This window comes from Patagioenas fasciata, chromosome 3, assembly GCF_037038585.1.
Source record: "Patagioenas fasciata isolate bPatFas1 chromosome 3, bPatFas1.hap1, whole genome shotgun sequence".
Taxonomy (NCBI): Eukaryota; Metazoa; Chordata; class Aves; order Columbiformes; family Columbidae; genus Patagioenas; species Patagioenas fasciata.
The window spans coordinates 74,562,656-74,684,551 of NC_092522.1; the positions used below are offsets into that span (position 1 = coordinate 74,562,656).

The 121,896-nt window shown below is 39.6% G+C and overlaps 10 protein-coding genes across 21 annotated transcripts in view; 5 read left to right on the forward strand and 5 right to left on the reverse strand.

Moving 5' to 3' along the window:
• The window catches only part of GPRC6A (G protein-coupled receptor class C group 6 member A), a 12,496-nt gene extending 10,655 nt beyond the window's left edge, over positions 1-1,841 (forward strand). The window contains exon 6 of the mRNA XM_065835613.2: positions 59-1,841. Within this exon, the coding sequence (XP_065691685.1) occupies positions 59-1,179 (1,121 nt within the window). The 3' untranslated portion in view covers positions 1,180-1,841. The remainder of the gene's footprint in view (positions 1-58) is intronic.
• A 3,266-nt stretch (positions 1,842-5,107) lies between these two features.
• FAM162B (family with sequence similarity 162 member B) lies at positions 5,108-13,017 on the forward strand. Its single transcript, XM_065833367.2, has 4 exons — positions 5,108-5,390; positions 5,833-5,944; positions 8,779-8,887; positions 9,110-13,017. Exons 1-4 carry the CDS (start codon positions 5,273-5,275, stop codon positions 9,206-9,208), a joined length of 438 nt encoding a protein of 145 aa, XP_065689439.1. The 5' UTR covers positions 5,108-5,272; the 3' UTR covers positions 9,209-13,017.
• Positions 10,025-32,102, reverse strand: KPNA5 (karyopherin subunit alpha 5). The gene is made up of 14 exons (XM_065833366.2): positions 31,958-32,102; positions 28,915-29,048; positions 26,502-26,603; positions 26,320-26,419; positions 25,422-25,516; positions 24,449-24,580; positions 23,669-23,757; positions 22,379-22,478; positions 20,675-20,838; positions 19,540-19,618; positions 18,555-18,680; positions 17,260-17,387; positions 15,412-15,590; positions 10,025-13,691 (listed from the first exon to the last, which is right to left on the reverse strand). The coding sequence occupies exons 1-14, from the start codon at positions 31,959-31,961 to the stop codon at positions 13,504-13,506; spliced, it is 1,620 nt and encodes a 539-aa protein (XP_065689438.2). The 5' UTR covers positions 31,962-32,102; the 3' UTR covers positions 10,025-13,503.
• Positions 32,103-32,154: 52 nt separating this feature from the next.
• ZUP1 (zinc finger containing ubiquitin peptidase 1) lies at positions 32,155-42,157 on the forward strand. 7 transcript variants are annotated; one of them, XM_071806612.1, is made up of 10 exons: positions 32,155-32,550; positions 34,904-35,020; positions 35,915-36,057; positions 36,744-36,978; positions 38,249-38,437; positions 38,522-38,593; positions 38,753-38,921; positions 39,434-39,585; positions 39,931-40,151; positions 41,377-42,157. In XM_071806612.1, the coding sequence occupies exons 1-10, from the start codon at positions 32,253-32,255 to the stop codon at positions 41,422-41,424; spliced, it is 1,644 nt and encodes a 547-aa protein (XP_071662713.1). In that variant the 5' UTR covers positions 32,155-32,252; the 3' UTR covers positions 41,425-42,157. The 7 variants fall into 7 exon arrangements, with proteins under 7 accessions (XP_071662713.1, XP_071662709.1, XP_071662708.1 ...); XM_071806608.1 differs by having other exon boundaries at positions 32,232-32,550; positions 36,810-36,978; XM_071806607.1 differs by having other exon boundaries at positions 32,232-32,550; positions 35,948-36,057.
• A 9,509-nt stretch (positions 42,158-51,666) lies between these two features.
• On the forward strand, positions 51,667-63,774 carry LOC136100589 (amine sulfotransferase-like). The gene is made up of 7 exons (XM_065835828.2): positions 51,667-51,724; positions 55,092-55,261; positions 57,706-57,914; positions 59,924-60,050; positions 60,625-60,719; positions 61,625-61,805; positions 63,164-63,774. Exons 2-7 carry the CDS (start codon positions 55,123-55,125, stop codon positions 63,286-63,288), a joined length of 876 nt encoding a protein of 291 aa, XP_065691900.1. The 5' UTR covers positions 51,667-51,724; positions 55,092-55,122; the 3' UTR covers positions 63,289-63,774.
• A 3,139-nt stretch (positions 63,775-66,913) lies between these two features.
• Positions 66,914-78,123, reverse strand: RWDD1 (RWD domain containing 1). 3 transcript variants are annotated; one of them, XM_065834930.2, is made up of 8 exons: positions 77,965-78,093; positions 77,442-77,573; positions 76,381-76,446; positions 75,018-75,117; positions 73,936-74,079; positions 72,789-72,921; positions 70,839-70,901; positions 66,914-68,880 (listed from the first exon to the last, which is right to left on the reverse strand). In XM_065834930.2, exons 5-8 carry the CDS (start codon positions 74,059-74,061, stop codon positions 68,768-68,770), a joined length of 435 nt encoding a protein of 144 aa, XP_065691002.1. In that variant the 5' UTR covers positions 74,062-74,079; positions 75,018-75,117; positions 76,381-76,446; positions 77,442-77,573; positions 77,965-78,093; the 3' UTR covers positions 66,914-68,767. The 3 variants fall into 3 exon arrangements, with proteins under 3 accessions (XP_065691002.1, XP_065690996.2, XP_065691001.1); XM_065834924.2 differs by lacking the exon at positions 77,442-77,573 and having other exon boundaries at positions 75,018-75,148; positions 77,965-78,123; XM_065834929.2 differs by lacking the exons at positions 76,381-76,446; positions 77,442-77,573; positions 77,965-78,093 and adding an exon at positions 75,435-75,453.
• Positions 78,124-80,476: 2,353 nt separating this feature from the next.
• Positions 80,477-87,376, reverse strand: CALHM4 (calcium homeostasis modulator family member 4). The gene is made up of 2 exons (XM_065835499.2): positions 82,613-87,376; positions 80,477-81,872 (listed from the first exon to the last, which is right to left on the reverse strand). The coding sequence occupies exons 1-2, from the start codon at positions 83,168-83,170 to the stop codon at positions 81,474-81,476; spliced, it is 957 nt and encodes a 318-aa protein (XP_065691571.1). The 5' UTR covers positions 83,171-87,376; the 3' UTR covers positions 80,477-81,473.
• On the forward strand, positions 87,342-109,260 carry TRAPPC3L (trafficking protein particle complex subunit 3L). Of its 2 annotated transcripts, XM_065835100.2 has the most exons (5): positions 87,342-89,349; positions 91,961-92,058; positions 94,122-94,221; positions 107,101-107,286; positions 108,348-109,260. In XM_065835100.2, exons 1-5 carry the CDS (start codon positions 89,308-89,310, stop codon positions 108,465-108,467), a joined length of 546 nt encoding a protein of 181 aa, XP_065691172.1. In that variant the 5' UTR covers positions 87,342-89,307; the 3' UTR covers positions 108,468-109,260. The 2 variants fall into 2 exon arrangements, with proteins under 2 accessions (XP_065691172.1, XP_071662714.1); XM_071806613.1 differs by lacking the exon at positions 87,342-89,349 and having other exon boundaries at positions 91,116-92,058.
• CALHM5 (calcium homeostasis modulator family member 5) lies at positions 101,669-106,490 on the reverse strand. 3 transcript variants are annotated; one of them, XM_065834427.2, is made up of 3 exons: positions 106,224-106,490; positions 105,830-105,938; positions 101,669-102,801 (listed from the first exon to the last, which is right to left on the reverse strand). In XM_065834427.2, exons 1-3 carry the CDS (start codon positions 106,367-106,369, stop codon positions 102,412-102,414), a joined length of 645 nt encoding a protein of 214 aa, XP_065690499.1. In that variant the 5' UTR covers positions 106,370-106,490; the 3' UTR covers positions 101,669-102,411. The 3 variants fall into 3 exon arrangements, with proteins under 3 accessions (XP_065690499.1, XP_065690500.1, XP_065690498.1); XM_065834428.2 differs by having other exon boundaries at positions 105,830-105,870; positions 106,224-106,314; XM_065834426.2 differs by having other exon boundaries at positions 105,830-106,489.
• Positions 109,261-113,822: 4,562 nt separating the features above from the next.
• LOC136100367 (calcium homeostasis modulator protein 6) lies at positions 113,823-116,817 on the reverse strand. Its single transcript, XM_065835376.2, has 2 exons — positions 116,182-116,817; positions 113,823-114,393 (listed from the first exon to the last, which is right to left on the reverse strand). The coding sequence occupies exons 1-2, from the start codon at positions 116,707-116,709 to the stop codon at positions 113,977-113,979; spliced, it is 945 nt and encodes a 314-aa protein (XP_065691448.1). The 5' UTR covers positions 116,710-116,817; the 3' UTR covers positions 113,823-113,976.
• Between the last annotated feature and the right edge of the window lie 5,079 nt (positions 116,818-121,896).

A 121,896-nucleotide genomic window follows, 5' to 3' on the forward strand; every position in this document is an offset into this window, starting at 1 on the left:
GCTTCACAGTTTATTTGCTTCGGGTCTCTGAATTATCTTCCTTTTTTTCTGCTTTCAGATATCGATTACTGCTACCAATGTAACAACAAAACCTACTGGGCTCCTGCCAACAGCACCACATGCTACAGAAAGACAATCCATTTCCTTGCCTGGACTGACTGGTTTGCTATTTTCCTCCTCCTCCTCTCTGCTTTTGGGGTTGTGTTGGTTTTGTCAATTAGTATAATATTTGCTAAAAATGTGAGCACACCAGTTGTAAAGGCATCTGGAGGTCTAACCGTCTGCTATATTATTCTCTTCAGCCACTTCTTAATTTTTTTAAGCACTATCTTCTTCATAGATGAACCCACAGAATTCAAGTGTAAAACTAGGCAGGCACTCTTTGGCATAAGTTTTACACTCTGCGTTTCATGTATTTTAATAAAGTCACTAAAAATTTTACTAGCTTTCAGCTTTGATCCTAAGTTGCAGAATTTCCTGAAATGTGTATATAAACCTGTTCCCACTGTGGTCACCTGCACCGGAATTCAAGTCATCATTTGCACCTTTTGGCTCATATTTAGGACACCTTTTGTAAAGCAAAATTTCTCAATCCCAAGAACAATAATTCTGGAGTGCAATGAAGGTTCTATTGTGGCTTTTGGGATCATGTTGAGCTACATTGCTGCCCTAGCCTTCATTTGCTTCATATTTGCCTTTAAAGGCAGGAAGTTACCAGAGAACTACAACGAAGCTAAATTCATCACCTTTGGTATGCTAATTTACTTTATAGCATGGATTGTATTTATCCCTGTCTATGCAACTACATTTGGCAAATACCTGCCAGCAGTGGAAATCATCGTTGTTTTAATATCCAATTATGGAATCCTCTGCTGCACTTTTCTTCCAAAGTGCTATGTCATCATTTACAAGCAAGAAACAAATACAAAATCTGCCTTTCTCAAAATGATTTACACATATTCCTCCAAGAGCGCCAGCAGCGTTGCTGTTAGTCAGATTTCTCTGGATTCAAAGTCTTCCAACTCCCGAGCTACTATCTCAGACTTGTGTAAATCTGAGGGAAACTCTGTGAATGGAAACAGCCATTTGCAAGTGCCTGGGCAGAGGCTAATAAAAGGGAAAGTTCTTCCTAAAAATACTGCAAGGACTACGGCCAGGAGAAGACTCTCCAGTATATGACTGGCAGTGTTACAATACTAGAAGATGAAAAGCCATCTTTGGGAGCTGTTTCTCCTTCAGGTCTCTTTCCTTTTGGCATCCCCAGAGAGAGCAGGTCACGCGAAATGCCTTCTCCTCTGATACTGAAGCAGTTATCCATTGCCAGGTGTGCAAGGCTGTCCTTGCTCACAGAGTCCAGCCGCTGCTCCTGCAGGCACCATGAGGCACAGTCCCCTTCAGCAGCTCCCTTCCTTCCCGGCCCGCTCACATAGACCAGTGGGAACTTATTCTGCAACTGTACTTCCCCAAGTGAAGCAGAAGCATCAGGAAATTATTATTTCTCATAGGCACAAAGGTGGGAACAGATGGGTTTACCCCACTTGTGTGTGTGTGTGTATTTGATGCTCAGTTGTTTAAGGACCTCTGCTTCCCACGTGGCCCTGTTTTACAGATCAAACAGAATCCTCCCTCAACCTTTGTTTGCTAGGATAAACAGGTCCCGTCCTTTAGTCTCCACTCTTAAGATAGGCTTTCCATTCTCCTGAACATCCAAAAGTAACCCTTTTAAGCTGGTATCAGTGAATCCTTTTTTTTTCTCCTCTCCAAAATTACACACTATTCCAGACAAATACTGCAGTAACTTTTAAAGTTCCTTGTATTTATCAGGATGATAATGAACTAGAGACAGGTCTATATAAAAATTGAAGAATTTCTCTGGAGCTCTGTAGTTATAAGTATAGTTATCTACATTGTTTCCTCGTATTCAGAGGAAATACTCTGATTCACCTCATGCACCTCCTCCGATGCATGAGGAGAGAGGATCCACTATGTTTGTCCCCAGATGCCATCTTCGTTGAGGATGTAACATTCATGTGTAACATCAAAACTTAGAAACGCTAATTAATTCCTATCATTACCATATATAATGTAACAACCAGGATCAGCATGAGCTTTTTTAGTATATACTTTAAAAATCTGATTTTTGACAAGAAGATGACAATGCACCATAACGATACATAGAAATAGCACAAGAATGAGTTGATACGAGCTGCACTGCATAAGTCTCTCCTCTGTAGCTCAGCGGCTATAGCTATGCCCTGCTTTCTGTACGGGAGGCGAAAGGCACATTTATAGAAGAAGGAATTTTTCTGATGAATCAACAGTATCACAGGGCTATTCCAAAGCTTAAATAGCAGAGCTGTGTTGCCAACCTAGGACTGTGAAGATTCGTTTTCAATGTTCTTAAAGTCCATGTCCCGGACCACAGAAACTTCATTGTTTTAACTTCTGTGCGATGTTACTGTGCAATAATATTAATTCCTTGAGTTTTGTCTATGCTTGTGCTTAGATCTGGAATAACTGGATGTTGTGGCAGGACAAAATAAAATTTAGTAGATTTGGTGTTACACAGACATATTGTATTATTGTTAGAATATGCACAATACATCATTTTTTCCTATTATTTCTATTTATATGTTATAACCCATATCTCTATGATTTTTTTTCTACTCATATTTTGTTGAAACCAGCTATAAATCACATTTTAACAGTGGACTCGGGCAATGAAATTACTGTGACATGCAGACTATATATGTAATACTTATCAGTGAAGACATTTGTAAAGTCATTTGAATGTGAAGCATGCAATTTACATACATATTTGAGCAATTAGCTAAGTTCTGTAGGGGACTGCAAGAATGAAAGTTTATACACATGTATTTATATGACGAATGCTATTCATACATCAGCTGTTACAAATAATATTCTGAACATGAAATTATGTACGACAAATTTAGAATTCCTGCAGTTTGGTTGCCAATGCAACAAAAAGTCTCTCCCCAAAAGAGAGAAGTAAAACTTACATTGCACAATGACTCTCAGCACTAAGCTGGTTAGAAAAGTTAATTTGGCTCAAATGTTATACCTGTATTTATTGCTTTTGAAAGTGTTGAGTATGTCATATCTTGAAGATGAGAGGAAAGAAGATGATTAAAGCCATGCCATTGTTCAAAACTGATTTTGCTTATTCAGTTTCCTTAGTTTTCCCCATGAGCTTCAGTTTGTCCTTGAACAGCAGCAATATGTGCACCAATGCAGTGTTTCCCCACAGCAGATTTCAATCTGCTTCTTACAAATGTCCTTTAGGTTGAAAGCTAAATATGGTAGAGCAATCCTCCCTACAGGACAGCAAGGAAAGTGTCTTGAGAACGGGGAGTGGGGACAGCAATACGAAGGTCTCCACAGAGGTACCTTTAAGTGAAGACACCACATATGGCAGAGTTTCAGAGTCCTGTGTGCTATAATACGTCTGCCTCTCCAGCTACTCAGGTCTTCTGGATAAAATACAGTCAATGATGGAGCTGAGAGGATGTAACAGGTTTGCTAGCTAGACATGGCAGAAAAAAGACACTGTACCAAGCTGTGATACATATGTCTTTAAATGCCTTGTCTGCAAGAAGCAAGTGATCGTAAGTAGGTAGATCTTAAGGGGATTGTGCTATCCTCTACAAAGGATTTTAAAAAGCTGGAAATAGGGGTGCAGGACACTACGAGGAGCATCTGCATGCATGCTCCTGCCCAGAACAGTAAGCATTCCAGCAATCTAACCGTTCTTGTTACTGGCCACAGACATTAAATGATCCTGAAACAGGTTTCCAGCCCCAGAGCACAGAACAGGGATCACCTTCTTGAGCCACAGTGAAATCTTCCCAGAGCCATGGCCTGTAGGTGAGACTGTGCATCCAGTAATAAGGACATTATCACAGAATGTCCTGAGCTGGAAGGGACCCACAAGGATCACCAAGTCCAGCTCCTGTCCCTCCATATGACAACCCCACAGTTCACACAATGTGTCTGAGGGCGTTGTCCAGTCTCTTCTTGAACACTGTCAGATTTGGGGTCATGCCACCTCCCTGGGGAGCATGTTCCAGTGCTCCACCACCCTCTGGGTGAAGAATCTTTTCCTAATGTCCAACCTAAACCTCTTCTGGCACATTCTCCTGCCATTCCCTTGAGTTCTGTCATTGGTCTCCAGAGAGTTACTTTAACGATGTAGGAATGGAAACTGTACATATGTGAATAAGAAAAGATCAACATGGGACTACTAAATGAATGGAAACTGCTTTTAAAAATATCTTCCCAGAATGAGATGTTCTCCAAACATCATTTTAAAAAAAACCCTTTTAATATTGAAGATGCTAGATCTCACTTATGGTAACAAATTTCTGATTTCCTCTGTTCAACAATTTGCTTTCAGAAAATTCTGCTTACCTCCGACTCTGCTCCTCAAAATAGATGACTGAATATTTGGCTACAAATGGTTCAAGAATCCTCATTCGTGCCATCACACTGAGGATAGGGCTTCAGCTGCTGCCAAGCAGTGACCCATCCCTGGGGAGTGGGGCTTCCTCAGTTTCACCCGCATGCATTCTGGCATTGGTGGTGGATGTAAAACCCTTCCCCGTTCGGTGCATCAGACCCACTGCTGTTGAGACACTGGTGTTGTACTGGCACAGGCTGATGCTTACTAAATACGTATTCCGTGCTGACTTTCCTGAATTGTTTTTTTCAAGGATATGTTTGCACAGATTGTTTTTCTTTTTAATAAAGGTTTACTCTGTCCAGGATGTGATGGGAACAAAATGAAAGAAAACAAGATTTGCAGTTTGATTAAACAGAAAAGCATGTAATGAGAAATGGTATGTTTGAACCTTTTGAAAGTGGTAAAATGACAGAAACACGGATGCGGGCAGGTCTGTGCTACGAAACTGAGTCCACCTTGCACCGAGTCGTGAAGCTGAACCACCTTGGGTGTTTTTAGAACCGACTTTTGACTTTAACGTCGACATTTCTATGCTCGAGATGCATTAGGTGAGCAGGATGGTTTCTCGGGAGGACTGGCCACTCCTTGCCGGTGGCTGCCCCGCCTCGCCTCCGGGCGCGGCTGGACGGGGCCTGCGGGGTGGGGACGGGCGGGGCCGGACCGGGACCGGGGCTGCTCCCACCGAGGTAGAGGGTCTCGCCGAGGCAGAGGGTCTCGCCAAGGCAGAGGGTCTCGCCGAGGCAAAGGGTCCCGCCGCTCCGCGCTGCCCTCGCCGTCCTCGCCGTCCTCGCCATGCTACCGGCGCGCCTCCGCCCGGGACGGTTGCTGTCCGCCGCACCGCTCCGCCTGCCCGCCCCGCGGGGAGCCGCCGCCGGCGGGGAGCCCGCCCGCAGCCCGGGCACTGTCCGCGGTAAGAGGCGCTGCCCGCCGCGCCGGGAGCGGGGAGTGCGGGACTGACAGCGGGGTGCCGGCGGCGCCTCGGGGTGCGCGGGGAGGTTTGGCGGCGAACGGGCGGCTCGGGACCGCGGGGCTGGGATTTCCCGGCGGCCGGGTCCGCACCGTGGCCGGCACGGCAGCTCGGGTGATCCCAGCCGCTCCCCTGCTGGCGTGGGTGCCCCCACCCGCGGGCTGCGGGGAGGTCGAAACAGACCCACAAAGATTCTCTTTGCATGCGGGGGTTTTCAAAACCGCTCGTGGTGATAACTCCGCGTAACGGAAACCTGGAAGTTTAACCCTTTAATTATTCTTCCGACTACCAGGACGCGCAGGGGTTTCTCCCTCCACTGTTACTACCACCTATCATTCACTGTCAGTACGTGGTTTGACGAAGTGGTTTTTTACTAATCTTTAAGCTGAGCAGGCTCACAAGGTGGTTGCAAGTTACAAACCTTCTAAGTTTGACAAAAAAATCCTCCTCTGGACTGGACGTTTCAAGACAGAAGAAGATATTCCTCCAAGGATCACGTAAGTGCACTGCTCTTGTCCGAGGGGAACATGGAGCTGAAGGGAAAGTGGTGGCGTGATCCTGATCTAAAGCTTTTCTGCAGAGTTTGAACTAGTCAGTTTTTCAACACTGAAAACTTGGAAACAAATTAGAGAGCAAAAGAATTTCCTGTCCTGGTTAGAGGTTAAGATGAAAAATGTTCTTCGCTGGGGTCCCCAGAGCCTGGGACTAAGAACTAGATCCATCTGACTAGATAGCTGTGGTTACAATTATGCGCTGGCTTGTTTATTTTGTTTACTCCTAATGTGTGCTCAGATAAGGATGTTGGTAAACAATATTTTCTGCTTATAGCTCCCATGAACAGTTCTACAAGAGCTATCATTGAATTATTACATCAAACAAGTTATGATTTATTATAGAATTTGAGGAAAAGTAGGAAAAGAGGTTATGAGAGAAACATCCTCCACCAAGGAAAATCAAGTACTTGACATAGTCTTAGCCTCTCGTTCTTGTTGACGCACTGGACTAGGTGATCTTTGAAGGTCCCTTCCCACGCAAGCCATGCTGTTTCTGTGGTTCTCAGGCTCATTGGAAGCTATCATCCCCCAAGGGAGTCAGTCACTGAACACATGAAACCCCTGTGATGTTAATTGCTGCCTTTTTCTTAGGATGTTTGTTAGCGTGTTAGATGTCTCTCTCCAGGACGCTACTTTTTATCATTGTGGTAACTCCCTGTCAAGGGTCTAACATTGAGCATAAGCAGCGTACAGAGCTGTGTCGAGCAACAGGTTCAACCTCTGCCTGTTCCTGCTGGTTTCATTGATGTTTCTCGAGCTGGACGGTGGCTTCCCACTGTCCCACCTCTCTTGGGCTGTGTCAGTCCCACCATCTTCCCCTAGAGAAAGGTTCAGACAGGTTGCAGAAGCTTTAAAAGCTGTTCACATTATCTGGAAATGTTTATAAAGACACACACGTTTACCAGTCCATACACATACATGCACACAAATTGCTTGTTTCCATGCCATAGCTGGCCCGCCAAGTGCCTGCCACCACTTTGTGCTTTCTGGGTGAGCAAAGTCCTTTTAGAACTGTAAGATCTTAAATACTAATACACCAGAAGTGAATTGTGAAACATTGAAGCTGAACTGTCATTGCTTTAATTATTTTTTTTTAAAAAAGGCAAGATAGCCTGTAAACACAATCTAGCTGCTGAAGATAGTTTGTGCTAAGGGTCAAATCTGCAGTCAAGGTTTTTTGTTTGATTGCCTTTTAAACAAACAAACAAACAAACAAACAACAACAAAAACCAACCAAACAAAAACCAACCAACAAACAAACCAGCTGTTATTGACTTCAGCAGAGGTTTACCCAGACACTGATCAACGATTGTGTAGCAAATGCCCTAATGTGCAATTAAGGAAAAACATAATCAGGTCTGTTTTCCTTAAAGCAGAGGCAGAAAGCAAGGAGAAAGTGACAGTCTGCTTCAGAAGAGTTTCAATTAGTGCATTGTGAAATATGATTAGGCTAATAAAGCAGGCTAATAACATTCATGGTTTTACTTTTGTTGCTACAAATGGATTAGTGGATTAATGATTTTATGTGCTAGTCTGATGTGTGTGGTTTTCATTTTTGTTTTTGAAGATGAAGTATGTTTACCACTGCAGAAAACAAAAGACATTACTTAGAATTGCAGGCGTTGTCTGCCCCATCTCATCACTCATCCTCTTTAAAGTACAGCTAAAGGCTTTTTGGGGAAAGAGATCATTACAATACCTTCATTCACAACATAAAATTAATTATTTATGAAAGTATCCTTTTTGCTTATATATGTATAGGACCATAACTATATATGATGTATATTTATATTCTAGATCTAATGAATATATATCTTTACACATATAAGGCATTCCAATGTGATTTATGAAAGGAAAATAGTGCAGAGACAACATTATAATGAATATCTTAAGAACTACTGCCAAGTAGAACGTCTGACTCAGAAAAGGACCTAGCTGAAAGTTTTGGGATGATTTTAGTGATACAAAGATTTCCTGCACTCCAGGTTCTTCGGGTATGCACCCTACTGCTGCTCAGAGCAGAGGAGGGTGGAAATGGGAGCTGAACCAACGCAGCGTGCTGGGCTGTACAACACCTCTTGCAGCAACTACCTCCAAATGCACGGCAGAAGTTTCCTTTACTTTTGCCTTTAACCAGCAAAAATAATCATGTAGCTTGTTCTTGTTCAGGCATCTGCTTCTGTAATAGCGAGGAGGCTGACATCAGCTGCCAACTTTAAATAAAGCTGCCTTTTCTCTAAAGAACTGACTAAAAAAGTCTGGCTTCTAGTAGTGCAAACTCTGTTTTAATCACCTGCCCAAGCATGTGAAGTTCCTAGCTCACAGCATACAGGTTACCACCTGAACAGGTTAGACACGACAGTAATTAATTTCTAAGGTTCATTTTGAACAAAGTTAACTTGCTCGCACATCTGGTTGACACCATGTACACTTTTGCATCTGTCAAAAATAGATTTTAAGAATTTAAGATATGATTTCTAGTATATTTACCCCAAATATTTAACTGCAAATATTTATTGCATTAACTTTTTTTTTTTTCCCAGCTTAAAAAAAAAACCAGCAAATCATTTAATCCATTAAATGTTGCTTTTTCACTGGAAATGGTTTGGGGTCAGAAAATGCAAAGTTCTTAGGTGGTACATAACCAATCACAGCAAGCTGAAGGTGCTTGCTTGAGAAGCTAATTCTATTGTTTTTCAATGGTGACACTATGCCTGCGATGCTCTGGAGACGCTTCACAGTTTTGTAATGATACAATTCAATAACTTTAATTTCAGGCCAGAGATGCTAGACAAGGCAAGAAACAAAGCTCGAGTTAAAGCTTGTTACATCATGATCGCACTCTCAGTTGTTGCCTGTTTTGCAGTGATTGCCTCAGCTAAAAAGGTGAGTACAGTGCTTAGTCAACATGCAGCAAACTTAAAAATTATGGAATTCTGTGAAAAGTAGAGAAATCTCAGCAGCAGTGACTTACAGCTGCTCTTTTAGCTGACCGATGTTCCTGTCACTCTGACATGTAAGCTGGCTGTTCCTGAGGCTGGGCAGCTTTCCCCAGGAGCATCATCACTTGCACCACGCTACTCTTAAGTAGATGTTTCACTTCCACAGGCTGCGGCACGTCATGAGTCCTTAACGAGCTGGAACATGGCAAAGAAGGCCCAGTGGCGGAAAGAGGCAGCACTAGCAGCGGAGTCAAAGACAAAGTAACTTGCTTTGAAATGCCCAGTGTCCTTGAAGGAGCAAAATTAAGTGTTGCTGAGAGGTATCAGTGAATTTCACCAGGAAAAGGGAACTGTAGTATTGCACAGACGGGAGCCAACAAGAGTAGTTACAGCATCACAAAATTAAATGAGAGATACTCGATGTATTTGTTGCAAATTATTAAAATTAGAATGTAAAAGCAGTAATTAATTTCAAAAGAGATGAGGTAGCTTCCTAAGAATGTCATGTATGGGGGAGCCAAGTTTCCAATGTCTGTCTTAAAAGCTTTCTTTCAGGCTTATCTTGAGCTGTTACACAGATAAGAGTTCCTTACAGAAAAACTAGCTCTATTTTTCAATGAAAGGTTAAACGCAGCAAAGACCAAGCAGTAGCAGAGGTATGAAAACTGCAAAAATACGAAGACTTACGCAATTCACTTCTGTAAATCTAAATAAAGAATGAACTGTAATCAGCCAGAATATTACAAATCTTAAACACCGAGAAGAAAAGGTTCGGAGAAGGGAAGGGAGGGGAAAAGGCCTGATAATTCTACAAATTTTCAAGTCCCTATAAATTTCATGGGAATTCTCAAAGTGATCATTTCTGCAGGCAGAGACAGGACTCTGATTATTGTACAAGTATATGTTTGGTTAGATATTTACAAAACACATTTGAAACCCAGAAGTTTTCTGTCTGGTAAAAGTGTGTAGTTTTACAGTGCACAAATAACCCAGTTTGCAATCACTTGCCTGAAAGCTGTCTTCAAAGTGGCATTTGTGTTTTCTAGTTTAGGAAACCACACTTATTGAAACACTAAATAAATACAATAAACGTGTAAAATAGGTTTTATTGTTTTCTGCATGGTATTTGGAGATTTAACATTCCGTAATATTGCATACTACTCATATGTGTTCTGTTACAGTAATGGGCCTTTGGCCTGGATTTAAAGATGCACTATTACTATTGGAAGTTAGTATAGGTATTTTAGTTTCCACACATTATATGAATATATTGTGCCACAAGTAACTGAAATTTCTCATTCCAGATTTCAGTGAACTCTTGGAGTCAGAGTTAAACTTCACATATCAATTTGCAGACCTATTACAAAAATCCTCAGCTGTACAATTTAAAAAATTTAAACTGAGAACTAACCCTGGAGGAAAGACAATAGTGCATCTTTTCTATGTTTTTTTCAAAGACAGACCCAACAATAAATATTTTCCAGTTGCAAACTTGTTCTACAGCTAACGTAATTCTGTGCCAACATTACTATTTTCTGATTGCTGCTAGCAACAGTGTTTAAAGCAAATACTAGAAAATGAAAAAGCTGTATGAACCAGTCCTCAGACAAAAGTGCAATTATGAAAAAATTAGATATGATTCAGTGTATCAACAGCAGGGAACTAAAAAAATCTTATGCTTTGCATACTTGCATAGATTAGATAGTTAGTATTCACATTTAAACAGAACAAATGGTACCCTTTTAACCCAAACTAAAACAACCAAAACCCTGTACTTTTAAACAGACTTGGTAACTGACAGGGCACTTCAGATTCCAAATGAAATGCCAAACTTAGAGAGATTTTCTTGTCTTGGTTATTTCTTTCCTTTTCTCCACACTGGTTTTATCTGTTTAGGCAACATCATCATATCCATGCCCCTACCTGCAAATGACTATACCAGAGCTGACCTTAAGTCATCATCTCTGGTTTTATATTGTTCATTTATTGCTTTTAACAAAACGTGTTGTAAACCCAGTGATAAAATAGGAGAGGTCATCCTATATGTGTATCCTTTAAAGAAGAATTTTCATTATTATTTTTTAACAATTTAAGGGTAAACCAAATGTTCAGTTTAAATAATGGTTTTCAGTAGCCAAAGGCCATCCATTTTAGTTCCCTTTTAAACTGTTACATTTAAATGGATCAGAGGCATGAAATACAGTTTATCTAAATGCATAAAGTGCAGTCACTAACCATTCACACATAAATTGCCACAAAAACTGAAGACATTCTTTCAAAATAAATACAATACTTTAAGTGTCCCCTCTTTTCTTAATTTTCAAGTCTTTTAATCAAGATTTTTATAGTTCAGATTTGGTTTAAATTAGAGAGGCTTATAAACGCAGTTTTTACAGGGTTCTCCAAATAAAAAGCAGGCACAGCTGGTTATGTAGTATTATCAAAAGAAGGTTGCTAGAAAGAACGGAATACCCTGTTACCTGAATAATTTCCTTACATTAGAAGAACATTGAAATTCAGCATTTACTAGTAATCCTGGTAGGTTTCCGTGATTGTTACCCTGTACTCTGAACAGATGGGGGAAGGAAGGTCAGTATATGAAAATTTAAAACTACGGGAGTAAAAAGGGCACGAATACAATCATCTAACATTATATGAAAATTTGGCAGCTGTACTCAGTATTATCATGCTATTCAAAACTCTTGTATGCTGTACAAATCTAGGTTTCAAGTGTCACTCGCTAAAATATCTCATTATTCAGAATTCATAAAGTAACAGCACTCTTATATACACTTCTTACACTTCTGTCTTCCACTAAAAAGAGGTTTCTTCTCTCCCAGTTACACCTTAGTCAAAACTGACCATTAACCTTCAAAAATCCACTTCAAGTCCCACATTCAATTACAATATGGTATATATTGCTGTAACAAAGTTAAACATCTTAAAAATCTTAACTTGCATGTAAAAAAAAAATTCTAAAGATAAAATGGTACTGTAAATGATACCACCTTTAACCTGTATTTTTCAGTGCATTAAAATATTGTTTAGTGACAAGCACAATGCCATGGAGTAAGTAATCCAAAGTTTAAATTGAAGCTGTTTATGAAGCATGAAATGCTCTTGTATGTCAAAGATTTCACTTAATCCAGGAATTAATACATTAATTACAGGTTAAAAAAAATAATCATACTTTAGAGTTAACCCAAAGTACTAATTTCTCCAAATGAGATGTAATACTAATATGCCAGAAACACTAATTATATGCAAGTCTAAGCAGACTATACATTTTTCTGTATTCAAAATTATTAGTGTAAATATTAGTATTCTATTTCTTTTAGTGCTTAACAGTAAACACTGTATATTGTAGAGCCTACATATTTAGATGACAGTAACTTCTAGCTAGTTTTGCTGTCCACATACTTAATGCTATTTACAGTACAACAAACTTTTCCTTCAACTGGAGTGATTCGCTATTCATTCTTCACTGCAGTATTTCTATTGTCTTACCAAAAGAAAACCAAGTTAGTAACTTATAGAACAATTCAAGTGGCAGTAGCATATTTGGTCAAAAAAATAACACCTACTGTCTAAACTTCTAAGAAGCTACTGTACTAGAAAGGCAAACATCACAATGTTTCTCAAACTAAAGCAGTGTTACCACAGTTTGACAGGAGACAGCTGTAAAATCTCCGCTTGGTGATCTGTGCATATCACCATCTCTGTCATTCATAATCACAGCATTCTTGTGGTAACTACAGCAACTGCTTCCACAGCAAAGTACTGTCTTTGTGGCTGACTTTTAATGCCATTTAGCAGCTTTAATTACAGAGTCAACACCAAATGACCAGCGAGCTCCCTGCTGATTTCAATTTGAAAACCTCTGAAATAGTCCTCTTCCCACGTAATTCAGAAAAAGCTTTTAAATATATTCAATATTATATTAGGTAATTAGCATTATATATGTATATCTATTATGTCTTTAAATACAGTTTATAATTAAATTCCAACAGTGTGTTGTAAAGTAAGTAATGCATAAAAGTTTCACAATTTAAATAAATATTTTTCACATTCCAATTCAGCTTCTTACAAGCTAATCTTTATTTCATGCCTTAGTTCTGAAGCAACGTTTTTGCTTCAATACAAGAGGTAGATTTAATAGAGACTGGGCAAGTCAAGCCTACTGCCAAAAATGCAACTGTCAGTAACTGTATTGCTGATATGCAGTTTGAGACTACGTGGAAAATTCAGAACCACTACCTAAAATCCTACCAAGTCTTAGCTTAACAGTTCTTGTTGAATCACATTTAATGCTTTACTTTAGACATGATTACTCACAGTTGTTTTCTGTACATATCAGATAATGAAAAACACAAATACAAAACAAAGAACAGTTGTACCTAACAGAATATATAAAAGTGCATGAGCTGCTTCTTCATCTATTTCTGCAAAACATATTCAACTTTTCCTCTAGCTTTGGCCATAAAGAAAAGACCTCTGGGGGGGAAAAAACCCAAAACCCAGCAAGTGTTTACATTTTACAGCTGTCTTTAGTTCAGTAGTTTACAGCTGAAACCCTTCCATTGGAGCCTCCTGCTGTTGAAAGACAAACTGCTGCTGACTTTCATCCACCTGAGGTGCAATACTGGAGTCCTCTTCTTCGACACCAAAGTAATGCTCTATGAGTTCAAAAGCCTTTTGGTAGATCTCTTGGTTTTCATGCCTCTGAAGGAATTCGATTTTATCAAGTCCTAAATTTGAAACAAAACATTTTGAAAATCTAATTGCTGAAAAGAATGATGAATTCAAAGGAAAACATCTTATAGTATGAAAACTTGTGGTATTTCTTAGATAAAAAAATGGAACCCCAAATCATTCTCATTTCATTTGATATCACTGATTCTTAATTTCTTAATTGTTAATTTCCTAAGCCATGTATTTCTAATCTTCATTCTCTGCAGTCCAAACTAATTTAAAAACTATGTTAAATGTATATCAGTTAAACTAAGGAGAAAGAGGGGGCTGTACTATCTACAGAGAAATATGCCATGCCTACAAAGAAATTATATCTGTATAGAATTAAGATAGCATAAAGCTGTTTGCTATAGCAACTTTCAATATCTCCATTTCTTTTCTTTTACTGCTTTTGCCTTCCCCACCACTGAGTTCTAGCCCCTATTATGAAGCTGTCACTGAGCAGAGTTCAGTATCTTTTTTCAAATTCAAGATTTGAAGATATTAGTTTTCCAAAGACTTAGTGTTTGCAAGCTAGAAGACATAACCTCTGTTCTGCTGTCATAATTAAGTGCTTGGCAGTCAGCTGATTCAAAACTCCTTTTTAACTATTTAAGACAATTCAGTTTTCTCTTAAGATGGATTAGAAAGAGTTCATATGATCCCTTTTGGTGACTACAGAGGCCAAAGCAATGAGAGTGACATAATCAGCTGTTTCCCCTACTGAACTTCCACTCCGCAGCTTCAGCAGCCTACACTTAAATGGTAAAGGAAAAAATCAACCTAGACATTCAATAGTTGAAATTGTGAACGGACTCAAAATCTGGGACAGAATAAATTCCATTGAAGTATTCAGTACTTTTTCCTCTTAGATGTTAGACTGCAAAGTATGTTCTCTGAGTACGCACTTGATTTTAGAAATGCAGCTCTAACAGGGAATTTGGATTCCAAGGCTGCTTTACAGAAAAGTCAGTACCATTTAGCCAGATATAGTGCAATCAAATAGAACTGTTATTGGCAGTTCCTGAAACACAAATGTCTGCCAATTCTGTTTTGTCAGACACCATGAAAATTCAAGTCTTCGTAAATTACATCAGATTCGTTATTGAGACAGTTTTAAAGTTAATTCAAAAGTATCCCAGTCACGAAAGTCCACAAATGTCATTTTAGTTTTGATACCCTGCCTTTAAAATGTGGTTTAATTCAACAAGTCTTACAAGAATAGAACAAAATACTTTCAGAAATAAGTACAAACTTATTTAATTTCATGATCTGAAGCTGATTTTTCTATTACTGATAGTTACTATGTTAAAAAGTGATAGACTTTGGGAGTAAGCAAAAAACCCTCTGATCTCGCATCTCTGTTGGTAATGAAACTGTACCAAATGGGACTATATGGTTAAAATAATAAAACTATACTTAGGACTAGCTGATAAACTTATGCAAACCATGGCTCCAGCAGACTAGGATATCTGTTTATTAAATATTTCTGAGAAAGTTTCTATAGAGGCACATTTCATAAACTGACCACAGACAAAAATATCCACAGGTTTTCCACATTTAACCACTTTTTCCACCGTGTTACGTTACTTAATTTATGATGCTTTGCTATCCACTTATGCTTGAAATAAAAATTCTACTATTAAACCTACCGATACATAGTTCACAATGGTTTTGTTTTTACAGCTTTGAACAAAGAAGTTCAGGTATACAGTTTTAAAAGAAGTAATTTCTTACCATATGCTTCCTCTATAAGGGCACAATAAGGATTAATGCCCATTCCATTTTGCTTAGACTCCTGTTCTCCAAGACGCAGAATATTTTCAAGTCCATTTAAAGCCACTTGTACTATTTTTGAATCCATCACAGTCAGGAGGTCACAAAGAGGCTTGGTACAACCTAGTGCTACCAAATACCTTTATGAGAGCAGAAAAAAGAGGGGGGTGGGGAAAAAGAAAGGACTGTTAATCCAGCACATTTATTCTGACATGCCTGTCTATCACTATTGGTCCTTAATTTTGCTAAAAGAAGTGGCTGGATTAAAAAAATTCTAAAATAGAACAGAAAGATAATCTTAGTCTGAAATTGAATAAATAGTCTAATTCATCCTAATGAGAAAAACTAATGTGCATGTTCCTAACTGGAGTTTGGAATTTGTAGCCTTTTCAATTCCTTTCACTTATCTTCTTCAGACGGGTTTAACTGAATAGAAGAAAAGAAGTTAGTTTTAGCAGTAAGTTCTTTTCTCAGACATTTGAAATTTTGTAGTGGCAAAAATGCCAAGTAAACACATTAGAGACAGCTAAGAACACTGGACACTGATCTATACTAACACAGTCCACAGTAGCAGCCCATTGAGCTATTAGCATTACCTACTTTAAAGGAAGAACATAACTGTAAATACATAAAAGATATTTGTATTCTGAGTACCCTTTTCCTTTTCCCAATTTTGCACAAAACGGTGTAGGAACTTTGAAAGTCAGAACCTGTGTCCTTGTTTCTAGTGTGCAAGTAAAATAAAGGCAGTAATCTTTGTCAGCATCAGAAGGTTGCTTAAATATAGTTTACTTAGTGGTTTTAAATGATCCTGCAGTTAGACAGCAGTTAAAATGGCTAAAATGTCATGACATAGATAATATATCTGTATTTTGTGACAAGAAGCTACTTCTATGGTACTATATGCACATCTACTGTTTGAGAATCCTGAATCAAAATTTATTTGAAATACACTAAATTTTAAGATGTCACATTCTGCAAACAATCCTAGTAACAACAACCAAAAAAAAAAAAAATATCGAGAAACTTTCCTTACCTCTGATAAAACTTAGTGGTTATAAGAAAATGAGGATTGTTTACATTTCAAATAAATCAGAATTCACTTATTGCAACAGATCTCCCCAAGGTGCTGGAAGACTTACCACATCACTTCCAGTTCTTGTTTCCAAATAATACACTGGCAGTTTTAATCTATTTATCAACTACTGATTCACACTGATCGCTATGCTGATGGTTTTCAGAGAAACCAGAGAGTATTTTATTCCAGTCATTCCAGAAGTCCAATCTTTGCAGCATATAAATAGCTGTTGACAGTAACTTTTAATCAAATCAAATTTTGAAAAAGGAGTTCAGGTATCTGTTTTAAAATACTGATAGTGGGTTTAAAATACACGAGTAAACCACTAAAATTCCTGAAGTCTCTGCACAAAAAGATACAAACCTATCATGTAAGCTTTTGAAACAAGTCTCCCAAAAATTTCCATTTTCAAATACTGAAATAGTTCATTAACTGTTCCAATTGTGTTTGACAATCTAACATCAACTCTGGAAGATAACCTTGTGAGAGCTTTAGGTGTAATATCACTGAAACAAAGCAGTATCAGTCAATTTGTTATTAAGTCTACTGCATATATTTCATTCATTTTTTTCTGAATTTCTACATGTTTAGTCTCTGTATAGACAGAGTTTCAAGGAATCACAGTTATGGTTAGGATTTTCTTGCTATGTTTGTCAGGATTCAAATGCAGAAATAAAAATGCCTTCAACAAGACACTTTGCCAGAGAAAACGTTAACATATACAAATTTACCTAATCTGTTCAGGGGTTCCTCCTGATGTCGCATTAGTTATGGCCCATGCCGCTTCTTTTCTGGTGCGAAATTCAGCTTTCTGAAGTATTTCAATCAGTATTGGAAAAATATTTGCATCTATAACAGCCTAAGAGGTGAAATGATAATATTTTATATTAATTAATATTTAGTACACACAGAAAAAGAACATTAATACCCTTCACTACAAGAATCAGTGATGCCTGCTGATATAAAAGTAAACAATGCTTTGTTAGAAAGCACCACACTAACTAGAGCAACCTAACTGAAATTCAGAACTACTCCAACCTTGCACTGCAGCAGCCATCAGAGTATTTTCTTTGTTGATATCTCTGTCTCTAGTGGACAAAATACTGCTTTCTGGATATGCCCATTTAAAAATCATACGACAAACACTAAACCTGAGGTTTTGAACTGCAGATCAAGCCTGAGAACAAAACTTCACTGTGTCCATTTTGTTCACGTTTGTGGTCTCCACAGAAAGACTATGTCTATAATTGAAAACTGTATTATACATTTTAAATGACATCAAGAAGTAACATTTTCATTCTTGACTGAAGCATAAGGGGAAAAAAAATCATATTGAAATATGTACTCTGATTCAGAATTCTCATTTTTGTCAAACAGAACCTTTTTTCAGGTAACTCCAGACACCTGGAGCAATAGTCAGGATGTAGTAGTTTCCACAAGAACATGACTCAGTATTGATGACATCATGCAGGTTTTTTATCCAAGTAAAATGTTCAACATTTCCAAACTGGCAGAATCATCCAGTTTTCACTGGACTAATTTGTACAAGATGTTTTCAACTTTTAAAAAAGGAAAAATTGCTTATTACTTTAACATGTATATTACAATGCAGAACAAAACTAAAGAGAATATATCAGTAGATGATGTTCCCACAGGGAAAAATAACAACTGTTGATATCAGACCTGAGAGAATATTTTAAGTACCCTTTCATTTTTTCTATAAGCATCAGCCAAATCCCTCTGATAGAAATGAATTAGTTGCTCTAGTAGAAATAATGACAGCTATTTTTAAAGTATTATTTTGTGAAGTTATTTGTAACAATCTTTCAAAATTTAGAAAAAAAAACATTAAAGTTAGGTAAAACTACAGACAGGACTAACGCAAATAATCATAGAATCATTTTGGTTTGAAGAGACCCAATGCAGAGTGAACGTAGTATCTACGTATTTCTCCTTGTGCAAGAAAGCCAAGTGAGGTAGTAAAATGAAAACAAACCCAACCAAACAACAAATATACAGACTTTACCTGAATCTGAGCTCTGTTTCCTGCAGTAATATTTGAAACAGTCCAGCACGCTTCCTTTCGAATAGATTCCTTGGGACTACTAAGCAAGTGCAAGAGGCAAGGTAATGCAGAGCAGTTTAGAATCACCTAAAATAATTCAAAAGTTGAAATTTGGGTTGTGCAATATACATACATATATACTGGCTTGTGCAATATACATACATAAAAGCAGATTTTGCAACACATTTACACTACACAAAGTATGACTGATGATGTCCTGCAAAAATGAAGTGCTTAATGATGTTGGATTGTCTCGTCATTGACACTCCAATTTGAAAGAATCCGCCCTCAATTAAGTCCAGACCACAAGATTAAAGACAGCAAGACTAAAAGTTAGAATATGCTTAAGGTTAGAATATGAATAACTGAGAAGTGTAAATTCAGTTTGTATAGTTCTTTGTTCATTTGTTTTTGAAGAGACAGATGTTTTCTATTTAATTCCTTAGCAAAATTCTATCCTATAGAGCTCAAAACAAATTAAATGATCAAATTATTTCCTTATTTTCCCTTTACACTATTTCTGACAGCTGTTTAGACACAATTTTCTTTAAACCAGGACCTTAGTATTTCCTCCATGGCATCAAAATCAATTCCATTGACTAAAGACAAATCTTTAGAACAAACTGCATCAGTAAGACAATCATATACAAATTAATGGACAAACCAAATATGACCTTTGCTTACAAGCAACATTCAAGGTATCTTAGAAGAATAAAGCAATCCACTGCCTATAGTGTTGTAAGAAAATGTTTATTCTTGCAGTAATTTTATGTCTAAAATAACAGCCTAAACTGTCAAATAAATAATGCAGATTTGTAAAGAGCCTCTTTCACTGCAACATGCAGATACGTGTACTAGATACGTATTTAGTCACAATGAATTTTTACAGAATTCTGTATTCATTTTTCCACATGCCAATCATTTTTCTTAAATGAACCAGTCTTACCTGTGTTTGGATATCATCACCAGTAACAATATTTCCAACCGCTCTTAATGCAGGGGATACCACCTTGTAATCATTATGCCTGGAGACAAAAATTAAATCACTTGATATTCCCAAGTGTTCAAGTATAATTTTACATTTTCAGTAAACAATGCTTATCTTCAGGTGCTAAATTTCCAATTACAGAAAACACTGCATTACTTCCTACACTTTTCCCCCTATTTAGCCAAGTTGAACAACTACAAGCCCATACCTGAATTGCTGAGTCAAGGAAAGGGTATCTCCGTGGAACAACACAACTTAGAGCAATCTATGTGCCCAGTAGATTCATTTCACCCAGCTCAAGAATGATTGAATACAATAGCAGAATGTGCATTATTCAGTAGCCACAGGAACAGAAGGGGTTTTATTAGCTATATACTAAAACTTAGCAGTCCCCCTTTGTAAGGCATTTTCCCCCTTTTGTAAGCCAATAACCCTAGAAGTCCGTACACAAAGCCCATATTCAACTATCTGAGGTGTGATGGAAGGAAATCTACTCAGTTGTGGTAAAGCATCTATAAGATAAAAAGCAGTCTCACCCTTTCCTGAGAGCTGTACAAATGAGCTTTTCATGGGCAACTGTGCTGAGAACTACTACCCCTGACCTGTTCTGCCGCCCCCGTGTGAACACAGGGATTTAGTCTCCCTTTCTAGGAAAATAATGAACCATAAAACAGATATAGTGGAACAGTTCAAAAGCGGCACACGCCTGCCTCTGGACTTTGTGAGTCCAAGAACTGTCTGTATTGCAACTACATCCCCTAGAAAAGAAAACAAAAAGGAAGAGTAAAATAAAATTAAAAAAAAAGCTAAGAAATTAGTTTACAATTCAAGCTTGGTCTTCAGTCTTCACCTTTCTATTCCTCCATGTAAATGAAATTCTACACTAAGTTTTAAAGAATATAAAGGAATACATCGGGAAAACATTTTTCACTGTCAATCTCAGAAAGAAATCCCAGAAGCCAAGCAACCTAGCAAGCAAATGAAAAGGTTTTAGACTGAATTAATGTTCATCACTTCTCACAAAATAAAAAACTCAGTTTGAATTCATGAATATTAACAGCACTGTAAAGACATTTATTAGGTGAAGACTTACATCAGCAGCTCTACCAATCTTCGACACACTCCAGAATCAATAACAGCTTGAATTTTATCATTGGGACCATCTGAAAGGTAAGAGAGGGCCCAGCAAGCATCTGCTAATACATCCGGGTCACTGCTAAACAACAGTCTTGACAGAATATTTAAGCAAGGAGCAACCTAGGTTAAAGAAAAATTTTGCATAAAATTAGGTGTTGCATATTTTTCAGGTTTCAGAGAACATTCTGCAAAAGCATAAAGGTGAAAAACTATTTACTCCCAAAGCATAGGAGTTCATTAATGAATCAGGACCTAAGTAGAACACTTCCTGAATAAATGAGATATTCAATTCAAACTGGCAATTTGGATAAATTCTGTTTCACAGCCTATTTATTCAGAGATATTATACTAGGTATATAACCGTTCAGCTTAAACAAAAAATGTCTGCTTTTACAGGTAACCAGATGACCAGGAATTACTGATGCTTTTTTGAATCACTCGGGGAACAGAATTTAGAAGAAATTTTTTTTTTATATATTGGTGTCTTTGTAGGAGGACTGGAAGTTATTTGTAACAACCAATTTACAATTCCTTTACCACAAAGAAACTCAGAGTGACTCAGAAGGGACTTAACATTCACTGAACCAAACCAAACAAGCAACAGCTGACTTCCCTTCTCACTGCAACTCTCTGGTCTTAACCTCCTACAAGTTTCAAACAGAGACAAATGAACAAGACTATCTTAGCACCACCTGGAACACGACAGGTTTCAGCTGTATGGCTTGGGAATTTCACATTCTTTGTAGAATGTAATTCTTTATTTTGCATCAGTTACACAATTCAGCCTACTTCATGTGTCCAACCAGTGCTATTGCAAAGGGCTTAAGCAGCAAGAAATCTTGTTGGTTTTTTACTACCAGAACAACACGCTACTGAAGGATGTAACTTAGGCAGAACAATTGTGAGGTGATTGATTAACTGACATCAGAAATCCCACCTTTTAGTAGAAATCTCTGCCAGAACTATTAAAATGCAATAACAGTAACTGCTACACCATGAGGTAAGCTTCAACACACGTAAACTGTCTCCAGATTATCTTTCATGATCCTTCAACCTCAGTCTCTTCTACCAGCATATCCAAAGTTCCATCTTTTAACGTCATTAAACTCACCAGAAATCAATTTCATACTGAAAATAAGGAACTAATACTCCCACTAGCCTCTACAGTCTTACTATATTCAAAAGCACATACTGGAGAGAGGAGGAAGGGGAGAGTATACAGGCATATCACCTTTGTCATCACAGTCTGTTTTAACTGCATCTGACAGAGCAGAAAACTCAACATTTTACTCCTGCAGCAAGAACTTGTAATCATAAAATAAAAATTAAAAAAAAAAAACAACTCAATCTTAACTCACATCCTCTAAAACAGTTCTGGAGAAAACACAGCCCCTAGGGTGTTAACACTGAATGTATTATTTGTCCATCATTTCATACCAGTGAATGATTATTGCATCTGACTAATTACAATCTCAAATTTTTAAGTCATTTGATGTCAAATTAGATGATTTTGTGCAGATACAACAGATGGATAAGGCTGTGTGATTTCACTAAAAAGACAAAATTGAGTCTCCTGATTCAAAGATTCTGTGTGTTATAACATTGCAAACATAAGTCTTCTTCAGCTCTCTGATTTCTCAAAATGAACACTTTATTATACCTTACTGAAGTCTGGAGGTGGGTTCTTTCCTCTACAGAGATTTGACAGAGCCCAGACTGCATTTCTAGTTGTTGTAAGACGATTTGAATTTGTTAACAGTCTGTCAAAAAGAGATGACAACAAATAACAATAATTTCTTATTGAAAAGGCAAGCCTTTTTCTGTCTATTATTACCAACAGTAACTCAAATCAGGAAAAGAAATCCTATTATGAGGCACTAGTTTCAAGTTATTTCTCTTCATAGCTTACATGCTGTAAATATTTTCTTAGAATAAACTGAATCTGAACAGATTATTTTGCATGGACATCTCATTTCCAAATCAAGTATATGCATACAAAATAAACCATTGCTCACATGAAAAAAATTCTTCAACTAATGTTTTCTGAAGGTCTTTAGAGGCACTAGGAGATGCAACTCTCCCTTAAATTAATTTTGGTGTTTTCATTCAGATAATGCAATCAATAATAAAAACAACTCCATAAAAAGTTAGAACTTCAAAGATCTTCCAAAAAAATTAACACTTCACTGCTTTTGCTGAACAGAATGCGAAAGATTCAACATGTGAAAAATCAGGTTCGTTTTCAGGTACATACCAAAATGTCTAAAACTGTTAATCCTTTAAATCCTCAAGGAAAGTAATCACATTCTCCTCTATTATTTTAAACTATTTAATGAATGATTTAAAGCATTTTATTATTTTAAGCAAAAATTAATTTAACAAAATTTGTATCATGTAAAATTTTTCCCTGTGATGAAGCTGCCTTACATCCTACTGTGAGCATATAGTAAATGCTGCAATTATATTCCTAGTGAAGAGAAACCCTCTGGTGGAATGTAGCTCATGTAACTTACAACTCGTCTGCCAGCTCATCTCAAGAAGCAAATGGATAGTGGCGCTTGGAGCTACTGAGTAAAGGTGAGGAAACCAGCCTACTGCCCAGCCAGCTGGAATCACACGAAGTGTGATTCCAATCATCTCTTCCACTCTATATATCCAGAATTCTGAAAACACAGAGTTCTGCACAATAGAAGAAATTTCATACCTGTGAAATAACACCTTTCTCTCCTTTTAAAAACACTGGAAAGCTTTCAGTCACGGACTAATTAAAGATATGCATAAAGCTCAGGCAATCCAATACATTAGATTCATAGCAATATAATAATAATAATAAAGAAATATTCTCAATGTAGCAAAAAGCTTATATTCTTCTCAAATAAACTCTAATTTGAAGTTTACAATTATCTACACCTATATGCTACAGTTAAGAGTATTAATTTACACTACTTACTCCAAGAGGGGTGGTAATATTCCACAGTTTAAAACGAAGTCTCTGCATTCTGCATTATCACCAGCAATGTTACCAAGAGCCCACACTGCCTTAAAAAGTAAAGCATCCAAGTGAATATAAACATGCTTGCAAATCAACTTTTACAGATCCTATATGTTTTTACAACAAATACTACAGAATCAAAAAAGCAGTATCATTCCAAATACAACATTTCAGAAGACTACTGATTTCTACATCACATTTTTTGGGAACTGACACAAAGCCAACTACCTACACTAGAAGTCACCCTTTCAAGGGAAGAAAGTTTTCTGTTATGAAAATATATCGATTCATGTGCTTTTCAATAAAAAGGAAACACGCACACTTTTCATTGGTTACATTTGCTCACTATGTGTAATAGATTCAATAAAACTGCCTCCAAGTTGCAAACAATGTAATGTAATAAAAAAAATAAAGTTCAGGAAAATGTTAATGAAGACTGTAACATAGTAAGACAAAAGAGCAAAAGGATATAGGAAATAAAGCTACAGGATAACTTAGGGAAAAAAAAAATCCACATTGTTTTATACTATATTCTTTCTATTATGGTGCTTTACATCCTATCCACCTGTAAATGCCCCAATAGAAATGAGGTGCTTTCTTCAAATCACTCAGTAACATGACATAAAAAACAGGTTCAAAGAAACGTGAAAAAATCAGAGGAAAAAAAAAAATAGGGATCATAAATTAATTTTAAGGAATTATAAAACACTCCAAGATAGAAAACACTTCAACAGTTACCTGCTCCTGTACATCTTCATGTTCTGAACTAAGCAACTTAATAAAAATTGGAACAGCTCCCGTTTCAATTACAACTTTGGTGTGTAGAAAAGTTCCAGACGCTATGTTTGTCAAAGCCCAAGCTGCTTCAAACTGTTGAGGAGCACAAAGACCATGTTAAACCACACAGCAGTAAAGCTTCAATTCATGAAGAACAGTTTGACATGGGAGCTGCAGGGACTAATTTTCCAACATTTTTCCTCTCTACCAAATAGCAATTGTTACTATTGTTGTACTTCCTATTATACACAGTAATTGGCATTGACAAAATCTCTATTTAATAAGCTCCATCAGTATGTAAATTATTTTTAGGTTTTGGCTTGCAGCACTAACTGTAAGGAAGTTTTCAAATCTCTGTTAACTAGTATAAATCCCTTTTGTTTATATTAACTCTTCTGGTATGAATGTACATAAGGCCTAAGTGCCATGCCATGGCACAAGCAGACAGAATTAGTTACTCCTGCTATTAGTTATGTATCTTTAAACAATTTTCTAAAGGGGTTTCATACAAGCTTTTCAGTTTCCTGTATCATTTTCTTCTTTTTTTTCTAAGATTTCAACTGAAAAATACTACAATATACACAAAACAAACCAAACAGATTCTGCTCACACATCAATGCTGATGATCTTAATAGAACACTCTGGAAACTCTCTTGAACACATTCTGCTTTCAACACTCAAGTATTTGACCAGCTGCATACATAACCCTAAAGACTACTATGAAATTCACAAGAGTTAAGTCATAATTAAAGTGGCAACAACTGACACTTTACACAAATAAAATTTACAGCTTCGGTTGTTAAAAATAATTAAATTTGGTTATAAAAAAAAAAGAAAAATCACATGCTTTACAAAGCTGTTATGAAGGGTTTCTAATCCCATTCCAAACTTCCCATCAGTACCAGCCAAATTCACTTGCACCAGCCAAACTCACTTGCAGGGTGTAATTCTCATTCCTCTCTAGAAATTTCACAAATCTCTGTACTACTCCTGGTTTTTGTATGACTTCATCTATAGGTGGATTAGGCTCTAGGGAATAAAAAAAAAACAAACCACATTTGTGTAAGTCTAACAAAAAGACCAAATAAAGTACTTTTCCAGTATGATGCAAAAAAATAATACGATTCTCAATTCTTACAATAATTTTTAGCATTCAGTTATTTTAGTCTCAAATGAAGGAGCTAAACTTTTGACTTTAGAAGACTGCAGGATTATCTCCATAAAGTGCTGTAATTTAGTAAATATCCTATTACATATAATAGTAGTAACACATAATATTATCCATTGGCATGTCAGTAACTCATTACAAAACACTGTTCCCTCAGTCAGTAGCTCAGGTCAATGGAAGGGCAATTATGATTAGATACTATTTTAAACGCCCAACCATAACTTTACCTATCATGCTATACAAATACCAGCATTAATTTAAGACTGCATGCCTTACACTCTTAACAAAAACAAGTTACAACTCTTCTTTGGTAGCTATGTAATTTTTCTACCCTCAAATACAGAACAAGAATCAGAAACTGAATCACCGCAACAAGTGCTGTAAGTAATGTTAGTGTGCAGTTAATTACTGACCTAGACATTTCAATCAGAAATGTCCTTGCTTTTGTTACTTTGTCTGAAAGACTTAACATCAGAATAATGAAGCTTTCTGTATTTAGCCATTAGGTCGGAATAGATTTGGCACCGCTTCTCTATAAACAGAACTAGAAGTTTCAGCAAGCTGTATTTTGAAGTAAAACAAAACTAAAAGTTAACTGACTCTGATTAAAATCTGTAATAACAACACAGAAGGAATGAAAATAAAATGCACAACGTTTACATACCTTTAGAGAGTAATTTTCTGAATTTTTGAGTTGCTGTGAGTTGCTGATCAGGATCATCTGAGAAAATCATCTGCACCATATCTACCGTAATAACTTCTTCCTAAAAACAAAAGGATGATTTATTATATCTAGTAGCATGCACCTTAACAGATAACATTCTAAACACACTCTGAAGTAATTACCTCTGGAATAGGTACAGTAGAGCTGACATCGGGATCCTGAATTGGACTTTCTACCATAGATTCTTCATTTCCAGGAAGAGAAACATTTCGGCGTTTAAACAGCTAAACAAGGCAGAAATTTTCAGAAGACGTTAGAAATTACCAAAGAGTGGGTACTGATGACATACATTTGAAGAAGTGCTTTCACCAATACTAGTCAAAGTATTTCAACTACTCACCTTCCTACTCACCCATGCAAATGGAATTCTACATAAAAATTCAAACAACATACAGGAGAAAAACACTACTATACTTGTATCTCGATAAACTGCACTGTAGGACTTCAGAGAGACACAAAACCCTGAAGTTCTTTTTAATTAGCAAAGACCCATGAATTTTTCCACATCTAAGGAAAAGAAGATATAGAACTTTTTACTTTTACTCTTTTCTCTCTCAAAATCAGTATTGATTTTTAAGCAGAAAACAGTGTTCTAAAAGATACTTTTTCCTCTTTTAGTTAATACGCTAAAATCATACACATTGAAACAGTATTTGTGTTTCAGCATACTGCATTCTTCCCTTCAATAGAAGGACTACAATTTATGTACTTTCTTTGCATGACAATTTAACAGCAGCTATATTTAATATACAGTTGCAGAAAAATTAAAACAGAAACATTTTATACTAGTTACAGAAAAAAATAGTGTAGTTTCAAGGCAAAGTTTCAAATTATGTAACATCAAACATTCTCTATGTCCAAAAATCACTTTAAAATTGGCTGCATGCACTGCCTATGCTCAAAATACATACTTGCACAACAGTATTTAATAAGCTATGTTTAATGAGTGCATCCTCATTTTCTGGCATACAAGCATAACACTCATATTAGCCTGTTTTCTTTGAGAAACCAAACCTACATTTTTACCTTTAATTCCATACTACACTTACAACTATTATTCTAACAATGTTACGCTGGCATCTTCAAAAATAAATGTTAGGACTTCAGTTCACTGACTAAAAACTTCACCTGTAAGCATAATAATGAAACCTCTTACTAAATCCTTAAGATTTTGTCCTCTAGGTGTCTACAGACACCTGCTGTTGTATATGCCCAAAACTGCAGAAGCAATTCCATGTTTGCATCAACCCATATTTCAGACAGGAACCTGAAACAAGACTTTCTCTCCTTGTTCAACACACTTCTGGATTGGGCACAATCCTGGACAAAAAACAACTGCAGAATCCTGGACACAAACAAGGTTTAATTCCATTTAAACCCACAAAGGAAGAAAAAACACTACTCTCCTTTAGGAAGACAAGCCATTCTTTCTAGCACTGAAGGACACAGAAGCTCAAAATATATAAACTGTTTTTGCCTAGGATCAAAGTCTATCTACCAGTTATAATCTCTGCTGGAACAAAAGCAGCCTCATTTCCCTGCATAAACTTGTTCTCCCCAGTTCAAGCAGAGCTGAAAAACATCAGTCCAGCAAATGAAGATCAAGGAGAACATAATAGTATTCTAATTGTCACAAAAGTCAGTGTGGCAGAAGAAACACCCATTTTTTTCATAATTTATCAAGGGAGTATTTATTACAAAATACGCAAACAATACTTGCAGCGGGAACTGCAACGAAGTTACCCATTGACAGACAAATGCTCCAGTATCATACTACTCCTCTGTGACGGAACTAATTTAAATTACTCTTTCATGCTGCGGCACCACCCTCCTAGGAGAAAGGTAAGGATTCCCAGCTCAGAGAAGACTGTGGGTCAGTGCCTGCAGACTCTCCCGGTTGTTGAGACAAATTCAGCCACTTTAGACCAAGCAGAAAAACAAACTACATTTCTTACTTTCCTGGGAAGAAACTTAACAAATATTTTGGGAAAAGAAACTACCACAAACCATTAAATTATACAATGCTCCATGTACTCTGATCACTAAAACCCCAATGAGGACAACTGTGAATGTTAGATCTAACAGTTCAGGGACCAACAATTGGTATCCACTTTACTAAGTTACTGTAGAGAAGCTCTTGGGCAATTTGAAGTATGGCTTTAGAGATGAAAATAATACTCTCCCTTCTAACAGTACAACTTTGGCCCAAACTCTAGAAGAGAATGCAAGGTTTCTAATCCTTATTGGAAATAGTATCCTTTAGCCCAGTCTTACATGTTTAAACCTAGACTCAGGGCTGAACTTAAGACATGGGTCTCTCCTCTGCCCTAGGGACTTAAGAGGGTTTCTGTTCACTTTTTTGTATTATGACGCTGTCAAGAAGTAGCTAGTGCTCCCCAGGATTGCACAGAAAACAAGACACTCAACCTGGCACTTTGAATTCTGCACCACAGGGGTCATCTGCTCAAGTCCTTTCACATAACTGAATTTAGCTTCGCAAGCACTTAACAGTTAGCATCTCACCAAGATACTTACTTGTTCTTCCCTTTTCTGTTTCCGAAGTTGGATTCCTTCCTCCTCTCTTCGTCTGCGCATTTCTTGGGGATTTAGTGCATTATTCTTGTAACTTTTCATTCTAAAGTTATCTTTACCCAGGCTTGCCATGTTGTCTATTAAAAAAAAAAAATGAAAAATTACTCCAAAAGGCCAAACCCTGCAAAGCAAATTTGCCACCTCTTATACTATAAAAATATCTACAGCAACAGCTATATATTCCTCTAGCTGCTTGCAATACTCAGTTCACCAACAAAAATCTCTTAAGTAGGAATCAGAGAAAAGCCTTTGCCTAGACAGGTATTTCTAAACTGCAGATTAAACTACAGATCATCTCAGGGATCAGATACTTCACTAAAGCACATAAGCTACTGCAAAAAGAAGTTACGGGTCTTACGAACGTGTGTTGGTTTGACTGAAAATGAGTTAATTTTCTTCATACAGTTAGAAACCTTTCTTTTTCGTAGTTAGCATGGTCATTATTTGGACTTAGTTTGACAACAAGAGATAAGAGAGTTAAGGTTTTGAATGGCTCTGGTCTGAGCACCAAGAACATTCTGAGCGTTTTGGCCACAGGTGTGAGGCATCAAGGAAGGGGGGCATGGATGGGGCAGAGCTTGACTGACATCCAGACTGATCAGTAAGAATATTCCATCCCATTAGCATCATGATTCATTATTTAATGAGAGTTGGGATCTCCTGGTCTCCCTCGCTTCTTCACCACCTTCACTCTTTTTGTCAGAGCCAGGGGAGTTTGGTTTGGGACATTTAGTTCAGCCTTTTGCCATTTCACAGAGGCCTCTGGGCCCTTCTGCCTTTTTTTTCTCTTTGGGATCAGCTGTTAGGGACCAGGTGCTGCTTCCTGGGACTGGCTGCTCAGTGTGGACGGAGTTCATGAGGAATAGCCTTGAGTATCTCCTATTTTATACTCTATTTCTATTATATATATATATTTACTAGTAGTGTATTAGTATTTTATTATTTTATTAAACTGTGTTTATCTCAATCCAAATTTCTCCCTTCCTTTTTGATTCTCTGCCCTATAGGGAAGACGGGGTATGGAGAGTAGGGTGAGTGAGCAGCTATCGTGGTTGTACTGCTAGCTTGGGTTAAACCACAACAATAAACTAAGAAACAAAAAGCAAAAACATTACATTGCTAAATTTTTATTCTATCAGTAAGTAAAGGAGTTTGCTTCCTCCTCTCAAAAAGGAGACATTAGATGTATTCAAAAATAAGGCTGAATCCAAGAAAATCTTCAGTAATTACTGCTTCATTTAATATCTTATTACATTGTTTCTTTATTAAGATGCTTATCTCACAGACATAACAAAGGATCTAAAGGTTATGCTGCATTTCCTTCTAAACTTTATACACAAAACCAAGGATCAATAGCATCCAGATAGGCATCCTCTTTTCCATTTTAAACCAAATGATCGACTCAATCTAATTAACAGCTCTTTTGATGGATTAGAATCTGACTGTCATTTCAGGCATATCAATTGCGAAAAGATGAAAGTGATAAAACATGATTCTGCCACTGAAATGATCAAACTGACTGATAAAGGTTGCAACAGTATGGCACTAGTTTTTGAAGTTAAAATTGCAGCCTTCATCTGAGAACACACTGTCAAAAACATCATTTAAGACACTACATGAACTCTCACTTGTCTGAAATTCTTCTACAACAAGAAAACATACATAAGAACATATGAACTACAGCTCTTGAGCCGCGCAGAATTCTCAATCAACTTCCATGCTGGGACTATTTATTTTTTTATACCAGCAGTACCAAGGACTGCTGAGCAATAAATACAGACTCTGAGAGGAAAACAGGCCACAGACTTAGTCTGACATCAACACGACACCCTGAGGACTCAGCAGGCTATTTCACCCAAACACAATTGCTTTGAATGAGCCTTAGTAAACAACTGCCATCTCTGGACCACAATGCTAAGTGTGCCATCAACTAAAGCAATTTTCTAGTAATCGCCATGTAACTTTTGAGGCACAATTTAAGATAATTTTTTTCCAGCTACACTAGTGGCTTAACTAGTCCTAGACCCTCACCACTTCCTTAATCATCCATGTCTCTCTAATTTAGTTGCAGCAATAAAACTGTCAGGCCAAGCAATGAACCAAACAAGAGCAGTATGCTTTCAAAGTAACCCTATTTAGGTTACCAACTCAATAAAGAGTTACAGAAGCACAGCTGGGAGGATGTGTTCATCAAAACTGTTTTCAAAAACTTAAGAATTTACAGTTTTGTTCCACCCACAAGGCTTTTGGTATAGACACCATAAGGGTAAAAAGACTGGCAGTCCCCGATGAATTCAGGCTTCACAACTTCTACATCTAGATTTAACGAAGTCTGCATTTCTGCTCTGCAAAACTACACTCGTTTGAACACTAAATCCCTCTACCATCCTGCATCTCGTCCACTTGTTGTGCCTAGATTAAGACCTATCCTACTAATAGTTTTTTTTCCTCCCTGCCTACATAAGGCTCCCCAAACTGTGCCTGGCTCTGCCACCGCACCCTCCCCGATCGGCAGCGCCGGAGGAGGCCGCGCGGGTCTCCAGCCGCTGCCCGCGGGCTTCGCACCAGCCAGAACTCCGGCGCAGGGCCGAGTCGGAGCGCAAGTCCCCTCGCTCGGCCGAGAGGACACCTACCGCGGCCACTGAGAGCCACCAGCCGACCTCCTCACCCGCGTTCCTGGACAAGGGGCTGGAAAAGTCCGCTCCACCAACAGCACGGCAGGGGAGCGGGAGGACGGCAGCACCCCGACCGAGGAGGCAGCGGAGAACAGCGGGGCAACACCGCGTACCAGCACCGACCACCCCGGCTGGCGGGGCCCGAGCTGCTGTGCGCGGCAACGCCCGCTGCTGCCCGCCGCCCCCGAGCAGGCAGGACACCGGCCTGCGCCGGGGAGCCTGACAGCAAGGAGCGCCGCACCCCGCCCCAAAAAGAGGCACAGTCCCTCCTCCCCTCACCCGCCGGCTCTCAGCTCTCCTCTCGCCCTTACCCATCAAAGCGAAGACACACGGCGCCCGCCGCCGTCCTCCAAGCGAGAAACCTCCGCTCCGCCCCGGAGCGCGGCGCCGGCAACCGATCGCGATGCAAGATGGCGGCCGCCGCCCCACCGCGCGCCGCACCGCCGGGGGGGCGGGCCCCTCCGCTCCCAGCAGGCGCTGCGCGCGCAGCCACTCGCCCCGGGCAAGAAAACGACACTTCCCAGCAAGCAGCGGGCAGGATGTGACGATCTATGGCCGGCGCGGCGGCGACCGTTGGGAGGTAGCGCGGCGGTTGCTGGCGGCGCGATGGTGGTGTGTGACATCTGCGGGCAGGCGCTCTCCTCGGAGGCGGCGGTACGGCGGCACGCGCAGCACGCGCCCCCGGGCCGCCAGCCCCGCTGCCCGCTCTGCGGCGCCGCCGCCCCGGGCTGTGACGAGCTCCGCCGCCACATCGAGGCGGCCCACCCGGCGCTGCCGGACGCCCCCCGCCCCGAACTCGCCGTGGGGCCGCCCGAGTGCCCCTTCTGCGGGGAAGTGGCGGGACAGGAGCTTGAAGCGCATGTCAGGACTCGACACAGGCATTTGCTGGGCGCGCCGGGCACAGGTGAGCGACGGCGGCGGGGGGCGTCGCGACTGAGCCCGCAGGGTTTGGGGTTGGCTGCGGCCGCCCGGGTGGGGAGTGGAGAACCGTCCTGCGGCGCTTTGCGGTCTGCCAGGGACTGACCGCCCGGGATTGCCTGCACCGTGCTGGGGGCGCTTCCCGAGCGCCACTGGCACAGTTTTCACCCCGGGGGATGCAGCTGGAGAGCTGCGAGACCGCTCGCGGGCACCAACAAGGGGCGGGGAGCGAAGGCGGTGGAGGGGTGTTACTTGGGAGGGGACAATGAGTGAAGACAGTGGGGACGTCACTTGAAAAATCTGCCCCAGAACAGAACTAAAGCCGCTAATGCAGACGAATCTGCAATGTTTTGCATGTCCAAAATGTGCCATCCCTATTAGTGAAAGCAAATCGGAAAGTTTTTTTGTGTTAGGGGCGTTGTTTTTACCTACCTGACGTGTGTTTGGTCACAAACGTTTGACTTTGCCTCTTCTTAGTTTCTTGTTGTATTTAAGTGGAACCTCTTGTGTTCCGGTTTGAACCCATTACCCCTTGCCTTACCATTGGTTGTCACCGAGAAGAGCCTGGCTCCATCTTCATGACACTCACTCTTTACATATTTATAAACATTAATGAGGTTGCCCCTCAGTCTCCTCTTCTCCAAGCTAAAGAGACCCAGCTCCCTCAGCCTTTCCTCATAAGGGAGATGCTCCACTCCCTTAATCATCTTTGCTGCCCTGTGCTGGACTCTCTCCAGCAGTTCCCTGTCCTTCTTGAACTGAGGGACTCAGAATTGGACACGATATTCCAGATGTGGTCTCACCAGGGCAGAGTAAAGGGGGAGGAAAACCTCTCTCGAAGTAGACACTTAGGAAAGATCCAGCACTGAAGTATTCTGAAGTACTAAATGTTGATTTGGAGACCACAAGTATATTTTGCAGGATAAAGTTGGAGTAAGGAAAACAGTTATTTTTGAATATTGGGTTTTATTCTAAACATGGTCAGAATTTTATTCTGACAACTGTCCAGAGTTGCTGGTAGCTATTTCAGACAGTAATAACATTTCTGTTAGAAAGCAATTCTCTCAAAAGACTAGCATTCTTGGTATAACAAGCTGTGTACGCTGAAGAGAAGAACAAGTGATGATGAGGATACAGATTTGGCAGTATAGTCAACCCCACTATGTATTCTGTGATTAAAAATATGTTTTTCTTAAAAAAATCCAGATCTTAGCATTGAATAATATCTTTTACATGTGCAAATAAGGCAAAGCTTGAATAAGTAACTTACTTGCATGCCAATTTATTTTTGGAAAAGAGTTGCGTCACGAATGTTTTGGTTTTTTATGTACATAATGCATTTCAGGAAACTATATTTTTGCAGTGTTATGTAAAATGTTACCAGCAAATTTGGATTATTGTACCATCAAGTTTTCCTCCAACCAGTCATGAACCTGTAGCTTGAGCAAGCACTTTCCAGAAACAGCTGACATACCATATTAATTCCTATGTTTTGTGGCCTTAGGAAGACGCAAGTAAAATCTAGGGACTCAAAAGGAGGACAGTGAAGATGGAGTCAGGCTCTTCTCTGTGGTGCCCAGTGACAGGACAACAAACAATGGGTGGAAGTTGAAATACCAGAAATACCATTTAAACACAGGAACGCTTTTTTTGTTGTGAGAGTGGTCAAACACTGGAATAAGTTGTCTAGGGAGTTTGTGGAGTATCTGTCCTTGGACATATTTGAAACTGTCTGGAAAAGCCCTGTAGAATTTAGCCTGTTTCATTTGACCTTGTTTTGAGGGACTAAATAATCTCCAGAAGTCCTTTTGAACTTTACCTATTCTATACGGTACTCTTCAATAATAATACTAAAACTACACAGAGAGTATTTATTTGAGGAGATGCAGGAAGACCAACAAAGTAAGAGTGACAGCATGTTTTGATTTTTTTCTTTCTGCTCCCCAGCTGCTGTGTTATCACACAAATTTTGAAATCTTTTAAGCAAATATTTTTCTGTTAGCTGGATGGATCTTTTCATTAACAGTTTGATGTTTCAGAATAAGCATTTCTTAGTAGAAATATTATCATAGCAAATTGCAATCTATAAGTTAAATGGAGCAAAACTTGATTAATTGAAAGAAGGAAAATGAGTTAAAGTTGTCAGCTATTTAAATACAAATTCTTAAATGGTTAAGAGAGTAACAGCTGTTTAGAATTTGCTGCTTTGCACTGGGAAACATCAATGGGAACACAAAACTCATTACTGTGTATTTATCATAGACTGTTCATCAGTTATGGAAATCATTCTCACAAAAAGCAGGCATTACATTAATCAAGAAACTGCATTTCTTTTTCAGACACAGGAAATGATGAACAGCTATATGAATGTCCAATGTGCAGTCTTACCTGTACAGACATTCAAATTCTTGAAGAACATGTGGATTTACACTTAGAGGAACATAACTTTTCAGAAGGTACATGAAAGGATACAGGTTTGATAATACTTTAAAGAACTTACAAGCATTTGCATATTGCAGTATAGAATCTCGGACAAAATTTAAACCAAATATTTCCTTATTGACAAAGAGAACTGGACACATAGACAATGAAGTTAACATGTTATAGTTAACAGCAATTCATATCACTTGCCCAAGTGCTTTGCCTAATTACACATGCTAAAAGAAATATTTGTTTATGCACACCTGTTAATTAAATGCTCTATATGTTAGCCAAAACTAAAACTTAAGGCAAAAAAATGTTTAAAAGACAGGCTTTTTTTTTGGTAGCTCTATAGAAGGTTTACATACCTGGAATTAAGAGTGGCACATTCCAGTATGATAAGCTGAAAATCTATAGCTTATGAAAGCCTCAATGTTTTTAATTTTTTTTTTTTTTTCTAGATGCTTGTCCTGGTTCATTAGTCGTAGCAATGAAGTAAAGGAATCAAAATTAATTTTGTTTATTAGAATGGCTAATAAAATCCTAGAGATTTCCTGTCCAGTTCTCTGATCCAAAATTTGGTTTTCTCGTTTTGTTATGAGACTGCTGGGAGCTAATAGAAGCTAATAAGCATGTGTTCACAAGGAAGTGAAACATAGTAGGTAAAAGCTGTTTTCTTAGTAGTGGAAGTACATGTGTTATTTGCCAAGGAGTTGCTCCTGTAACTTGGCATTAATTTTGTCCAAGAGTTTGAGTCATCGTAAACTGAATACAGTCAGTCCTGTTTAGTGTTCGCTAATAGTTCAAAATAGTGTGGAATGCATCTCCTGAAATTAAGGCCCAGTTGTGTTTATGTTTGTCTGCTTAGAAAAGAATCTTTAAAAATTAAATAGCTGATCCATTAAAACATTGTTAACCTCCTGTTCAAGTCGTCTATTTTGGAATGTTATTCCTGGGTATAGATGGAAACATAAGAGATCTAGAACTGGCTCAACAGCTCCAAACTGAAGAAGATGAACGGCAGAGATCAGAAGAAGATAAGCGAGAGAGGGAAGAATTTAAAAAGCTGCAGGTATGGTAATATTTCTAAATGGTAAAATATTGAACAGTTGTGCCATTAGAAGCTGAGTATCTTGGGACTAAAATGACCTGGGATGCCCATACCAGGTCAGAACTGTGCAGTCAAACAGGCTGTCGTGAGGTGGTGGTACATGAGTGGGTTTCAGGGAAACACAAGCTCTCAGCAGCCTGGATCCTGGCACTGGTGCTGGGCATGCCTGCCCTTGAACTACTTGGCTTTGTTGCTTTGAGTGCTGTTGCTCCCTGTGTATATCACTCTGCTCTGCCCGGGGGCTCTGCCCACCACCTCCTACTGTGCTCCACCCAGCTCCAGTGCACTGCCCTGCGGCACAGCCTGGAGCGTATGCCTTGTCAGAAGGCTCTGAGCATCCTGGCTCTCCTCTTCCTGGACACCATCACCTGCTTCCATGACCATGCTCCTGCTAGGTCTTGCTTTACTCTCCCTCCTACCTGACAGCCCTGGTAGCTCATTTCCCACTCTCCCTACCTCCTGGCCACTGGCTGCCTCTGTGCCCACGGCTGGCTGCCCAACATGGGGTAGAGGGATGTGCCTGTTCTTGCTGGTGTGGTTTTCCTAATCCTACGTTTCTGCTCAGGAGTGAAACTTGGCCTTCAGCTCTAAAATATCATAAATCTGAAGCTTTTATGTTCACTGTTTTTCAAATGTCATGCATGCAGCTTCTCCGAATTGCTAAAGGTGAATTTAAAAAATGTGATTTAAATCATGCATATTCCATCCCTAAGAGACAATATGGCTTGGATAATTCTGGAGGCTACAAGCAGCAATACCTAAAGAATATGGAAAAGGAAGTTGATAGAGGAAGTATGCAGCCTTTTGAATACCACAAGAGAAAAGCTGAAATGATGGAATGTTTGGCTTTTGGTATAGATGATGGGAAAACAAAGACCTCAGGTAAAAATGCTGAAATTATATGATTTGACTGTACTTTTTAAACTTAGGTTGTAGAGTTTAAACCTGTCTTTAACAAAACCTATAATTGGATGTTTGATATTGGTTGCATTCTACTTCTAATCTTTATTTTCTAGATCAATCTAATACCCTTTTAGTCATAAACTAATAAGGAAATTAAAGCTTGGTATATTTCTAATCTCTATTATAACTTGGAAGACTTTTTTACTACTTTTTTTTTCCCTATGGAACCTTGCAATCGGGTTCTCTGGTTAAGGGCCCAAATGCAATATATATCAAAAGATGCAAATGTCTTCTTATATGTTGGTTGTCCTTGAGATTGTGCGTTGTTTACTACTTAGTACTCATTGGTTCCTAACCTAGCGTAGCTGTTAAAATGTACAGTAGCTTTTTATCTTGTGTTTCAGTTAGTTGTAGTAAGCTGGTCCCAGGTAAGCACAGTGTTCGTCTGATTACAAGGTCTCAGAGAGGACTGGTAAGAGTAGACATCTACTTGATACATCTTTGAAATGTTTTATAATTGGTACAAAAATACAGTGCTGATGACTTTCCATGCCCCTTTCAAAAGGCTTCCTGTTTTCACTTGCCAAGATCACAGTTTCAAAGGTCTTACAGCTTATTGCTAGTGGTTCTAGTTTACGAAAAATCCATTTGGTTCTTAACAAGTAAAATGAAATTGCTTCTGTAAGATGTATTGACTGGAAGTAATACATTTAAAGTTTTCTTTCTTGGTAATGATTTAGACTCCAGGGAAGAATTAAAAAAATATGTGATGGCCATGGAATGATTGTCTTCACAACAGCATGGCAATAAAGTGCCTTTGAGAATTTGCATTTACAAATTGAAGAGACCATTCCTAAGCATGTTCTTTCATGTAACAATGGAGGATTTGGAAGTGCTTTATTGGTGACATTACTTTTCCTATTTAATTGTAGTGGTTCCTGTGCATATCACACTCTACAATGTAGTCCAAGATGTTTAATTTAAAATATTCATTGTGCAACAGCAGTGAAAAAATAGCTTGAATTTTGAAAGCTGCGTAGTATGTAAATTCATCAGAGTAAAGACCATCAAAATGAAATAGGTGTGATGTCCGCTGGTTTTGTGATTTGGGTTCTGAACGTAATGTAGGATCACTTAGAAATTTTAAATTGTCTTAATCTGTATCTATTCCAAGCTGGGGAAAGAATCTCTTTCTGGAGAACTTTGCAGTTCATTTTACACATAAACTTTGTATTTGGTCTTATTTTAGGAGTCATTGAAGCATTGTGCAAGTACTATCAGAATGACAACAAAGATGTCAGGCGTGTATGGCTTTCAACAGGAGTTGATCACTTCCACTCATCTGTGGGCGACAGAGGCTGGGGTTGCGGTTACAGGAATTTCCAAATGCTCCTTTCTTCACTGTTGCAAAACAGCTTGTATAATGACTGCTTGAGAGGTATTAAACAATATGCTGCCTATTTGTTTCACATACCTTGGATGACAACCAACTGATTAGTGTTTTGCCTTCTCGTTCACACAGCAAGGCTTACTAGGTCCATGATACCTATTAAGTGCTTGTTACACCACTGGAACCTACTGTGGAAAGAATCAGGTGAATAGTGGCAAGGCATGATGTGGTTGAAGTTTTAGTTTTAGTTTTTGTGATGCATCTTTGTAACATTGACTGCCTCCTATAAAAGAAGATGGATAGTTTTAATTAATGGACTGTTTCAGTAACTGTAACCACAATTCAAAAGCTTTTTTGTTCCAGATACTGCACTAATTCCTAGTATACCAAAGATTCAGTCCATGATTGAAGATGCCTGGAGAGAAGGCTTTGATCCTCATGGAGCATCTCACTTCAACAACAGATTACGTGGTTCCAAAGCATGGATAGGAGCATGTGAAATTTATTCACTCTTAACCAGTCTCAGGATAAAGTAAATATTGCTTTCTTTTGTTATTTTTAAGTGCTGGTTTAAGTCCTGTACCTTGAAAGCTCAGGTTTGCTAACTGTGTGATGACAAAACCACCTTAAAAACTTAATTTCTCTAGAAGTTCCTTCTCAAGAAGAAACTGAATTTCAGCTGTTCACATGCGTAATTCTGAAAGCCGTTAATTAGATTCTCTAGTGTATTGTGTACAAAAAATCAGACATTTTAATTTTTGCAAGCTTCACAAGTTCTTGTTAGACAGAACAGAATAAAGTAGTTTTTTGTTATGGAATATATCTTCCAGTTTTGGACAGTATCAACTGTATTGCTTTGTAATTATATGTCCCCTATTCCTGTATTTAAAAAAAAAGTGGTAATAGCCACTTGACAACTGGAATTGCTCTGTTTACGAAACATTCTTGGTGCAGGAGAAAGGGACTGAGAGGTGAAAAAATTGTTTTAACAAACAACTTGCTTGTAATTTTATTGTTATTTTCATTCTATGTGTTCTGTTATAGGTGTCAAATCATTGACTTTCACAAACCGACTGGTGCTATGGGTACACACCCTCGTTTATTTGAGTGGGTTTTGCATTACTATTCTACAGATAATGAAGGTGGTGCAAAGGTAGTGTGTACTTCCAAACCACCGATCTACTTGCAACATCAAGGTCAGTATCACAATATACCAGTTTCTTACTACTCTCTATCTTTCTTTATATGTGCTGCAATTCAGAGCAGCATTTTACATTCCTTCATTTAATAGAAGGCATGGCTTCATTTCCTGTTTTGTTTGGTTTTTTATTAGTAAGAGCAACATCAAAGTTTATATTTTTATTGGATGGAAGAGCTGGATGTGATTGGGATCTCAACTTCTTGACATCTGCTCTTTACTTACAACTACCTTATTACATTTCAAGTAATGTCATCTTTAATCTGGAAATAAGTAGTATGCTATGAGGAAGTAAATGGGATTTCTATGTTTTTAAAATACTGAAACTCTATTTTGAAACTAGGTCATAGTCGTACTGTCATTGGAATAGAAGAGAAGAAGAATAAAACCTTATGTTTACTACTGTTTGACCCAGGATGTCCTTCCCAAGAAATGCAGAAACTGCTAAAACAAACCAGTGATGGTACTAGTCTCAAACTACTTCGGAAATTTTTGGGTAGCTTAAAAGAAAAGCAATACCAGATAGTGGCTGTAGGTGGTGTCCTCTCCTTGGAAGAGAAAGCTGTAAGTATTTTGGAAAATAGTTTTTGTCTAAGAAAACTTAAGAGAATCTGCATCTTTTCTTTAATACGCAAATACATATGTGCATATGGTTGTGTGGTGATTTTTTTTGTTTTGTGGTTTTTTGTTTGTTTGTTTAAATCTTTTCACTTTTCTCATTCTTCTCTACTACTTAATTCTGAATTGAGAAATCACAGGATATTAAAACCAAAAAAGTTTTGCATGTAAATGCATGACACCTTGATGTAACTGGCAGCTTCTAAGCCTTACATGAATTTGTGGCTGTTTGCAGGCAAAAATTAGACTTTTTCCTTTTCATTTTTGTACTGTATTTTCTTCTAAACAACTTATTGTAGGCATATATGATACTTCCAAAGCATACATAGTCCAGAATTATGTTCAGGGGGTTTTATTGCAACTTCGTAAAGTTATGTGGTGTCTGTCAACCTTTGATAGTTGAAGAAAAAGGCGCACAGATACTGAGACCTAACCATCCGGTGTCTCCTCAGCTTGGGCACTAGAACTAGTGCATTCTGCTTTCTGAAAGTATTTAGAACTTAATATATTCAAAACATTGCTCTGAGCAACTTATATATTTGAGCTGTCAGCATTTTATAAATCCTGTCTATGTGTTTCACTTTTGGCATTGTAACTTTAAGACTTTAGAAGTTTTCAGCTGAATGTCAGTTGTATTTCTGTGTTCCTTAAGCTTTCTCTTTCCTACATTAACAAACTGATTCTGAGGAAGCATGTTCTGATTCTGTGGTATCTTATTACTGTTCAGCATGTTCAAGCTTCATGACATACTTCTATTCAAACTAGGAAATACCTGGTGACTGAGTCACCTGCTGAACTGTATTTGACATCTGTATATTGACATGAGGTGTTAAGTGTTTTCTAGCCCAGAAATAGCAGTGAAACACAACCAACCTCTCTTCTTCCTGCTGACAAAAACTTTACAATTCAGTCCACAGTAGAAGGAAGAGTGTTGTTCGGGATTTGTGGGGAGTGTTTTGTTTGGTTTTGGTTTTGTCTCTTTTCAGAGATTTGATTTTATATTTACAAATGTTAATTATTTAGAATTTTGTCTTTAAAGCTCCCATTCAATTAAGATGAAATATAACCTCTCATAAAGCTTACTGACCTACTAGTTTGGAAAATGCCCTTTTAATGTGATATTTCCATTCATTAAATTATTCTCTTTTCTCTCTCTCTGCTTTTTTTTTAGGCTCGTTGCTGTGCTTCTCAAGTTCTAACATCAGAGAAGATTCCTTAAAGGATGCCTTTAATTACCTCTTTTGGAATCTGCTGGATGCAAAACATTGAACTTCTGGACTGTGCCCCTAGCTCAACAGTTTCTAGACTTCAACTGTGTCTCCATAAATGCTTGGGGATTTTGGAGAAGCACAACAGAAGCATAAATCTGTAGTTTTGATCTTCAGTCAAAACTCTGCCCTCCTGATGAGTCTGTAACTGAAGTATTACAGTTCTTGTTTTACTAGAAAATTTGCTCTTCTTAGTTGCTTAAATACAAAGCAACACTTACCATCCTGTAGCAAACTATGCACTGCAGTGGAGAGAGATACTATGGAACCACTTTATTGGAGTGCATCTGTAAAATGTATTTATGGTGACTCTGTGGCCAGTGCTCTATTTCTTACCGAATCTGATCAACAAATATCTTTTATGCCTCAGTAATTTTTCCTACAACTATTTGCAAAGTAGAGAGGTAGTTCAGTGACTTCACATGATACAGTCTGTTCCACCAGGGAGTAGTTTACTACTGAACCTCTTTTCAGGTAGCTGGCTTCTCTAGATGTGTCACTTTGAAACTTGAACGTATGTGCTTATGAGATGGATTGATGTCAGCATTGGCTGTGAGGTCTAAGATAGTGGTGTCCAAAGTAGGGTGCGTATGCTCAAGGAGCTGTGCAAGACAATCCATTGGGGTATAGGAAGCAGATATTTTTTTGTACTGTGAATAAATAAAATTTAAATATTTCGTAGAAGTGTTTATTTCATATTTTTTTTTAATTTCAATTTTTGTGTGTGTTTTATAGTGTATAACCCCTAGGCCTCAGAGGCATCTGGAAAGGACATTTGAACTCATTGTTGACTAGGGGCACTACTGTGCAGGGTTAGTGCCATTTTGGACATGGGCTGTCTGCTGAGACAAGTCTCCTGCTCGTTTGAGACACCCTGCTACATCTAAGACCTGCTGCTCTGGCAGAGTGCAAGAGTTGTGACTTTCCAGCATGGCAGCTGGAGGCTGGGAGGGATAGTTGAGTGTGTTGCAGATAGAACTGGATGCCTTTGTTTAAGCATGTGTATTCTGCCATGGCATTCATTTACTGTTGTGACAAGAGCTTAGATGCTTCCCTTTTAGTTAAACTCACATGTTGACATCCAGATGTATTACAGGTGTAGGAGTTTTACTATTAACCTATTTCTCTCATGTTTAATATGCTCTGGCAATAAGAGCTAGTAATTTTTGGAAGTAGTGAAATGTGAATGTGTAAAGATACTACAATCCATAAATCAATAATTTTTCTGAAACATGCATGAAATTATAAAAAGTGAATTATGAAAATGCATTGATTTCAGTAGGTATGTGGAATTGGCCTATAGCTTGTGAATGGGTTAAATATATAAGACACTGGAAGGGCTGAGACTAGGGATAGAGTTTCTGAGAATTGGGGGACCATCAGCTCTGGTTTATGTGGCAGATGTTCTTACACCATGTGAGGTTTTGTAGCCGTGAGGTCATTTAACCTCTCACAGATACATTTCAGTCTTCTGCACTGTTACCTCCACTGTGACTGGGGCTTAGTCTGTTCCTGGCTAAGGCTTTGCTAGTTCCAGACCCAGCAGGTTCTTCACCAGAGTGACACTGTGCCCAGATGTGTAAGCTTAAGAAACAGGAGTCACAGGTCAGCCCCAGCATCTCACTAGAGTGTTCAGACTGCTGTTGGGTCTAAGCTGGTGTTTCAGTGAAATGCTGTAATGTGCCAAATCTTTTTGTACTGGTTTGTGCATTCTGTTTGATTCCTACGTAATCACTGTGAGACAGCTGGATTAGGAGTGAGCAAAAGAATGGAAGTCTGAGTATGCATCTGCCAGCGCTCTTGCCACAGTGGTTCCTTGCACCACCTGGACAGGAACCAACCATTTGAGATACTTGATTTCCTTGTGTAAACATGACTTTATGCCCAATCTCAAGAAATGTTCTTGTTGGGGGGGGTGTTTATTTATTTTTTCTTTGTTTTAATTTTGGGTTTTTTTCTAACAAGCACTCTGGAGAGTGTTAGAGCAACACATGCCTAATTACAGATTTATTAAGTTCAAGTTCCTGGTGTCTCACTTGTTTGATATTGATTCCAAGACTGCCATATAAAGGTCCAACCAACCAAGATAGTGATGGTATAACAAACAATAGCCTTTTCAGGGAATGGCAGCTGGGGCAGGGTAATGGGGTAACTTTCAACTATTAGCTGGGCACCACTGGAAAGAAAGCATTGGGATAACAAAACATTGAAATAACCCTGATGAGACCCAAGACTTATATCCTGAATCTCTACCAAATGTTTGCTCTAAGAGAGAAAATGAGTGCCTTTGGGCTCAATGCTGACTAAAATAACTGCTTAAGGGATGTTGCCTGTTTTTTTTTTTTGCCAAGCTCCCCTGTCTTCACAGAAGCTGAACTTCTTTGCAAATAGTTGCCTCAGAGAAACAATGGGATTCTGTTAGGATCTATTCACATGACCCTGGATATTTGCTTAACCACTTGGGTGAAAAAACTGGCAGCGTGTTCCTGAAATTCCATGAAAGGCTTTGATCTGCTGTTCTCTTCCCAGGTGGCAGGGCAACAGAGGGAGTCATACACTTCTGCAATCGGAAGTAAATCACAGAGACTTGTCACTGCTGGGGATACTAACCACTTGTGTTCAGCTGCAAACTGCACTTTTTGAGAAAAGCAGTGTAGGAATGTCTGTGAACCTAGGCGAGATGGAGCACACATTGATTACTGAAAGGCCTCCTGAGTATGCTATATATCAAATGCTGAAGTAGTTTATTCTTTACGTGGAGTAAACTAACTCAGAAAAGTTTCAGGTGATTAACGTGAAAATTGCCATTTGTGTTTGTCAGAACCAGTAACTGTTTTACCATGGTTTAGAAAGTGTGCTCATTTCTCCTTGGGAACAATGTCAAAGCTCTCTGTAAATTCAAAATTTTGGCGGCAAACTGTTTCATTCTTTTTTGTCTATTTATATTCAATTTATATTCTCTTATATATGATTCATCCAAATGCTTTTTTATATATGATACTGAGAACATATAGACACTTTAATATAAATGTTATTTTGAGGCAAAAAATCAAGTCATCTAATATGCTAATAATGTTCTAGTAATTCTAGTATTTAATTCTAATTTGCATTGCTTTATGTATAGGCATTCTCTTCATTCCTCAGGACAAGAACAAGGTAAGAAGAGTTTCAATGCTTATATCAAAGCAGTAATAAGCACTCAAAGAACAATGAATATTTTTTTAAAAAGGACTTTTCTGAGATGCTTTCTGGTAAAGCCAAACCCTAAATGTAAAGGAACCTACTTCCTCAAATTATTGGACCCTGTGATTAAAACATGGACCTCTGTAGCTGCCTTCCCCCATGCCATACCCGCGCAGTGTATCCCCTTGGCAGAGGGTAATCCTTCTGGACCTCCTGAGGCACTGGAAAAATATTATTAGTCCCAGCCAGGTTCATATGACAGCTAAAAGCAGAAACAGCCATAACACTGCCAGTGGCCTTCCCATCGACTCAATTAGGCCAACACAATCCTATGCAATAGCATAGCTAGATACATAGGCTTCTTCATCGCTTACCTGTGTTCAGTTCACAACTCTAAACTTTTTGTTTTGCTGGTAATTGCAGCTGTGGCAAATCTTGTGCTGATAGGTAGGACCTCTAAATATATTACTAGCTTGTTGAAATGAGACTGCTGCTGATAGGACCACTTTGATATGGAACTGGGATGAAGTGACTTGAAGCTAGGACGATTTAATTGTCTTGCCAAGTATAACTATTCTGATAAGACATAATATGTGTCTGTAGATGGTAAAAGGAGTAAGTGTGTACGTCAAATGGCATGCTGCAGCCTCCCCTTCCTGGAAGAAGGAAGGACTATTCATTGAGGTCCTGTCTCTCTCACCATAGAGGAGAATCAAGCTGTTGTGGTTGTTGTGATTCGCTGTACTTGTAAATGCTACATCTTGCTAGCAAAGGCTTCCAGTGTTCCTGCCTCTGCCCCACAGAGTGATCTTGGTGTTATAAAGCAACTCTTGTTGCAAAAGCCCAGTTTCTGGAATGTGATGGCAGCTTTCCAGGAGATGGGAGAGAGGGAGGTGAGGATGTAACAGCAGCTGCCATCCCAAAGCACAGGGATTACTCTCACAAGGCCGCAACAAGGGGGAGCTAAGCTTTCCATAAAAAGCCAAGATTATTTTATTTTCCCTCTTCGTGAGGATTTTATAAATAGTGTTGTTCTGGTTTTACATTTTCTCTTACCAGAACATCAGTTTCTGCTAGGAAGAAGTCAGAAGAGTTAGGGGAAAATGAATTTTGTCTTCTGTTGAGTTTTGAATTCAACTTATTCCTAAAGAACTAGTGTATTTTTCAGTCTTTTACAAGGGCTCAACCTTTGGGTCAGCACTGGGAGTAACATAATGTAATACTTAGTATCCTCTAGATACACTCCTTCATCTGCCTTGGCTGTCTCAAGGGCTGCACTGAGCTCTGACCATATAATCACACCAGCTGGTCCATGGCAGTCCGTATTTTTCAGGCTACTCAAAATAGTATTTCCAAATGCTTTAAAACAGAAGATGTTGTATGTATCAGTGACCCAAATAGAGGAAAAAACTCAGTTCTTTGTCACTTTTGCCCTGTCGTGGAAACTGGCAATATAATGCTTGTCAGGTTATAGGTGAGGCTGTGGCTGATCTGCTGTGCTATCAGAATTTAACAAAATATAATGCTTTCCAGCTGCACAGATAAATTCCAAAGATTTATAATGTTCTTGCCTTTAAACATGTACTTTGACTTAAATAATCTGAAACCAAAGGTTAAGAGATGTGTTTATGAGGCACAATTACACCCAAATAAATAGTATGATAATAAAACAGCCTTCAGGGGTCTTTACTTTCTTTCAAGAGACTATGTGGGCTTAGAATATTTTGAGTTCAATATTTTCTAAAGAGGAGAAGGCATGGAAATAAGGGCTAAGAATATATGACAGGGGTTTATTTTAAATAACATGTACCATCACCTTATTTCTTTGCTACACATTTGCTTTACCATGTAGCCCCAGGAAAGGAAAAAGCAGAGAGACAGGAGGAAATGTTATTTCTGCAACTTGTTTAGAGATAATGCGTTATCAGCCCTTGTCCTTAACACGTGTTCCCAGGATAAACTTCTCCTCCTCCACGTGAATGGTGGATTTAGGAGACTTTGGAGCCCCTTCTCTACCTCCAGCACCTGCCAACAGAAAAGGGAAAAAAAAAGGCAAAACAACGTGGACAAATAAAATCTTCAGCTCAAAGCACAGTTCTTTTGGATGTGGTCTGATAAAGAAACCGGTTTTGCCAGAGGATTTACTTTTGTATCTGTGTACTAGAAATCACAGTGGGTTCAATTTTGCAGCTTATAAGGCTACATAAATGTACAAAGCTACCTACATATTGCATGTCTCATGCCTACAGTTTTGCACTGACAATAAGGGAGAATTGTGGGGTGACAAATGTGGTGAGGAATGATCTCACATCCTTCTTCTTGTGGAAGTGTTAGAGTGCAAGGAGGAGTCAATGTCTAAATCCCACACAATCTTTGTTTTTTGTGTGTTATATCACCTGTAATATAGTTTGTGATATCCTTGCTTAAATTCTACATAAAAAAACCTGTATCCTTTCCACAGGAAAAAAAAAAAAAAGAAAAAATCCCCCCCAAAAAGCATGTGTCCTTTGCAGTGGTTTAACAAAGTGGAGAGTCTGTAGAATTTTGATTAAAAAATATTTTAAGGACCAAAACCAGCATTGCACCATTACCTCATTTGAAAATAATAGTCTCAAAGTAGACAGACTAAGCAAATAAAGATTTTTCCATTAATTGGTTGTAATCCAGAGGCATCACGAGTTCCTTTTTCCAAAATACAGCTTTTGACAACATTGTTCAAAGTGACACTGAGAGGTAAAATGTCAAAGAGCCTTGATAAACCTGGTCTTGAATGAAGTATAATGTGACATTTAATGGTATACTCCACCAGTCCCTATCTACTCCTTCCTTTGCAGGGTCTGAGAGATGCTGTGTTGACAATCTACAGTTCTGAAGAAAAAAATCTGGATAAAAGCTGAATGGGAGACTATGGTGGGAACAGGTTACATTCGAAGATACAAAAAATCATCCCAAGACAAAATGTGAGGTTTTTCCAAACAGGTTTAAGGAGAAAGCTTTTTATTCGAACGGTAAACAAGAGTACCAACCCGATATATCAGAAGTTGAATCGGGCTAAACGGAGGGCAGTAGAGCTGTAAAAGACAAGTGCTTGTAAATACCTTGAATACGAGAAAGTGTAACAGCGTTAAGCAAATGACATTACAACTGCCTAAGCCAGGAACAATTTACATAGCTTTTGAGAAGGTGGACACTTGTGGAGAAGATACAGAAATTTCAGAGAGGAGCAGCCAAGGCAGAAGTAATAAGACATCTGGTTGACAATTTTTGCCATGCACACAGGAAAACTACATAGATGGTGTAATGCTTTTCAGCTGCTGGTCATGGAAAGCAATTGGAAGGATTTGAAGTCTTTATTCCAGCTGAGAGAAAAAAAAATAATGTTCTTCAATCGCTGTCCTTTTCAAGGCTTTTTAAAATTTCTTTTAAAGCGTTCACACACAGACAACTGTGAATTAAACACATGGATAATGTTGACCACAGGCATATTTTACTGTAAGGCAGGAAATGCAAGGAGAAGGCTCCACAGTGTTGTGTGAAATGGAGAGTTCAATGCCGAGCTCTGGCCTAAGTAAGTGGCTAGACTTCGTTAAAAGAGAGAGTTTTAGGCCTAATTCAATGGTGATCCTATTTTTGTATCATTGGTTTTGATACATTTTTTAGGCCAGACATACTTTACAACATTTAATGCTTATAATTTTTAACATTCTTCTCAGTTTCCTCTTACCCTAGTGGATTTTAAAATTGTAATTTATTGGAAAAAAAAAAGTCATTATCGTTTTTAAAAAGTTTTTATTCAATTGATGGTTGCTTTCATGGGCATGATGTTCTCAGATTCTACATACAAAATCTAACACACTCTTGAAAATCATTCATCTTTAGGTTTGGTTATGACTTTGATCTCCTAGTAAAAGCAGAACTTATGAAAACACGTATTATAATGCAGCAATAGTCAAATCTTCACACTCTAAAGGAAGACACTGTCTTTGAAACCAAAACAGAGGAATCCTGTGATCAGACTGTTAGCCTGCTTTGCTTAAATAGCTGATATTATTCTTCATTTTATATATTTTGAGAACACTGACCTTCATTGACTAGTAATGTACTGAAGCAGGGGGTCAGGGTCTAGTAAAAGATTAAGCAAAAAATATATAAAAAATTATCTTTTCTAGACTCTCTCCTGTCCTGGTTCTCACACTTCTCTTGTCACTGTGTTACTCATGATTTGTCCCATTTCCTGTGAGCTTAACTTTGTAAAAATGACTTTGTATCTAAAGACTGAAAAATATTTTTTTTTTTGGCTGGACTAGCTTGTTTTCTAGGGTTTCTTTTATCCATTTGAAAACAGCATAGAAATTAATATTTACTGACATACTCTACAGACCCAAGTCAAGGAATGAACATTCACAGCTAGGTCACAGCTAAGTCACTGAATTTTATGTTAATTACTTTGTTTTCCCAGTAGAAAAGTAACAAATAAATGCAAGCTAAACCAGACAAATAATACACATAACAGTAGAAAATTCATAATTTATTTCACCGATGGTAAACCTCTGGTTAACCATTCCATACCCTTTGTCAAGGAGAATTTATCCCAGTTCTCCTTGTGACTGCCTATGGCAACATCTCCTTTTCACACACCATTCATGTTATGTGAAAGCACGTGATTCCCATAATGCAGCACATACATTTGGGGTTATTTGGCTTTGACATCATCCCTACAACTCTTTCCAAAACTTAGCAGTTTCACCCTGTTCATTTTTCTGCAGTGCAAAAAAGAACCAAACCCTTCCCTCTTTCTAGCTAGAAAACTTTGGGGACAAAACACAAACTAATGGCTATCTGAGAGAAAATTACCTCTCAAAGAAAGAAAAAATGTACCCTCAAATTAACAGCTGAACTTGGGAACTTGAGTACAGGACACAGAGGTAAAACACATTCAGTTGTGAATTACCGGGGTGAAAGAAAGAGGGAGGCAGAGTATGCCGGTGACAGACATCTCAGAGGAGAGAGCAGACACAGGTTTCATGAGGAATGGCTGCATTTAGACTTCCACGTAAACTGTGGCCCTTATGTAATGCTCACTTCTGAGAAGCTTCTCTAGTGACATGATGATGTATCTTTGGCATGGATTTTGTGAACTAACTGTCAATACTAGATGTTATTGGTATGTAATCGTAAATGAGGCATGTCTAAAATAAAGAAATGCCTTACAAAGCTTTTCTTTTTAATTTTTTTGACTTGGTGGGCAACAATCGGTTCCTATGTAAATTCATAAAGTGAGTGTTTAAGTGGTCTAATTTAGTTTGTGCCTTTTTTTGCTATGACATGTTGAATGTCTTCTGCAGTGACTTACATGAAAGTTATTGTGAGATTCCATGCACCTGATTTAGGCTTTTACTTAACATTTTAATTTTAGAGTATAGATAGGAGGGACACCTGTCTATAGGGAACTTCACAGCTACACCAGTTTGTTGTCACCATAGAGGTTTTGAAATAGCTATGATTAGTATGTACAGAAATGTATTGATGTGAAGTACCAGACCAAACAAGCAGAGAAGGACATAAGATGTTAATAGCACTGAGAACATTTGCTTTGTTTAAATTATACAATAAGCCCTAGATTCCCTTTCCCAACCTCCCTACTGAACTTTGTGCAACCACACCTACAATATACGTTAAGTATATGGAATCCAAGATTAATAATTAATATTGCAATGGACCATTTATCCTGTAAAGGATTATATACATTCAACCTATGTTCAATAAACTGCAGATAGACTACAATTCAGTGTTACTGACAAGGAAGGACAAACCCTAACTCTAGGATACTGACATTTTATAATATCCTTAGGATTCATATGCTTTCCCCACTCAGTACCTGTCCAAAGGCCAAACAGCTTTACATGCTATTTCTTTTCACTGGAAAACATTGATTATTGCCCTAACTCACACACTGTTGGCTCTCCAGCTAGTTTGTGAAGCTGATGTGGGACCATAGCTATTGCTCTTTGGATTCTTCAGAGCAATGTGCCAGAGACCGGAACATCTGGTGGAGCACCGTCCCATCTAGTTTTGGGATCAATAGATGTTGTCTTTCATTATTATTAAACACTTAGAATAGACATTGCAGTTATAAAATGCTAGAGACATGCCTGATTTGAGCAGAAAGCAAAGCAGAACAGGCTTAATCTTTCCCTGTAAGGGTTTCTCCTGTGGTGAAAAAAACCTCAGCCTTGCTCTCTTTCTGGCTCATTCATGTGTTGACCAACATGACTGATCAGTTGTGCAAGCATGGGGACTATCTGGGAAACTGATCCAGGTTAAAACGTACTCCTGTACAAAACGCAACACAGAACAGGGGAACAAAATGTTCTTCATGATGTTGTTGGAGTGCAGGTTTCAGTGAGAAATGTACCTGGCATTGGTTTATTTCAGTTATAAAATATCTGATAGAAAAACTTAACAGGAACACATAGACATGATTAATCCAAGTAGCTCATTCCAGGCTCGTGGCTGAGCCGAGGTTGGACCAGTCTGATCAACCACTTTGGTGGAGTAGTGGATCCAGGTTTTTCTTTGGGACTACTGTCACACATAGCTTGGAGGAAAACAATCAAACAATCAAACACCAAACCAACAAGCAAAAACCCCACAAAACACACAAAAAAATCAAACGACCCAAACCATACAAACAAAAAACCCACACAATTTGGGCAAAAGTTCAGTGAAAGCTGAGAAAAAAAAAATCCAGCAAAAAGAAAAAGATTGTATTCGCTTCTGCTCCTCATCAATCTTCCTCAATAATGCTGTTGATTTAAAAAAAAAAAAAGCATTTAAATAATTTCAAAAATCTGTTTTCACTTTTTGTGAGTTATATTAATTCTCTAATCTCTGCCTGCATTCAGCATAAGAAAATACTGAAAGCAAGCCAACTAGCACAGCGTCAATGGGTTCACATGTCACTTAAAAAGGAAACATGACACCTCGTGTCTCTAGAATTACCTGCATCCTCCAAGCTGGGCAGTAGCAGTGCACGCCTCCGTGGGCACTGAAGAGAGAGCAGAGGAGGTAAGTGTGCCTGAAATTATTAGAATGATAAATCTGAGAGTTAAATAATTCTCTATTAACCTCTCAGTAAGATAATAATTATTGTACACACACCTCTTTTGCAGACCATTTTGGCACGTACTGTCAGAAAGAGCTGCAGAGAACTAGGGACTAGAGCTGATCATGCTTGAGAGGACAACTGACCAAAGCAGGGTTATCTCAGTGCTGGTGTGGAAACCAGAGTCTCACCTGGGCTTTTCTGTATCACTCAACAAAGAAATTTGAGATGTAGCTGTGAGGTAATTAGCTAAGCAGACTAAAAGTGTGTGGTGTGGATTTAGGAGATTAACTGGCACACAGCTTTGTGTCTGCATTTGGAGATAGATTTTTGAAATGTACTTTTGAGATGTGTCACTGGCTGGTACAAGCACACCTGAACGTTTGTTTTTTTTTTTCTCCCATCATATACATTAGATCATTAATAGGCTGTCCAGGAAATGGATCAAGGCTTTATTTCTATGGTATTTTTTTCACAGTATTTTCACAGATCTGTAAGAAACAAGCAGTGCAATAACCTTTGTCCAAAAATTATATAAAACCTCATGTTTTTGACAGAACAAGATCAAGAAGGTTTCTGTATTCTTTGCACTGTGTCCCCTTTTTGTTTCCCACAAATTCCTTGTTCTTTCTCCTGCATCAGTAACACTTTTCACTCATTCTTCATATCTTTGCATTCTTAGGACTTCCCTGGCTTTGTTATCACTACTTGAATTTAAAAGTGTACCAACCGATTTCTAGATGTGGGTTTTTCTCTATTTAGAGCTCCAGCTTTCTGGTTGTTGTTTCAGTCAGTGAAACACAAGCTTTGCCATGAGGCAGGCAGCCCCTCACCACATGCAGCAGCGGCTCCACTTGTTCCTCTCTCTGCCCTGGCCATGGCCCACGGCACCGGCATGGCTGGAGGGAGGGCAGGGCAAGCACAGGGGTTGGTACTCCCGGGAAGGAGACATCCAGCTGCATTTCTTTGCCCATGGGTCTTTGGCAGGAGAACTGAGCTTGTGCATCCCCCAAAGCAAAAGATTTTTTTGTTGTTGTCTAGTGACATCACGTGAGGGTGTTGATAGGAGAAATTCAATTTGATTAATCTCAGATAACAAAGGCATGTGTTTGTCTTAAAACTCAGTAGCACTTCATGTGCAAGGAGTTGGTTAGATCAGGGCCTGACACAGTCTTTGCTGCTTCTGAGGGACGTCTGTGTGTCCTTCTGCAGCCGCTGGAGCTTACCAGACCCCATCTGCCCAGGGCAGGGTGGGCAGTGGGTGTCCCCCCGCTGCACCCCTTCCACTGCCCAGCCAACCAACCCATGCAGCCCCAGGGCTCCAGAGGAAGCACAAGCCCCGCAGGCACTGTCTGTGCACACAGGCGCTTTACCATGGCCAGGACACTGGCAATCTCCAGGGCTTTTTGCGGCATCTGATCGGGAGGGCAGGTCCTGGTTGTGAGGGACCGAGGGCAGCACTCCTGCCCAGGACAGTGCTCTGGTGCAGCACAGACAGCACCCAGACAGGGGAGTTCATGTGCCAGGAGGGCAAAGGGGAAGCCAAGGACGAATTGGAGAGAAGCTAATTATAACAGGTGGGATCAGGAACGTCATTTTCAAGGTCTGTCTGTTGTGGTGAATTCAGATCACTCAGCTGGTTCATTTTGTGCAATCAGTCAGCTGACTTGACAAATCTGATATCCTGATGGTGAAGCAATGGCAAACACAGCAGTCCAAGAGGGCATGGGAGTGATTGAATTGCAAGGGGAAGGCAGGGGGCAGAAACCCAGACAAAATTCTGGGTAGGAAAGTCTGTCCTTCCAAACATTTCAGCCCACATCAGACAATGCTTGTGATGTCCAAGCCTGGAAGTGAACTTGCTTATGTCATTTCTGCCAAGGCTTCTGCATTTTCTAATGATATTAATAAATAGCTCATCTGCTGAGCAGGACTGAGGGACCCGGATGTTAAGTTCACTGAAGTCCATGGATGTATCATTCAGCTCAAAGACTGCAAAAGAGATACAGACCAAAACCTTCAAACATAGACACTCCATTTGGCTCCAACTCAGCTACAAAAGTTAGTCTCTCTCTTCAGTCTCTCTTACTCTTCTTGTATCTCTCCAAGAGTTTGCCCTTTCCTAGTCACCATGACAACAATGATTAATATATTTTTCTGGCAAATATACAACAATGGTATTGATGAGACACAAGACAACAATCTCATAAAACTAGAAAGCATGTTTAAGAAAAGAATACAAGTTCATGCTTATCTATCCCAGATTGCAGAAGTTTTGCTTGCTATGGGAGAAACATTAGTAATGAGACAAAACACAAGTAGAAGGAGGCAGAAGTTGCCATAAGACATTCCAAATGCAGTTTCAGTCACAAAATTCAGAATGAGAGCTTGGTAGTGGAGCTAGCTCTGTTTAAGAACTACCAACATCACAAAGAAAACTCTACAGTCACTCAGATCCTAGAGGAATCATGATAAATTATTTTTATGTAGGCTGCCTTCAGTTACATTGGTTTTTACATGCATGTAGCATACATTTGTACATGAGTAAAGGGTATTGCTATACACCTCTCTTTTTTTAAAAAAAAAAAAAATTCATTAGAAACATATCCTATGTGATGTTCTTATGAAAATCTGAAAGCTAAATTTCTAAATTTCAGTGTACTCTTTACATAATTTTCATAGAATCATAGAAAGGTTTGGGTTGGAAAGGACCTTCAAAGGTCATCTAGTTCAACCCCCCAGCAATGAGCAGGGACATTTTCAACTAGATCAGGTTGCTCAGAGCCACATCCAGCCTGACCTTGAATGTCTACAGGGATGGGACATCTACCACCTCTCTGGGAAACTTGTTCCAGTGTTTCACCACTCTCATTATAAAAAATTTCTTCCTTTTGTCTAGCCTGAATCTCCCCTCTTTTAGTTTAAAACCATTACCCCTTGTCATGTTGCAACAGGCCCTGCTAAGAAGTCTGTCCCCACCTTTCTCATAGGCCCCTTATAAGCACTGAAAGGCACACAACAAGGTCTCCCTGGATCCTTCTCTGCTCCAGGCTGAACAATCCCAACTCTCTCAGCCTTTCTTCACAGCAGAGGTGTTCTAGCCCTTGGATCAGTTTTGTGGTCTCCTCTGGCCCCTCTCCAACAGGTCCATGTCTTTCCTGTACTGAGGGCTCCAGAGCTGGACACAGTACTCCAGATGAGGCAGAAATGCATTTTGCTAAAATTTGGCAGCACTGGTTTCTGAGTCTGAGTTACTCATTTGTTTGTGTGTTTGTTTCTGTGAGATGACAACCAAAGAAAGATGTATAACTTTACATTTTATCATTACAGGTTATTTGCCTATTAAGACAACAGATTAATAATGGAACCATCAAAAGAATATGTATTCAAATATAAAGGATTTTATTTTGGTGTAATTACTACACCTGAACATGTGGCTTCACTAGAGGATTTTGAAATCAACGATAGTGACATATTTATAGCTACTTACCCAAAATCAGGTAAGAATGGAATTGTTTCTAAAGGGGAGGGAAATCTGCCTTTATTAGGCCATCTAACGGCAGCAGTACCTAGGGTTGTTTGCTTTTAGACCTGAATAATCTCTGAGTATACGCAGTGTAGCATCAAGTACAAACCCTGCATAGCTATGGCTTGAACAGCCAGACACAAGGTTCCTTCTCATGTCCAGCTGAATTGGTATAACTCGTTCTTGGACTCAGTCTTGTAGGTGTACTCAGAGCAAGCTACACACAAACCAAACTGACCTCCTGCGCCTCACAAACACCTACATAGTTTTGGTAGGGCTGGGTGTATGAGTGTTGGAGGTGATTCTGAGATATCTGGAATGATTTGTGGAGTCACATGGAAGGTGATTTGGTGGTTGTTGCATCCATATTACAACCGAGCAGGAGACCAGAGCAAATGTGAGTCACTGATCTATACCTTTTTTCAAGGATAATGAAATACTATCTGCCTACATAGCAACACAGGACACTAGTGTGATGAATTCTGCATTCCTATTTCTGAAGCAAATACAACTGAGCAACCACCTGGCTTCACTGTCATCTTACATGAAATCTAAAGTCTTGACATGCCTAGATCTGTATATTTCTGTACAAGTTCACTTTATGCTCTGAAACTGGTCTACCCATTTTTCAAGACTGCATTTCTTCAGTGATTAGTAGTTAATGATTTGATCATGCATTAAGCAGTGATTTAAGACTAAAGCCTTGACGTCTTTGTGACCTTGACAATCTGTGTTTGTACTTTCAAGGCCTCTGCTATCCTCTTCTCTTTGTACTCTTAGGAACCTCTACCATTGTCCTTTGGTTTTCTTCAGCAGCCTTCAAGATGCAGCTTTCAGATGACATGACTAGTGTTTCATTAGCATATGTCCCTTTCTCAACATCACTGAACATCTTGTTGAAGTTCACTGTTCCCTCAGGTATCCATTTGAAACACCTGAGGCAGAAAGACATTCTTGAGTGAAGCCCAGAGGGAGTGGCAGGGAGCATCAGGTGTAGTTGTGGTAAAAGTAGATGCGATACGAGAAGCCTGTGGAGGGGTCATGGAAGAAAGAGCGAGGGGACAGGGAGCTCAGGTGATGCCAGCTTGCTGTCAGGCAGCACCAGGGTGAGCTGACCAAGTAAGGCAGACAGGGAGGATAAGAAGGCAGTATTTAAGGGGTAAAGATGTTATGGCTCTGAGATGAGCACATATGTGCAAGTAGGAGTTTCATGTTGAAAAGTGATGGACTATGCTGGGACACGAAGGACTTGGAACATGATTTTGAGTTATGAATTGCACAGAATGTCGTCTCTCTCTCATTCATGCCTTTTCCTCTATCCTGCCCCACTATCCTCTTTCTCCTTCCCCAGTTATCAATCTAAGGTATCCGCCAATCCTTCCATTGAATCTCTACTACTGTGCAGAAAAATCTTCCAGGTTGGTTATGCTGAGCAGAGCAAGCCAGTCAACAGAGTTGTGAAATCATTGGGTATGGTTCCTCTGAATCCCAGGGCTACTTCTTTTTCTTGCCCGGTGACATTAAATCTACAGTCTAATCTCCAGAACCAATTACTTCCATCCTGGGTGAGGGCTTAACAACTAGGCTTTGGTTTCAGATGCCTTCCTTTCTCTGTGCTTGCTCAGGGTAACCTACAGCAATAATTCAATGCATTTATTTGAATTATCTCGAGGGTCCATGTTTACTGGTCTGTGGTATAAAAGAGGAAAGGAACCAGCACTAGGATAGTCCTGAGAAGGCCAGAGGACCTGGGGCTAAACAATTCCGCTCATTGCCCAAGTGAACTAATAATTCAGGATTTGTCTCCCACCGTTACCAGCTGGCACGTGAACACACACTGGCACAGCAGTCAGCCACCTTCAGGGTCCTGCTTTTTTAGATCATCCTTGCCAGCAGCTCTGACCCTGGAGTCAGATCTTCTCCAGGGAACTTGAGAGGACCTGTTGCCACAAACATTTGTTTTGTGGGGTTCACTTGTGCTTTACAAACACAGTGTTGTCAGCCGTTTATTTCATGACATCTCACAACACTTTGCAGGAGTTCTAGAAGCAAAGGTATTTTCCAGATCCACAAAGCATGAGATATTTTTAGGTGCGTGGCCCACAGGGATGCAGTCATTCATGTTGCCACAAGAAGATGAGGACAGACATAATTTTTATGAAGCTGAGTATACTGGGTGAAGGAACTGAAGGTTTAGGTACTGGCTATGGCTTTTCTGCAGGAACAAAACAAAAATATGCTTCCGTTTTGCACTCAACAGTCACCAAAACAATGTTTGCCCTCTTCAATATGTAAGGTTGTATTTATATTCACAACATGAAACTACTTATAGCTGTGCAGATGCTCTGTGTATGACAATATACTATCTTTAATTAAAAAAGATCAAGCAAAGTTCAAATAAAAAGGTTTCCTTCTCAGGAACTGTGTGGACTCAGAACATTTTGGCCCTAATAATGAGTGAAGGCCACCGTAATGGAACAGAAAATATGGAAATGATGGACAGAATCCCATGGCTGGAATACAGTGTAAAAAGTACGGATTTTGCCACTCTTCCTTCGCCTCGTATTTTTGCCACCCACCTGCCCTACTACTTAGTTCCAAGAGACATGAGAAACAAAAGAGGACGTGTAAGTGATGTTATTTTAACAGTTTCCTTAAAACCAATCATGCCAATTTGCCTCAGTAATTGCTCCAAATCCTGCCTTTTTCCTCTTTCAGTTCCCTGTGTCTTGGTATAAATATCACCTCCTTCATATATGTGGGGAGATCAGGGATCTTCTAAAGCCCATTTCTTCTGTTTCCTTTTGCAAAATCTCTCCACCCCAATACTGTTACAGAGAGGGGTGGTGCATCTCAGCAGGACCTGTCAGGGTCAAAGACTTGCACTGATTTTCCCCTTGTGAAAGTGTCCAGTTCCAGTGAAGTTATGAGTCTGAAAAAACATCTACCACACAGAAAATATGAGTAGAATGGGACTATAGTAGGTAGAGAGGGAAAGTGAGAACTGCCTTTTCTTACTCGCCAGTGCTGTGAGTTTTTGAATAGGACTCTCCATCATAAGCTGTGCCATAGCTCAGGGCCTGTCTCCCATGGAAAGTGCCTCCCTGGAGACAGTTGTAACCTGGTCGCTACACTAAGGCTCACTGACAGAGAAGGTGTATATGGGATGTATGCTTCTAACAGCACACCAAGAATTGCTTTAGCCACCTTACAGCAAATTGTTACTTTGTTCCCTGGCAAGAGACCTAGTACTTCTGCTAGTCTTTCTTACAGTGGTGCCCATGACTTCTGCCCCTTTCATCATTATTTCTGACGAAGGACTCCCCACGGCTGAGTGAGTGGAAAGCTGTGACAGAGCTCTGCCCATAAGGGCCGTGGAGATCAGCTCTTAGTGCTGCTGTTATCTTCTGCACAGATACAGGTGTCATGGGAAACTGCCATGTGCTCACCTTCTTCTTCACAGTGACAGTGAAGTTTGGAAGAGAAAGCTCACATGCAGAAGATCTGAAATCCAAATGATGCCCAACAAAGAATGATAAAATTGCCCTGAAAATCACACAGAGCACACCAAGTCAGAAAATATCAAAAGTCTTCTGACTTCAGGAAAATATTTCTTGGGGGGGGATCTTTTCCGCTTTTGCTTGAATATGTCACTCAGTTTCATATTTTTTATCAAACCATAGGATAACTTTTTTCCCGTGATTTCAGGACAGAGCTTTTGAACTAAGCATTTATTGAGTTTTCCTGCAATGCATTTAGGAATCCTTATTTTATACACCTTGGAAATAAAGGTTTTTGTTTTGCAAAAGATAATCAGATAAATTTGCAACTAAGCTGGAATCAAAAGTAGTCATGTTACCCAGTCAGAAAGGCAGTTTGAGAGCATGATTGTTCTGTCTCTCTCTGCAAACCTTTGTAACCTCGTAAGGCCGACATGCCAGGCTGTATTTTGTCTCCCTAATTAGACACCAAGTGTTAAAGAGCAGAAACTTAGTGGAAGATGGCACATGCTGCCAATCAAAAGGCAGGAGGTTGCCCATCTCAGTGGTGGTGCCTGGACTCTGCCTGAAGCAGCAGCTCTCCTGTGGTCAGGAGTCAGCAGAAGCCAAAATAACCCTTGCCTATAACAGCTCCTTCTTTTAAGATGCCACAGCTCCCTCTTAACATGTCATTCCAAATCTGCCTGTGTGCTGCCTCTGGCACCAGCACCGGGAGCTTAGATCACAGAGTACTGATGCTGTCAACACTACCAAAGCTGGGATTTACAAGAAACTCTTATTCATGTCATTGTGGCTGTACACAGAAATGTGAAGGCGAATTGAACTAATGATTTTCTAGTGTTGTTATTGCAACCTGACTGCCTTGCACAAGTGATCAGTATCCTCGAGGCCTGTAACACTAATCCCATGAAGAGAATTAGCCACAGGCACTGTACAACTGCAATGGTAATGACAGAAATAACACCACCTACAAACTAACTGACAGGACTACATTATCCAGAATTTATCTAACATGATTGTCATCTTCAGACTGTTTTCACACATTTTTAGTGGGATCTCTATGGAAAACTGCACTGATGATCAAGGTAATGGAGTCCTTTAATACTTCTGAGACTAGTCTTCTTATCGTTTTGCAGATAATTTATGTTACCAGGAACCCTAAGGATGTTATGGTTTCTTACTATCACTTCTCCAAATTCATGAACACATTAGAGAAAATACCAGATTTTAATCTTTTCATGGAGAGGTTCTTATCTGGCAAAGGTAGGATATCTTTGTTACTATGGAGCCCAAATCTTATTCCCTGACCTCAGACTGAAAGGAGATTAATTATATCAATAAATATCAATTACCAGAATCCTCAGCTATGCTATAACCTGAATGCAAAGCTGCAGATGATGAGCTTGACACCATTTTGTGAAGAAAGCTGGTAAAAAGGAAGTAGTATTTTCATGTCTTTGCTGCTCCCCAACAACATGTAAGCTGCTTATTTTACCTGAATCGGACGCTGATGCAGAATTTGACTGAAAATCTCTTAGCATTTTCTGCACTTGGTTAGTGGAGCTGAACCCATAAGAATAGAAATTGTACAGCAAAGATAGAGAAGTATCTTTTTGCTTCTGCCAGTATTAGTTGAGATTACTAGAAACAAAAAAGAATTTGTCACATTAGCTCAGAGAATTGCCACAAAGACTGTATGTATTCCTCAAATTATCAAAAATATTATTCAAAAAAACTCTTTCAAAGACCTAAATGACTGATAATTTTACTGTTTTACTACTAACTGTTAATAGTATTTATCTTTATTTTTTTTGTTTTAATAATTTCCCTTGCTCAGTACTTGCCAGTTCATGGATGGATCATGTTGCAGGCTGGTACAGTCATGCAGAGGATTTCAATATACTCTTCCTTACCTATGAAGAAATGAAAAAGGTGAGGCCAATTAGTATTACTGCATTCAATATATTCTCTTCCCATATTGAGTACATTATTTTCAGACAGCTGTTTATAAGTACACTTTATACTGGAACGTACTTAATCCATTGTGGAGTAGATTCAAATTGAGACTTCTGAGAGGATGAAGTAATTTGTCTCATTGGTTCAAGGTCTTATAAATTATTAGACAATTATTATGGCAAACACTTTCCAATTTGACAGACCTTATCTTCACTGCGACCCCGGAATACCCTTTCTGAATCAGTACAGAGAAAGAATTTTGCAAGTATCTTCGACAGGAATGTTGTGTTCATAAGGACAGTTCCACTAAAGGAAGTGCTTAAGAGGCAGACTTTAAAGTACTTGAGGAGATCTCAAATTGCTGACCATAAGTGTCCTGTGTGGCTGCTGCCTATGCCTTTGTGAGATCTTTTGTTTCTTAGAGGGGTCTGCCTTTCTCCTTGCGGACAAGCTTCAGGGGGCCCCTGCCATGGGCACCTCAAGTGCTGCTGCCCTGGTCCCTCAGCGTTTGGAGACTGGGGTTGCTCACGTTGAGTCCCTTCGTAGGACAACAAGACTGACAAAACCCCCATGGGCTGAGTGTCTTCACAGTGACAGGTGGGATTCCAGGGGTGACCTTGACAGGTATCTAGTGTGAGATGCAGACTGGGTTTGTAATATGGGGAGCAGAATGCAGAATTCCCCATCTCCAAGGCCACGCTTCTGCCATGAGCTAGTGTCACTGCTCTCCAGTATTCAACTGATGCAAGTGAAATTATGCTAACATAAAAATTTTGGTCAATTTTGCACCTGAATGTACGTCCTTTATTATTCTGTGCTCCATTACTGTATTCATTCAGTTCTTTGCATCATCAAGACTCTTCAGAGTTACTTTATTGCAGGATCTCAGAAGTGCTGTGCTGAAGATCTGCAACTTCTTAGGCAAGAAGCTGAGTGAAGAGGAAGTGGACAGCGTTGTGAGACAGGCTACATTTGAGAACATGAGAAAAGATCCCAGGGCAAACTATGAGAACTTGCCAGAAGAAGTAGCAGAGAAAAACAAGGGGAGATTTCTACGTAAAGGTAAAGTAGAACCAGTTAAATGCAACAATTATTTGATCCCACACTTCTTGGTATGAGATGAACCAAGGATTTCTGGTCTCAGCTGGAACGCCCTCTTTTCAGAGGGAGGGTTCAGGTTGGTGCCGAATTAAATTTATAAGAGCAGTTTTATTGCCATGGCCTCAGTGGTTTTACCATATTTTCCTGAGGATAATAAAAAGGTAACATTTTACTGATTGTAACTCAAATTGTAACTCACCTGTCAGAAGCAGGAAAAGATTAAAAGATTGTACCAAGCCAGGGGTAAGGTAATACTTTTTTTTTCACTGTTTCTTACTGCCATGGTTTAACCCCACCCAGCAACTTAGCCCTACACAACCACTTGCTCACCTCCCACTGTGGCATGGGGGAGAGAATCAGAAGAGTAAAGTGAGAAAACTCGTGGGTTGTGATAAAAACAGTTTAATAAGTAAAGCAAAAGCCACAAATGCAAGCAAAGCAAAACAAGGGATTCATTCACTGCTTCCCATGGGTGGGCAGGTGTTCAGCCGTCTCCAGGAAAGCCGGGCTTCATCATGTGTAACAGTTACTTAGGAAGACAAACACCATCACTCCAAACGTTCCCCTCTTTCTTCTTCCCTCAAAGTATATACTGAGCATGATGTCATGTGGTATCAAATATCCCTTGGCCAGTTGGGGCCAGCTGTCCTGGCTGTGCCCCCTCCCAGCTTCTTATGCACCTGCAGCCTTAAATGCTGAAAAGTCCTTGACTTGGTATAAATATATTGCTTGGCAACAGCTAAAACATCAGTGTATTTTCAACATTAGTCTCATACTAAACCCGAAACATGGCACTATACCAGCTACGAGGAAGAAGATTAACTCCATCTCAGCCAATCCAGGACACTTACTTTTCAAGGGAAGAGTCACCTTAATTGTGTGAGCAAAGACCTTGTTGACCAACTGCCCTCTGAGTCCACATATGGCATCCCTGGGCTCCTGGACATTGCTGTGATGTCCTAAAGCCCAATGCAGGAGGAGACCTCTACGAATTAGAGTGGTACATTGAGAGAAAAATGAAAGGTGTTGCTCTTAATAATTTCCTCTTTGATCTCAAATAAATCAGTAAAACACCAGAACAAAATAGTTGAATAACTTTATAAGGAGTCAGGATTATAGGTCTATGCTGTGTTTTATTTGCAGCTCTTAGATTTGGAAGCACGTTCTCGAAAGAGCACACAGGGCCTCCCTCAGCTGGGCAGTGACAGGGAAATGCTGAAGAAGGCAGGAATTGCTTCCCAAGACTAACATTGTTTGCAGCAGGCTTCGAAGAGGTGCATGTTCTGCTTCTCACCTCCCTTTGCTGCCTCTTTCCTCAGGCACTGTTGGAGACTGGAAAAACATCATGACAGTGGCACAGAATGAAAGGTTTGACAAAGTTCTTGAGGAGAGAATGAAGACCTTGCCCATCAAATTTGTCTGGGATATCAATGATGAAATGTAGGCTGGTTTTGAGTTTCATCATCCTTTGGTGCTTATACTGGATAGACATATCTGAAATTTTGGAAGAAAATACATCCATTTTCAGCTATGTTACAGAAATAATAATGATGACAGTTCAGTCAGAACATGTGAGTTATCTGAGGAAGCTATTCAATTCCAACAGTTTCCTGTTCAAAATTTTACAAGATATCTTAATTAACTTTCTTAGTAGATTGACTTCCTTTCTTCATGTTTGCTTTTACTTTCATTGGCTTTAATCATACCAGAGTTGTAGATAACCCAGTGAGGATAGATCGGTGTTGCTAAAAACTCTCTGAAAAATGTTTCAGTTGTACATTTCATGAGGCTTCTTTTGGTAGAATCTTCGTGTCCAGACTGGAAGACTGACCAGCTCTGGTATGGTTATGCTTTGATATGTTTGATTTCCTATTTCCTTGGTGAACACTAATTCTCAACTGTTTGCTATTAAAGTGACCTTTGTGTTGCATTCTCTTGTGTTCCTCATTGACTGAAACACTTCATTGCGTTGTCTGTCATGGTTCTTGAGGTCATGTCTGACACTTCACTACATGAAATACAGATGAAAAAACACCAGTCATAGTTATGGCAGTTTTTAAGTGAATATCCACTCTACCACACCTGATGATCTACTAGAACTACTGATGTGAAAAACTACCATCTATGATGATGTCCTTCCTCATTTATTCATTGACTCCCTATCGTGGTTTAACTTGCCCATGATTCAGCTCCACACAGCAGCTTGCCCTGCACATGGGCTTCCCCTGAGAAGACAAATACAGAGATGTATCTCAAGATTTTTTTCTTATCAACAGCTTAAAAATATTTGCAGATTCAACAGCTCTACTCTTGACATGAATCTGGTCTATGATATATTCATCTTTGTAGACAGTGGTGACTTTCACATTGCTTACAGAGGGAGGTCCAACTCCTGCGTATTTCTCAACTCTATCCATTGAAACTACTCATAAATTAGAGCTGTAGTTTCTCCTCTCCATGTACACACTGTTCGGCCTCTCATACATCTCTAGCAGCTTTTTCCCCTTCAGTAATCTTCTGTTCCTTTCAGCACAGCCTCAGACAGAATGGCAGGGGGAAAGGACATGATCTGAGGAGGAAACGTTTTGTTTCGTTTTTTTTTTTTTTTTTTCAGATACCAATCACACTTCCCTAGTGGGGAAAGCAAGTTTTGGACCCACATCCCTGCCTCCTGCTGTTGTCTACATGACCAAACTATGGTGGCTGCTTTTGATTGCTATTGACTCAATATCCTAACAATCAGGCACAGCAGGATAGAAGTTCTAATTTTAAAAACAGTCCAAATAATAACCTTGACTTGATAAAGAGCATCTAACAATGGCTTTCCCATAAATTGTTCCAAAAAATGTCAAACATACTTCCACCTCATACACTACCTTTTTGTTGCTTGTTTGCTTCTTTCACTGGTCCCAAGGGATCAGCTCTTCCTTCTCATTTTCAATCCACCCATTTTAGCCTCCTGATATATTTTACCAGCTTTTTTCCTGGACAGAATTACTTCCTGCAACGCATAGCTCACTGCTTCTATTAGGCAAAGGTGATCCCATATAATTAGCCTGCAAGAAGAATGCTTCCATGTCCTTCAACTGTACAGTCAGATCATATTTCCTTTTGAAACTCTGCACCCCCGATACCATGAAAATAAGTTTAAAAAAAAAACCCTTATGTGACAACATCCCCTGATCTCTGAGTCTGAGCTTCCAACACGAGGTCCGGTGACCTTTTCCACCCATGTGTACTTACCCTGGCCACAGAACAGGTAAAACTAGTTCAACATCAGAAGCCTGACGCAAACCTGTTGCTGAGCTCAACATTAGGTACAAACAGAACTGATTACAAGTAGAGCCTTGATCTTTATTCTTTTTCTAATGGCAAGAAGCCCCAGCATAATACTAAAAGCCCGACAAACCTGACAGTACACTGCATGCCACAGCCCAATGCGATCAGCTCACTCTATCAGTTGCAGATTTCATGACTGTGCAGTGCAGAAAGTAAAATTGAGTTCACAGTAATATACACAATTACATTGAAGAACTGAACCTGAAAAGCCTTCCCGATCCCCACTCTGAGCCAAGTTGCAAAGCACTGAAGGGCTGACTTAAAAAAAAAAAAAAAAGTAGTATTTCAGGCCCTGTCAGATTCTGCACCATGAGAGAGAGCACTCACATGGCAGCTCTTTCTCTCAGGATCCAGAGTATCAGCATCTTGGATACAGGCACAATCTGCTGTCTGGTCCAACAAGTTCTGAATTTATCTCACAACCACAGAGTTTAAAAACTGGAGGCAGCCTGATGGTTATAAGTCTCCAGGGAGAAAGACTGAAGTTGATTCTCCCCAGAGGAAATGTAATTCACGCTCCCCATTTTTGTCCAAAATAGGAAAGGACAGGAGGAAAACAAAACAAAAAAAAAAAAAACACCTTTAAGTTTTGTTTGCTTTACAAGAGATCATAATTTAGATAAAATCCTAGGCTATGCGGCATGCTCAATATTGTACCCCTACAGCATCTTGACAGAATGGAAACCATCCTATGAATTTTAATTGAGCTCAGGCACCAATTATTCATAAAGTTCAGTATGATCAAAACTAAATTAGCTCTGGTCATAGTGCAGTGTTGCAACTCATAATAATCTCCCTACATGCTTTACAGTGTACACTTTCAACTTCGAGAGTTAAAAGCAAGATGCAACCAAGGTTGTAGGCACCATGATCTTGAATTATGGAAATTCCATCAAAGTTTATTGGTAGAATTTTATTAAATTACTATGAATTAGACTTCAAACTAATCCGAAGTGCATAAGTAAACTTGAAATATATCACTTAAACTTCTTCCACCAAAAAAACCCCTTTATTCAGTCCATTTCAGCAAACTCCAGGACATAAACATAGCCAAGCTTACTCCCTTTTATTTCACAGATGTTAATTACTAACAAAGGTAAACGAAGCTGAAGCTCAGACTGAGTCACTGAAATCTGTTCCACAGACTTGGAGGAACAGACTTTATACAACTTTTTGTCACTTCAACCCTTATTATTTCCTCTGCTTTGAGATATAAGATGTAATAGTGAAAATACATTTTCACATTTTAACTTGTTTGACATTGTTTTAATATTTTTAAGCTATAGATCTTTTGCATGAAAACTAATAAATACATTAGCATGAAAACAGACTAAAAAAAAAACCAACTCATTAATCTAGAAATATCATTATTGAGAAACTTTTTTCATACATAGATGATTCTTCCAAGTGACCCACTTGGAAAATTTTCTCAGATTACAACATTTTGCATGGACTACACAGCATTCTTAGATTCAGTCTAGATTTAAAGAGAACTTGCTCCTCTTTTGAAAAAATGCCAGTTTTAAACATCCATAGCTGAAAATTGAAAGCAGTCTTAGGAGCCATTTTTTTTTTTTAATGCAGCTGAATTGAGACACACCAGAAGCAAATTAAGTTCAGTGCTGAAGAGCATTTTAAAGCATCCCAGCAATTACACAGGAAGCTGGATGTAGTCACTGTGAAGCTTTCAATTCAACCATATCTTTGGAAAAGTCAGAATTAATATCACATTAGGTCGCAATTTTTTAATATATTTGGTAACTGCTGCAACACAGATCCTGCTTATTGCTTTGAAACATAACATTATCAGTGAAGAGCATTTTAAAGCATCCCAGCAATTACACAGGAAGCTGGATGTAGTCACTGTGAAGCTTTCAATCCAACCATATCTTTGGAAAAGTCAGAATTAATATCACATTAGGTCGCAATATTTTAACTGCTACAACACAGATCCTGCTTATTGCTTTGAAACATAACATTATCAGTGAAACCTAGATGCTTGTCAAGAGTTCTTAGCCAAAATTAAAAAGATCAAATAGAGGACAGTAGGAACAAAGGCACATGGTTAATTTATAAAAGTATTTACAGGGTACTTGAACATTTATTTCTATCTACTAGAAATTTGTTCAGCTTGAATACAAAAAGACTACTGAAGCGTGTTAAAGCAGATCATCCTAAACAGATGTTCTCAAGCAATATGAGCAGAGAATCTTATACACTATTATTTCCAGAATTAAATTTCTCACTTTGAATACAGAATTTCCAAATGTTAAAGTCATTTATTTATTATTCCTCAGTGTAGCCCTCTTCAGAGGTTGAAGATGGCACAGTTAAGGCAGTCTACTAACAGTATTTTAAAATTCAGCACACGGTGTTTCATCAGCGAGGTGCCTGGTGGTTCTCTATTTGGAGAGCTCTCATTTGAAATCTTCGTTCATACCCTCACCCTTCCAGCTGATGCAGTCTCAAACACAGTATGTTCAATCACCACAGTTCTTGTGGTCTTTTGGGGTTTTTTTGGAGGTGGGAAGGGAGGAGTCATCTAACATCAAGCTGTTAGCTCCATATGCAATTCTGTGGGATGGTTAACATCCACTAGCTGATGTGTAGCTTTACTGTACATTGTGCTGACCTTTCTAGGCTGTCAGCAAGATGCTTCTAAAACACCACCCATTACATTCAAACCTATAAGCACTCTATAAATCCTGGTACTGTAACCTGAACTCCATTGACAGTGTTTTCACATAGTTTGTTCCCAAAGGCAAATTAAATTTTCTAGCTTTTTTTTTTTGAATTATTATTTTTATTTCTGCCCCTCATGGAAGTTAATTGTTGCACAAGTTAAAACAAACTAAAAAACCACAAAACAAACCAAACACCAACAACCCCCTCTGAACAACCAATCAAACCTTTTCAGAAGACTTTCTCATTCTGATCTTTTCCTACAGACTTGAACTAGTAATTTTGAAACTACCATTCTCAACTACAGCAAAAGATTTTACTTCAGTAGTATTAAAATTGTTTTCATTAAACTTTAATAAGGCTGTGCCTTGATAAAAGGTGACTAGTGCCATCTATCTACAGCTGATAGGGCACCAAAACCAACTTGAAGTGTTATAAAATTCCACAGAAAAAAAAAATATATATAACTGCATAGTATGTCATCCCTTTTATTCACCAAAGCTGCCCACGCGGAAAGTAGAAGAACAGCTGCTCAGCCTTCAGATGCAGGTGTGTTTAGTGCTTGCTATAACATCTTTTCATCTCGTTCATTGTCACATCTCCTCAAAGGGCAATTACAGAAGTGAAAAGGAAAAATAAGTGAAAATAGAATAGCATTTTCAGACAGATCAATATTCCTCAAGTTTTTCATTTGCAATATTATAGTAAATTTATTTACTAAGAAAGTCACCAGAATATCACTCTCCTCGATTTAAAACATTTTGTCTTTTTCTTTGGAAAAAAAGAAAAAGGAAAAAAAAACTCACAATACACATTACTAAACCCACAGATGCTGTGGATTTCCTGCCTGCTCATGTCTCCTTACTATGTCCATGCTGATGACAGAACCAGTTCAAAAGTGTCTAATCACTATCTAAATTAACAGGGTTGTAGTCAGGGTCATCCTCTTCATCTTCCAACTCTAAATCATCCATTTCTTGGAATAAAGATTCATCAACCTCCACGCTGTTTCCAGCTGCAAAGAACAGAAAACATATTTTATTTTTATGCAAGTAGGAAAACAGAATCTGAACAACAAGATACACAACACACTTTCATAGGCATTCTTCAATGTAGGTAGCTGTTAAGTTACTTTTTTTTTTATAAATCAAATCGATATGGAAAAGGAAATGCCACATTTTATCTTTTTACAGCTGAAGTGAAGCTTGTTTTCCTTATACCAAAACCCAGTCAAGAAAGATGTCACACAGGACTTTAATCTACTGGCAGAATGAAATTAACATTTATAGTTCCCAGAAGCAGAGATACTTTGACAGTATCTGGGAGAAAGCAAGAGCCCAGCACCTCGCGGCTGGAATAGTCACAACTATCATAGCCACAGAAACACAGCGAGTTTATAAAAAAAAAACCCTTACAGACCATTTATATGCCTACATACATACATATACTTTCAGATCTCAATTCTAAAATATGAAGATTTGTGTGCATTCACTTTTTCTTCTGAAAGAGATGTTGCTGACCTAAGGCCAAAGGATTTAAAGGCTCAAGAACCATCGCGATTTTGTGTGTATCAACAGCGACATCTTCCGGCCACTGAATAAAGTTCTGTTGTTTCACTCTATTTGAATGAGCCTTTATAACTGTCTCCATCTAAAAGACAATGCCATTATCCTGTTTAAGCTGTGAAAGTTTGTACCACTTATTACACGGTATTGTAATATTAAAATCACAGTTAGTAACCTGTTGTGTTCATGAAGAATGCGAACAGTGATAAAATCAGGAGTTCCTAATCAGAGATAGCACCAGGATTAAAAATATATTAATCCCAAATCATTTGGGTACCAAGCCCAAATACAGAGTTCTGTTCCTCCCTTGATAGAGCCAAAAGTTCTGTCAACAACTCTTCTTTACTTTAGACATTTTGGAGGAAGACAAGGTTAAATGATGCCCTCTGAGACTCAACTCCCCCATTAATGCCATTTCAAGTTTATACTCACTGATGTTCATACACAACAACTTTTTTTTTAATTGTTACTTGCAGAGAAAATTCTTGACTGCCTTCTGTGTGTGTTCTGCAATACCAGCAGATAATGCAGCTATATTAAAGAATTGTCTTAATCTAAAATCAGTCTTTTAAACTAGGATATTAAAAAGCAGTACAGAAAATTAAATACATATGTGACTGTGAGTAGATTTAATTGTTACTTGCAGAGAAAATTCTTGACTGCCTTCTGTGTGTGTTCTGCAATACCAGCAGATAATGCAGCTATATTAAAGAATTGTCTTAATCTAAAATCAGTCTTTTAAACTAGGATATTAAAAAGCAGTACAGAAAATTAAATACATATGTGACTGTGAGTAGATTTATTTGATTTATCTCCAACAGATTTTCTAAGTTTAACATCTTTTGGCACAGGCTTACAAAACTTTCAGCTGGCACCAGGTCAGATATTTTTGGTAAGATAATAGGCAAAACTTCACAAAACCACAAAGAAGAACTGGGCTGCACAGAAGCAAACAGCATTTAGTTTGATCTGCAAGATTTACGATTGGTGTTGAGGTTCAGAGAGAAGAGAGAACTTTGAGATCTTTGCTTGAAATTTTGGGTAAGGCGGTTGGCTACTGGAAAAAGCAGAGTCTGGTTGCAGGGGGTTTTGTTTGCTTTTGTTTTGCTTTGCTTGATTTTGGTTTTGCTTCCAGTCCAAACACTTGAATAGAAGCAACAGAAATAAGATCAACTCAAGCTCAAAACTGTGCAGAAATACACTTTAGCATCTTGAAAATGTTTAATTTGTTTTTGAAAGAAGTTGAAATTACTTCAATCTAAAAACCAGTCCCTCTTAGAAAGTTCTTCCAATGTAAAAGTGATACTGATGTAAGACATTAAGTCAGAAATACAACAGAAATTTTGCTTCAGAATTTTGACCTATTCTAAACCACTGTCTTTCAATTGTGGAAACAAACAGAATTTACCTTCCTCCAAGAACTGGATGTCAGAGGTGTCAAGGTTGTGATCCATTTCAAACAGCTGTTTACCTAGAAATAATAAAAAAAAAAGTATAAGCCAGCAGAATTCTGAAATAACTATCAACCTAAGGCGACAATAGTCGGCACATATATTTCAGGTTTTCCAAATTCACCAAATTGATGACTCTTTTTTCTTTAAGCTGCTCACTTCTGTAAGTTCCTCCTCTTAGATGTGATAGTGGCCACTGTCTCTTACAGTCACTTTAATGTTACTATGGCTTTAATACTGGGAGGTGGGAAAATTCACACTGTACTGCCCCATAGCTTTTGGTCAGCCCTTATTGCTTTAGTCCCCATGCATTCCACCAGGAATCCTCTGTGGGAACTGAAAATGAAATGAGCTGCCTCCCCCACCTTTTTCCATATATCCTCCCCATTTGAAAAGCAACTTGGATTTACACACAAATCACCGGCTCCTACACACATAAACACCTGTGAAGGAAACATCACACAAGGCAAAGTGGAGCCCTTCTAATTGGCAAGTAGGGGTAGAAAAGCTCAGGACTTCTTCCACATAAACTACCCATCTTCTATCTGTATTTGCATTGCTTGTGGAAGCTTGTGTCAACAAGACTGGTTGGTGTTTGTGGTAAAACTCTGAAGACAACTTTAACTTCTACTGGGGTTACACTTGTGACATCTGAGAATAGGCTCGTTTTTAGTTTTGTGAAGGGGAACTTGTAAGTTGCACCAGGGGAGGTTTAGATCGGATATTAGGAAAAAATTCTTCATGGAAAAGGTTGTCAAGCATTGGAACAGGCTGCCCAGGGAAGTGTTTGAGTCACCATCCCTGGGCGTGTTTAAAAGGCATTTAGACGAGGTTCTTAGGGACATGGTTTAGTGCTAGAGTTAGGTTATGGTTGGACTCGATGATCCTGAGGGTGTCTTCCAACCAAAATGATTCTATGATTCTATGTTTAGAGGAAAAGAGACACAGCATGCTAAAATAATTCTAAGAACAGGAAATCTAGAAGAAGCCCAATCTCTACTATCTTTGTAGATTCCCAAATGCATTCCCTTCAGAGAAAAATCAAGCATGTCCCCTACTCTTTACAGCTTTGCATGAAACTTACTAACATCTCTTTCAAATTTCATCCAAACTACCCAAAATTTTCAAAAGCCTTCAGGAGGGAGGAGAAAAGATAACAGTGATACAGCACAATCACATTGCTCATGTTTTCTTAAGTAATCAGGTTACAAAGTAGATCTATTATCACAGGAGAACCAGTCCAAGCTGTGGAGAGCATGAAGAGGATGCCCAAGATTTAATTAATAAGAAAAATTATTTCCTCCACATTTTGCCCACTTGATAGAGCATTTGCTTTCTGCTGGACAAACACTGATCTGCAAAACAAAAAACCCAAAACCACTGCTATGACAAGCTCTTACCTCAAATATCAGAGCCATTCTCTCTAGGCATCATAGGCTTGTTGTTAGCAGCAGCCAGCCTCTGTGTTGCTTCAGTCCAGCAACAGCATAGCAAATTTCTACATGTGCCTGAATAACCTGAACTCACTGTGATCCACTGCAATAAAGGGCAAATCAATAAACTGTCTGATGTAGATTCTTCCTGTTGGTTAACAAACCCCAACTATTTCTGCCAGAACAATGCCTGTTAGTAGTAGCTCTAAGAGGCATACTGTCTGGCATAAAACTGAATAAGCTGAAACACACAGTTTGGGAACCTTAATGACTTCAGCAGAAATCCTGAATCAATGAGCTTCATATTTAGCCCCAAATCAGCACTCACACTTCATGTGACATGGAGGACAATAATCAAATACTGCATTAAGAGTTCTTTTATTACCATCATCCTTCAGTGTAAAAATCACACTTAAGCTTGTCATTAGAGTCCAGTAACATTGCAAAAACTTCAGGACCAGTTTTAAATCTTACCACTTAATTTATTTTTGCCTGCTTGTTCTTCTTCTTTCATTTTTTTCCTTTTTATTTCTAGAAGTTCTGCATCAAACTTTGCTTTCCAGTTTAGGAAATTCTCAATGGTAACAGGAGTGCCATGAAAACGTTGCTGAAAGACCAGGAAAAAAAGCTGCAAACACAACTCACAAAGCTACAAGTGAAGATGAGCATTCTTTTAACTATTTCAATTGCAACATTCCAGAAGCACTGTCAGCTGTCAAGTATTCTGAGAAATTAACCCTGAGAATACACACAACACATTTGTTACTGTTTTTTGTCATGGGACTCTCCCTTCAGAGAGCTGTACTGAGGTGGAAATTCTTATGAAAAAACCCCATGTACTACTTTTGCACCTACAGTACAATAGATAGCAACACACCACTACTACAGGTTATCCATAAGCTGGCAGAACTTCTTATGAACCGTAAATGCAATCTACACTGAAATACTTTCCAATAAAATAAATTAACCCTTCTATCTTGTTGAGACAGAAAAAAGGATTTTTTTTTCCAGATATTTTTCTGCCATTTTCAGAAATACTGATTCCTTTAAGTCTCACCACCCTCTAGTTGTTTCCAAGCAAGGAAGTGAAGATTCAGTAGTTGGACTTCTCACAGCACATTTCATTAATGGAAAAACTGTTCCACAGTGGCTGGTAGAAAGGACATATCCAAGGAGGACAAACTAGCCTTCAAGACTGATCCAACTGCTTCCACCCTACCCACTCAGACTACCTAGAGAGACTTCCTCAGACCATGCAGCCTCTGTGCAGCACATCATATTCTACCCTTTTTTCCTTCCCATTCCTTCTTGCTCCTCCAAGCAAATAACTGGCTACAGTAACTTGGATTTAATTTGGGAAAAAATCCCTGCACCGCCTTAGGAAGTAATACTAGAAAGGACTGCAAACATGCAATGTGCCTCTGAAAAGATTGCTTTAGAAAAGTGGCGGAGGGCTGAAATCACTTAAGTGCACTAAAGAATCTTCTAGTCCTTAAGTTTTAATTATATAAACTTTGAGATAGATATTCCTCTCCTACTGCAACCGGGAAGTGTTCCCATATCAAACCCATGCATTTAAAAAAAGCAGGAAATTTTTAGTTGAAATTATTATTGTACATACTTTCTCTTCTTCTTCTGCTTCTCTTTCTTTCTGTTTCTTTTCTTCTTCTCTTCTTGTTTTTATTTGATCCACTATTTCATTTAGTTTCTCCTGTACTGCTGAGACTAGAGTGAAGATCATAACCATTCCTAAATTTTCTTCTGCCTACAAGACAAAGAAATCAACTTCAAACAGAAACAGAAAAATAATCTCAAATCCTCAGCAGCTGAATGCAAAAGGCATGTTTAGAGAGCAGGGTGTTGTCCAAATGCAGCTAACACAGCTGAGGCACTCTGCACCAGTCTCAAAGGCTCATTGGATAATTCAAATCAATTGGCCAGTTAATCCAGTTAAAGTTACCCCCAAATGGGTATGCAGCAGAACACCAATGATAAACACATGCTTTCAGGTTATCTACATATTATAGAGATTTGGAAGGCTTTTTCATTAATAAAATCTTTGGCATGAATGCAACTCCAAGATGCGAGTATCATAAATCTCAAGAGACAACAGTCACTTAAAAACTCTCTTCTCCTGAAATAGTTTACTCCTTAATCCCATTAACACATAATCCTTTGAAGTGGGACAGTTTCCCAGGAAAAAAAAAACAAAAAACATCAGTTGATGGAAGGAAGGTTATATGAAGTAAACTGAAGTGTTTCCTTCTCAGTCCTTTCCAATGCACCCTCACTGATCCCAAAGACTGAAGAGATATTTCCCCTCCAAACAGTTGTGTTATTAAACAGAATCAAGAATCAATGTACCATTTTTAAATCTTTCCAAACAAGGGTGGCTTATTTCCACAAATATTACATACAGTTAAACAAATTCATCTTAAACTAGAACTACAAAAGAAGGGAAGCCCTAGAACACTTCCATTTCATTCCTGTACCAGTGCACACTGAATTAGCCCTATATTTTTACCTAATTATCATAATTTACATCAATAAGATCATTCATGAAACCTCGACATTAGTCCCTATGGTATGAAATATGTTTTGAATGGGTAGCACATACATCAGAAAACAACCAAGTTGAGAGAGAAATTCTGGCTAAAGTGAGAAGTGATATCAAGCTGATTTGAGATATCTGATTTTCCTTACCTGTTGTTCTAGTAGTTTTATTATGTCTGTGACATCATTTTCATCAAGATTCTCCTGTGAGACAACTTCATACAGTGGAGCTTCATCAGGATATTTTTCTCTATAGGTAAATTTAAGGGTTGTTTGGACAGCTACAAGATAAAAAACCCCACAGATTCTTATGGTGATAACTTTATATATAAACTCTGGCTGTGTATTTTTGTACTGCACCAGTGTCCTAAACATTTTAAAATATAAAATATTCTTGGCTTAAAGGAACAGTCATCTCACAGAGATGCTAAAACTATACGAACAGATTTAAATACAATGCAAAAGTTTTGAGGAATTAAGATTATTAAGTTTACCCTTACATAAACTATTATAGGATATTAATGTCTGAAAGGTTTTTAGAAAGACTGGAAAACCTCTAGCACTCACCATACCACAGAAGCAGCACACTCTTTTCCTTCATATCCTGAAGAAAATGAGGAAGAGTCCTAACAACAGATCTAGAGAGAATCTCAACACATTAATGCCTTAAATTCCTGTGTGCCTGGCTGGAGTATCAATCTCTGTGTTGGGTACCGGAGCTCCATAAAAAATCATGATAAGGACATAATGTCCACAACAAGCAAATAATGAGGAAAGAGAAGAATTGCCTGAGGAGAATGCACTCAATCTGAAGCCACCCAGCACTACGATAACATGAAAACAAGGCAAAATAGAATCAAATTCCCTTCATGCATCCTGCCACAATAGCAGGGAGAACTCTTCCTTCAGTTCCAGACTCACAGTTCTGGCATCCCTGCAGTCTCTTCAGCACAGACACCCGCTCTAGGCAGGACTTGCTCCTTTAAAAGTGAAGGAGACAGCAGCAGTTCCATCCTTCTGATACAGTAACCCAGAACAGCAGCTGTAAAACTTTCTTAGAGCGAGGCTTGCTTACAACAAGCCCACACAACTATTGATGCCCAACAAATACAAAGGGACTTCGGTACACCAGCTCTTTCTTCTGGAACTGTTCCTTAAGGGCTACATATTTGCAATACACAGACTCTCCCAATGTGGCTGCTATACATACAGTTGCTAGAAAAAAAAAATCACCTCACAACCTGGCTGTAAGCTCCTATGGGGATGATGACTACCCATTCTCTTTGAGGCTACGCTGCAAAGCATTTGAGAGTCAGTGTGTCAGAAAGTAGCCCTAGTGAGAGAATGCAATATTTCTGTAAACGAAACACAGATGACCAGAATACCTGAATTACATTTTCTGAGGAATGTTTAAATCCCTAAGTGAACCTAGTGGAGGTATACCTAGTTGTTGATGACAGAATTAGGTTTACACAGAAACTCATCCTATATGTTTAAGACACGAGCAACTTACTTTCATCATTTTCTCCTGCTTCAGATGTCACAGTGATTGTGAAAGTTGTTGGCTTTTCTGACAATACTGTTCAAAGAAAAAAAAAAAAAAAAAGAAACACTTATTAAATCAGACAACTACTTCTTCATTCACTAAAACTGAACTTCTCAAGGACTAACGATGCAAGGAAGCTCTTGACACAACATTAAGCTCTTTGACACCTACTATCAAAGAACTTATGTTACCACACTGAATGCATGCAGAAAGCTTCCAAAGCTAATTTGCTTTACTGTGCTAGGTATGTGCAATGAGCCACCAGTACACTCTTCACCCTAGACTGTTTTTACAGTATGTCTCCACCTATTTCTATATTTAGGACAGTTTAACATAACAAATGCTTCTAAAACAAAACACAAACACATGGTGCAGGCCCTGTGTTCTAAAGTTTCACAGACTAGAAATCTCACCGCACAGCTGTAGGTTGCAGACCATAACCTCAAATAAGGACTGCTCTGTATCACTGTTATAACCTATGTCCAATCTAGTACAGATGCTCTCACAGTATTAATTTAATTTTGCCTAATTGCTAATGTACTACTACTACTTCTGTCTTTTTTCCTCCCTCTTCTCTTGGGCATAAGAGCATTACAGGAAGGAACAGTAACTTGGAGTAAGCATCAGAGGAGAGGTTATACAAAAGCATAACACTTCCATATCAGTGATTCAGCATCCCCAGCTACCAGAGATCAACTCATATACCTTTAACATAAAGCTGAAGAACCTAAAAAACTTTCAGATTAAAGCAATGTCCAAACGTGATGGGCAAATGTCTGTATGACAAAGTTACTTGAAGTAAGACATTGTGAGACTTTGGACAGAGTAGACACTGTGCAGGAGGAAAAAAGAAAATACAAAGTTTTTTCTACAGTTAAAATTTTCTGGATACTAAGCACCATAAATCATGTTGGATTAGCTAGTGAGGAAGATACTCTTAGTTGCTTGATAGTAATTAGGAAACCACGAAGTTCTGACAAAACAACATGTCCATCATATGAAAGTTTCACCAAGATAACATACTGCACCTGTGAATTAAAGCTTGCGTTTGCTCCACCATAGGCCTGCAGTAGGATAGGGCAGACACCAGAAATGTGCTTACAGAAACATCAGCACCTCTAAGTACTCCAAACCACGCTGTGCTTCACGGCTGTGAGAAGCTGTTACCAGAAAGGAAAACTGTCCCACACACAAGTCGATTCCTCAACTCCCACCCAGGGCCGCACCTTTTGAAAGGTCTCTCCCAAGAGCCCCCTTCCCGCAGACCCACCCCGGGCCGGGACTCCGGAGCGGGGCCCACGCCGGGAGCTGTCCCGCGGCGGCACCGCCACGCAGCAGCCCCGGCCCACAGGCACTCGGTCAGAAGCTCTAGAAGCGCTTGGTTTGCCCGCCTGGAGAGAATCAAGAACAACATCCACCCCGCGCAGCTCACAGCGAGTAGCTGCACGGAGGCGCTCGGGCCGGCACGGTGCGGGGGGCGCTGCCGCCCAGCGGGGCCTCTCGCTGCTCCCTATCACCGGCTCCCCGCGGCCGTGCCCCGCCGCGCCTCACCCGTGAACGAGTCCGGGTAGATCGACTCCAGAGCCTCCAGCTCGTTGCGCTGCTCCTCGCTGTAGTCGGTCATCGTCGCGCACCGCCGGCCATGGACCGCCCGAACCACGAAGCGACTCCCGCCGGCCCGCGCACGCGCGCTCTCCTCCGGCATCAGCTAGACATGCCTGGCGCCCTGGATCGGCGGTGGATGCTTTTGGGCTGGAGGGGAGGACGGTTGTGCGGCGTGGACTGAACGACTCGCGGGAGCGCTTGTTCGCGCCTCGTCAGTTGAGGCGCGTGGCGGCGGTGCTGGCGTGCGGGGTCCGCGGCCGTGGCAAAAACAGCGGTTGTGAGGTACAGATAATTCTCCTGACGACAGAACCCGAGGGAGTGGCAGGAAGACGTGCCAAGGGAGGTTTAGGTTGGACGTCAGGAAAAGGTTCTCACCCAGAGGGTGATGTAGCACTAGAACAGGCTTCCCAGGGAGGTGTCACAGCCCTAAGCCTGACAGTGTTCAAGAAGAGACTGGACAACATCCTCGGACACATGGTGTGAACTGTGGGGTTGTCCTGTGCAGGGACAAGAGTTGGACTCAATGATCTGTGGCGCGCCCTTCCAACTCAGGACATTCTAAGATTCCATGATTGATTTTTGGCTGCCTTCATAAAGAGTGATCAAGTGCAGTGCCCTCTGGTCAGTTAATTCTAGTGCTGCTGCTGCTTCCTGTTAAGCCCTGTGGTCAGAATGAACTTGATATGTACCTGATGTGTGAGAAAAGTCCCGTTGTCATCATCTTCACCACACCTGCTCTGGCTTCCCCACCCTTGCTGGGAATGGCAGTGTTTGGAAGAAGTGATGCAGTCAGGTGGTGGTGTTTGAATTTCTGAAGGTCTGTGGACTCCCATGTGAAGAGGCAGGATTTAGACTTACTATAAAATGTGCATTGCTGTTAGGCCAATATTCACTGCTTGTCATTCTTTCATTGAAAATTTATAGGGATCAGCAAATTGAAGGACATTCAAAACTGTTGCTCAGGGTATAGCATGATGGTGCCATGGAGGCAGCTGAATGCCATTTCAGACTGAAATTGGAAGTTCATTTGGTACAACTGGAAAAATTAGTTGGTGGTACAGCATGGAGTTGGAAAGCACTTACTAACTTTCCAGGAAATATTCAGAGCAATTTCAGAAGTCCCAACACATAAGCAATGTCATTATGTAAGTGCAGAACAGGAGTCATAAAGGCTAACAATATTAGGAGGTCACATACTTGGGCGTTACCTGTAAGGATGAATTCAAGACCTGCCCTGGTGAGGCTGCATCTGGAGTACTGCGTCCAGTTCTGGCCTGCCCAGTTTAAGAAGGACAAGGAATTACTGGAGGAAGTCCGGCAGTGGGCTACAAAGATGATTAGGGGTCAGGAGCACTTTACGAGGAAAGACTGAAAGAGCTGGGTCTGTTCAGCCTGAAGAAGAGAAGGCCGAGAGGGGATCTCATCAACGTTTATAATTATCTTAAGGGTGGATGTCAAGAGGATGAGACCAGACTCTTTTCAGTGGTGCTCAAAGACAGGATGAAGGGCAGTGGGCACAGACTGAAGCACAGGAGGGTCCATCTGAATATGAGGAGAAACTTCTTTATTTTGAGGGTTACAGAGCACTGGAACAGGCTGCTCAGAGAGCTTGTGGAATCTCCTTCTCTGGAGACATTCAAGACCCACCTGGATGCTTTCCTCTGTGATCTGCTCCAGGTGAACCTGCTTTAGCAGGTAGGTTGGACTAGGTGATTTTTTGAGGTCCCTTCCAACCCCAGTTATTCTATGAAAGTTAAACAACAGTGGACCCTGCTGGGTACTTGCTATACAGAGTAGTTTGAAGGTGCATCAGTTTCCTTGACTTATGGCCAATGCTTTTCTCTCAGGTGCCTTTTACAAGCCCAGAGTTTCCAGAAGACTTTTACCATGGATATAAAAAGAATAATTTTCACTCGAATAATCGCTGCCTGTTCTTATCTCTACCCACAAGCCTTTTTTTATATTTTCCCACCTCTCTTCAGCTGAGGAGGGGAGTGATCAAGTAGCTGTGGTGGCCATCTGCCATTCAGTCAGGGTCAACCCACCACATACCTGAAAGTTTAGCATTCAGATTAAATAAATATGTGGGAATTTGTAATAATTTGTTTAGTGACATAAAGTGTGCATCCTTCTCCAGCTGTTTAGCACTGATGTCATTTACATTTGCTTAGTGCTTTCTTTTCTTTGGAAGTTTAAATCTTCAAGACCAAACATTTGCCAAGATCTGTAATATAACTTCTGGCTCCTGGATTTTCTAGTAAAATGTACCAAATAATTGTGTTTTTCCCCTTCAGGACTCTTGGGTCATTTATTAACAGCAGATAGCATCCTATAATTTAGATTATGGCTCTGCAGCACACACATGTACATGTATACATAGCAAAGCAATACAGGAAGTATTAGGACAAACTATGGTATGCATTTTCCCCCCATAGCCTTTGAAACATCTGCACAGGAAGTTAGAGAGGAGATGAGGTATAGTAACATCAGCTCATACCACACTGAATTAACACAAACATCATTAAGCACTCTTTCACTAAATTCAGTAGGTTTTAATCAGTAATATTTGTTAGCACAGTAGTACAGCAATTCTGAGTTTTTCACAGGCAAAGCAAACCATACTGCACAGAAATTTCCCATTCTGATTGGCTATTTATACAGTAGGCAAGCACAAAACAACTGAGAGATTTTGAAGCATATCTAAAAGGAACAGGAGACTGATCTTCAGCTTGGTTTCGTCCAGAATACATTTGAACTTGATTTTTCACATGTAGAGGGTTTGTTCATACAACTGCTACATGTTGCACCCCTCCATCCTGTGCCCCTCAGTGGGCATTTTACATCCTTACCAGAATTGAAACTTCTCTCTTCACTGTATCTAGACCCAGCCCATGTTGAAGTTTCCCTATATGTTTCTTCCATGCTGATATAGCCACAGACTGAGCTTGTAGTTAGCTCGGTATATTTTATTCACATAATACAAGAAAGATGTGGAAGAGAAGAAATTAGGTGTTTCTGCTAGGGTTCACCAAGACAAAGCTGGCTATCTGCATTTGCTCTGTACAGATCAGACCAACTCATAATCCAATCGAAGTCTAACAATTTTTAAAGATTTTTTGATGGGAGGAAAGAAAAAGCATTTGGGAATAACTTTCTCTCACAGTATATACTCATTCTTTTAGCACAAGTATTACAAAGCAGAGAACTGCAACTTGAAACAGTCCACCCTAATATGCACATAGACCAACATGTCCCACAAGAGTCAGGCACCACCAGAAAAGGCATCTGTAAGCATGTGCTAGAGAACTACATAAATAAGATGTACTTGCTCACATACTTTTTGTATATAAATGTAGTAAGACATCAGAAAGTTCCAGAGCAGCTCAGGTCTGATGTGGAGCTAGACACATTCCTACTTTTCTGCAAGGTGTTGCTGGGGGCCTGGACCCTCAGGGTTATGTTCTTATCACAGGGTCTTCATCAGTCTTCAGGTATTTTTTATCTACAGATTCCTTGAGTGCCCAGTCATGAAGGAGGCTGTAGTCATAGTGCTCCTTATCCACACGTTTTAGAAAGGCCAGTCCAGAAATGGCTTGCCACTCTCTGAGAGATGGGATACGGATTTCCTTTACATTTTCACTCCCTGGGACAAACCCAAAGAATTTCTTTACATGCTGCATGGCATAGAGCCTGGAGTGCTGGTCCGTTGCTTCATCAAATAGCTCCTGCTCATTATGGACATAGCTGCTCCAGTATCTGAAATGTAGAAAGCTGAGTGGGGAGAAACAGCTTGCCAGGCAGTAAGACAGGAAGACAGTGATGACTACCACAGCAATCAGAAGCCAGCCAGCCACCTTACAAAGGAAAAGAAAAAAGCTGTTACAGCTGAAAATACTCAGTGGTAACTTTTGAGCATCAGAAAAATCTGTAAAATAAGCTTTGCTTGCTTTTCCTGACTAATAAGGTTAACAAGGTATAAGCCTGGTAGGGGTCTGTTGCTAAACCCAGTCCCCGCCTACTGAAGGTAGCTGTGTAGTAAAGTTGCTTCTTCCTGTCAGGTTTAAGGAAGTTCTGTTGTATAATTTGTTAAGGATTTTGCCTCCACAACTATTATTGTGAGAAGCCACCTAATGCCTAGCCCATATTATTTTACAGCCTGTTTAAAACCAATTTTCTCTGAAATTACAACTTAAGGTTCCCACTATTATTAATATTTAAGCTGTTAGAATGATGTGTGGTCAAAACCAAGATTTTAATTTGGTCCCTTAGTCACATTTTGTATGCTTGAATGAAGAAACTTCATAGCCTCCCTGGATCTTGAACTTCTGTTTGTCTTACTTGATAGCACTTTTCCAGATAGTACATAAGGAAGAATATATCCTCCAGTAGCAGGTAACAAACAGGACAACCAGTCGCAGTAGTTTATATACCTGAAGTTCAGCTCTACTTAAAGGAACAAAGCAGGCTTCAAAACACACAGAGATTCCGCACTCAAGGCAGAAGGTCCTGTTTTATCCTAACACTTTGCCTGCTGGGTTAACTCTAGTTCTCATCATTAGACTCACAGGCAGCAGAAGGAACATGAATTACTCACTTGTGACTGGTATCGGAGTAGGAGAATCACTTCATCTCTTGCCCGGGTCAACTCTGGAGGAACTAACTGTCTGCATGGAAATGTAGCCAATATCCTTCTGCGTTCACTAGCAGTAATGTTTGGATTAGTTCCATAATAATTCACAGAGACATACTCACTCATGGCACAGACATAATATGAGCCATTTATCAGGGTGACTGCTAGCCATGTTACTGGAGCAACCAGGGCTCTCCCAGTGATGCTGCACAAGACGAAGCAGATCAGTCTGCACTGCAGTAGCCGGTTTGGCGTAGCATCTTCCTGAAGAGGAGACCTTTTGCCTGTAACCAGCCTCCAAGTTTGGTTATTCAGGGCATAGCCAACAATCAGAAGGATCAGTGCAGGAACTCCAAGGAAAGCCAGCCCATAGATAAGGTTCTGCCCAACGTGACAGGGACAGCTAAATGTAAAAACAGAAAAAAGTTGCTGCCCACCTATTGTCAATATTGCAATTACAGCATTAGCAATAACAACCTCTTTGCCTTTTAGAAAAGTTAACCACTTTGGAGGGAAAGGCATTTTAGATCCTACTCTTTACTAGATTCTTTTGCTGCAAGTCAAAACTAGCTTTTAGTTACATTTAATTAATGTTAATAGCAGACTGGAACAGAACAAACTTAACAGCTTAAAAAGTCCCCCAAACATTACACACAAAACCCCCTCTGCTAATCTTTCTTCTCTAACTAATTTTTTATTCTAATCCATGACAGCTAGAAGCTTCTTTGCTAGCTTTAAATATACTTACAGACATCCAATCATGTATTTTAATTGATTAAATAATTTATCTCAGCTTTTAAGCAGTTGTGAGCTCAGCCAGGCCCTTGATAATTGTCTGAAACTAAATTCTCCCTACCTTTTGGATGACGTACAATGGCAAGCTGTTTGCTAATCAATGGTAATTAGCAGAAGCATGTGGTGGGACTAGGGAAAAAAAAAAAAAAAAGAAAGGAGATCTTTCAGCTATTCTTCAAGAAAAAACAACCAAACAATGCATTGTCCGGTGGACTGATTATAAAAAAAAAAAAACAAACAAACAAAAAAAAGCCCCAAACTTAAAATGCTTCAACTTTAAAATAAAAACAGAAAAGATTCCATAGGTTGCACAAAGTTTGGAATCCCAATGCTGTTAGTATTTAATGTCAGTTCTGGTTCTGAGGCAATTTGCTCTCCAAATACTGGAGTCTGAGATGTAATTAGCTGCTGGACCATGAGGAATTTAGTGTTTCACCTGTAGGTGGCAAGAAGCTAGCATGTCTCTTTTCCTGACAGTGTTGAATGTTTCCTTCTGAAGGTGTTTTTTTGTAATGTGTGATCTGCCCTTTACTTCACATGATGTCAAGCCAGCTTCAGATGTGCTTATGATAATAGCTGGCATTTATATAGCATGTTTGTGACTACAAGTTTTAAGATTTTCTGTAAGTACAATCAGTTCCATTTTATGGACAGAGGTACATAGGGATTTTTCAGTTAGACACTTCCAGAGCTGGTTTCTGAATACTGGGATGTATGACTGGGGCTCTCGGTATCTCTCGCAAATCAAGCTTTAAATAGAGGTTAATTTAAAATGTTTAACTCCTGGTGATTTTCTCCAGGTTACACTTTGTCTATGGTTGTGCTATCCAGTAGTTCTGCATATTGCATACCCTAGTTTTATCTGAATATGCAAATATTTGTGTTTAAGTTCTGAGAAGTTCTGCCTGTAATATAAACATTTTAACAAGAACAGAAAAAAAAAAATAGCCAGAAAATCTGTAAGGAAAATTGCTTTCCCATTACGGATGGCTATCTCCAGTATGTGTGGACTTGATTGCATGAAATAATAGTGTCTGACTGCACAGCCTCTTCTCTGCTCTTGGAGAGAGGGTTGCTAATCATAACGTTCAGCTCAAAAAGTAGTTTTAGCCCCCATAGTATCTTCCTGGATGGCAGAGACACTCTTGCAGCTGTTATACACATCTTGCCTGTTTACTAGGCAAGACCTTGTTCCTCCAGTGCACTAACAGTGGATGCCTGCTTGTCTCATCCTCAGTCACAGTCTGTGAATGAGGTCCTTTCTGGTAGTTTGCTTTCAAAACTATGTGATATCATTACACAGAATTAAAAGTGATAGAGAAACATGCTGAAACATTCAGCAGCCCTTTGCCACAGCTTTTCTGGAACCTGTTGTCAAGTTCTTGGTTTGAAAAGAGTAGTAGCACAACAAAATCCCAGTGCTGTCTGAACACTGCCATTTTGAAGCTTCATTTTCTTTCAGTGTCATAGGATTTTCAGTAACTACTTTTTTTACTAGTGGGATTATATTTTGGAAAAAATTACCTCCTTTAAATTGTGTGGCATAGACCCATCAGGCTATTACATAATTATTTTGAAGAAGTGTTATGTATGAGTCTTCCGTTATGCCTCAGTTCATTTAAAAATCTCCGATTGATTGCTGCTGAGTTTTCACAGGGAACCCATGTCTTATTTTGTTTATAAGAGAGGAAGGCTTTCCTAAGCATCACTTGTTTACTCAAGAAACACATTATATGTGAAGCTGAAGAGATGTACAACACTGAAATATTCATAGTCACCCTAAGGCTGTTGAATGAGGCAATTTATCCAATCAATACCACAACTTTGTACTGATGCATTGTCACTTCCTTGGCATTTGCTTTCATGCTGTGCTGTAAATAATCCTGCTGGCTCATCCTATTATGGAACAAATTACAGGGTTGGATCCAATTAAGAGCTTGGGCAGCACATCAAACCTTTAAGTACTCGCCTTCGCAGAGGAACTCAGAGTCCTGAGGTAGACATTTAGGCTCTTTATCTGATGCCCAGGAAGAGTTAGGACTGAACACAATCCAAAATACCACTCCCTGAGGTGACAGCCAGTTTGCCTCTGGGGCAAAGAGATGCTTGTATTAATAGATGATGTCTGAGGCAAAAGGGATACATGGGCAAACCTTAGCAATGGTTTTGCTTGTCGTTTTGCAGAGCTCTGTCAGCTTGAATTTGCTACCAAGAGCCTCACTTATAAGAGCAAGTGATTTTTTTTGAAGAATTGAGAATGGTTTGTTATTTTCTTTTAGAACATGGTTATTGGAAGACATATTACACCTTCCTATCTCCCCAAATACAATCAAATGGGTTTTATTATCTTGTTTGCTTTTTATTGAAATAAGGCAGCCATGGCAGAAGGGAGAGAATGGTTTCACTTTCTGTTTCCACCTGATCTTGTCAAAAATCACTCACCTCTTTCTTCCAAGAGCTTAGTTATTATTAGTGACATGATGTGAATGCAGTGGGAAGAAGCTGTATTCTGCAGCTTTCCTGCCATAGTTCTACCAGTTGCACTTAGTTCCCCCACAGAGAAGATTTTTATATTTATGGGATCAGAAAAAGATTGGGATTTTGTTATCTAATGACCAGGAAAAGGTAGAGGGAAAGAGGAAATTGTTCTATTTTCCATCTGAAGGTTGCTTACTCTAAAGTTTGGAAGAGGAGACTGAACCGTGCTCGCTCTGGTCCTGCACAGATGTTTTCATCACAGAGTTAGCAGTCAAAAGCCTGGTGTTCTGTACCTCCCCTAGCTGCGTTTTGAGTTACAATGTGCATGGATGTCAAGCTTGCCTGTGCATGAGAGAAAGCATGCTATGAAAATACCTGCATGACATATTTCCTGTTGGAGGATAAGGGAGCACTGCCCGTGTTCCTTTCCTTAACCAGGACAAGCACTGATGAGGAAATCATCAGTAAGTTCTATGTTAAGGGAGAGAAACCTGTTAATGGTTCTTCTAGCTTACATCTTTTGCTTCAGAATTCGGCTGTGCTTTATAGGGAGATTTATATGAAATTTTAGGTGCCTGCAGTGAGTTTCAGCAGAAAGTAGGCATTTGAATCCAAAAACACCCTCTTGAAAACAGATCCTGAGTTACTTAACCTAACCTAACCTAACCAAGGAAGTTTCAGCAGGTCACACTGAAAACACTTCCCAGGCAGAGGTCTACAGGCATGGTGACAGCAACATAGCCAAAGCAGCAGCCACACTGAGCTTTGAGTAAAAGCACTCACTTGTGATGTTGGAAACCTGTATTCAAGTAATTTTTTTCATGTAGCTTCAAACCCCCAACACCTACCGTCTTGTGATTTGAAAGAGTTCAATTTTCTGAGAGTGAAATATTTAACACAAGATATATTGAGCTGGAGATGAAGAGCAAACAAAACCATGATCCTCTATTGTACTAATTTGGACACCCATCTTCTTTGGTAAGTGTATTCTTGATTTGGCTCAAATAACTTTTTTAGGTATTTTTTCAAGACATTTTATACCTAATTCATTATTGACCTTTATATTGCACTCTGCTCTGGGATATCCATGTTTGAGAGAATTCTTAGATACTGGACTACTAAAGAGATCATGTGCTTAGCTCTACAGGTTTCAGCTTTCCCATAATAGCCAGTCAAGTATAAGAGAAAGGGTGCTGGCGTACATTTTTATGCCTGATTTTGAATTTCAGGAGATATTTTGTGTATTTTTTTCTTCAGTTTAATGGGAATGAAGAGAACTGGTGTAGTCTAATGCTCAAGCAATGTGCCAGACCAGCCTTCTGGGGCTGAAGGCTAAAATCCTCTTCTGACAACATGATGGAACTTTGCCTTGGATTGTGTCTGAGAAGTCTATGTTAAGGTTTAAAATGGGTGCCAGATATGTGCCAGCCTCTGCTCTTTTCACAGGGCCGCAAGTCAGATGACAGTTAAGAAGGTCGTTTTCTTCTGTTCCTGAAGATGTGGATGAAGTCCACCATTGACTTGTTTCCCTCAGTGGAGTCATTGAATCCCCACTTAATTTGGAGACACCATTTCAGCTTCATTTTCTCAATCATGTGCAAACCTTTCAAAATGTAGTACATTCTACCTAATACATCATATCTGTGAATTTACATCTAGACATGTTTGCATGTATTTTCCAAACAATACTGATGTGTTCTTACCACACATTGCACTGTCTGATCTAGTGTGTTCCTTCGTGATTATAGTATTAATAATGCAGACTGAAGTAATTCATCCTTATATCTAGAACTGGATAAATAAAATGATGCTCATTTATGCGTAGCCTTAAGTGCTTTCTGATGGTTTAACTGCAGTTAAATTACGCTAATGATAATATTTTAGAGCTGTTTTATAAAATGCAATGCGGTACACTTTCTTACATAATATGGGATGTCTCTTGCAATGAAAAACATATTTGGTGCTTGTCACCAGTTGGAGACAATCTGAGAAACAAACCCATTTCAGACTCAATTTAGAAATGCAAGTAACTATCTAGAGAATTGTCATGTCTAGCTTCTATAATTTATTTAAATTTAGATATGGAAAATATCTACAATAGTTTAACTTATAAAATGGAGTCAGATTTTATAGGGCCAGAAAAGTGACTAGAAAAAAAATGGAAGAAGCTTATTATATTGTAAAGTTGTCAACATGAGCTCATTCTGTGTAAAACAAAAGCTGTTTGGATGACTGGAGTTTACACAGAAAAAGCTGAAAATCCTTTTATCTGTCCTATTTTTTTGCTGTTGAATTATGTCATAACTTTATACTACCATTTTAAAAGTAAATTAATCCTTATCCCAAATGAATCACAACTGCTGCTTTCTGTGCACTTGGAGTAGTAAATACCTGTAACTTTAGCACCTAATTTATTACTTACTTGAAATTTAATATCAGCATGGCATTCAGATGAGGCCGTGTATTTTTACTTCCTTTTCTGAGAGGACTCAGTGAGGATGTGTGCAGATACGTCCTATAAGGAAAGACAGCTACCCGATTCACTTTTAAATTTGTTAGTGACAATATCCTAAATTTGTTGCAAACCTGAGCTAGCAGAATAGACCACATTTACCTCAGGGGAAAACATCTAAAATAAGTTGAACCTTCCTGGCCGTTGATAGCAGGGAAGTTTACAAAAAGGGGTTATAACAAGTTAACAATGATATAAGATCCACTAGAAATGTTGTTTAACGAATGTGCCATTTGCACAAGCTGGCAGCTGTAGCAGGTACACAGTTTATTCCTCTGGGAGTCTGGATATTGTAGATCCATCCTGCCAGCTTTGCAGAAACATCATGCTGGTAATATCTTGTAACCCATACTGGTCCTGCCTACACAGACAGTAACACCAGACTATAGCAGTCAGAGCCGACAGAAGACTATAGCACTTTAAAGCTGAAAATGAGAAATTTTTACTTATTTTGTGCAGCAGTGTCTTACAATTTTTGAAGTCTCAAAACAACAAAATTTGACGTAAAGAACAGAACAAATTTGCTGTCCCTAAAAATGCAACACCTGTGAATCTCTTCAGGCTGCCCGGTTTGACTTCCCATGGCTGTTTGCTGAGTATTTTATTACAAATCGTTATTATGGATGGAGCTGTTATTTATGTTGTGTTCAGGGGCAGATCTGTTGCCAGTCAAATTCCTCCCAAAGGAATAGGCGGAGCATCAGCAGCATTACAGATTGCAGCAAACACATCTCATGCAAAAAGCAGAAGAGCAGAAGGGAGATTACTTTAGAGAAGGGAAAGAGGAAATACAGTGATTGAGAGAAAACTGTTCTGCTTGAAGAAGAAGAGACATAAACTGACAATCAAGTACATCAGGCATTACACAAGCAACATGTCTCGGCCACCAGGAAGAAAGCAGGAGAACCACAAAATAGTAAGACACTTTTGTAATGTGCAATTAAAAGTGTGCATGGAGTGAGAATAAGCTATTATTGTATCGATGTGTTTTATACAGTTATATTTCTGAGTAGTTTGAAATACCAAAAGGATGGGGATGAGTCTGAGAGCACAGGCAGTGGCAGCATTTATGGCTTCAGTGGAACCCTGTTGTGAGCTGCCAATAAGCTACCAGCTATTAAGCAGTGACATAAAAAAGCTTGCCCATAGGACTTGGAGTCTGACTCTGAGCAGTAATACTGAGGTTTGCTCTAGGAGCCTTCATATCTCTCCAGCTACCTTGACTATAACACAAAATGATTTTCAGACACTCCTGATGTCAACATGAATCCTTGAGGCCAAAACTCTGTTCTTTTTTTTGGAGAGAAAAGGTTGTGCCAGCCACATCTCTACCCCATGAACAGTTAGAGATGGTTTATCTGGGACTGCAGCATACCTGGTGCCCGTTGTGTGCCACCTACCTAGCAGACCACATCTTTTTTTGGGGGGTGATGTTGCAGGAGCAGGGGTCCTTCTGCATCCTCCTAGTGTTGTGATTTTTCTATATGCAGGGAGTGCACCGTCACAGCATCTCAACACGTGGCTTTAAGGCCAAAATCTGATTCTTGGGGAAACAATGGTAAAACTGCAAACTTTGTCTTTGAATGTCAGCTTTGACCATTTATCACACACCACAGAGTTCTATCAAGTGGAAGTCATATAGACTAAAGCTTCCTTCTTTTTCTGCACTTCATGTTAATATTCTAAAGATTCAGCAGCTATTTTAAATATACTGCATACAAGATTTCCCAAGAGATCTTCGTAAACTGCATGATCATAGAAAGCAGTATTTTGTATCATTAAATATACCAGTTATTCTCCTTCTTGTTCTCTGGCAGTGGTGTGTCTAAATACAAAAAGTTCAGATAGGAAGTTTCCTCAGAATCTCTACCTGTAGTTGAAAATGTCTAACTGTTTAGGAATGTTTTATTATAAGTCCAAAAAACCAAAGTGCCATATTGCAGAACAACGGCCACAGTGGTTTAAAAACCCCACTGATAGTGTTGCGTCCTGAAGAGACTATGTTTGCACCTGAAAGTATGACACACATATCTATGTGTATAGAAGTATAACAAACTGAAGAGAGAGGAAGTGACTAGTAAGGAAAAGAGAACATAAGACAGCTGTATTAACAGAAGACTGGTAACAAAACCAAAGTGACTGCCTCAGTCACTGGGCACCTAGCTGCATGTTTTTACTTTTTTCCTAGTGCTGAGATTCTGAACAGGTTTAGAAAAGGTGGGCACAAAGTTTCTGAGACTGAAATCTGTTCAGAAGCAGAGGTTTAAGTGCTTGGAGAGATTTATAGTCAGAAATAGGAATGCCGGGTAAGTTTATATGCCTCTGTGGCTAGATAGTTATTAAATGGAACACAGAGAGAAGGACATCTCTATTCTGTGTTTGGATGGTTCAATTCCACATAAATCTTGCTTCAGGAACTTAGAGCCTTACGTCTCTCTGGATGGTAAATGGTGATTTTTGGTAGGAGTTTGGGCAGTGGAGAAGTTCCAGAAAGCTTTAAGACAGTGTTATGCCAATTTCTGAAAAGGGGACAGAGGTCTCCACTGAAAAAGAAATAGAATAACATAATATAATTAAAATTAATATACATAAGTTTATGGATAAAAATATTCCAATGGATTGCAAGAGTGGCTGGTAAGTACAATTATGTTGATACAGTATGCTTAAGTTTCTCTAAGTTATTTATCTTATTACAATGTACATTTTTTGCTGAGGCTAGAACAATACAGAGCCTGTATGATATCCATTTACTCCATTAAAAACTTGTTAATGAGAATGTGGCAAAGTGTTCAACATTATTGCAAACAGGAATTATCACCAAGGTGAGTATAGGAAATGTTTCCACATTACTTAAGATTTTGAACAGTGACTTGTTTAAAATGGGAACACTGATTAAATGCCAAACTTTTGATGCAAAGGGGGCAGGAAGAAGTCTTTCCACCAAGCTGTTCTTCCATTCCTTGTATGATTTGTTCTATTGTTTTCATTGGCATTTAGTATTATTTTTCCACAGGCTATAAACAAAAAGCACCTCTAGTCTGCCCACGTGCCACAGCCCTATAGCACTTCTCTGAATTAATTCCTGGCCAAGAAGTTTAGTGAGAGTTATCCTAATTTCTCCTCCAAAGGCCAGCTGCTACTCCTGCTAAATACGGTCATGTATGCACATTGCCTCAATTATTCTTTCTGCAACTAAATGCTTGTTATTAATCTTGGATGGCATTTGGCAGCGCTTATCAATCCAGCAAACATATATGCATCAAAGGGTGCATCGATGTACCTGATGGCAGTAGTTGTATAGTTGTATAGTATTTCTTACAAGCAAAATCCCTGTGCAGAGACTCAAGTGATGATCAAGCCAGGCTCTGTCACACTTGAATTGTGGATTTCAGTGATTACACATCCAAGGACAAAAGTTTCTTTGTTAATGTAAATGTTATTTTTGCTTGCAGTAACAGTAGCAGCTCAAAAGCATGGAAAAGTTTGATTCTAGTTGCTACATTTTTTATTTCCACTTTTTCCACCAGAGCAGAGAACTTTTTGTACTCACCTATGGGGCTTTGGTAGCCCAGCTGTGCAAGGACTATGAAAAAGATGAAGATGTCAACACCTGTTTAGATAGAATGTAAGTGCTACTTTAAATGTTCAACATCATTGATAATGCTATTTGAGAACCCGTATGTTACCTTTCAGCTTTATGCCTATTATCTTATGAGTTCCAGCACTCTGTCTAGATAGCAGAGATCATGAGAATAAAGTTCAATATTCTATCAACAGAAATAACACAAATTTGTGAATTAAGAGAGCTTACACTTGTTCCTTGTTGATTCTTCATTATGCTGATTAATAATATATATGTATATATATTTCATCTCTTATATCCACTTATTCAATTTAAAGCTTTCATGTTTACCCTCCTATTTCTTCATACATATGTTATCTCAAACTAGACAAGCTTTTTGCTTCTCACAGGTAGTTAATGTGCATTTCTGTGTTCACTGTCGATGTGGCATTATCGCAACATAAATAGTCATATCACAGAAAATCAGCAAGAAATAACTTTTGAGCTGCTTAACAAGAAGATATACTAAAATCTTTGGAGGAAGAGTAAGGCTTGTGTTTTCAGGAAAAATCAACATGCAAAATGAATTTACAACAATCACAGTGGACAGAATACCCGACCACTTTGCTATTCATCTGAAACTTTGCAAATGAGCTATAGTCCAATAGCTATCGATGGAAGTGAGTAAAAAAAATCGATTTGAAAAAAGGAAAGTAATTCATTTGTGGACTAAGAAGGGACATACCTCAGATACTTATATTAATCTCTCATTCAACTCTGGTGAAAATCATATATTTCAAAAATACACACGCTTTTTTAGGATGTTGTGGTAGAAATTATTGAAGGGTAGTTTTGGAAGATGTTGAGACATATCTTGCTCCTTGTGTTTTTCATTATTATAGCTGTTTCTATTAAATGTTTTTGTCTTGCTAAAGACTTGGTAAAATAATGACAGGTTTCATTAAAGCAAAATGGATATCTTCTGCGAAGATGAAAACAGCCCAGCTTGAGGAAGAAACCTTGTAGCAGACCTGTGACACCTGGGGACAGTATTCTTAGCTCTATCTCTATATGCACGTATATAATCCATAGTGAGAAGGGTGGTTTTTACTGTATTTGCTATATTTGCCAAATACCTGCTTGTCAGTTTATTATTCATTTCACTTTCAAATCTAAGGCATAAAAGTTGAAAAGAATCTAAGTAGTCTTATACATCACCAAAACATACCTTGCTAACTGCTGATGGCATTTACCGTTATTGATATTGATAAATAAATAAATAAATATTTCATTGTTTTCTGATGCATGTCATACTCCAATTTTAGACTTCATGCTGCCAAAACCACTTTATGGTCTTGTCATCACATTAGACATCAGATCACTTTTTTGGCTTCTTGTCAAAGATGTGGTACAAAATCAGTAAGAAACTCCATCAAGTTCAGGCTGCTTCACAGAGGGTGCATTTCTTTCAATGAGATCTCTGAATGTTTTAAATACAAAATGAAGGTGGTGTTGTACTGAAACTATATATTAACTCACAACTTTTGGTTTCTTTCTGCAACTAGTAAATAAAGGGAGAGAACGTGTCAGAAAAAAGAAAAAGATGGAATTGTGGAGGAAGAGTGAAAAATGAGGTGAAGAGATAAGAGGATAAATTGAAAGAGATCAGGTCCATTTCCCATGAGTTTTCCTGGCACCTGAATGCTGCAATGAGGGTGCCCAGAATTTGCTGAACTCCATACCAAAGCAGTATTAATCACATGTACTATTTGTATATAATTTATGTATTATACTCATATATCTAACATCTACTATTTATTTATGTATGTAAAAATAAATGTATGTGTAGACAATATGTATATAAACAACATTCATGTCATCCTTGTCAGGAGTATCACACTTAAAGGAATATGATTCCTTAAATGACTACATGAACAGCAATCCCACCAAGCTGCAAAATGTGGTAGAAAGAATAATCTAGACCAGGAAAATCTGTTGTCATCTAAGCCATTCATTTATGTACATGCAGCTGTTTTTCTGAGAAAGCACAAGAGACAGATTAGGGAGATGGTAGGTGGAAAGAAGTTCCCCATTTAGAATGTTAACTTTCTTTGTTTTCTGCTTAGGGGATATGGCATTGGCATAAGGCTGATTGATGATTTTTTAGCTCGTTCGGCTGTGAAGAAGTGCCGCAGTTATTCTGAAACTGCAGACATGATTGCACAGGTAAATAAGATTTACATTCTCTAGAACTTCATCAGCATCAATGGTCTTAGCTTTTCACTTCTGCTCTATCGGTTTGCTCCAGAAGAGTAATCTACGTTTTCTGTTATGTCATGGTTGTCTTATTAAAAAACGCTAATCTCCACGATCACACCCATGCTTCCATTGGGTCAAATACAGCCTTTTCCTTATCTACAACTTCAAATCAACTAGTAGCTCACAGAGCTTGGCTTTGAGAGGAGACATCAGTTTCTACTTCTGTAGCATGGTGCTACATCAGGCTGGGAAAAAAAAAAAAGTGAACAGAGCACAAAAAAATGTGATGTTTAGTAAGATAAGAATTCTGCAGATGGTCTTGATAAACCCACAGTGGTAGTTTTGCCACAAAGGGTCATCGGAATCACAGAATTGGTTCACATAGGTGTGTTAGTTAGTTTTATATCTGAGTTGAAGACAGAGAAGACAGAGAACACAAAACGGGATACCACTTGTGAGGGGCTGCCAACCCCTGACCTAAACTGACCTTAAAGTCCATTGCTAAGCTCGAATTAAAATTCTTCTATTCCTAGTAGTCTATGAGGCATTTTGCCATTAGAAGAATGAAAAAGTTTCTCTTCGTTTTCTGTGGCTTAAGCTGGTTTTGTCTACTGTTGCCAGAGGATGCTGCAAACAACAAAAAATGATCCAGTTTTAACAAAATTCTAATCATACATTACCTCACTTTTTTCTTTTTCTAGGAGCACAAGCCTTAAACATCTCATACAAATGTTAAACTTTGATATTCTTACTCTTCCTGTCTGAATCTCCATAATTATTTTAGATGTTTCTTAAAATGGTAGTGTTAGGAATAAGCTGTGGGATTTTCTGAAAAAGGAAGACTCAGTGGTAGCAGAGAAGAACTGCAAGAAAGTGAAAAGGGGGATAAACATTTTCCTCATTACCTGCAAATCTAATAATAAAATAAAAATATAAAATCAGAGTGGGTACTTTTGCTTTCTTTGATGGAAATTTTTCTGTTATTGGGTAGTCTTTCACACTACTGTCAGGCAAGAAAGATCTAGGAGGAAATTTAATGACAATACACAGATTTATGAAGATGTTTTTTTGTGCCCATGGGCAAGTCAGATATCCTGAGGAAGCTCAAATAAATTCGTAGGACATCCAGCCCCTTTAGACTGCTGATTCACTGTATAGGAGGACGTAGTGCCTGGATATTGAGTTAGCTCAGACTGATACCCACTCAGGTCATTGTGAATGATCCCTTTTATCCTCTATGATTTTCAGCTATGAAGTGTGGCCAGAGAAGATACACCTGGCTTTTCCCAATGGCAAAAATTAACCATGCTTCATAACAAAGAACTGTTTGCTATGTAGTAGTTTGTTTTAAGAGTAGAGATCAGGCCATCAGTTGCTTGAACTGAAATTCATTTCCATTAGCTCATTTTATGAGACAAAAATATACCTGGCATGCTTTTTGATTGCTTGAGAATTACCAACAACATCAGCTAAATGTGAGCATTATGTTTAACCTCTGACTGCATAACTGGGATACAGAAGGCTTTCTGTACAGTAAACTAAAGCACCAATATATGCTGGTTATACAGGAGTGTCTTAGTTCAAAGTGTATCAGGTGATGTGTGATCTTGCTCATATTAACCACGTGAGAAATACCTACATTACATCTGACTGAAATGGAGGGACAGAAGTCCAAAATGCTTGTCATAGAGTAATTGATGGCTGTCACAGCTACAAAGGATGGACCCCTTTGCCTGTGCTGTTGCTGGTAGGGATATAAAGTGCACATGTGTACAACACACACATGCAACATGATCTGCCAAGGTTTGAAGCACAAGCAGGTGACATAACTAAAAGTCAGCCAAATCCCATTAGCTCATATAAGAGTGGGAGCTAATTTATTCCTGAAGTATATTTTGGAGTCTCAAATCAGGATGATGTATAAAAAAGCTCCTCCTTTGGAGGACCTGAGCTGGTGTAGAGGATCCATTGGAGACAATGAGGGCAGCCAAATGAAAACCATGAGACAAGCACCATTTCAATCTCTCTGTTAAAAAGCATTCTCATTAAAAGAATGATACCAGGCTGCAAAATCATGTTTTTGTTATATTCTTCTTCAGGTGGTATTTGTATTTTATTTTCTCTGGATTTTCATATATATGCCTGGTATTGGGTTTTCTGGGTTGTGTTCCTCATGGTTGCTTTATTTACAAATGCTTTAGTACAGTTGAACCATTATTCTTAAGTACAAGGGATTCAACAACAAAATACAGTGAGAAATTAACCATCAAAGTAAGGAAAAATAGACTATTTCTCTTCAGGTTGTACTTCAAAAGGACTTACTGAGAGAAATAAAATTACTTTGAAAGATTGGAACAAACTTGAAAGCACACAGTCTCTTGAAAAGGCCATTTTTAGCAAGCTAAAAGAGGAGTTCTGAAGTAGGAGTATAACCTTTCTGAGGCAAAACACGATATGGAAAACATTTTCTCGTTTCTTTGGCAAAACATTTTAAAATAGTCTTCAAGCACTTTTGTCTCAGGCATGTACCAACAAAACATATAAAATGACTCTGCAAGTAACTGTAAGTATGCTGTTAAAGTTGTCAGTTCAGAATTACACAGCTGTTTACATGATCTCTTTAACTCTTCAGCAGAAGTGCTCTCAGCCAAGAGAAAGTGCTTAAATACTTAAATGCATTAACTCTTCTGAGGTAGAAATCTGTTTGAGGATGAGTGTGTAGAGTAAAACCGGTTAAAAGTTAAAGGAATTAAGGCATTTAAGCAGTTCAAATAGAGCCAAACGTTCTGTAAACATAGCTGTTATCCTGCAGTCCTGCGGAAAGCAAGGAAGTCCTGTGATCAGGCTGTGGGTGTTCCCTGTGGAAATGGAAAGAGATGAAGCAAAGCAAAAACACATGAAATGGGGAGTACTAAGCCAGTTTGCCATATTAAGAAATAAATACCAGAGGAAAGATGCACCTAAGGCAGTGACTGAGAGCTTAAAACTTCAACCACTGTTTCAGACTGCAAAGTCTGGGATTTACTGAGAGCTTATACTGGACTGGAGAAGGGCCAACAAGTTTTGATGGTGAGCCAAAATGAGTCCTTCTACACTGAGTTCCCATGGTGCTCGCTGACTTCTCGTGTTTGTGCTGTGACTCTGTTGGGATAGAATAAAAAAAGATAGAATAGGCCATGTGAAAGTAGACTTTCTGCTCACTGGCAAATTTGGGTAAGAAAACAGAAACCAAATGAAGAATGGTATTAAGAGCAAAACTCAGTTGAAGAAGTAGTGTCCGAGGCTGGGTTCAGAATTTGGATCTAACTGGGGATTACTTTTGAAACAATGGTGATAATTTTGCTCTTTAATCTTATAATAACTAATTTTTCCTTCAATTCCTCCTCACAAGACCTTGACATCATTGATGTGATTGAAAGAGATGCGAAAAATAAACAGCTTCTCATTTTAGATCTAATCCTAGAACAGTTACCTTCTGCAGCACAATGTCACCATGCCCCAGGAGCTGTCTGTGTGCTACAGGTGGAAGCAGCCAGGCCATACCCTGTGCTCCACAGTGAGCTGGCTTATGGGCTCCACAGCTGTCTTAATAGAGTGCTGTGCTTAAAGATGTGTCCTGTGCTGAAAAAAGGTGGCTGGAGAGATGTGCTTTACTGTGGAAGCTCAGTATCCCATGAGTGCAGCAAATTTATGTCTCTGCAGCTGCTTGTAGAGAGGCCCTTGAGAACCAACACAGCTGGGGCAATCCCACCATGTCACCTCCGAGCAGAGGTGTAAGACAAGAGATGTGATTCCCCATCCCATGGGAGGCCGTGCCATGCAAGGTCCCTATATATTGACATATGGCCAGTTTGAAAGTCTGACAGAAGCTGGCAGAATTTATGAAGCTGTTAAATGTTGCTTTTCAGATTTCAGCAGTAGGAGAGAAATGCAGACAGCAGTTTGCTGTGCTGAGCAGTACGCAGTAAACTGAAAAACGAAGTGCTGTGCTGTAAAGAGTAAAGAAAAGTTTGTGAGTACACGGAATCAGCAACAGATGGCAAGACCTTTAAAGTATCTTCTTCTTCTCAAACGCTGGCTGTGGAAAAGTACTAAGAATTAAAAGTATGCTAGCAAAAATGTTATTTTGCCTGCCTTTCATCCTCTAAGTGGACTAATTCCGGTCCTTCATTAATCTTGTTGTTATGTAACTTGAAATTATATTTTCAATATTTTTAAGCCTGTATTATCACTTACTTTACAACATTTCTTATGCATACAAGTTTTTGTAGTGAAAAGTCCCCAGTAGTATATAAAGGGACTGATAAGTTAGTGGCGTCCTAAATATTTCAGTAAGTCTAGACTGTATTTGAGCACCATCAAAATGTTAATGAATTTTATTCTCACTGCTTAAGAAAGATGGAATGCTGGTTGAGACTTTTAAAAAGGGCAGTGGTACATTTTTAATTCTGACTGCATAGATTTCTTGTCATTAAACAATATATAATCCCATGGAGTTGCAAGTAACATTTTCAGAAGAGAAATGTTGCTTTACATGGGTGTCATTTTGATGGTGAGCCTATGTGCATGTCTCAATAGATGTTCTTTTTATTCCATTTCATATAGATAGGAATGATACAGAATTATGGATGCAACTTTCAAGACTGCTCATTTGTTTTACTTCACTGTCCTGTGGAGTCACAAAAAGAGATTGAAAATACCTTTGTTTTACCCTCTGAGAAGTTGTGTATGGTATTTTTACAGGAATTTCTATCTAGTCATAGACTAGATTTAAAAAATGTTTGTATCTATTAATTGAATTATTTATCTATGTACTTACATTGTTTTTTTTTCTGCTGAGAGTTTTTCACAATTTTCACTTCATAGCTTTGCAAGTTTGCCTTAATTTGGTGCTCCGTTGCAAATCAGCTACTGTTTTTTCATACTTTCCGTGCAAGTTCTCTTTTGCACAGGAAATGTTAACAATAGAGTTTGGACAGATTTGTCACACCATAATGCACAGTACAGCTGAAACGAAATTGAAAGCGTATGAGGGCCTAGCATGGTTAGCTAGTTTTTGTTCTTATAACAAAGACTTGAAGTTTGACTGAGCAGATATGTGGCAGAAAAAGAGTTAAGATAATTTAGATAAGAAAGTTGTGTTCTCACGGAGGAGAAGAAATGGTAAACTGAGGGATAAAGCACTTAGAATTGCACAGAAGTTTCCTTTTTATTTGTGCACTCATATTTTGATGGACATCAGAATTAATGCAAAATCTAAATTTTCCAAGAGAAAACGTTGATTCTGTTGTTTGATTATTTTTGCTTATTTGGTTTTGTTTTGGACAGTGTTGACAATAATCTTTGCTTCTTTCTGAGCTGCCAGGGTAGCTGCTGAACTTTAATTCAGGGACAATGTTAATCAAAACAGCTTTTGCAACAGCTGCTTGAGGGAGGGGTTACATTTGTCAATACCAGATTCCAGTTGAAAGCTTAGGGTCAAGCTGGCCTTTATTTTTGTCTGGTTTTATAGAAGTATTCCAGCATCCATATGGTAATCATATTAAGTCACAGGCATTTGGTAAGACAACACAGAGTAACACAGTCCTGGGAATGAGAGTCGGTAAGAGGCTTTGGCTCCTGCCAGGCACATGTTGCAGCACTAAGCTTTCAGTAGCTGCTCTAGGAGGTGCAGACACTCTCAACATGAGTTACCTGTGAGCATGAAGCAGGACAAGGATGAGGAGAGGAAAATGTACCTCAGTTTTGCACCTCTGCAATAGAGGAGAAGGCCGAGCTGGGAAACATTCCTGTTTCAGATGGTCCTGGCTACTCAGGAGCTTTGAGTTTTCTCCTGAGGAAGAAAAGGGTGCCGAAAAGCCTCAAGTAAAATCCCTCTCCGCTCCCATATTTCCCTCTACTACAGGGAAGTCAAACTCATTTTCACCGGGGGCCACATCAGCCTCGTGGTTGCCTTCAAAGGGCCGAATGTAATTTTAGAACTGTATAAATGTAGGAGTAGTTACATTTATATGGTCCTAAAATTACATTCGACCCTTTGAAGGCAACCACGAGGCTGATGTGGCCCCCGGTGAAAATGAGTTTGACAACCCTGCTCTACCAACTATGCTTTTGCCTCTGTGTCACAGTGCTTATATCACAGTGGAGATCTCATCCTTACATCAGTTTTCTTATTTGCCATATTCCTTGATCACCTCATTAACCTACTTAGTGTCCTCCCCTGTGCACCCCTACTTCGGTTTTCTGTGGTACCAGTGAAGAAGAAGGTGGAAAGATGGTTTTGGGAAGGGAAGATGGGCCCAAGTGTGGATACATCTTGTTAAGTTGTGTCTTCTCTCCCCTTGCATGGAGGGAGGAGGTGAGATGGGGCTGGGCAGTAGGTGTTGGGGCATCTCTCATAGAGAAAAGCAGACAAAAGACAAGGAACATGTACCCTGGAATTAGACAGTTGCTGTACCAGGAGAAGAACCTGGGGCGAAAAATGTGTGTGTGCCAGACATTATGTCAGACATGCCTGCTGTTGTGACTTTAATTTTGGCAGTGTTACTTCTGTGCTTTCAACTAACTGCAGGAGGTACATTTAGGTATGTAACATGTTCTAACTCTGCTGTAAAGTGGGTCAGCTGAGATAAAAAGCATTAAAACACTTACTTAAAGAACATAAGTTCTTCAAAATACATGGAGAAAATTCTAAGCATGCACTAGAGTTAGCTCTTGGATTTTATTTTAAAAAATAGCAATGATCTGTAGGTGCAGGTAGATGCTTTTTTCTGGTGAAGAAGCACAGTGAGTCTGAGCAAGTTGGGTAGAGTACCTTGGTTTGCTGATAAGAGCCTGATTCAAGCAGAGCAAAAATATGATTCTTTGCAGACTCAGGAAGACTGGCAGCAAAATGCTGCATAAAAGCCTGCCCGGTTGCCTCAAGGAAAGAAACTTGGCAGAAACTTTGTTCTCCTTTTAGACATTATTTGCAAAGACTCAGGACACTCCATGTTAGAGCCATGTGTGAATTCCAAGTGGGTGAGGTAAAGCACAGGGCTCTGGGGTGAAATACACTTGTCAGAATCACCGATCATGCAGTTGCCTCACCTGTGATGACTACTGGTCACTTTTACTCCAGACACTAAGTTTCCAAAGATATTCAGAAATGTGAAAATCAGCCTGCTGCAAAAGTATTTTCTCGTTTTCAAATGTGGAATTTCCTTCCAGGCCCTCTGTTGTACACTGGCCACAGGCCCAGTACAAACAATATTATGTAGCTCTGCACCCACTTCTCAAAACCCACTCAAAACAGGAGCTTTATGCCCATACAAAGGGAAATTCTCAGTGGGAGAAGATAATACCAAGTACTCTATGAAGGCAAAATATCAGTGATGCATTTTCATTATTGTAACAAAGCACTAACAACAACTGATTATGTTTCAAAACAGCATGTTATTTTTTAACAAAAACAGAACAATGTTGAAGCATTTGGTAATTTCAAGTTCTTGGTACCCTACCCTTTGGCTGTAAGACTGGTCTAAAAAATCACCTGGCACCTCACTGTCAGTGGAGGTCACTATCCCATGTCCAAGGCAGATGTCTCAGGGACTAGAAGACCAGGACTGATCACTGTGACCATCCATGGCATTCTGGGTACAACAGGAGTCTGAAGACACTGAGATGCCTTGAGTGACAGCTGGTGTCTCAGGACAATGCTGTACGTGCAATGACCTGGAAATGACCTGGAAGCAAAACCTTTCCTTTCTGTGGGCTGTTGGAAAGCCACACACATCTTCTATTATTATATTCATACCTTTTAAATGGTGTTACTTTATGATAGTCTCTTGATTTACATAGGATGAGCATACTATAGCACCCATTACATAGGATATTGTTAAAACCTTCTTGTAGAAGTCATTATTCATCTCTCTTTGCTGTCAGCTCTTGATCCCAAGCCAGCGACATTGATAGAGCATGAAGTCTAGGTGCCATGGACAACTGCGGCCTTTTCCATGATGTACAGAAATAATTTCATTCCATCCTTTTGGAGCAAGTTTGTATCTGGGAGGGAACACGCTGAAGAATAAAGAGTCAATTGTGAAAAAAATATAGAGATGAAACAGCTAGAAGTTTGCCATATTAGCAAGATATAAAACAGCTGAAAATATATTTGATCTATGGTATTTCCTTTCTGTCTACAAAGTCCAGCATTGTCTCTCTCTCCTCATTGGTTTCTTTCTGGCCTTCTTCAACTAGCTTGTGAATTGTGCTATAATGCTGTTTGCTACTGCTGAAAGAGTAGAGCTGTGAAGCATCTTCCCATGCCTGAAAAGCTGGCAAGGGAATTGCGTCTGGTGCCTTGTTCTCAAAAAAGCACTTTAGGTTTCGCTCGCTCAGCTTGGTGGCATACAGCTGGAAAATCTCCTCCATTTGTTCCTTCTCCTTCTCCGCATACACCTTCCAGAACTTCAGCTGGAGGTGGCTGACTTTTGACTGGCAGCTGGCACAGCAAGTAGTGAGCAGGGAGAGAAGAGCTGTGGTAACTATCACACACCAGCCTAACATCTGGGAAAAAAAAATAAATTAGTTTCAAGTTAAAAAGGCCCGAGTGAAAATGCTACTGAAATCAGGAGTGTCGGACAGGGCGACCACACTTTGTACGGAGGACACACCGCTCCTCTTGAGACCCTGCTGCAGGTGTCCCGTCCCGGTTTGCATTCAGTGCCTGGTATTGATGTTAATGGAGCGTCCATATAGGGACCAAAGGGAAGCAGGAAACATCAGGATTGAGGCTTCTCAATAGCACTCATTTTGATGGCTCTTAGGAAAGCAAAATCTGCTTGATTTCTACAGTGAAAGGTAAAACTCTTAAGAAAATTTAGTTCATACCAGAGTCTGGCTGCCTCCCCCTTCTGTTTTATAGCAAAGGGAACTCAAATAACAACAGCTGGAGAGATATGTCCAGCACAATGGCAATTCAGGTTAGTGGATGCATGATCTCAAATCAGACCTCAACTACAACACTGTGTATGAAGAAAAATCTAAGAGAAGTCTAAATGATCAATCAAATAATATTGTGGCTGAATAGTGCTATACAGAAAACAGAGTGGACCTGAGAGCAGGGATAGTGTCTGGGTAATTTAGAGAGGATATTGCTAAGAGTTTATTGCAAAACTGTAACCGTCTGGTGTGTAGTGTATTGGAATTGCTCACTGAATTCTGTCACACACAGGGAAAAGTGCACAGGGAGAATAAAATACCACAGTCACTAGATTCTGGATGGTTTTATGTCTCCTGAAAGAGTTAAATAAAATTACCCAGCAAAAAATTTTGATTAAGTCATAATTCTGAATTGCAATGAACTACAAAAGTGAAAAGTGTAAGTAACTTTTGTCCCAGATCAATAAACCTTTTAATGTGTAACCATTTTTTTGATGTGGTGTTTTCAGACTTATTTTTAATTTTAAAAAAAAGAAGCAACAACTAGAATTGTTTCAGCAGTAACTAGCTTTCAAGAATATAAAAAGCTTAAATTTAAAAAGCTTTCACCATTTTATTTTTACCAGGAGGTTCAGTGAAATCTAAGTTATTCTTGTGAACTTTTTTTGACTTTTAAGAATCAGCCGTTTGTAGTGGAAAAACATCTTTATGCCAAAACTTGTTTAAAATTATCTTCTTGCCCAATCCTGTGAGAATGCTGGGAGGATAGGGCATGAGAAAGAAGAAACAGCCTGTGCATTGGCAGGTCTGTGTTGGCACTGGAAGAGAGCCAAATTCATCCACACACCAATTGGAAATAGTTGCTGAATTTTAAGAAAAAATTGGGTTTGTGGTAATACAATTTTCCAGTGTAACTCAGCTTTTTCTGCAGCAACTTCAGAGTTTGACAGAATTCTGTTAGGAAGATATTAAAAGAAAGAGCTACTTCTAAGATTAGAGTAGGAGCAGAGTGGAAAAATGTGCTTGAAATTGTTATTGTAGGATGTTCTGCTTTAAGGAGAGCAGGGGTGTGAACATGATTTTTTCATGTCTAGTGCCACTGACGTAGTCAATAGTTTTACCCACCTACTCCACTGCAATGTGTAGCATTTGAAAAAAAAAAAAACGAAACAGAAGACAAAACAAAACAAAACAAACCCACAACCAACCAACCACCACCACCACCAAAAACCCAAACGACAATAATGACAAAACAAAGCAAAACAAAAACACCAAAAAAAGCCCCTTGTTTTTAAACAGTGGAACAAATTCCAGTGTGGAACAAATCTTCTAGGTTTTGGAGACCCATATGAACTGGGACTGATTTCCCGTGCTTTAGTGGTTATAATATGGAGAGCTACAACCTTCTTCATGTGAACCCTTGCACTTATATTAAAAAAAACAAAAAAAACCAAAAAAAAACAACTTCCAATAAAAATCTATATTTAGCTGATGGAATATAGAAAGATTCCTCAGGGGAATCTGTAAAACAGAGAAGCTTGATAAACCATTATTCTTAGGGACTGGTATGGAAGAATAGCTTCAGTTCCTTGTATCTTTCCAGTCTTTTCTGCTGTGTACTGACTGATGATTTCTACGCATATTTGAGAAACTGCTCTTTTTAGCAGCTTTTCAGTTTCTTGCAGCTTGCAGTATTCTCATGCTATAAACTGAATCACTGGTCTTTTGCTGTTTCCTATATATACAGCCTAAAGTCTTAAGCAGTATTTATTATTTCCTTCTAAAACTCTCAAATAAATTTCTTTGTCTGCAGTGCAGGATTTGTCTGCATTCCATTCCTATTCGTAGGAGGACTTCACTTGAAAATAAAACTGGCTCTTAGGGAGGAAATGGTTCCATATGGACACAATTGTCTGACAAAAACTTGCTGGCTCCACAAAGTGTTTTTGCTTCCTGCTGACAATCATCTTTCCATCATTTTCTGTAGCCTTTTTTTTCTTTTTCCTTTGATTTAATATTTTGACTCTGAATTTATTTACATTACAAGGCAGCAAGCAGAACTGTATCACATGAATGTAGTAAAATGTAATAGGATCTCAGCTTTGCATGTTCTGCTTCTTTTATTTCAGTGTTTCTTCCTTCCTCTGAGCAGGACAAGAACATACTCTGATCTGGCATCATCAACATGAAGAATGCAAACAGAAATACATTATGTATGCAGTCACAAATCTGTCACAAATCTTATTTTCCAATATGACCTAAAAAAATTATCACAGTATCATAATGATATAAAATAGGAGACTGGTATGGATTTTTTAATAGGACAGGCCCCTTTAATGGGGTGACATCTGTTAATTCAGCCTTCTAAACAATGCAGTAGGTTTTTCTCTTTAGTGCAATCTTCGTCCCAGAAGAAAGCTTTCAATTATCTGGTCTTATTGATCCTGCTGTCAGTGGGACCCCCCCAGGAATTGTGGCACAGCTCAGACTGAACTAAAAGATGGATTGATTGTATTTTGTAAGGCTGCATCATGCCAGAACTTTGTTTATGTGAAACCAATGGTTTTATCTCATCCTCTGACATCAGGATCTTCCACAGCTAGATCACAGCAGCAGTACAAACTGTGTAATGCTCTATATTTGTTTTTCTTACCTGGGACTGTGCTTGAAGCGTTCGTTTCAGTTCATCACTCTCTGAAAAGGACATGGAGCTTTTGTCACAGGCTACCTTGTGTAGTTCTTCAAAGCACTTCTCAGATTTCCTGTGGCAAACTGCCTGTAAGTAGTCAGGATTTTCCAAGCCACTCATGGCACATTCGTAAAACGTTCCATTGAGCAAAGCCACAGAAAGCCACATCACTGGGGCTACCAGAGCATTTAGGGTGATTTGTCCAAAGACGTAAAAGAAATGGCAGGTATTCCCTCTGGGGAATATTTTTCTAGGGTTCACCCAGCAGCCTGTAAAGAGTTTCCAGGTCTTGCCATTTAAGAAATATCCAATAACTAGCAAAACAAGAGCTGGAGAGAAGAGAAATACCAAACCGTACCTGAAGTTTTCATTGCTGCAGGGGCATCGGAAAGCAACAAGAGAAAACACACGTTCCCCTCCCATTGTCAGCAGTGCCATAAAACTGTAACCTAAAGCAGTTTTCTTGTTCATAAAGAATTTCAGGATTGTTTGGAAACCCTCCATGTTTCATACTCACTAAAGAGGTAAAAATCGAGACACTTTTATCTTCAGTCGCAGCAGTCTGCAGCAGTGTAGCAGGGGAGAGCTCTGCAGACAAAGCACAGCCAGCTGCCTGCGCACTGCCCAGATAACGCCGTGATGTCACTGTCTGGACAAATGTGCTCACAGGGGACCCTTCTGCTAACAGAGCAGATGTTGCTCATTTACGGTAACATTCATCAGCAGTAGAAGCACGCAATGCTCTGTGTAATCAAATACATTTACAGTCTTGGCAATCTTTTTCTTGGTGGATTGTTGGGGGTTTTTTTTTATGACTGCAGATGGAGATCAGAATGAGAGCACACCCTCACCAGTTGCAGGAATTCTTGAGCTGTGATTATCAAAGTTGCCAGCAATGTAGTGAAGGACCTAATAAAGAGGCTAATGGTCCCAGAGAAGGGTGACACAGCTGAAAAGAGACAGATGACAGTAAAACTACTTCATATGCTGTTTATCTGGGGACATCAAAGGGGGAATAAGTGACCTTACTGCACTTCCTGGAATATCACATAGCTCCAGATTTGCATCTCTGGCTCAAGCTGATCACAGAAGAAACAAATGTAGTTTGACTTCTAGGCTTTATGACCCTTCCCCCATTTTCCTAAGGTAAAACTGGTCTATAGGATGCTGCATCATAAAGCTTCTCCTCTGTTTTGTGCACAACATACTGAGGCAGCAATTTCATCCTTTTGCAGGTTGCTTTCAAGATGTACCTTGGGGTCACCCCTAGTGTGAGCTGCAGTAGTGCCGCAGGAAATGAATTCTCCTTAATCCTGGACAAAAACCCACTAGTGGATTTTGTGGAGGAGCTGCCAGCAGAACGAGCATCACTTTGCTACTGTAACCTCCTCTGTGGGGTGATTCGAGGTGCTTTGGAAATGGTAAGGAAGTGAACACCTGTTTTCTTCATTCTATGTTAATATGCAGAGGTGCAGGAAAGCAAAACCACTTGCTCCGATAAATGAAGGAAATTTCCTAGTGTTTAATCTCTCTCTTGGATTTAATGTCTGTATCTAAATAAAAGAGGGCCAGACTGATCCTGGATCCTGAGGCAGAGAAGCAAACAGGCTGGCCCACCTCCACACTGTCCCTGCTTTGCTCTTCAGTAGCTGACTCAGGTGCAAAAGCCAGGTGGGGCTGGGGAACCAGGTGATGGGGATTGTGGAGAGCCAGGAGGACGTGCTTGACTCCTCCACTGCTCCCCGAGCTTGTCTCGTTTTCCTGCATAGGTACAACCAGTAATAACCATCCCTGATTCTCTCCAAATATGTGAAGGTAAATAATATTCTCAGGTTACTGCAGCACCTACTGAAAGAGGGAACAAGGTGTAGATGAGTATAATGTTAAAACAAAAGCATCAGAAGTGTATCAGATGGCACTCCAAATTTTGTTCTTAAGTTTAAGACTTTTACAAAAGAATGTATTAATGGCATCAATTGAAATTCACTGAGTTGTAGAGCTTCTGTGGCATTTTCTGGAAGATAACTTTTAGGCTGCTTTATGTTTCTGTCAATATCTAATTTGTCATGTATCTTAGATTTCAAGAAAACAAAAGCTGTACAAGTATTGTGTATGTACATCAGTCTAAGAATTATAGTATCTAATATAAGACTAATTAACCAAAGTATTATTTCGTAAGTATTAGTATGTGAACAGGAAATTTTGTGATCACAAAACTATCAAGTACACAATTTTGGTTCTCAGAAGAAAACAAAGCACTGGAATGAAGGATTAATGTATTATACAAATTCCAGTGTATATAAACTTCCTTTTAATTAACTTAGTTGGGAAAGATATTTTAAAAACTATCTAGAAATCTGTTTCTCGTGAAACCTGAGAAGAGGGGTGCCCTTGTGGTAGGAGAGAAAAAGCTGATTATGATAGAGGAGACGGAGAAATTGGGCATTGCTTTGCTTAACTGATCAGACTTGCTTCTTTCTAGGTTCACTTAGCAGCAGAAGTTACTTTCCTCCAGGACAGGCTGAAGGGCGATGCTGTGACAGAAATAGGAATTACATTTTTAAGGAAGGCTGAAGACAGAAAGCACAAAAGAAATAAATGAAAAAAATACTTGGAGAAACCCTTGCTGAGGGATATTTTGCGTCTTTTGTTTCTGAAGAAGATATGAAGGGTAAAAATGGCTTTCCTGAGCCAGCTGCACCAGTCACAGCTTTGAAAGGTGAAGAGAGCTGGGCAGCAAACAAGAGGGGCATAGCAGGGCGAGAGCCATCTTAATTGTCATGACACAGACATCAATATAAAAGATCGAATGGCCTGCCCTCCCTTCTCACATAACCATTCCCTTGAGCGCAATGGAGGGGTTTTTTTGGTATTTAGTGCACACTGGATGCAAAATATTCATTCAGACACCAACTGCTTTCAGCTAAGCATGATCACCTTTTCCCATTTTGTTGTTGGTAATGTTTAAAAGCCTGGTTGCTAAGAAGTGCTTTGTTTCCCTGGCTGTTTGTGGTTAGGAGTAATGCACCGTGATTGCTGCATGCAGTGTCTCGCCATCTGGTGCCTGTTTTGATGTGCAATGGTTTGCCATGCATTGGCCTCCACACCAGACATACTGCTCCCTTTGAAACCAGAGAGGGATGCGGTTTTTCACTGGTGGCAGGAGCCAGTTCCTTACAGCTCTTTCAGGCCCCACATGCAGCTTTGCTGTCACGCCTTTTCAGCCCCATGCGTATGTCAGGCTGCCACACTCTGACGACTGCAGCTGTGCTTGTGTTGCTTCAAGCTATGGGCCTTTTCATGTCAATCTTCTCTTCAAGAGCTCTGACCTTATGACCACACTGAGCAAGGCACAGCATATTTAATGTGTAGTCACTGTTGATCTGTAGTTCATCTAAGGAAACTTGAATAAAAATTCAGAGATTGCCACACAACTGGTTTGCTGGTTCTTGTGTTTGCTCTAATTCAGCCTTCGTCACCAACCCTTGAACATCTTCCACTTGGCAGCGAACTTCTGTTACCACAATGCAACTGGGAAGTATGGAAATAGCAGCCTCACAGAGACCTGAGTTATGGGAAAGGCTTAATGTTGTTTGGTGTAACACAAGGTATCTGGGTAAGGGTGGAAGAAAACCCTGTATCCCAAACCCCAGTGCAGTACCCTAGCCACAAAGTCAGCTCACCTTCTTCTCTCCAAAGCACTCCTTTTAAACCGAAATACAAACCCTCAGTTCAATTCAGTGACGCCCAGAGTTCACTCTGATTTTATCACTGTGACTTGTATTCTGATCTCCTACTTTTACCTCAGTCTATTTACCTCTTAATCTTTCTAAGTCAGGGGCACCTCTTACCCTGGGGACAACAGGATCCACTCCCACCAGAGCTGTACAATCCTCTTGGTAATATTTCTTTTTTTTTGTTTGTCTTAATAGTGCTGCACGCTGGTGGCACAGTGTATTGAGGTTTTAAGAGAACAACTTCCTACAGAACAAAAACTGAGCTATTAATTACCCAGCCTGGGGCTCAGCCGAACATGCTGTTATGTGCTACAAATAACCAGTTACAACATGTAACAACAAGTAACAAGTTTTCTTTTCCTTTTTTTTTATTTTTTTTTTATTTTGGTCTTGTTTGGTTTGTGTTTTTTTCTTCCTTTTTCAGGAGTGAAGGGCCTTACGGAGTCTGCCTGATTTCACTGCCTGTGCAGGAGCCCTCAGTGGGGTTTCTGCTGGTGGTGCCCAGCTGGCTGAAATGGACATGTGGTGACTTTGGCTGACCACAAAAAGGTTCCTTACAAGGCAATGGCCACTTTTCCTCTTTTTTTCAGCAACATCCTACCAACCAAATATTCCCTTCTTTTTAATATTGTCTGGAAAGTGAATAACATATACTGCCCTTACTTCAAAAGATACAATTCTCTTACTTAAAACTCTGGTGCAGTAGACTCATAGGCTAACTGCTGTGTATTCAGAGCCTATTAAAGAGTTTCTGCCTGCAGGCATTAACTAGCAAAGTCAGGGCTGGATATTACAACATTTTTACAGCAAGGACCATTAATATCATCCTGGGGCTGTTGCAGTTTTGCCAGCCTGGCTTTGATGTGGCCAAGGCTTCCTCTCCTTCCTTCTGTTCCAAACACTTGCAGTGGTGCCCTGTGTATGACATCAAAGCTGTTCATTTAGGTTTCCTTATTTCAGAATAAACAGCCCAAGGAAATCATTACTTCTACTTGGACATGGTAAGTTTTGAAGGATGTATTTCCACTGTGCAAATGAACATAGAGCAGAAATGCCTGAGCCAGTCAAGGCAGCACAGGTGAGAGATCAAGCCAAGAGGCAACAGGAGGCTGCCAGATGAGAGTGGGTGCGAGTTCATACTCATGTCATCTCCCGCTTGTGGTCCTGCAGTGATCACTCCTCTTGGCTCAGCTCTGTGCTGGGCAGATGTGGTCCACACACATTTTGCTGTTGTTTTGTGTTTGCTTCGTACACTGGGTTACCTTGTCCATTGTTTTCTAAAGATGGAGAAAACAAATGCTAGGTAGAAAACCAGTGATAAACAGTAGAAAAAATAGTGACCCACACTACATTACCATTAGTTGCTGACATTAGCTATCTTAGGCACATACAAGTTTTTGCTTGTGAACATATTCACAGAACTATTCCTCAGTGTTTTGTTTAAGTGCAGGCCCTTTGCTTGAAGTTGGCTAACAGAGCACTCACAAGTGTGCCGAAGCTTCTCCTTGAAATTTCTTTTGTTACAAATGGAATTACATACAGATATGAGTGTTAAATACAGGTGAGGAGAAATCAAAATTTCAACATAAAAAAAACAAAAAACCAAACAAAGCCTAACCTCCTTCTGTCCTTATACACAGACATAATTTCATTCCCCCAAAAGACACTCCACCTGTGAAAAATGGGCTACTGTCATTGCCAGCAAACTTGAAGATATGTATTGCAGTCCCATTTGAAGCATTTACTCATTGATTTTAGTTAGATGTGCCAGCTCTGTGTCTTCCCTGCAAAGCTGAGGTAATGAGCAGCTTTGGTAATTAGACCCTGGCAGTTGTGACCAAGAGTGGAAAGTGGTGAAAGCCCACTCAGACACAGCTGAGAGGATTAACGCAAATTCTGAGAGAGTTTTCACTGCAACTTCTCTTCAGGAAATAGGACATAGCTTGTTCCTAGAGACATTCGGTCTATTTTATGATATATCTAAGGTAAAGCCTGGCCCCGCTGCTTCAAGAAATGTTTTGGCACTGACCTCAGTGGGACCAGGACATTGTTTCCTTCCCATTTACAACATTCCAGTGTAGATTTATCTTTCTCTAGACATCAATGAACAAATGAAGTCTTCAAGACGAGAGATAAAATGGAACATTTTTAACTGAGACGTGCTTCCTGGAGGTGCAAGTAACAAAATGGACATTTGTTACTCTATTATCATCAAGTATCTTGAAAAGAGCACTGAACAAGTCAGTGACTCTGTGACAAAATGAATGCTTTTCAAAATACTTTTCTACAAACAGAATTAAATCTTGTTTTCCCTTTATGTATTGTATTTTCAGTCCATAATAAGAAGCTTCCAAACTTGCTATATTCAGCTAGTTAAAATAGGCTTTTCCTTCCTCCTTGGAAAATGGCTGTAACAAACAACTTTATGGGATTCTTGTCTGTCTGAATAGTTTCCAAGTTGGAGCTCACTGTCTAGAAAGAGAAGATTTCTGGGAGGAGTGAAAGGACAGCTGGACCAAACAATCTGACTCATCTCTTTAAAATGCTCTCTAAAACAAGCTTTTCAGAGAAAAAGAATAACTGTATCATTCTTCACTCAAAACTGGCATCTTTCTTTCTTATGATTAGATCTTCTTTGATAAGATTGTAATGTCCTTAAGTATGTAGCTGTGCTATAAATGTTCACCTATACTGCCATGTTATGCATAAGCTTAACCCCTCAGAGCATGCTAATTTGCACTCAGGCTCTATTCTGGTGAAGAGAAGCTGCCAAATTAATGTATACTGTGATTAAGTTATAAAAGACGTAGCCATCATTAACCAATTGACATGATAAATGCCTTCTGACCGCCTGCAAATTGAGGGGATATTTTTCAGGTTTTAGATCCTTCTGCATGACAAGACGGAGACAGAAGATTAAGTGATACATTGTTTCGAAGCAGAGTGCTTAGTTTATATTTAACTGATAATTAATAGACGTAAGTAAGAAACTAAACAATTATAACTAACATAATCAATTATTTCTTAATGTAGATGTACTGTATCTCAAAATTTTCAAAAATTGTAATGCATATGTAATAATTATATTAATATAAGCAATGCAAGAGCATCCAGTCTTTGGAGCCCTTATGGAGGATGATCCCCAGAGCTCCCCAGCACTGTCAATAAAAGAATACTGCTTAACAGTATAATTGACTCTGCTGTTAAGTTTATTTTTTTGTTTCACTGGGTCAAGTAAAATAGCGTATGTGGCAGGAACATCCAGGTGTAGCTTCGGTACTGATGCCAGGGACAACCCCCTATATATAGTATTCTATGTTAAAACAAACAAACAAACAAACAAACAAAACAAAACCCTTCCCCCCCCAACAAAACCAAAACCAGAAAAACCAACAAAACCAACCAACCAACAAAACCCAAACACAGACACACACACAAAACCAATAAAACCAACAAATCAAACAACCCCCCAACATAATAATTATGCAGTTTTTAGAAAAAAATATAAAAAATATTAATGAAATATAAACAGGAAGTTTAATGATGGTATGTTTTCCCTGCAGCATTCAGATGCCTATTTTTTTTCCATTAAAGAGCTTTGCAATTACAGGAAATGAGCAATAGAGCCAATTAAGAAGACCTGTTGCAGAAGGTGATCAAGATCAGGCAGTGGTAAATAAAATTCTCCACCATGGTAGTTTTTAATTTCACCGTTTTTACCTAAAACTGCTGAGCACATAAGGGTTAAAATGGCTGGAATCTTTTTGCTTATCTATTCAAACTGATGGGCAGCTGAGGTAATTCCGATGGACTCCTTTGTTATGCACATATAGCTCCAAAATGCTACTTGCTTCCCAGATTTTAAAAGATACAGTCTTTGTGTGGAGAAACTAATTGATTGTAGGTAAGTGTTTTAGTCTAGAGCTTGCTCTAAACTCCACTGAAAGATATAGTGTCAAGTGAGAGCTAATGAACTAAGCTGAATTTCTGATCAAAACCTCAATTCTTTTTTTGTCTTTTTGATACTGCCAGGTATGAAGGTTTGGTATTGTCACTCCAGCCACCAAATGCTGGTAGGGTGTTTGGTAATAATTTGACATAGAATGTGCTGACATCTTTGTGGCTGCTTATTATTTTACACATGTGACTCTTCTTCATGAACAACAATATATGAACACTCTCATCATGACAGATGTATTTATTTAAATGTACTTAAGCAACAGTAATACAGTGTATTTAAAAACAAATCTGCTGAGGGTTACAACTGTTAGCTTTGACATGCAATTCATGCAGAATTCAATAAGAGCACAGAATAAGACTCTTCTTATATCAGTAGGGTTAAAAGATTGCCAGCGTTGCAAAGGTTTTGTTTCATTAAAAGTCCAAATTGCTTTCATTTGTTTCATCCACAAGTTCTAAACCAGAAGGATTCTGATCTCCCTCCCTGGATCTGACACTGTTGCCTTTTTTTGTTTTGACATACTTGTGTAGCGTGCTGTAATAATGCTCTTGTGAGCTGAAGGTATACAAGGATGAAATCTTCCACCAGTCTTCATTGCTGGGAGTCCCAATCGGTTCTTGGTTAGTGCCTTCAAAAAAGGAGTTTGTATTTATTTCTGCCAGCCTGGTTGCATGCTCTTTAGCCTTGATCTCAAAGAGCTCCCATTCTTTTTGCCAGTAAATTTTCTGGAATTTGAGCTGAAGATAGCTAACTGGGGACCTACAGTGGCTGACACATGTTGCAATCAGATACCCGGTCACTGTGATGGTGATCACGAGCCATCCTAACAGCTTGGAAAAGAAACAGAGAGGTTAACAGTGAGTTTGCATGGCCACATGTAGGAGTATAGAGCATAACATTGAAGCAGACACGAACACTGTAAGCAAAGGCTCCCTGGAGCACCTGGAACACTCCGATCACTGCGGGAAGATCCCATGCACACAATTCAGTCAGTCTGACAGAGCTTCTGCACCCCTGAGCTTGTTGAATTAAGGATGAATACCAAGAAAGAGACGGTGAAGTTCTTTCGTCTGTTATATCCAGCTTTCTCAGCTTGCAAGGCAAGATACTGATGGGCAGTATCTGCAGTTGTGGTCAGATTTATGGTACACAGGGTTCAGAATCACCCTGTCCTCCTCAGGCACTGCAAATTAGAGCTCCTGCTGACCGTGTTTTATCTGCTCTTGGAAAATAATTGCTCTCCCTGATGTATGAGCCTGCAAAAAAGAGCCAGTTGCCACAGACCACAGGAACAGTTGTGTTTGTATGCTTTGTAGGCAGGACACAGATTTGACTACTGAATATGGAAATTCATTCTTGTTTTGTACATAATTTTAACATCCCTAGATAAGTCTCAGAAGGCCCACCTAAAGCAGGTGTCCTAGTGAATGCTGGTCCCTCCAGTACCCAGTGGTACTTAGCTGGAAGCTCCAGGCGGAGGTCTCACAGCATCCCCTTTCATCTCAGGCTGATCTTATTTTTCTTTTTGAGTGAAAAACATTGAGTGCTGAAGAAAAATGAGTTTGTTTTCTTTTTGTTTCTTAATATTTTTGAAAGCAGATCAGATATTGAAAATTATGGTCAGTAATAAAAATGTTCTCACATTTTTTCTGGTTTTGTTTGACAGGTTTGTTTCTTTTACATTTCGTTGTAATTTCTGTAGCAGTCAGTCTTCCTTGATTTTGCTCCTTTCTTAGCCTATCTGAATTCAATGGAAAAAGTTTGCCCCTTTTCAGCCTATTTCTTGGAGGAGCAGCATGCTAAATATTTAACAAATGTAAACACTTTTTGTTTTAATAAGCATTTGTATTGAACAGGAATTTATAAAAATCTGAGGCATTATAATATCTTATAATCTTCACCCCATTGACCACCCTTCCTATTTTCCTGCGGAAAACTGATAAAATCTGATTTTTCTACTGCAGTTAACATGACAACCAAATAAACCTAAAACAAAACTGGAGTGCTGCCAAAATTTTGGGGTTTCATTTCAGTTCAAACAAAAAAGATCCACCCACATATGCTTTTTTTTTGACCACTCTGCTTTCCTTCAGCACAAGAACACTTTAACAAGACAGGTAGTTATTTTAACTAATCTTGTAGAATACAACTATGAAATTAATAATATGTTCAAGTGTTCAGATTCATAGTCAAACAAGCTGTCCTTATTTGTTTCACTTGCCAGCTCTCTGTTGCAAAGAGACACCCATTTCCTCTCTTTTCATGACCTCAGCTTCCCCTCAGCTAATGCATACTTACAAAAATTTGAAGTATTCAGAGGAAAAAGAGAAGAACTCGCACCGTGTCTAAGTTAAATAAATTGAAAACTTGCTGTGGAAAGTCCTGGTCTCTAGCCTGGTTCCCTGCCAAGCTTTGGAAGAGGTTTTGTAAGTGGCAAACATGCAAAACCAGGAAATAGCACAAATATACACTCACTACCAATCTTTTAGTGTGGGGGTTTTTTTTGCTAAAGACTTCTGGAATTATATAGCGTGAGAGAGAAGGACTGTTTACAGGCACCACCATACATTGAGCAGCCAGGGCTGAAGCCAGTAGGGTAAAGAGCAGTGGGGCTTTACCTGGGACTGTGCCTGAAGTTCACCCGGTATCTTCTCTGATAACTTCTCATTGCAGGGTATTTGGAACAGCAGCTCCTGGCAGGCTTCTCCTCCTTTCTCCCTGCACACCAGGTTCTTTAACAGGCTGCTCCCACTGGCCGCACACTCGTAGAAGCTGGCTCTGAACAGGGCCACCGCAACCCAGGTGAGAGGGGCCACCGCAGCTCTGGCTGCCACCTGCATCAGCACGGGGCAGCAGCGGGTGGAGGTTTCCCGGGGGCCAGACCTGCATCGCTTCTCCCGAGGGCAGATTCCCGTCAGCAGGTGCCACGTCCTGGCGTGCACCATGAAGCCAAGCAGAAAGAGGATGAGGGCAGGCACTAGGAGGAAGACGGAGCCATACAGCATGTTCCAAGAACTGCAGGGACACCTGAACAGCACAGATGAGAAGATGTGCTCGCTGGCAACCGTCAGTAGGGACACAAGGCTGTAACCCAGAACGGTCTGGTGACGGATGCAGATATCCAGCATCTCACGTAACTTCTCCATTTTCTGCCTCTTCTTACCTTGAGGAGAGCAAAATCCCAGTCAGAAGGGAAAGAGAAAGAGAAGTGTCCTGAAGGTCCCACAGCTTAGAGTAGCTTGCAGAGCTTTCACTTTCTGTTGGTGGTGGTGGTGCAGTGAGGCATAACAGCTGCCCTCCTTAGAGGAAACAGAAGAGCGCAGGCTCACTGCACAGTCTCACAGTCAAGTGGACACCACAGTGGAAACCGGTAATCAATATCAAAACAGCAAAGACCTATCTTTGTAGCTATAAAAATAGTCTGTATTTGTCCACACATGCATTGTAACTAACAATGTGTTGAACCTTATTATCTTTTTAGTGAAGCTTTTGAGTGAGGCAACAGGTCCAAAGTGTGACTAAAATGTGAGAAAACCACCCAGAACTGTGTATAGATTTTTATCACAGTATCACAGTATCACAGTATGTTTGGGATTGGAAAGGACCTCAAAAGATCATCTAGTCTAATCCCCCTGCTGGAGCAGGAACGCCTAGGTGAGGTTGCACAGGAATGTGTCCAGGCGGGCTTTGAATGTCTCCAGGGAAGGAGACTCCACAACCTCCCTGGGCAGCCTGTTCCAGTGCTCTGTCACCCTCACTGAGAAGAAGTTCTTTCTCAAATTTAAGTGGAACCTCTTGTGTTCCAGCTTGATCCCATTACCCCTTGTCCTATAATTGGTTGCCACTGAGAAGAGCCTGGCTCCATCCTCGTGGCACTCACCCTTTATGTATTTATAAACATTAATAAGGTCACCCCTCAGTCTCCTCTTCTCCAAACTAAAGAGACCCAGCTCCCTCAGCCTTTCTTCATAAGGGAGGTGCTCCATGCCCTTAATCATCTTTGTTGCCCTATGCTGGACCCTCTCCAGCAGTTCCCTGTCCTTCTTGAACTGAGGGGCCCAGAAATGGACACAATATTCCAGATGGGGTCTCACCAGGGCGGAGTAGAGGGGAAGGAGGACCTCTCTCTATCTACTGACCACCCCCCTTGTAATACACCCGAGGATGCCATTGGCCCTCCTGGCCACAAGGGCACAGTGCTGGCTCATGGTCATCCTGCTGTCCACCAGGACCCCCAGGTCCCATTCCCCTACACTGCTCTCTAATATGTAATTTCCCAACCTATACTGGAACCTGGCAATAAGTCGGAGGGAATGACAAGCAACAAGTGCTCTCTGCACCCCGCTGCACAAGCTGCCACACCCGCTGCACAAGCTGATGGCACCTCTCTGCCTTATTGTTAGCAACACAATATGGCTTGCTCTCTTATTGAAGAAAATTCAACTATAATAATTTTATTTTTTGAATGTAATTTTATTGTTTTTAATTCATTACAGCAAATTAGCCAGTGCACACATAGCAATGACCCAGCAAGTGGTTTCCACTGAAGCTCCAGCTACCAGAGTACAGTTTGCCAGGAACCAGACTTTGGACTCCGTCCTCCATAGAAGGAAGTGGCAGCTTTGTAGCCCAGAAAAATAAATCCACTCCTAAGCCAGCAGAAACTTAGTAAATATAAAAATATAAATCAAATATAACAAGGGAAAGTGTAGAGTCTTGCATCTGAGTAGGAACAACCCCAGGTTCCAGTATAAGTTGGAGAATGACCTTTTAGAGAGCAGTGTAGGGGAAAGGGACCTGGGGGTCCTGGTGGACAGCAGGATGACCATGAGCCAGCACTGTGCCCCAGTGGCCAGGAAGGCCAATGGCATCCTGGGGTGGATTAGAAGGGGGATGGTTAGTAGGTCAAGAGAGGGTCTCCTTCCCCTCTACTCTGCCCTAGCGAGACCACATCTGGAATATTGTGTCCAGTTCTGGGCCCCTCAGTTCAAGGACAGGGAACTGCTGGAGAGAGTCCAGCACAGGGCAACAAAGGTGATTAAGAGAGTGGAGCATCTCCCTTATGAGGAAAGGCTGAGGGAGCTGAGTCTCTTTAGCTTGGAGGAGGCTGAGGAGTGACCTCATTAATGTTTAGAAATATGCAAAGGTTGAGTGTCACGAGCATGGAGCCAGGCTCTTCTCAGTGGCAACCAATTACAGGACAAGGAGCAATGGGTGCAAAATGGAACACAGAAGGTTCCACTTAAATATGAGAAGAAACTTCTCTGTGAGGGTGACAGAACACTGGAACAAGGCTGTCCAGGGGGGTTGTGGAGTCTCCTTCCCTGGAGACATTCAAAACCCACCTGGACACATTCCTGTGTAACCTCATCTAGGTGTTCCTGCTCCGGCAGGGGGATTGGACTAGATGATCTTTTGAGGTCCCTTCCAATCCCTAATGTTCTGTGATTCTGTGAAATAGCATGAAGTGGAAAAGTGATGGAAAAGGCTTGCATAATGAAGAAAAATATGTGGAAGGGATTCCTGGGCTTGGAAGACTGAGCTGCCTGTGAAAATATTTGCTCACAGAATCCATAGGTTTCTTTTGTGCCCTGAGGGAGCTTGACCAGCCTCCTAGATAAGGTTTGTCTTGTCTAAGTCTAGATGAGGTAAACTGGCAGTCAGAATTAAGGAAGTGGAAGCTTCTTTGCTTGCTTGTAGCCATGTAGCTGAAGCTCTCTGAGGTGATGTAGGCAGTGTGGTAGTTTGTGGTCATCACATGCTTGGTGACATCCAGATGTGCAGCTGGCCAGGGTGCTGGTGGTCACTGTCATCTTCCCTGCCACAACCACTCACCTGGGATTTTAGGGTCAAAATCATCCACCTCTTTCATGAATGAGGAGCTCTCTTGCCTCACTGGGTGCATCAACAATATGAATTGATCCTGATCAGATTTTGAATGCTGTAATTATACTGCACTGATTCTTTTTGGGCATTATCATGGCATAGAGGTTGACCACGAAGCCAGAACCTCACCGTGGGCTCAGGCAAATGCTGTTTCCCGCTGACCCAGCCTTATTTTTGTACTGGCCAGTGTAGATGAGACAACAAGGTGTGATTGCTGCCTGTATCACTCCAAGCCGTACCCTGGGGCTGCAGGAATCAAGCAGGTGGAAACACAATGGCTTGTCCAAACTCTGTGAGAACGCACATTATTTTCAATCAACTTTTGGGGTCATTTAAACATTCCAAAGGGCCTTTGCAGCCCTTTGGGCAGCTGAGTAGATGGCACAGAAGTGCCAGAGTAGGCAGTGCTGGTGTCAGTGGCTACCAGACTCACAACAGACGTGCCGTGCTCAGCACTGAGCTGCTGCCGAGGAGGAAATCATGCCACTAACTGAAATGCTTGCCTCGGTCTGGAGGAAACTTTACTTTGTTGTTATGAAGCCGTATAACATGAAGACATTAAACCATAAAGGACATAAACCCAGCAAGACTGAAATCAGGCTGAAGGTTAAGTTAGTCTGGCCAGCTCTTGGTTACAGTGGATCACTGGGGAGAAGCATGGGGACTGAGGAAGCTCAGGAGCACACTCACACCCCATGAATCTGCATTTCAGTGATTTCTTTTGCATCTAACACCAGCTGATGTATTTATTCTGTAAATTTGTCTGGTTTTGGTTTTAACCCATGCAGGTATTTTAACATCCAAATATATTGAATAGCACATGTGCATAACCTTCATTCAAACCTGACACCATCCCATTTGATGCCCCTAAGTTCTGGAATGGGAAGAGATAAAACAATGGCTCCCTCCCTGGTCTCTCTGTCCACTCATGATTTTGTACACCTTCATCAAATCCCCTTCTTTTCCAGACTGAGGAGCCCCTAACATATTTAGTCTTTCCTTGTCTGACGTATGCACCTCTATTTTTTTTCATTTTTTAAATCCATGTTGCTACCTGAACTATTCTCTCAGATTCAGGTATCATTTTTTTGGCATGAGGGGATCTGGGAGATCTGAGGGATTTTCTTGAGGTTGTTGTGTGGATGGGTTTCTATTAGATGGAGATTTATTTCTGAACTAGCCAAAGGAATCTGAAGGCCAGCTCAAAGGCTGAAAAACAGCACCAGCTGTGGGAGTGAGGCCTCAGGGCCTCAACAAGATGTAAATCAACAGACCTATGAGTAGTGAGACTCGGGTGCGTGGACAGCTCGTGAACATGGACAATATCCAATCAGCTAATGCATGCCTGGAACGTGGACGTGTGATCAGGAAATAACTGCATATATAAGGAAGCTTGTTTCTGTAATAAATGGCTTCACTTGAATTCATATTGAATTGTGTGGAGTCCATGAGTTTTCGCCCTCGCAAGCGGAAGTGGGGGAGAAGGGTATGGCCAATCTGCAGTGCATTGAAGGTGCAGCTGAATCACGGTTTGCTACAATGGCAAACTGACATGATTTTGTTCTCTATTTCCTTGTAATAATTTATAGAATGTTAGCCGAATTTTGATTGTCTGTGAAGCACTGAGTTGATATTTAGTGAGCTATGTATTACAATTAAAAAGAAATCAGTCCTGAGCAGTAATCTTAGCCAGCTCAGTCTATCATCTGTGAAGACAGGATTTGGTTTCACTTTGAACACCACTTCCTCTACATTGAATTTGACCTGCCATTTTGCTTTCTGGTCAGGCGGTCTAGTAAAGTATATCTGCATTTCTTTAAAGCAGAGGTTTGTTTTTAACTATCCAGAAACAACTTTGTATTATTAGCAAATATTGTTGCCTTGATTTTTACCTAGAGGCAGCTAGAGGCAGTAGTTAGCATACCCTGAAAACAGAATTCAGCTCATTTGAAAAGTCTTAACAGATGCTGGGATGGCAGAAATAATAGAAGCAAGGTGAAATAGTTTCAAAGGCTCTTCCTTATGAAGACAGGGACATGGGCTAACTCTGAGAGCCACTGGTTTGACAAGGGATGCTAACCACTAGCAGCAACTCTCTGGAGCAGACAACGACCACACAGGGGAAAGAGTAGAGCCACAAAACCCTGCTACTTCACTTTCTGAGCATGATTTTAGCAGTTTTATTTATCTGCAATAAAATATGATTTCAGGAACAAGTTTCCTGGGAAAAAGGACTGGAGCTCTGTGTGAAAAAGGATTAACCCTCCCCTCCAAGCAAACATGTTTCCAGTAAATACTGGGCAGAAAGAGGTGGGAGAGGGAGGAGAGACCACCCTGGTTGGGAAGCGGGGCAGTATTTGTGCTAGGGGCCCAGTGGGGCGCAGCCGTGGCCTGGGCCAGCCTGGCTGGCAGGGGAGCAGCCACAGGGCCAGGGGCAGGAGAGGGGT

What these genes read in the sequence shown, in the direction of transcription:
- FAM162B (XM_065833367.2), top strand. Translation starts at nt 5,273, where the DNA reads ATGCTACCGGCGCGCCTCCGCCCGGGACGGTTGCTGTCCGCCGCACCG. An exon ending in CAGCCCGGGCACTGTCCGCG is followed by an intron (nt 5,391 to 5,832) that starts GTAAGAGGCGCT and finishes CTAATCTTTAAG; the next exon opens with CTGAGCAGGCTCACAAGGTG. An exon ending in GATATTCCTCCAAGGATCAC is followed by an intron (nt 5,945 to 8,778) that starts GTAAGTGCACTG and finishes CTTTAATTTCAG; the next exon opens with GCCAGAGATGCTAGACAAGG.
- KPNA5 (XM_065833366.2), bottom strand. An exon ending in CTACTGTACCTATTCCAGAG is followed by an intron (nt 26,420 to 26,501) that starts GTAATTACTTCA and finishes TTTTGTTTTTAG; the next exon opens with GAAGAAGTTATTACGGTAGA. An exon ending in ATGAAGATGTACAGGAGCAG is followed by an intron (nt 23,758 to 24,448) that starts GTAACTGTTGAA and finishes TTACTTTTTAAG; the next exon opens with GCAGTGTGGGCTCTTGGTAA.
- ZUP1 (XM_071806612.1), top strand. Translation starts at nt 32,253, where the DNA reads ATGGTGGTGTGTGACATCTGCGGGCAGGCGCTCTCCTCGGAGGCGGCG. An exon ending in AAGAATTTAAAAAGCTGCAG is followed by an intron (nt 36,058 to 36,743) that starts GTATGGTAATAT and finishes TCATGCATGCAG; the next exon opens with CTTCTCCGAATTGCTAAAGG. An exon ending in TCTCCTTGGAAGAGAAAGCT is followed by an intron (nt 40,152 to 41,376) that starts GTAAGTATTTTG and finishes CTTTTTTTTTAG; the next exon opens with GCTCGTTGCTGTGCTTCTCA.
- LOC136100589 (XM_065835828.2), top strand. Translation starts at nt 55,123, where the DNA reads ATGGAACCATCAAAAGAATATGTATTCAAATATAAAGGATTTTATTTT. An exon ending in TGAGAAACAAAAGAGGACGT is followed by an intron (nt 57,915 to 59,923) that starts GTAAGTGATGTT and finishes ATCGTTTTGCAG; the next exon opens with ATAATTTATGTTACCAGGAA. An exon ending in GGGGAGATTTCTACGTAAAG is followed by an intron (nt 61,806 to 63,163) that starts GTAAAGTAGAAC and finishes CTCTTTCCTCAG; the next exon opens with GCACTGTTGGAGACTGGAAA.
- RWDD1 (XM_065834924.2), bottom strand. Translation starts at nt 78,118, where the DNA reads ATGCCGGAGGAGAGCGCGCGTGCGCGGGCCGGCGGGAGTCGCTTCGTG. An exon ending in CTACCCGGACTCGTTCACGG is followed by an intron (nt 76,447 to 77,964) that starts GTGAGGCGCGGC and finishes TTCTTTGAACAG; the next exon opens with TATTGTCAGAAAAGCCAACA. An exon ending in AGGCAAAAATAAATTAAGTG is followed by an intron (nt 70,902 to 72,788) that starts GTAAGATTTAAA and finishes TATTATTTCTAG; the next exon opens with GTAAACAGCTGTTTGAAATG.
- CALHM4 (XM_065835499.2), bottom strand. Translation starts at nt 83,170, where the DNA reads ATGCCTTTCCCTCCAAAGTGGTTAACTTTTCTAAAAGGCAAAGAGGTT. An exon ending in TACTCCGATACCAGTCACAA is followed by an intron (nt 81,873 to 82,612) that starts GTGAGTAATTCA and finishes TTCCTTTGTAAG; the next exon opens with GTGGCTGGCTGGCTTCTGAT.
- TRAPPC3L (XM_071806613.1), top strand. Translation starts at nt 91,907, where the DNA reads ATGGAAAAGTTTGATTCTAGTTGCTACATTTTTTATTTCCACTTTTTC. An exon ending in AACACCTGTTTAGATAGAAT is followed by an intron (nt 92,059 to 94,121) that starts GTAAGTGCTACT and finishes TTTTCTGCTTAG; the next exon opens with GGGATATGGCATTGGCATAA. An exon ending in TTCGAGGTGCTTTGGAAATG is followed by an intron (nt 107,287 to 108,347) that starts GTAAGGAAGTGA and finishes GCTTCTTTCTAG; the next exon opens with GTTCACTTAGCAGCAGAAGT.
- CALHM5 (XM_065834426.2), bottom strand. Translation starts at nt 106,369, where the DNA reads ATGGAGGGTTTCCAAACAATCCTGAAATTCTTTATGAACAAGAAAACT. An exon ending in CGCTTCAAGCACAGTCCCAG is followed by an intron (nt 102,802 to 105,829) that starts GTAAGAAAAACA and finishes TTTTTTTCCCAG; the next exon opens with ATGTTAGGCTGGTGTGTGAT.
- LOC136100367 (XM_065835376.2), bottom strand. Translation starts at nt 116,709, where the DNA reads ATGGAGAAGTTACGTGAGATGCTGGATATCTGCATCCGTCACCAGACC. An exon ending in AACTTCAGGCACAGTCCCAG is followed by an intron (nt 114,394 to 116,181) that starts GTAAAGCCCCAC and finishes TTCTTTTCCAAG; the next exon opens with CTGTTAGGATGGCTCGTGAT.